The sequence below is a fragment of the Nerophis ophidion genome, linkage group LG24, assembly GCF_033978795.1.
Source record: "Nerophis ophidion isolate RoL-2023_Sa linkage group LG24, RoL_Noph_v1.0, whole genome shotgun sequence".
NCBI lineage: Eukaryota > Metazoa > Chordata > Actinopteri > Syngnathiformes > Syngnathidae > Nerophis > Nerophis ophidion.
In genome coordinates this window covers 22,213,211-22,340,978 of record NC_084634.1, presented here as the reverse complement: position 1 = coordinate 22,340,978, position 127,768 = coordinate 22,213,211, and the positions used below count along the sequence as shown (strand labels likewise).

At 40.4% G+C, this 127,768-nt stretch overlaps 1 protein-coding gene across 4 annotated transcripts; it reads left to right on the top strand.

Annotated features, from left to right (window-relative positions):
* Nucleotides 1–15,755: 15,755 nt before the first annotated feature.
* On the top strand, nt 15,756–106,805 carry fndc1 (fibronectin type III domain containing 1). Of its 4 annotated transcripts, none has more exons than XM_061886803.1 (21): nt 15,756–15,894; nt 35,422–35,589; nt 44,384–44,452; nt 48,053–48,301; nt 48,484–48,579; nt 48,662–48,779; nt 48,868–49,055; nt 50,650–50,757; nt 51,233–51,421; nt 51,496–53,787; nt 53,875–53,984; nt 54,098–54,209; nt 54,297–54,629; nt 55,341–55,514; nt 64,062–64,298; nt 80,055–80,163; nt 88,787–88,866; nt 89,053–89,082; nt 92,746–92,907; nt 94,511–94,633; nt 106,222–106,805. In XM_061886803.1, the coding sequence occupies exons 1-21, from the start codon at nt 15,822–15,824 to the stop codon at nt 106,335–106,337; spliced, it is 5,136 nt and encodes a 1,711-aa protein (XP_061742787.1). In that variant the 5' UTR covers nt 15,756–15,821; the 3' UTR covers nt 106,338–106,805. The 4 variants fall into 4 exon arrangements, with proteins under 4 accessions (XP_061742787.1, XP_061742786.1, XP_061742788.1 ...); XM_061886802.1 differs by having other exon boundaries at nt 15,758–15,894; nt 35,419–35,589; XM_061886804.1 differs by lacking the exon at nt 44,384–44,452 and having other exon boundaries at nt 15,758–15,894; nt 35,419–35,589.
* The last annotated feature ends 20,963 nt before the right edge of the window (nt 106,806–127,768 follow it).

Genomic DNA, 127,768 nt, shown 5'->3' with positions numbered 1-127,768 from the left:
GGGGGATATGTGGAGCATCACAATATCCCCGAACAGGTGAGACCAGTCAGTGGGCCAGCCATCACAGTGAAAGGATGCACCAGGAGGTCAAACTAAGCCGAATTTGGGTGTGGTCATTGAAGGCAAGTACATCTCTAACTCCATTTCTCAATCAGGTTGATGCAGAGGCGGGACCAAGTCATTGTTTTGCAAGTCACAAGTAAGTCTCAAGTCTTTGACCTCAAGTCTCGAGTCAAGTCCCGAGTCAAGACAGGCAAGTCCGAGTCAAGTCCAAAGTCAATACTGGAAAGTCTCAAGTCAAGTCCTAAGTCCTGCATTTTGGGTTTTGAGTCATTTCAAGTCTTTTTAACCACAGACTAATATATGTACACAGATTGTGTATGCTTTTAAAATGCTGTATGTATTTATTATTTTAAAAAAACAGTAATGACATTGCACTTCATAATAGCACTATTAACCAGTTATTCTAAACATTTAACCCATTCCTTTACAGTATAAACACATTTGAAAAAACAAGTGCAGCTGTACTTATTTGCACAAAAGTGTTAACATTGTATTTCCATGGAATATTGCATTGTAACTAGTTCCACAGCAGTTTATATCATGTTGTTACCTTATCTTATTGATCTCATCTCATACTGTATGTGTTTATGTGTGCATACACATGAAAAACAACAAATACATGAACATAACAATGAACAGTGCTGTACTTGTTAGATGTCAGGGCTCTATGGAATATGTACACATAGTCTTAATATAGTATACATTTTAACTGACCTTTATTTGACTATGTTTTTCTTTTTGTAGGTGGCTAAAATACGCGGTGCTGCTGACCGCCGTCTAACGTTACGTTACTGTGTGTGATACATTCACTAACGTAACGTTATGTGTAGGTACCTCATGCAACCCTGCTTAAAAAAAAATCACTTGACAAAAAGTATGAAAATCACTTGACAAAAAGTATGAATAAGGTAGCAAACTGCAGTGGACGCAACAGATTGCCGTGTTTGCAATGACGTTATAACCATCGACATCTTATAAGTAGACGCAGAATTGGCTGCTGTGACGCAAGCAATTTGGCCGCCATCTTGACAGTAGTGATGAGGAGCCGGCAAGCAGCCTAAACTGACAGTTGATAGGTAGAAAACAAAGATGCTGGGCTGGTATTCAGCGTTTTCCTGCTCAATTGCGCGGACTGTTGAAAATAGGAATTCGAAGATTACTTTTCACAACTAAGATTTAACATTAACATACTATTGGTTGTATTTTGTGAAAGAATATTACCACAGAGTTAAGCAGGAGCAAAGAACTACAATATTTGTAATTGAAAATCACAAAGAAATCTTCTGGGGGAGGATGACCCTCCTACAGGTATTTGGTTTACAAACTTTCAGGCCCACCTAAAACAAAATTCACCAGCCGCCACTGATTATGATGCATTCTCATTGTATTGTAACCGCAGATAAGTCTTCTAGTAACAATATTCAAATACTAACTTTGTTGAGTACGACAGAATTTGGTTTTATTCTGAATCCAGTGAAATAAAGACTTTCAGGTGTTTATATATGTTCAAGAATTTGGCAAACACTTTTATCCAAAGCAACAAACATGAAAAATACATATAAAACAATCACTGTAAACATGATCATTTAAAGGAAGAATGTAATACAAAATATCAATACAAAGTGTCAAGACAGAATAAACTCTCTGCTGTTGCAGCAACAGAGATAAAGTCTATATCAGTGGTTCTCAACCTTTTTTCAGTCATGTACCCCCTGTGAACATGTTTTTAATTCAACTACCCCCTAATCAGAGCAAAGCATTTTTGGTTGAAAAAAAAGATAAAGAGATAAAATACAGCACTATGTCATCAGTTTCTGATTTATTAAACTGTATAACAGTGCAAAATATTGCACAATTGTAGTGGTCTTTCTTGAACTATTTGAAAAAAAAAAAGATGTAAATATAACTAAAAACTTGTTGAAAAATAAACAAGTGATTCAATTATAAATAAAGATTTCTATACATAGAAGTAATCATCAACTTAAAGTGCCCTCTTTGGGGATTGTAATAGAGATCCATCTGGATTCATCAACTTCATTCTAAACATTTCTTCACAAAAAATAAATCTTTAACATCAATATTTATGGAACATGTCTACAAAAAATCTAGCTGTCAACACTGAATATTGCATTTTTGCATTTCTTTTCACAGTTTATGAATTTACATTTATATATTGTTGGAGTATTTTTTAATAAATATATTTATAAAGGATTTTGAATTGTTGCTATTTTTAGAATATTAAAAAAATATGTACCCCTTGGGATACTTTCAAGTACCCCCATTTGAGAACCTCTGGTCTATAGGTCCGTAAAATATATAGCTATCTAATGTATTCATACATTGTTTATGTAGGATATACGCATGTATATACAACCTAATCATATTGTTTCTTCAACTTCAAAATAGCTGACTGTTTTTTCCCCCTTCTCTGGGATTATATTCCCAGTTTTGATCTCAGACGTCTGGTCATTTATAGCAAATAAGAATATTCTATTTCTGTTAAGCAAATTATGAACACGCCAAGCCATGTGTACTTTATCATAGTTACACGTATGACAAAAAAGCGCATGAATATAAGTGGTATTCAGTGAGTTAATATGAATTAAAATACGCTGACGGTTAATTGTTCCTACCAAATGAATTTCACTGAGTGGAGCGGATCACCACTCCAAGATGGCGGCCCCGCATCTCGTTTGCGACAATAGGCAGTAGCAGAGGTGGGACCAAGTCATTGTTTTGCAAGTCACAAGTAAGTCTCAAGTCTTTGCCCTCGAGTCTCGAGTCAAGTCCCAAGTCAAGACAGGCAAGTCCCGAGTCAAGTCCAAAGTCAAGACTGAAAGCCTAAAGTCAAGTCCCAAGTCCTGCATTATGAGTTTCGAGTCATTTCAAGTCCTTTTAACCACAGACTAATATATTTACACAGATTGTGTATGCTTTTAAAACGCTGTATGTATTTATTATAAAAAAAAGTGTGCTGACATTGCACTTCATAATAGCACTATGTAACAAGTTATTTTAAACATTTAACTCATTCCTTTACAGAATGAACACATTTGAAAAAACAAGTGCAACTGTAGTTATTTGCAGAAATGTGTTAACATTGTATTTCCATGGCATATTGCACTGTAACTAGTTCCACAACAGTCTCCATTCTGTTCTTACCTTATCTTATTGTGTGTTGATGTGTGCGTACACATGAAAAACATAACAAATACATGAAAATAACAAGGAACAGAGTTGTACTTTTTAGATTTCACGGCCCAATGGAATATGTACACATATTCTTAATATAGTATACATTTTAACTGACCTTTATTGGACTATGTTTGTCTTTTTGTTGGTGGCTAAAATACACGGTGCTGCTGACCACCGTCTAACATTACGTTACTGTGTGTGATACATTGACTAACGCAACATTATTTGTAGGTACCTCATGCAACCCTGCTTAAAAAAAATAAATCACTTGACAAAAAGTATGAATAAGGTAGCGAACTGCAGTGGACGCAACAGATTGTCGTGTTTGCAATGAGGTTGTAACTATTGACATATTATAAGTAGACGCAGCATTGGCTGCTGTGACGTGAGCAATTTGGCCGCAATCTTGAAGTGGTGATGAGGAGCCGGCGAGCAGCCTAAACTGACAGTTGACAGGTAGCAAACAAAGACGCTGGGCTGGTGTTCAGCGTTTTCCTGCTTAAATGAGCGGAATGTTGAAAATAGGAATCGGGGGATTACTTTTCACAAGTAAGATTTAACATTAATATGGTTGCATTTTGTGAAAAGAATATTACCACAGAGTTGAGAAGGAGCAAAGATCTTCAATTTGTATGTGAAAATCACAAAGAAATCTTCTGGGGGAGGATGATGCCCCTACAGGTATTTGGTTTACAAACTTTCAGCCCCACCTAAAACAAAATTCACCAGCCGCCACTGATTATGATGCATTCTCATTTTAGGCAAAGTATAGGCAATACTTTCTTAACAGTAAAATTGTAACCAGGAATAAGTCTTCAAGTAACAATATTCAAATACTAACATTGTTTGGTAAGACAAAATTTGCTTTTATTCTCAATCCAGTGAAACAGATTGGTGGTTTTAGCTGATATAAAGACTTTCAGGTCTTTATATATGTTTATGTTCAAGTATTTGGCAGACACTTTTATCCAAAGCAACATACATGAAAAATACATATAAAAAAATTACTGTAAACATGATCATTTAAGGGAAGAATGTAATACAAAATATTAATACAAAGTGTCAAGACAGAATAAACTGTCTGGTGTTGTAGCAACAGAGATACAATCTATAAGATATATGTATACATCTAATGTATTCATACATTGTTTATGTAGGATATATGCATGGATATATAACCTAATTATATTGTTTCTTCAACATAAAAAATGCAGACCGTTTATTTCCCCCTTTTTGGGATTATTCTTCCCAGTTTTGATCTTGGACGTCTGGTCAATTATAGAATATATGAATATTCTATTACTGTTAAGCAAACTATGAACACGCCAAAAAAATTGTCCTTTATCATAGTTACACGTATTACAAAAAAGCGCGTGAATATCAGTGGTATTCAGTGAGGTAAAATAAATTAAATGTGCTGACAGTTCATTGCTCCTGCCAAATGAAATGCACTCAGTGGAGCGGATCACCACTCCAAGATGGCGGCCCCGCGTCACGTCAGCGCCAGTAGCGCTCCATCCTGCGTCTACTAATAAGATGTCTATGGTTCTAACGTTACCAGTGAGTTTACAGCCTCGCTGAGTTAACTAAAAAGCAAATAAAAGTTACGTTACTCAGCCAATAAATGTTAACTTACATTGAAAACTTACCCTTCTTTGTGCATCTTCAAATGTCGAACGAAGTTGGAAGTTGTTACGTCTCTGTCTGTAATCTTCGAACGAACCGCATGCTTTGCATACTGGAATTCGTTTTTTTGTTGACCAAGTCGTAGTTTTAGTCCCCGAACAAAACAATTTTTTGCATAACTTTTCCTCCCTGGCGCGTTGTTTTAGAGCTCTTCTTCGTTGATTTTCATGCAATTTGATTGGCTGAATGCTGTGTGACGAAAATAACGTGGTTGTAATTTGATTGGCTGTTGTTCTGACAGGTAGCGCACACACTGTCATCGCACACACGCTGACACACACGGACAGATACGGAGCGCCCCTGAATAACTTTTTAATTGTTGGGTTTTGGGGAAAGTAGCAAGTCATGTCAAGTCAAAAGGCTCAAGTCTAAGTCAAGTCACAAGTCATTGATGTTAAAGTCTTAGTCGAGTTGCAAGTCTTTTTACATTTTGTCAAGTCGAATATAAAGTCATCAAGTTCATGACTCGAGTCTGACTCGAGTCCACACCTCTGGGCAGTAGCGCTCGATGCTGCGTACCCTTATAAGATGTCTATGGTTCTAATGTTAGCAGTGAGTTTACAGCCTCACTGATGTAACTACACAGCAAGTAAAAGTCACGTTACTCAGCCAATAATCGTTAGCTTACATTCAAAACATACCCTTCTTTGTGCAACTTCAAATGTCGAACGAAGTTGTAAATTGATGCGTCTCCGTCTGTAATCTTCCAACCGCATGTTTTGCATACGGCAATTCCTGTTTTGTTGACCAAGTCGTAGTTTTAATACCCGAACGAAACACTTTATGGCATAATTTTCTTCACTTAATCTTCTTTTGTTTGAAAGCTCTTCTTCGCTGGTTTTCCTGCAATTTGATTGGGTGAATGCTGTGTGACGAAAACAACGTGGATGTAATTTGATTGGCTGTTGTACTGACAGGTAGCACACAGGCTGTCATCGCACACATGTTGACAGACACGCGTACACAAGGAAAGGTACGGAGCGGTCCTGAAAAACTTTTTAATCGTTGGGTTTTGGGGAAAGTAGCAAGTCATGTCAAGTCAAAAGGCTCAAGTCTAAGTCAAGTTACAAGTCATTGATGTTAAAGTCAAAGTCGAGTTGCAAGTCTTTTTACATTTTGTCAAGTCGAGTCTAAAGTCATCAAATTCATGACTCGAGTCTGACTCGAGTCCAAGTCATGTGACTCGAGTCCACACCTCTGGGTTGATGTGTGGCCACCTGCCCCAAAACAGCTGTGTCAGGTTGGCAATCATCGTATGCTTAAATAGCACCTCTGTGTATGATTCATTGTGTGGCTGGCTCCCTGCTCGGAAAGGTCTGCTCCCATCGGGTGGTAAGTGTTTTGCTCCACTGAATTGTAGTGTATAGATGAGTCTGCTAAGGTGTAATATGTTTTAATTCATGAAATGCTGTGATTTATTTGAACTTTGTGCTGATCAGATATTTATCTACTCTGTGATCAAGGCAAATTTAGGGGTCCTGATCAAGTCTTGAAAAATGCAATAATTTGTGTTGTTTCAATGGAAACCCCAATCAGGAGAACTTTAATTTAACCTGCATTCAGAAAAGTGACTGAATAAACCAACGATGCTGCGTTTGAACACTAACAGAACTGTCTCTGGGAGGTTGGTTTGTGCCCGCATATCACTATATATGTGTTTATATATATATATATATATATATACATATATATATATATATATATATATGTATATATATACATATATATATATATATATATATATATGTATATATATACATATATATATATATATATATATATATATATATATATATATGTATATATATATATGTATATATGTGTATATATACATATATATATATGTGTATATATATATATATATATATATATATATGTATATACGTATATATATATATATATATATATATATATATATATGTATATACGTATATATATATATATATATATATATATATAGTATATACGTATATATATATATGTATATACGTATATGTATATATATATGTATGTATATATGTATATATATATGTATGTATATATGTATATATATATATATATATATATATGTATGTATATGTATATATACATAACACAATTTCCCAACTCATATGAAACGGGTTTTGTATATATATGTTTGTATGTATATATATATATATATATATATATATATATATATATATATATATATATATATATATATGTATGTATGTATATATGTATGTATATGTTTGTATATATGTATGTATATATATATACATGTATATATACATATATTGTGTATTTATATATATATATATATATGTATGTATATATATATGTTTGTATATATGTATGTATATATATATATACATATAATGTGTATTTATATATATATATAAATATATATATATATATATATATATATATATATATATATATATATATATATATATATATATACACAAACCTCGTTTCCATATGAGTTGGGTAATTGTGTTAGATGTAAATATAAACTGAATACAATGATTTGCTAATCCTTTTCAACCCATAATTAATTGACTGCACTACAAAGACATCATTTTTGATGTTAAAACTCATAAACTTTTTTTTTTTTTGAAAATAATAATCAACTTAGAATTTAATGGCTACAACACGTGCCAAAGTAGTTGGGAAAGGGCATCTTCACCACTGTGTTACATCACCTTTTCTTTTAACAACAATCAATAAACGTTTGGGATCTGAAGAAACTAATTGTTTGAAGCTTTGAAAGTGGAATTATTTCCCATTTTTGTTTCGTGTAGAGCTTCAGTCGTTCAAAAGTCCGGGGTCGCTGGTGTTGTATTTTACGCTTCATAATGCGCCACACATTTTCGATGGGAGACAGGTCCGGACTTTTTTTAAGAAGCCACGCTGTTGTCACACGTGCTGAATGTGGCTTGGAATTGTCATGCTGAAATAAGCAGGGGCGTCCATGAAAAGGACGGCGGTTAGATGGCCGCATATGTTGTTCCAAAACCTGTATGTACCTTTCAGCATTAATGGTGCCTTCACAGATGTGTAAGTTACCCATGCCTTGGGCACTAATGCACCCCCATACCATCACAGATGCTGTCTGGATGGTTCGCTTCCCTTTAGGTCCGGATGACACGATATCAAGTATTTCCAAAAACAATTTGAAATGAGGACTTGTCAGACCACAGAACACTTTTCCACTTTGCATCAGTCCATCTTAGATGAGCTCGGGCCCACAGCTCGTGATGTTGTTGATGAATGGCTTTCGCTTTGCATAGTAGAGCTTTAACTTGCACTTACAGATGTAGCGACGAACTGTTTGTAGTGACAGTGGTTTTGTGAAGTGTTTCTGAGCCCATGTGGTGATATCCTTTAGAGATTGATGTCGTTTTTTGATACAGTGCTGTCTGAGGGATAGAAGGTCACGGTCATTCAATGTTGTTTTCCGGGCATGCCGCTTAAGTGGAGTGATTTATCCAGATTCTTTGAACCTTTTGATGATATTATGGGTTGTAGAATTTGAAATCCCAAAATTTCTTGCGATTGCACTTTGAGAAACATTGTTCTAAACTGTTTGACTATTTGCTCACGCAGTTGTGGACAAAGGGGTGTACCTCGCCCCATCCTTTCTTGTGAAAGACTGAGCATTTTTTGGAAAGCTGTTTTTATACCCAATCATGGCATGCACCTGTTACCAATTAGCCTGCACCCATGTGGGATGTTCCAAATAAGTGTTTGATGAGCATTTCTCAACTTTATCAGTATTTATTGCCACCTTTCCCAACTTCTTTGTCACGTGTTGCTGGCATCAAATTCTAAAGTTAATGAAAAATGTTTATTAGTTTGAACATCAAATATGTTGTCTTTGTAGCATCTTCTGAAACTGTTTTTATACCCAATTATGGCACGCACCTGTTCCCAATTAGCCTGCACACATGTGGGATGTTCCAAATAATTGTTTGATGAGTATTTCTTAACTTTATCAGTATTTATTGCCAACTTTCCCAACTTCTTTGTCACGTGTTCTAACATCAAATTCTAAAGTTAATGATTATTTGCCCAAAAAAAATGTTTAGCAGTCTGAACATAAAATATGTTGTCTTTGTAAAATATTCAAATGAATACGGGTTGAAAATGTTTTGCAAATCATTGTGTTCCGTTTATATTTACATCTAACACAATTTCCCAACCCATATGGAAACAGGATTTGTATATACACATTTACACAGTACAGGCCAAAATTTTGGAAACACCTCATTTCAATGCGTTTTCTTTATTTTCATGACTATTTACACAATAGATCGTCACTGAACGCATCTAAAAATTACACACGGGAAGTGAAAACTATTCCAGGGGACTACCTCTTGAAGTTCATCGAGAGGATGCCAAGAGTGTGCAAAGCAGTAATCAGAGCAAAGGGTGGCTATTTTGAAGAAACTAGAATATAAAACATGTTTTTAGTCCTTTCACCTTTTTTAAGTACATAACACCACATGGGTTCATTCATAGTTTTGATGCCTTCAGTGACAATCTACAATGTAGTAAATAGTCATGAAAATAAAGAAAACCCATTGAATGAGACGGTGTGTCCTAACTTTTGGCCTGTACTGTATGTGTGCATGAGTGCGTGTGTGTGAGTGAGAAAACGATTGTACTTAAATTTGTCCGAATTATTGGTGTTTTAGAGCGAGGAAATGGACCATATACTGTAGAAAAAAACCTTCTATTTCTAAAAGAGGAATAATTATTTTAAATCTTTAATGCTGCACAATTATATAAAAATGAATAAATAATTCTACAACTCTCATGCTATCGTCAATATAGGCTCACAAAGGCCAAAACAGCCGCTCAACACACTCTATACTAGGGTTATTCAATTCACGGCCCATGGGCCACATCAAAGGCTTGATGAATCCATCATCGTTATGAATGCTTTTAACACGGTCATCCCACAAAAACTCACTGCTAAACTCCTCACTGTTGGTCTGACACCAACACTCTGTGACTGGGTCCTGAACTTTCTCACAAACCGGCATCAGTCAGTCAGAATCGGCAATCAAACATCAGGCACAAAAGTTTTAAGCATAGGGACCCCCCAAGGCTGCGTGCTGAGCCCCCTACTGTACACCCTCTTCACACACCACTGTGTGGCCTCCCAGAACAACACTACTATCCAGTTTGCGGATGGTACTACGGTCGTCAGACTGATCACCGGGGGAGCTGAGGCAGCGTACAGAAGGGAGGTAGCGGAATTGTTGGCCTGGTGCCAGGATAATAATCTCTCCTTGAACACAGACAAGACCAAGGAGATGATTATTGACCCACGGAAAAGGAGTGCACAGTACACACCTTAGTACATAGGTTGGACAAAGGTTGACAAGGTGAAAACCTTTAAATTCCTCAGGACCCACATCAGCGAGGACCTCACCTGGGATCAGAACACCCAACAAACAATAAAGAAAGCCCAGTAGAGACTGTATTTCCTAAGAAGGCTGAGAAAATTTGGTATGCCACCCAAAATTCTCTGCAACTTCTATAGAAGTACGATAGAGAGTGTCCTTACCAGCTCAACCACGGTCTGGTATGGAAACTGCACTGCTAAGGACAGGAAGGCACTCCAGCGAGTGATTAAAACTGCTCAGTACATACAGTGGGGCAAAAAAGTATTTAGTCAGCCACTTAAAATGATGACAGAGGTCTGTAATTTTCATCATTGGTACACTTCAACTGTGAGAGACAGAATGTGAAAAAAAATCCAGGAATTCACATTGTAGGAATTTTAAATAATTTATTTGTAAATTATGGTGGAAAATAAGTATTTGGTCACTTCAAACAAGGAAGATCTCTGGCTCTCACAGACCTGTAACTTCTTCTTTAAGAAGCTCTTCTGTCCTCCACTCGTTACCTGTATTAATGGCATTTGTTTGAACTTGTTATCTGTATAAAAGACACCTGTTCACAGCCTCAAACAGTCAGACTCCAAACTCCACTATGGCCGAGACCAAAGAGCTGTCGAAGGACACCAGGAAAATAATTGTAGACCTGCATCAGACTCGGAAGAGTGAATCTACAATAGGCAAGCAGCTTGGTATGAAAAAATCAACTGTGGGAGCAATTATCAGAAAATGGAAGACATACAAGACCACTGATAATCTCCCTCGATCTGGGGCTCCACACAAGATCTCATCCCGTGGGGTCAAAATGATCATGAGAACGGTGAGCAAAAACCCCAGAACCACACGGGGGGACCTGGTGAATGACCTGCAGAGAGCTGGGACCAAAGTAACAAAGGTTACCATCAGTAACACACTACGCAGACAGGGAATCAAATCCTGCAGTGCCAGACGTGTCCCCCTGCTTAAGCCAGTGCATGTCAAGGCCCGTCTGAAGTTTGCCAGAGAGCACATGGATGATACAGCAGAGGATTGGGAGAATGTCATGTGGTCAGATGAAACCAAAATAGAATATTTGTGTGACTTGTTGAAGGGTGGACTAGCAAAGTAAGATTTTTGTTGTCCGGCAAACTGTCTGTTTAACTGTGCAAATGACAATAAACAATCTTGAATCTTAAAACTGGAGTTGATCATGTATGCAGTACTCCCACCACCTCACAGGGGGCAACAACGAGACATGTGTCACAATGAAGCAGCAGTTTGGTGAGTAGAAGACGACTACTCATTCAACGCTGAAAGAAATCTAAATAAATAGCAAAAATCTAACTTTTTAACAACTGGACAACAAAGTATAAATGATGAAGTAAATGTTTTCCGACTGACCTTTTAAGCAACGGACACAGTAATTCAGACAAGCAGCAACAAAGGTAGAAATTCCAGCGTGTAAGCTTCATCACTAAACTTAGTCAAACATTTGTAAGTAGATATTGTCCATAAATATATGTAGTTTGTTTTGCATTTAAATTGCTGGCTTTGTGATGCCTTTTGTACTTGTGGTTGTGTTGATATTTTAGAGTAAAGCTCATTAAGTACATGTAGCGCTGAATTTGACCAGCAGTAGGAGACAATGCTACACCTTTGGTTTAATTGTGATATGTCACATACATTATGTAAATGTTTTGTAATTTCTATGTGTTTAAAGGCCCACTGAAATGAGATTTTCTTTTTTAAACGGGGATAGCAGGTCCCTTCTATGTGTCATACTTGCTCATTTCGCGACATTGCCATATTTTTGCTGAAAGGATTTAGTAGGGAACATCGACGATAAAGTTCACAACTTTTGGTCGCTGATAGAAAAGCCCTGCCTTTACCGGAAGTATGTGCACGTGACGACACGAGTTGCAGGGCTCCACACATTTTCACATTGTTTTTAATGGGAGCCACCAGCAGTAAGAGCAATTCAGACCGAAAAAGCGACAATTTCCCCATCAATTTGAGCGAGGATGAAAGATTCGTGAATTAGGATATTGATAGTGAAGGACTACAAAAAAAAAAATTAAAAATGAAAAAGCTGCGTGCGGTGTCAGTATGAGCGTTTCAGATGTAATTAGACACATTCACTAAGATAATGCTGGAAGATCCCCTATCTGCTTATTGTTTTAATAGTGTTTTAGTGAGATTTTAAAGATTATAAAGACATACCTCGAGGCCGGATGGCTGCGGTGAACTCGATGTGTTTCAGAGAGAAACCGAGGAGCCAAGCTCACAGCTGCCTTTTAAACAGCTGCTGCAGGACGACAAATAATCCAATGATTTCTCCGGTAAGATATATATCACAATTTCCCCATCCAAAAACATTCTGGTTGACGTAGAGAAAACATGTTCGCTTGACCGCTCTGTGTTAAAGCCTCACAACAAACAAAGAAACACCGGCTGTGTCTCGGTGCTAAAGACAGCTGTAATCCACTGCTTTCCATCAACAGCATTGTTCTTTATAGTCTCCATTATTAAATGAACAAATTACAAAAGATTCAGCAACACAGATGTCCAAAATACTGTGTAATTATGCCATTAAAGCAGACTACTTTTCGCCGTAACTGGTGCTGAGCTAATATTTCCTGACGGTCGGTGACGTCACGCATACGCGTCATCATTCCGCAACGTTTTCAACAAGAAATTTGCGGGAAATTTTAAATTGCAATTTAGTAAACTAAAAAGGCCATATTGGCATGTGTTGCAATGTTAATATTTCATCATTGATATATAAACTATCAGACTGCGTGGTCGGTAGTAGTGGGTTTCAGTAGGCCTTTAATCGTGTGACTGTATTAACACTAAACCTTCCATTTTATTTATGGCCAGATAAATATTCTTTCTTCATGCTCAGTGTGAAACCTGATGTGTTTATTTTGTAAATAAGTAAACGCGGTCTCAAACATCCACATTTAGATCTGCGGCTCTCTTCAATAGTTGAATATCCCTACTATATGCTAATACAGTACCTATACAATATTGACTGCTTTAATATTAATCATCCATCCATCCATTTTCTACTGCTTGTCCCGTTCATATTTGTTGACATTTTTTTGTTTAATTTTTGAATACAACTTTTTTTGGGCCGGTATTTTGACCTTATTTGGTTGTTTAAAATGTTTTTAAAGGGAATTCAGCAATATCTGGAACAGTGGTTCTTAACCTGGGTTCGATCGAACCCTAGGGGTTCGGTGAGTCGGCCTCAGGGGTTCGGCAGAGCCTCCGCCGCAGCGGTCAAAACACACCAGACTCATGAATTGATTAACGTGGACCCCAACTTAATTAAAGAAGTTGAAAAACTTATTAGGGTGTTACCATTTAGTGGTCAATTGTATGGAATATGTACTGTACTGTGTAAGCTACTAATAAGTCTCATTCAATCAATCAAGTAATCAACAGGAAGCAATATGTGAAGATGGGTAAAAATATGTCAACACGATTGGATATTTCTTGTGGTGTACCCCAGGGATCAATACTGGGACCAAGATTGTTCAATCTTTATACAAACGATATTTGCAAAGTTACAAAAGACTTGAAGTTAGTTTTATTTGCAGACGACACAACTGCTTTCTGATCAGGAGAGAACACACAGAAGATAATAAAAGTAATAACGGAAGAAATGAACAAATAAAAAATGGTTTGATAAAAGCAGGCTATCCTTGAAGCTCAGTAAAACTAAAATAACGCTATTTGGTAACAGTAGAAAAGAGCATCAGACACGAATACAAATAGATGGAATAGATATCGAAAGGGTAAAAGAAACCAGATTTTTGGGAGTATTAATAAATGATAAAATGAACTGGAAATCTCATGTACAAAACATACAACATAAGGTGGCAAAACATATTTCAATAATGAATAAAGCAAAATACGTCCTGGGCCAAAAATCACTTTATATTCTCTACTGCTCGGTAGTGTTACCATATCTGAGTTATTGTGCAGAAATATGGGGAAACAACTACAAATGTGCGCTACATTCGTTAACTGTATTACAAAAGAGATCGATTAGAATAATACACAATGTTGGATATAGAGAACATACAAACCCTTTATTTATTGAGTCAAAAATATTAAAGCTCGGTGACTTGATAAAATTGCAAACAGCTAAATTGATGTACAAAGTAAATTATAACCTGCTACAAAGGAATGTACAACAATTCTTCTCAACTAAAGAGGAGAAATATAACCTCAGAGGAAAATCTAACTTAAAACATTTGTATGCCCATACAACACTTAAAACTTTTAGCATATCAGTATGTGGAATTAAATTATGGAATGGATTAAGTAAAGAAGTTAAACATTGTACTGATATGATCCAGTTTAAGAGGATGTTCAAATTAATAGTGCTTACAAAGTACAAAGAAGAAGTATTATGAGAAACACTTTCAAACTTATTGAAAATAAGATATTCTTCATCTTAGTATGTTAATAATGACTGAAATAATTAAGTACATGTTAGAAAACTGCTGTGTTACTCACTCACAGATATCATTTTGCTATTTTGATATTTTGCTGTAAAGAAGGTCAGTGAATGAATGTATATATTTGTGGGCGCTCTGAAGTGGAAAAGGGGTAGGATTAAATAAGCTTTGCTTCTTCCGACTCCTTTTCGGACATGATGTATTTTGTATTGTGAAATGATGAAATTACCTGATGTATAATGTTGTAATTAATCGTGTAAATAAAAACTTCTCCCTATCGGTGTATCTGTACTGCAAATTTTAAATTTGAATGACAATAAAAAGGAAGTCTAAGTGTTATGATACCTCCAAAGAATGTTCCCTCTAATTTTCCATCGGATTTGCAAGTGTGTAATTTGTTGTGAGTTCATGCACTGTGTTGGTTTTGTTCTTTGAACAAGGAGATGTTCATGCACGGTTCATTTTGTGCACTAGTAAAAAAAAACATATATTTGTTTTGAATTTGAAAAAAAAAACAAAAAAAAACAACAACTTCATTTTTCACTAAAGAAGGGTTCGGTGAATGTGCATATGAAACTGGTGGGGTTCGGTATCTCCAACAAGGTTAAGGACCACTTATCTGGAACAACTAATCCCGCAATACAGTGTTTATGAAAACACCAGTGTAGTGGACCATGTAAAAATTATATTAGCACGCCATCTAGTGTACCCATTTGCCATTGAGCAGCGTTACTGTGACGTCATGAAAATGTTCTTCAAATATTGCTCACAAGAGGGAGCCATAAGGGAATGTCCATCATATGAATGCTTACATTAAGACATTTATTTAATCAGCACGGACGTGTATTCTAAATGCAAAGCAATAACTGATCATATGTATGTATTGATGATTATTTGATGTAAAACTAAATGTTTGGCTTGTCTTTCCAATGGGCGAGAGGCTCAAGTAGCTGCTGATGGGAGGGCTGCTAAGTTTCAGCCCCTCAGTGCTGGGCTGCTGGTGCGTCTCTCCTTGTATCTGTGCACCACAAGCACCATGGCTCTGTGCGCAAGTAGCACGCTTTTGGCGCTTCTTGTCGCCTTCTGCACACCTGGAGGTGGATGGACAGGTAAAATATTTGCTTTATCTTTTCAATAATCAGGTGCACATGCATGCTGAATTGTGATTCTTCCAATTTGCTTTTTTTGTAAGAAGCTGATGAAATTGTTCTTATATTAAACAATGCTTATAGTTAAGTTATAAACAAAGTGATTATTGAGAAAGAATAACATGCAGAACAACTTATTTTTGGGGATTTGCACCTTAATGTTACTTAATTTGATTATTCCATTTTGAGTGGCAACTTTGCCTTGCAAAGTTCAATTTCATGTGTTTTTTTTTTTTCATCTTGAAATTAATCTATAGTGGTCATCAGTTTTATTGCTTGTTGATTATTGGAGTTGTAGGAAAATTGGTGCACAGCAAATATCTGGTTTGTTTGAAACTAACTTTTGAACATCTTTACTTTAAGTATTGTACTTCGAAAAGTGTTAGAAAAAAGTAAAATGTATCATGTTTATTATTATTTGTATTAATCTGTTATTATTATTATCACCAGCATTAATTGTATTATTATTATTGTTTTTTTATTATCATCATATTATTTTTTTAAAGAAGTAGTATGATTTTATATTATATATATTATTATTTAGGAGATATGAATGCAAAATATTATTACAAATATTTTATTTTAAATGTGACTCCTATTTATCAATACTTTTTGATTTATTGGCTGATTTTTTTATTCATTGTTATTATTTGTATAAGTAGTAATAGTAGTATCTTTTTCTCATCTGTTATTCAAAAGTTAATAGGAGATATTCATGCAAAATATTATAAATGCAGATATAAATACAAAATATTTGAAAATATTCTTTTTTAAATGAGACTAATTTTTAACAAGACTTTTTGATTCATTGGCGTATTTATTATTTTTATTAGTAATAATTATTTTAGTACTAGTACTATGATTGTATATGCTCATTATATAATTATCATAAGGAGAGATATGTGCAAAATTATATGAATACAGTTATAAATGCTAAATATTTGAAAGCATTTTCTTTCAAATGTGACTCATTTTTAGTGATATTTTTTTTAATTGGCTGGATATTATTCTTTTTATTAGTAGTCATAGATTGTTTTTCTATGTTTTATTAAATAATTATGAGTAGATATAAATGAAAAATTATATTTGAAAAGTTTTTTTTTTGACTAATAATATTTGAAAGTACGTTTTGATTTATTGTTTAATGTGTGGTATTTATTGTAATATAATATATATATATATATATATATTATAGATCCCCATACCCACTGCGTTTTAAGGACAAAACCATCCATCCATTTTCTACCGTTTGTCCCTTTCGGGGTCGCGGGGGATGCTGGAGCCTATCTCAACCGCATTCAAATGGAAGGTGGAGCACACCCTGGACAAGTCGCCACCTCATCGCAGGGCCAACATGGACAGACAACATTCACACTCACATTTTTTTAGTGTGGACCTAACATTCTACAAATTTCTACAAATTTCCAGTTTATTCCCATTGGAATTTGGGAAAAATGTCAGTGATGCGATTCATTGCAAAAATATCCTTGAATATCCCTGAAACAAAGCGATAAAATAAAAAAAATAAAAAATGTCTAAAACAGTACACTTTGGAATTTAGGAAAAGTGACTCAGCAATGTTTTTTTCCAAGTCAACATTCCTCTGTGGGCAGCAGGGTGGCAGAGGCGTCTGCCTCACAATACAAAGGTCCTTGGTTCGATCCTGCGCTCGGGATCTTTCTGTGTGGAGTTTCATGTTCTCCCCGTGACTGCGTGGGTTCCCTCTGGGTATTCCGGCTTGCTCCCACCCCCAAAGACATGCACCTGGGGATAGGTTGATTGGCAACACTAAATTGGCCCTAGTGTGTGAATGTGAGTGTGAATGTTGTCTGTCTTTCTGTGTTGGCCCTACGATGAGGGGGCGACTTGTCCAGGGTCTACCCTGCCTTCCGACAGAATGCAGCTGAGATAGGCACCAGCACCCCCCGTGACCCCGAAAGGGATAAGCGGTACAAAAATGGATGGATGGATGGAACCTTCCTCTGCATCTTTGTGTTGTATTTTTTATTTCTTTTTATTCACCGCTCACACTTGAGAGATCCCTAATGGAATCTTGGGTCACTGGTGCTTGGCCTCCAAGTGTTGTTCACAGTTAAAAGGCTCCCTCCTGGGGCATTTTTTTTACAGTAGTTGTTAAGGGAGAAGTGAGTGTCGCTCATTGACTTTCTCTATTCACATGTCATCAGCTTGTCAGTGTAATATTTATCAAGTCATCTAATGAAACCGGGCCTGTGAGTGTATCGGGACACCTTGGCAACGGGAGAACAGAGGCATAGTGTACTTGGATAATGTCACTGCAACTCCTCCTGGAAAGTAGGAAAGTAAGTGAGACAGAGGAGAAGGAGGCGATCATGTCATTGCAAGCCAGTGGAATTTAATTTCCCTGGCTCACTGAACATGCTGGATTCCTGCAGGAGCTTTCTCCAGAGGCTTGAAGAGGAATTTTAGCGACTTTTGCTGTTTTGACAGAAAACGTGACTGCACTTTGAGGCAGAAAGAAGATTTCTCTCATTTTTCCACACGTTTCCAGGTGTGTTTAAAGGGGATCTGCACTTTTGGAGGGAGAATTTTACGTATCATTCACAATCCCTATGTAAGACAAAAACACATAAGTTTTCCTTTTTTAAGCACTCTGAATAGAAAACAACGTGTTAGGAACTGGGTAAGAGACGGGAGGCAAATTTGAACAACATAAAGGAATACATTTAATCCGTCCAAAAAGTGCAACAAAAGGCGATGGGGCAGAAAATGCTCACCATGAAAACTATATGAAGTCGGTTCCTCAAAGGTTGGCAGTGGAAAAGCCGGGGCGGACTAGTGCGCAGGGAAAAAGTCTCTACTGCCTCAGGGAGGCTAGAAAACAAAATACAACAAGGTTAGGAAATACCAGAATAAGGAAAGTCAACATACCTGTCTGACGGGGCAAAGCGGGCACATGCACGTAAGAGGTGCAGGATCAAAAATTAACCGACAAGGAGCAGTTGTGGGTGACGAGCTTATATAGTCCTTGGTCGAAAATGTTTGCAGGTGTGTTAGTGTCCGCCCCTCGCTGGAGGCTAACGAGCTGAGGAAACAAATCACAATGAAAAAGAAGGCAGGGAAATAAAAACATCACATAATGGAGCATATAGGAGTCGCTCTATTCTGCCCAAAAAGCTCTCAAACACTTTCAAACACCTCTATTAAGGGTTTGTACTGTACATGCTGTAATATGTAATGTAGTAACGGGCCCATTCATAATAACATCCAATATTGATGTATTTTGCTCATTTTCAGCATATGTGGCACAACAATTTAAAAAACGCATCACGTTTGTTTGTTTTTCTTTAACAACGTTACTGATGACTTCATGAGAGCCCACAAAGAAAATAAAACATCACTTACTGTACAATGTCTGCTGTCACTTGGATGCCAACTGATATGGCTCAAATAACCCTTGAAAGGAAAAGGGGGGTGTAACCAAGTGTCTTTTTGCGTCTTTCTCTCCATTACTGGGTCTAAATTGGCTGTCAAATTGTAACAACAGGTCGGATTATGTCCTCGTCTTTCCAATATCAGCGTGGGAGGCACGATTTATGGTTTAGCGAGCACCGAAGCGAGGAAGCAGCTCACCAGTCGATGATGTCAGCATAGCCACAATACCTTGTGATCACTGCGCCGTTATAACTTGTGTGTCTGTGTTGGCGTTTATAATAAAAATATCACTAATACTTTATATTAGTGTATAAATAGTAGAAATATTCAAGTCACAAAATGTAAATTAAGAATGTTTGGCCATTTTTGGATGTTTTTTATTCGGTTTTCATGGGCAGAATAGCAGACTTCTTATAGACTCCATTGCAATCCATCCGTCCATCTTCTTACGCTTATCCGAGGTCAGGTCACGGGGGCAGCAGCCTAAGCAGGGAAGCCCAGACTCTCCTCTCCCCAGCCACTTTGTCCAGCTCTTCCCGTGGGATCCCGAAGCGTTCCGAAGGCCAGCCGGGGGACAGAGTCTTACCAGTGTATCCTGGGTCTTCCCGGTGGCCCCGTGGACGTGCCCTAAACACCTCCCTAAGGAGGCGTTTGGGTGGCATCCTGATCAGATTCCCGAACCACCTAATCTGGCTCCTTTCGATGTGGAGGAGCAGCGGCTTTACTTTGAGCTCCTCCTGGATAGCCGAGCTTCTCACCCTATCTCAAAGGGAGAGCCCCACCACCCGGCGGAGGAAACTCATTTCGGCCGCTTGTACCCGTGATCTTGTCCCAAAGCTCATGATGGGAACGTAGATCGACCGGTAAAATGAGGGATTTGCCTTTCAGCTCACATCCTTCTTCTCCACAACGGATCGATACAACGTCCGCATTACTGAACACGCTGCACCAGTCCGCCTGTCGATCTCACCATCCACTCTTCCCTCACTCGTGAACAAGACTCTGTGGTAGTTGAACTCCTCCACTTGGGGAAGGATCTCCTCCCCAACCCGGAGATGAAAGTCCACCATTTTCCGGGCGCGAACCATGGACTCAGACTTGGAGGTGCTGATTCTCATACCAGTCGCTTCACACTCGGCTGCGAACTGGTCCAGTGAGAGCTGAAGATGCTGGCCAGAAGAAGCCATAAGGACCACATCATCTGCAAAAAGCAGAGACCTAATCTTGGAGCCACCAAAGCGGATCCCCTCAACGCCATGATTGTGCCTAGAAATTATGTCCATAAAAGTTATGAGCAGAATCGGTGACAAAGGGCAGCCTTGGCGGAGTCCAACCCTCACTGGAAACGTGTCCGACTTACTGCAGGCAATGCCGACCAAGCTATGACACTGATCGTACAGGACGCAGTCCGCCACAATCCAACAGTCCGATACTCCATACTATCTGAGCACTCCCCACAGGACTTCCCGAGGGACACTGTGGAATGCCTTCTCCAAGTCCACGAAGCACATGTAGACTGGTTCGGCAAACTCCCACGCACCCTAAAGGACTCTGCCAAGAGTATAGAGCTGGTCCACAGTTCCACGGCCAGGACGAAAACCACACTGTCCCTCCTGAATCCGAGGTTCGACTTTCCGGCGTAGCCTCCTCTCCAGTACATCTGAATAAACCTTACCGGAAAGGCTGAGGAGTGTGATCCCACAATAGTTGGAAGACACCCTCTGGTTCCTCTTCATAAAGAGAGGAACCACCACCCCAGTCTGCCAATCCAGATAACCGCCCCAGATGTCCACGCAATGCTGCAGAGTCTTGTCAACCATCTCAGCCCCACACATCCAGAACCTTAAGGAACTCCGGGCGAATCTCATCCACCGCCGGGGCCTTGCCACCAAGCAGTTTTTCAACTACCTCAGCAACCTCGCCCCAGAAATAGGAGAGCCCACCACAGATTCCCCAGGAACTGCTTCCTCATAGGAAGACGTTTTGGTGGGATTTAGGAGGTCTTCAAAGTATTCCCCCCACAGATCCACATTATCCGCAGTCGAGGTCAGCAGAACACCATCCGCACCATACACAGTTTTGACAGTGGACTGCTTCCCCTTCCTGAAGCGGCGGATGGTGGTCCAGAATCGCTTTTAAGCCGTCCGGAAGTCGTCTTCCATGGCTTCCCGGAACTCCTCCCATGTCCAAGTTTTTGCCTCCACTACAGCTGAAGCCGCACACCGCTTGGCCTGTCGGTACCTGTCCGCTACCTCCGAAGTCCTATGAGCCATAAGAACCCGACAGGACTCCTTCTTCAGCTTGACGGCATCCTTCATTGCCGGTGTCCACCAACGGGTTCTAGGATTACCGCCACAACAGGAACCAACTACCTTGCGGCCATAGCTCCAATCAGCCACCTCGACAATAGAGGTACGGAACATGGTCCACTCGGACTCAATGTCCAGCACCTCCCTTGTGACATGTTCAAAGTTCTTCCAGAGGTGGGAATTGAAACTCTCTCTAACAGGAGACTCTGCCAGACATTCCCAGCAGGCCCTCACAATGCGTTTGGGCCTGCTAGGTCTGTCCGGCATCCTCCCCCACCATCGCAGCCAACTCACCACCAGGTGGTGATCGGTAGAAAGCTCCATGCCTCTCTTCACCAGAGTGTCCAAAACATGAGGTTGCAAATCCGATGACACAACTACAAAGTTGATCATGGAACTGCGGCCAAGGGTGTCCTGGTGCCAAGTGCGCATATGGACACCCTTATGTTTGAACATGGTGTTTGTTATGGACAATCTGTGACGAGTACAAAAGTCCAATAACAAAACACCACTCGGGTTCAGATCTGGGCGGCCATTTTTCCCAATCACGCCTCTCCAGGTTTCACTGTCGTTGCCAACATGAGCATTGAAGTCCTTCAGTAGGACAAGAGAATCACCCGAGGGAGCACTTTCCAGTACTCCCTCGAGTGTATCCAAAACGTGTGGGTACTCTGAACTGCTGTTTGGTGCATAAGCACAAACAACAGTCAGGACCCGTCCCCCCACCCGAAGGCGGAGGGAGGCTACCGTCTCGTCCACTAAGTTAAACTCCAACGTGCAGGCTTTGAGCCGGGGGGAAACAAGAATGGCTACGCCAGCTCGTCGCCTCTCACTGTGTGCAAGGCCAGTGTTGAAGAGAGTCCAGCCCCTCTCGAGAGAACTGGTTCCAGAGCCCTTCCTGTGCGTTGACTATATCCAGCCGGAACTTCTCCACCTCGCGCACTAGCTCAAGCTCCTTCCCCCCAGCGACGTGACGTTCCACGTCCCAAGAGCTAGCTTATGTAGCCGAGGATCAGACCGCCAAGTGGCCTGCCTTCGATTTCCGCCCAGCTCACAATGCACCCGACCTCTATGGCTCCTCCCATGAGTGGTGAGCCCGTTGGAGGGGTGACCCACGTTGCCTCTTCAGGCTGTGCCCGGCCGGGCGAGGGAAATCTGAGTCTTGATTGTTGAATTCCCATAGAAGTCTTCGAGCTGCTCTTTGATTGATTGATTGATTGATAGTACTTTATTTATTGCTTCAGGAGAGTTCCTTCAGGAAAATTAACATTTTCAGCACAATCCCATTCAAGATCAGACAAACATTACAGATGGACAGAACAGAATCGCTGACGGGTCTGCTGACTTCCGGCGCCCCTTACAAAAAAGCTGAGATACAGGTAAACAAGGGGGGGGGGGACAAGATTAAAATAAGATTAAAATAAGATTAAATAAAATAAAATTAAATAAAAAAAAATGGTCTAAACCTGGGCCTCTGGAGAGGGGGTCCAGACTGAGGCCAAAGGGAAAAAAAAACAAAAAACAACAACTCATAGCCATAGTACAAATTCCTCTTACATCTGTGTAAGAGGGAAACATCACAGATCAAAGAAAATTAAGGACATGAAAGACATTAAAGCAGCAGAGCTGATACTACCAACCACTTCTACATACAGCAATGAATAAAAAGTAAAAGAAACATATACACTGTGGTGGCCTCCGCGGTGTTCCACGCCATCGTCTACTGGGGTGGAGAGAATATGGCCAGAGACAGGAGCAGACCCAACAAAGCAACAAAGAGAGCCGAATCCACTCTCGGCCGCCAACCAATTCTCGGCCATGTCCAGTCCGTATGCATGAGCGAGGATACGTCCATAAAGACTGAGGTGTCCAATTCCTGCTCATTCAGCCAAGACACTGTGAAGCTTGTCCGTCCCGGCGCTCAGTGCCAGCTTTGCAGCCCTGTCTCTTCATCCGCATCTCCTCCAGTCTCTCCAAACTGACTCTGGTGTAGCAGAGACCCAGCAGCTGGTCTCCATGGCCAAAAGGCTCCAGGGAGGCAGATCCAGAAGTCCACCAAAAGCACCGCAGAGGTCACGAAAGTGCCACCCCTTGTCACACAGTCCCAAAGGGTCCTGGACCAAAAGGCAATATATTTATATATATATATATATATATATAATAACACATGAAAACAAGAGGGAAACAAAAGGATGACACAAGAGCACGGAGCTCCTGCCAACAGCAGCCACTACAGCTGCGCCATTTTGAAAAAAAAAAAAAAAAAAAGCTGTCTGTCTGATCCCTCTCCTAGGACCTGTTTGTCTTGGGAGACCCTACCGAGGGGACATGAAACCCCCCTGACAACATAGCTCCTTGGATCATTGGGACACGCAAACTCCTCTACCACGGTTAGGTGGCAGCTCAGAGAGGAGCTGACTCCATTGCAAACAGACTTTTATTTATGTTTATTCACGGGTTTGAATGCATTAAAAAAAAAAAAATCCGTCGTCATGTCTTTCATTTTGATTGTGAACGATAGGCAAAGTTCCAAAAAGAAGAGCAGTTTTTCCTTTATCAACCTGACATGCTGTCGAGTCGTCCAACTACACCGCCTGCATCTTACTTGACTGCCTGCCCGAGCTGCCAGCGATGACATGTCTTGTGTCATGAAGTCATGTCATGGCAGTGCTCCAAAGGTTTAAACAAGTACCATCTGGGCCGCCAGCACACCTGTCACAACGCTGATGATGTCAGCAGGATACAGTGGAGCCTAAAAGGTTGTATGCAGTTGGGTCTGGAAGGCTGTTACACATCCAATTTGTTTGGGTTTTGAGGCAACTTTTTCCCATAGGAAGTAGTGGAAATGTAAATAATCAGTTACAGAGTGAAACTGTCGCCATCAATGAATCTTCAAAGGCATAAATGTTTTGTTTCTTATACCCGGGGGTTTGTTAGGTACTTTATATTAGTTGGTTGTTGTTGTTATTTAAAGATATTTACACAGTGTTTCTCAAAAATGTTCTGTTACGCCACCTAGGAAGAAGAAAATATTTCACTCTGTTCATTGTGTTCAACATCTTCTTCTTCTCCAAATTTTGGCACGCTCCACCTTCCACTTTTTTCACCCAATTCAAAGCTTCAAACTGTTCAGCCTTTTCGGTAAGCGCGGGCTTTCCCTTGACAAATTCCAATAATTCCCAGATTTTCCAAAATGTCGTGTTTTCCGGGACATTTTTCCCATTCAAAATGAATAGGCCACTTTTCAATTTTACACCATTTCCACATTTTTCAACCAATTCAAACCATTCCACCTTCAACACATTCCACCATCCTGATAATTCAAACTGCCTTTTTCCCAAGTTAAAAATTTTTTTCAGGATTTTGCAGAATTCCTAGTTTTCCAAAGCCCTGTTCCCACCCTATTTTCTAGCGACTACTGCTTCCACATTTTTCAACCCACTTCAACCGTTCCACTGTCAAAACATTTCTCTTAATTAGAACCCAACTGTATTCAACCTTTAAGGCTCCAGTGCAAAAATTCCAGTTTTTCTCCAAAATTCCAGGAATTCCGTTATATCGTTTTTAATTCAAAATGTTACTACTTCAACATTTCTCGACGGATTTGAAATATTCCAACACCCACAATTTCGACTCATTCAGACAATTCAAATTGTTTTAAAAATTCCCGCTTTTCCCGAAATTCCAACATTTTTGGAAAAGTCCCATTGAAATTCCTCATTTCCCACATTGTTCATCTGATTCTAACAGTTCCAACTTCCAAATATTCAGCCTGTTCAGGAATGGTGTGCTCCACTTCAACAATTAGTCATTTTGAAGTTCAATTTCAGAACGATTATTCACACTCAATTCCTTTAGGAATTGCTTCATCTAGTTTTTCTATAAAATTGTTATAACTATACCTCTGCATAACATTGTAAGCTTATTAACATTAAAGGAAACAAGACTCCAGTCTTTCTTAGTCTTCCACAGGGGTTACAGTGAAGCCAAGGGCTACATACTCTTCATCATGTTCTGGTACGGCAAAAAAAGCGTGTTCTCCGAGGTCACGCCTGCCCACTATTTCAGAAGGACTGATTTACATGAACATGGCTGACTTGTCGGGTTCACTAGGTTGGGCCACACCTAGAATGCGACTCGTCACAACGGCCAGATGATAAGTCTTATGAAGCCTGCAGTTGTTATTTGAAACATAACAAGGTTCAAACTAAATCTGATATAATGAACAAGCTAAACAAATGGAAACAAAACATGAGTTAAGACCAAACACATCTATTCAAAGCCAATTTTTTATGTAATTGCTATCATCCATCCATTTCCTACCGCTTATTCCCTTCGGGGTCGCGGGGGGCGCCGGAGCCTATCTCAGCTACAATCAGACGGAAGACAGTGTACACCCTGGACAAGTCGCCATCTCATCACATCAAACAAAGGTAAAACAAGTTGGGCACTGAAACTTTATGCAAGGTCAAAATGAGACAAAATGTAACAAATAAATAAATCTTTATGTAACTACTTAAATGTGTAGTTATAGTTAGATTATAGATTTATAGTTTGAATTAAACACATAAGTGTGATTTTAGATTTAATTTAATTAATTATTTATCAAACTTTTGTCATGTTTTATTAATAAAATTCAGGATTTCCCGATTGACTCTAATTGTTTCAGGATTTAATCATTATTTCCATCCATCCATTTTTCTACCGCTTAACCCTTTTGGGCTCGCGGGGGGTGCTGGAGCCTATCTCAACTACAATCCGGCGGAAGGCGGAGTACACCCTGGACAAGTCGCCACCTCATCGCAGGCCCAACACAGATGGACAGACAACATTCACACTCACATTCACACACTAGTGACAATTTAGTGTTGCCAATCAACCTATCCCCAGGTGCATGTCTTTGGCGGTGGGAGGAAGCCGGAGTACCCGGACGGAACCAACGCAGTCACAGGGAGGACATGCAAACTCCACACAGAAAGATCCCGAGCGCATTCTATTAATTCATTAATTTATTGGGTCTGTGAAACTCAGCCATCAAAGTCAGTGGGAAGGGCGAACAAAAATCAAGTCCAATGATTGCTTTAGTCTAATGTCTGAAACTTTGGAAGCCTTTCAAAGTAAAGATGATTTACTTGTATTTTTTTGGGAGTTGTTATATATTTTATACTAGGCAGAGTATGTCGAAGCAAGATTCAGACCCAGAGCATGTAGAAGTTAAAATAGAGGAATTTTTAAAGTTATTTTCGCACTTACAGACAAAAATATCGACCAGTACACCTCCTCTGGTCAAAGTTCCACAGACAAGTGGAAGTTCTGGGTAACCAGTCAGGTTACCCAGAACCCACTGAATTTGACCGCTGTGGTTGACGGATGAAATAAATTAATGACACACAGGATTGTGATAAATCATTAAATCATGAAATTATTAATTACATCTTGAAATAGTTCATTTAATTTTCTAACTAATTCATACATCTATGAAACAGTTAAATCTGCTTTTACATTAAATACATTAATGAACATTTTGATAACACATTTATGTATTTATTTCCAATTATAGATAATTATTGACATTTAAGTAATTATTCATATTTGTCATTTATTTATTAATTTAGTTTGTCCGATTTGACCCTCCAAAAAATATAAGTATCGATAAAACACTCTTTAAACAAAACTATAACCTTATTTAATATCGTTATAAGTAGACTTTTTACTATCTTGACTTTCTTTTCTAATAATAGTTTTGTCATTGTACTATTTTTAATTCATTTTTATAATATGTATATATATATTTTGAAACACTTTTGCTTACTTATCTTAATATTTTGCCCTCCTTTTCTTTACTCTTTATGCTTGTAACTTCCATCCATCCATCCATTTTTCTACCGCTTGTCGAATGGGAGCGTGAATGTTGTCTGTGTTGGCCTTGCGACGAGGTGGCGACTTGTACAGGGTATACCTCGCCTTCCGCCCGAATGTTGCTGAGATAGGCTCCAGTACCCCCGGCGTCCCCAAACTTGATGTCTTTTTGTTTCGTATTTTGACTAGCTTCAACTTCGACTTCATTTTGAGGCTCCTCTAGCTCACCCATGGTGCTAGTGAGCAAGAGCCATATATGATATGCAACTTGACTTCATTGTCATATTTACGGCAGAAGTCTTAAAATTGAACGATTCTGTCCATAACTTTTATGGACATAATTTCTAGGCGCAGTTAGGGCGTTGAGGGGATCTGGTCTGGTGGCTGCAGGATTAGATCTCTGCTATTTGCAGATGATGTGGTCCTGATGGTTTCATCTGGCCAAGATCTTCAACTCTCACTGGTTTGGTTCTCAGCCGAGTGTGAAGCAACTAGGATGAGAATCAGCACTTCCAAGTCCGAGTCCATGGTTCTCGCCCGGAAAAGGGTGGAGTGCCATCTCCGGGTTGGGGAGGAGATCTTGATCTAAGTGGAGGAGTTCAAGTATCTCGGAGTCTTGTCCACGAGTTAGGGAAGAGTGGATTGTGATATCGACAGGCGGATCGGTGCGGCGTCTTCAGTAATGTGGACGCTGTATCGATCCGTTGTGGTAAAGAAGGAGCTGAACCGGAAAGCAAAGCTCTCAATTTACCGGTCGATTTACGTTCCCATCCTCACCTATGGTCATGAGCTTTGGGTTATGACCGAAAGGACAAGATCACGGGTACAAACGGCCGAAATGAGTTTCCTCCGCCGGGTGGCTCTCCCTTAGAGATATGGTGAGAAGCTCTGTCATCTGGGAGGAGCTCAAAGTAAGGCCGCTGCTCCTCCACATCGAGAGGAGCCAGATGAGTTGGTTCAGGCATCTGGTCAGGATGCCAACCGAACGCCTCCCCAGGGAGGTAATTCGGGCATGTCCAACTGGTAGGAGGCCACGGGGAAGACACAGGACACGTTGGGAAGACTATCTCTCCCGGCTGGCCTGGGAACGCCTCGGGATCCCCCGGGAAGAGCTGAACGAAGTGGCTGGGGAGAGGGAAGTCTGGGCCTCCCTGCTTAGGGTGCTGCCCCCGCGACCCGACCGTGGATGAGCGGAAGAAGATGGATGAACTATTAAAATTCTGAGATTTTAGTTTTGTAATTCTATGACTTTTTTTCCTCATAGTTACCATAATTTATCCTTTTTTTCGACAGTATTTTATAATAATATGACTATTATTGTAATATTAAGCCTTTTTTTTCATTGAATTGGCATTTTTATTGGTATTAACATTTTTTAATTACTTATCTACTTATTTGTTGTTCTATTCTTTTATTGTTTCAGCTTTGACTTTTTATAGACAAATATTTTTTCCACTAATCCTGGCTTGCTGATGTGTAAATATGACGTGCATGAACTCATTGGCCGGTGCTAAAACACCCTAGGCTCTTGCTTTTCCTTTCTTACAAATCAACATTCAGCAATCAATTATAGAAAGAGAGTATTTCTTCTGACATTGTGCTGATTGATGTGCTGGTGTTAATGTCTGCAGCCAGAGGGCAACAATCATTCTTCGTCCTAAAGAACCACCAAGATGAAAGAGTTCACTTAAGGTCAGGTGGAAAGGAAGACCCATATAGGTGCCACAAGGAATTCTGTAGCCTGTGGCATTATTTAACATGAAACCTGACTCAGAGAAAATGCATGGATGGGAACCATATATATATTTCCCCTTTTTTCACAAAAATTAAATTAGAGACGCTGATATTCAAACCCTGGCAGGTGCACAGAATGTGACTTTCTGTTGCGCAACAAGCCCTAAAACAAAACACAGGGTTCATACGGGTGCTTAAAAACCTTGAAAATGCTTGGATTTTAATGTTGTGTTTTCAAGGTCTGAAAAATGCTTGAATTTTGGGTGAAGTGCTTGTAAATGCTTGGAAATGTTCATCATATTTCTCGGCAACTCAATAGGCTAATTATAAAATGGAAAAGATTACAATAAGTTTCCTTAAAAATGAAAGCTACACGCTTGATCTGTTGGCTTGTGCACGAGCCCTTACATTAGGTTGTTGTCATGTATACATGGCTCTGTGTCGCCCCCAAGAGGACAGTGGTGCATCATGCCAGGAGGTTGTCGTTTTAATGACCATTGGATGGCAAATGACAAATACAAACTTTGGATAAAATGTGGACCAAATCCACGTGTTGCTTGCTGCAAAGTATGCACAGAGGAAATCCAGCTTTACGCAATGGGAGAGTCTGCTCTCTCGAGTCATATGAAAGGTAGGCCACAGAGATTACTAGCCGTACAAGTTAACTAACGTTAGCAAAAGTATTGTTGTCTAACCTTTTGGTACATGCTAGACCTAAACTGTGAGATCAGCCATAGATTACATATCAATTACGGAGAGTTATTACGAGCTATGCCAGGAAATAATAAATTAAATTGTTAAGAACTTCCCTCAACTAAAAATTGATTTGTTTTCATAGCCACAGTTAAAAGGCTAGATATGCTTTAAGGTGGCTGAGGTGTTGCGAAACAAACAAAATATTTTCCTTTAATTTATTATCCTTATTTTAATGTGGAACAGTTCTGTTGATCAATGAGTGAAATTGTCATTTTGAGGGTGCATGTATTTATATCCCATTATGAAGTTTACAAGCACAGATACGGTGTGAATCAATCCGTGCTGTTCGATGTTATTGAGTGCTGTAAGAAAGAAAAAGAACAAGAACTTTGAAAAACAACAGAAATTGAGACACTTTTGCGAACACCAATGACATTGAATAGTCCACAGTAGGGGTCACCAACCTTTTTGAAACCAAGAGCTACTTCTTGGGTACTGATTAATGGAAAAGACTACCAGTTTGATACACACTTACATAAATTGCCAGAACTAGCCAATTTGCTCAATTTACCTTTAATAAATAAATCTACATAGAAAAAAAATGGGTATTTCTGTCTGTCATTCCGTCGTACATTTTTTTTCCTTTTACGGAACGTTTTTCGTAGGGAATAAATGATGAAAAAAACACTAAATTGAACAGTTTAAAAGAGGAGAAAACAGGAAAAAAATTTAAATTTAATTTTGAAACATAGTTTATCTTCAATTTTCGACTCTTTAAAATTCAAAATTCAACCAAAAAAAATGAAATGAAAAACTAGCTAATTCGAATCTTTTTGAAATAATTACAAAAGGAATTTATATAACATCATCAGTAATTTTTCCTGATTAAGATTCATTTTAGAATTTTGATGACATGTTTTAAATAGGTTAAAATCCAATCTGCACTAGGTTAGAATATATAACAAATTGGACCAAGCTATATTTCTAACAAAGACAAATTCTTCTTTCTTCTAGATTTTCCAGAACAAACATTTCCAAAGACTTTGAAATAAGATTTAAATTTGATTCTACAGATTTTGTAGATTTGCCAGAATATTTTTTATTTATTTTAATCATAATAAGTTTGAAGAAATATCATTTGTCGAAAAAACAGAAGCTAAAATAAAGAATTAAATTAAAATGTATTAATTATTCTTTACAATAAAAAAAATATATATATATAATTGAACATTGATTTAAATTGTCAGGAAATAAGAGGAAGGAATTTGAAAGATAAAACGGTATATGTGTTTAAAAATCCTAAAACAATTTTTAAGGTTGTATTTTTTCTCTAAAATTGTCTTTCTGAAAGTTATAAGAAGCAAAGTAATAAAATAAATGAATTTATTTAAACAAGTGAAGACCATCCATCATCCATCCATCCATCCATCATCTTCCGCTTATCCGAGGTCGGGTCGCGGGGGCAACAGCCTAAGCAGGTAAACCCAGACTTCCCTCTCCCCAGCCACTTTGTCTAGCTCTTCCCGGGGGATCCCGAGGCGTTCCCAGGCCAGCCGGGAGACATAGTCTTCCCAACGTGTCCTGGGTCTTCCCCGTGGCCTCCTACCGGTTGGACGTGCCCGTTCGGGTGGCATCCTGACCAGATGCCTGAACCACCTCATCTGGCTCCTCTCGATGTGAAGGAGCAGCGGCTTTACTTTGAGTTCCTCCCGGATGGCAGAGCTTCTCACCCTATCTCTAAGGGAGAGCCCCGCCACACGGCGGAGGAAACTCATTTCGGCCGCTTGTACCCGTGATCTTATCCTTTCGGTCATGACCCAAAGCTCATGACCATAGGTGAGGATGGGAACGTAGATCGACCGGTAAATTGAGAGCTTTGCCTTCCGGCTCAGCTCCTTCTTCACCACAACGGACCGGTACAACGTCCGCATTACTGAAGACGCCGCACCGATCCGCCTGTCGATCTCACGATCCACTCTTCCCTCACTCGTGAACAAGACTCCTAGGTACTTGAACTCCTCCACTTGGGGCAGGGTCTCCTCCCCAACCCGGAGATGGCACTCCACCCTTTTCCGGGCGAGAACCATGGACTCGGACTTGGAGGTGCTGATTCTCATTCCGGTCGCTTCACACTCGGCTGCGAACCGATCTAGCGAGAGCTGAAGATCCCGGTCAGATGAAGCCATCAGGACCACATCATCTGCAAAAAGCAGAGACCTAATCCTGCGGTTACCAAACCGGAACCCCTCAACGCCTTGACTGCGCCTAGAAATTCTGTCCATAAAAGTTATGAACAGAATGGGTGACAAAGGACAGCCTTGGCGGAGTCCAACCCTCACTGGAAATGCGTTCGACTTACTGCCGGCAATGCGGACCAAGCTCTGGCACTGATCGTACAGGGAACGGACCGCCACAATAAGACAGTCCGATACCCCATACTCTCTGAGCACTCCCCACAGGACTTCCCGAGGGACATGGTCGAATGCCTTCTCCAAGTCCACAAAGCACATGTAGAATGGTTGGGCAAACTCCCATGCACCCTCAAGAACCCTGCCGAGAGTATAGAGCTGGTCCACAGTTCCACGACCAGGACGAAAACCACACTGTTCCTCCTGAATCTGAGGTTCGACTATCCGACGTAGCCTCCTCTCCAGTACACCTGAATAAACCTTACCGGGAAGGCTGAGGAGTGTGATCCCACGATAGTTGGAACACACCCTCCGGTCCCCCTTCTTAAAGAGAGGAACCACCACCCCGGTCTGCCAATCCAGAGGTACCGCCCCTGATGTCCACGCGATGCTGCAAAGTCTTGTCAACCAAGACAGCCCCACAGCATCCAGAGCCTTAAGGAACTCCGGGCGGATCTCGTCCACCCCTGGGGCCTTGCCACCGAGGAGCTTTTTAACTACCTCAGCGACCTCAGCCCCAGAAATAGGAGAGTCCACCACAGATTCCCCAGGCACTGCTTCCTCATAGGTTGGTGGGATTGAGGAGGTCTTCGAAGTATTCCTTCCACCTATCCACAACATCCGCGGTCGAGGTCAGCAGAACACCATCCGCACCATACACGGTGTTGATAGTGCACTGCTTCCCCTTCCTGAGGCGGCGGACGGTGGTCCAGAATCGCTTCGAAGCCATCCGGAAGTCGTTTTCCATGGCTTCCCCGAACTCTTCCCATGTCCGAGTTTTTGCCTCCGCGACCGCTGAAGCTGCACACCGCTTGGCCTGTCGGTACCTGTCCACTGCCTCCGGAGTCCTATGAGCCAAAAGGACCCGATAGGACTCCTTCTTCAGCTTGACGGCATCCCTCACCGCTGGTGTCCACCAAGGGGTTTTAGGATTGCCGCCCCGACAGGCACCAACTACCTTGCGGCCACAGCTCCGATCTGCCGCCTCGACAATAGAGGTGCGGAACATGGTCCACTCGGACTCAATGTCCAGCACCTCCCTCGTGACATGTTCAAAGTTCTTCCGGAGGTGGGAATTGAAACTTTGTCTGACAGGAGACTCTGCCAGACGTTCCCAGCAGACCCTCACAATGCGTTTGGGCCTCCCAGGTCTGTCCGACATCCTCCCCCACCATCGCAGCCAACTCACCACCAGGTGGTGATCGGTGGAAAGCTCCGCCCCTCTCTTCACCCGAGTGTCCATAACATGAGGCCGCAAATCCGATGACACAACTACAAAGTCGATCATGGAACTGCGGCCTAGGGTGTCCTGGTGCCAAGTGCACATATGGACACCCTTATGTTTGAACATGGTGTTTGTTATGGACAAATGTGACGAGCACAAAAGTCCAATAACAAAACACCACTCGGGTTCAGATCCGGGCGGCCATTCTTCCCAATCACGCCTCTCCAGGTTTCACTGTCGTTGCCAACGTGAGCGTTGAAGTCCCCCAGTAGGACAAGGGAATCACCCTGGGGAGCACTTTCCAGTACTCCCTCGAGCGTTCCCAAAAAGGGTGGGTACTCTGAACTGCTGTTTGGTGCATAAGCACAAACAACAGTCAGGACCCGTCCCCCCACCCGAAGGCGGAGGGAGGCTACCCTTTCGTCCACCGGGTTGAACTCCAACGTACAGGCTTTGAGCCGGGGGGAAACAAGAATTGCCACCCCAGCCCGTCGCCTCTCACTGCCGGCAACGCCAGAGTGGAAGAGTGTCCAATCCCTCTCGGGTTCCAGAGCCCTTGCTGTGCGTCGAAGTGAGTCCGACTATATCCAGCCGGAATTTCTCGACTTCGCGCACTAGCTCAGGCTCTTTCCCCCCCAGTGACGTGACGTTCCACGTCCCAAGAGCTAGCTTCTGTAGCCGAGGATCGGACCGCCAAGTGCCCTGCCTTCGGCTGTCGCCCAGCTCACAATGCACCCGACCTCTATGGCCCCTGCTATGGGTGGTGAGCCCATTGGAGGGGTGACCCACGTTGCCTCTTCGGGCTGTGCCCGGCCGGGCCCCATGGGAACAGGCCCGGCCACCAGGCGCTCGCCATCGTGCCCCACCTCCGGGCCTGGCTCCAGAGGGGGGCCCCGGTGACCCGCGTCCGGGCGAGGGAAATCTGGGTCCATGATGTTTCTTCTTCATAAAGGTCTTCGAGCTGCTCTTTGTGAAGACCAAGTCTTTAAAATATTTTCTTGGCTTTTCAAATTCTATTTGAGTTTTTTCTCTCTTAGAATTAAAAATGTCGACCAAAGCGAGACCAGCTTGCTAGTAAATAAATAAAATTAATAAAATAGAGGCAGCTCACTGGTAAGTGCTGCTATTTGAGCTATTTTTAGAACAGGCCAGCGGGCTACTCATCTGGTCCTTACGGGCTACCTGGTGCCCGCGGGCACAGCGTTGGTGACCCCTGGTCTACAGAAACACTGCTTCATTTTCTATGCCCCACTCAGTTAATAACTGCTGGATCAATGTTAGGCTTACTTAGGCTTTAGCAGATTTCCCTTATTTTTCCTGCAGACAGCATTTGGTGACCTCAAACAACAAGGCTATGGATTGATTCACACTGGTTTTAGCCTTTTGACGGGTACTGGAAAAACTGAAAAATTTATTTTGAAAGTCCTTAAAAAGTGCTTAAATTTGGCCATGGAAAAGGTGTATGGACCCTGATAACAGCATCACTGGTGTCTCTGGCTTGTAGTGGTAGTTTTTAATTGGGGTTAAAGGCAAATTGGTTTGGGTGGAGCTACAGGTCAGCGCCTGTGGATTTTGGTGGCAAGGTGAGAGGTGCTCTTGTAAAAGCTAAAACACAGCAGATAACCCCGGGGCTTACTTGCATATGTGTCATCTTCTTGTGTGAACATGTGTGTCCCATATCTTTTTAGCCTTCAAACACACTCTCACACCTAATTATCTTTAAGTTAGCTGCTTGAACTGATTTTGATCTCGAACAAAAAAAAGAAAAGAAGTGCAAGACATTGTCCAAAAATAGTTTTTATGGAGACAACAATGTATCCATGTATGATTTGCATTCCAGCAGAGAAACATCTGCGGTCACATCATGGGAAGCCAACTACAATGAGGGAGAGCTGGGAACCTTCTATTCTTCTTGATGGAAGACCTGTGGTCAGCAGCAACAGACCAATGAGAACTCATCGCTACGCTCGCATGGGCAAGGAGAGCCGCTCCCACCTTGTGGAGGATGTAGGTAAGATAGTCACTGAATGACTGACAAGATGGAACTAATAATAATGAGAAAGTTCTAGTAGAGGTTTGTTGTGCTACGATCCTAAGCACGGAAGACGACTATTATTGTGAGCTTCAGGGTTTTAGGGTCTTAAATCATTCCCAATCTTGGCCTGCTGTCTAGACTACACATTGCTGCATGGACAGGGTGACCTGCTATAATAGTTATTCCATTTTCCTCTTTACTTAGAATCTACCGGCCATACTTCAAAAGTGATTGTAGCCAGCCTGTCCTCTGTTTGTTGTGATTACTGTACTTGTGTGTCTTCACAGAGTATTAGGGCCATGGAGAAAATGGGAAGGGGGGAGGAGTAATATTACCAGGAAAAAGTGGTAATGTTGCAAGAATAAAGGTCTGAAACTGAAGTCGATAAAAAGTTGTGATGTTACGAAAATAAAGTTGTAATACTACGAGAAAAGAGTAAAGTCGTAATAATGTGAGAGAAAGTGGTCCTTTTTCGGGCAGTCTTCAACTAAGCCAGATTTTCATAAATTAATCTGATTTGTTACATTTTGCCCATAGTCAAAATCAGGCATCTTTGTATGATAACATGTATGCTAAATGTATGCTAGCAGAAATACAGCTAATGGGGATCCCCACAAATAAAAATATCTCATTCACAATTGTTTTTACCTCTGAAAGGATAAAACACTAAGGTATACAAAAACATTGCAGAGATTGGATAGTTAATCTATCTCTAGTCTTTGGATCAGTCCTGCTGGGACCTTGGCTTCAGCGCTGGCATTTTGCCAAGAAGACAATTAAACTCGACTATTTAGAGCAGGGGCCTCAAACATGCGGCCGTTATAATGCGGCCCGCGCTTTGATATGACAATTTAATGTTGATGCAGCCCGCGAGTTTAATATGAACAGCACTTGATAGGTCATGCTTGCCAATGTCCCCAATTTTCCCGGGAGACCCCTGAATTTCAGGGCACCAATTCTCTCTAAGCCCCTGTCAATTTTTACCAGATCAACAATATTCAGGGAGTGCCATAATGGCACTGCCTTTAGCGCCCCCTACATCCTGAACTGACCGCGTGCAAGCCCAGTTGTAAGTTGCATTTGGCCATGTGAGACGCACGTGTGTTGTTGTAAGATGTATTTGATCAACAGCTACACACGTCACACTAAGGGTGGCCGTAAAAAATTTTTTAACACTGTTACAAATATGTGCCAGACTGTGAACGCACACCAAACAAGAATGACAAACACATTTCGGGAGAACATCTGCATCGTAACACAACATAAACACACCAGAACAATTACTCAGAATCCCATGCAGACCTAACTCTTCCGGGCTACAATATACACACCCCCGCAACCACCAACCCCCCACACTCCCACCCTCCCTACTTGCGTCGGTTGAGGTGGTGTATATTGTAGCCCTGCAAGGTGTTCTGGGTATTTGTTGTCTTGTGTTTAAGTTGTGTTAGGGTGCGGAAATTCTCCCTAAAAGGGTTTGTCATTCTTGTTTGGTGTGGGTTCACAGTGTGGTGCATATTTGTAACGGTGTTAAAGTGGTGTATACGGCACCCTCAGTGTGACCTGTATAGCTGTTGAACAAGTACGTCTTGCAGCCACTGACGTTGTTCTGCACAAGTCTCACACAACATGTTACAGAGCCGACACGTTGGTTGTGTGATATAAAAGTGTGCGCGATGACATGTAGTGGAGCAATAGTCTTCTTTTGGGGGTGCGCGGACCCCTGGAGGTACTTGAAGGTATGCCAAGGGACGAGTGAGATTTATTAAAAACGTTCTAAAAAAACAGCAGCAATTCATAAATCCTTTATACATATGTTTATTGAATAATACTTCAATGAAGTATGAATGTAAGTTCATAAACTGTGGACAAATAATACAACAATCCAACATTCAGTGTTAACAGCTTTGTGGACATGTTCCATAAATATTGTTGTTAAAGATTTCTTTTTTTGTGAAGAAATGTTTAGAATGAAGTTCATGAATCCAGATGGATCCCTATTACAATCCCCAAAGAGGGCACTTTAAGTTGATGATTACTTCTATGTGTAGAAATCTTTATTTATGATTGAATCACTTGTTTATTTTTCAACAAGTTTTTTTGTTATATTTATGTCTTTTTTTCCAAATAGTTCAAGAAAAAGACCACTACAAATGAGCAATATATTGTACTGTTATACAGTTTAATAAATCAGAAACTGATAACATAGTGCTGCATTTTACTTCTTCTTTATCTCTTTTTTCAACCAAAAATGCTTTGCTCTGATTAGGGGGTACTTGAATTAAAAAAATGTTCACAGGGGGCACATCACTGAAAAAAGGTTGAGAACCACTGTTGTAGAGGACGTTAAAGACAGTGCAATCACGGCAGCCCTTAATAATGTCAGCCGGGTGAAAATTGGGAAAAATTCCGGAGAATTGTTGCACCGGTAGATTGTCGGGAGGTGCACTGAAATTCAGGAGTCTCCCGGAAAAATTGTGAGGATTGGCAAGTATGTTGCTAGGGCGGGAAAGCCATTCATAGAAGGTGAATTCACTAAAAAGTGCATGTTGGATTTTTTAAGAAATCTTTTCTTGCGGCCCAGCCTCACCCAGTTTCTGCACCCAGTAGCCCCCAGGTAAATTGAGTTTGAGACCCATGATTTAGAGGAGGTAAACATCGTAACAAAGTTTCCTTCCGTAAGTGACCCTGAAGAGAGATAATTACCGTTTCCAGTAAGGAGCAGTGAGAGAAACCTGTTTTCCCCACGCCGAGTCCATTTTTTGTTGAGCCCTACTAGGGCCAATAGCGGATTTTTGTGTTTGATGAGGGGCTCTGTCTTGATGGCCCTTTCTCAGAACATCCTCCCAAAACAGTGGATCATTTGCGGTAATCATGTCTTCTTAAAACATATGTAAACTATTCTTGATAAGTATCAATCTAACAACGATTTGAAAAGTAAATCAATGGATGTTTTTGGTATTAGAAAAAGAAAACAATGGATTAAAGATCAACAGACTTTCTATTAAGTTTACTACTTTTAATGATAAGGACATTAAACGTCAAGTCAAGTCTGTCTGCCCGTCTGTGGTGTCATCGCCATCAGTCTGCAAAAGGAGAATGGCGAGAAAAGTCACAACAAATGCAAACGCGACAAAACAAAATCATAAATTCCAACACAACTTTCAGCTACAGCACGATTGCAAAAGCCAAACACATGCCAAAACGCAAATTTTAACCATAAAGGACGCTAAAAACGCAACGGAAGTGACAGCAGAGCAAGCTATGGTGACGGACAAACTTCCTGAACATAGTATATAAATATTTGGGGGGGTAATGATTAATCGATACATAGATAGATCGATTTATATTCCTGCATTTCAAGTTTATTGATCTGTGCCCGGCAAGATTGCCTTCTGTAAGCTAGGTATCGAACCAAGAATGTTTTAAAAGGTATTTGATTGATTTTATTGACACTAGGAAAACATTGGCTTTACGGCAGACTTTATATGAAGTTTAACATTTTTAAAAATAAGGAGGTTAAATGTAAATTTTTCCCGTCTGTAACTTCACCAAAACAAAAAAAGCGGATAGCTACGGTGGCTGAGAAAGGTCCCAACAAATACAAACGCTACAAAACATTAATTCCAACAATACAGCTTTGAGTTACAGCACGATTGCAAAAGCCATAACAAATGCAAACAACGCAAAACAATAATTTAAAGCAGCAACACAACTTTAAGCTACAAAAGACATGCCCACTACATAGGTGTTCATGGTGTATCAAAAGATTTGCTTCTTTGAGTTCACATGTGCGGTGTAATAACCTTGCCATCCGTAACAGCCATGAAGCCGTAAATGTCTGGAATTGTGCCTTTCCAAAACAGAAACAAATCCTTGCAGAATGTGTGTTATTTCCTCAGTAGTGTCGTAAATAACACTGTGGCACTAACCTTTGCATTGTAAATGTGTCTGGAAAGCTACTGTTGGAACATCAAAGGCAGGTTTTGCTTTGACTTGGGAAGAGCGACACTGAATACAATGGGGGAAAAAAACAGTGAAGGGAAACTTTTTACCAATTCCTCGGAGAAAACGGTGTGTACGGTAAAGGTTAGTTAGCAGAGTGATGGCACACCAAAGTTGTACTGAACATCCCAAAAGAAAATGACCTGGGTGACCAAAACATGAGGTACACTTGTACAAATTTATGAAATGGGGGGCACAAGAGCGGTGTAATAGAACCTTCCAATTTTAAGAAAATATTAATCCATCCAGCCATCCATCCATTTTCTACCGCTTATTCCCTTTTGGGGTCGCGGGGGCGCTGGCGCCTATCTCAGCTACAATCGGGTGGAAGGCGGGGTACACCCTGGACAAGTCTCCACCTCATCGCAGGGCCAACACAGATAGACAGACAACATTCACACTCACATTCACATTCACACACCCAATTTAGTGTTGCCAATCAACCTATATTTTTTAAATAACCTACTGCCTTTGCGGAGATAAAGCTGGCTTTTAATTGAAAGTATTTACTCTGATCTAATGTCGTGACTAGGCCAACAGGAATATCTGTGGTATTCGAGGATTGTTATGATAAGCAGGATGTATCAACATCAACATATATATATATGTAAATCAATATTTATTTATTTAGCCCTATATATATATTTATATAGCCATATATATATATATATATATATATATATATATATATATATATATATATATATATATGTATATACAGTGTACAAATATGTATGTATATATATATTTATACATGTATGTATTTATATGTATGTATATATGTATGTTGATATATATATATATATATATATCAACATACATATATACATACATGTATAAATATATATATACATACAGTATATATATATATATGTATATATGTATGTACATGGGGCTTCACGGTGGCAGAGGGGTTAGTGCGTCTGCCTCACAATACGAAGGTCCTGCAGTCCTGGGTTCAAATCTAGGCTCGGGATCTTTCTGTGTGGAGTTTGCATGTTCTCCCCGTGAATGCGTGAGTTCCTTCCGGGTACTCCGGCTTCCTCCCACTTCCAAAGACATGCACCTGGGGATAGGTTGATTGGCAACACTAAATTGGCCCTAGTGTGTGAATGTGAGTGTGAATGTTTTCTGTCTATCTGTGTTGGCCCTGCGATGAGGTGGCGACTTGTCCAGGGTGTACCCCGCCTTCCGCCCGATTGTAGCTGAGATAGGCGCCAGCACCCCCCGCGACCCCGAAAGGGAATAAGCGGTAGAAAATGGATGGATGGATGGATGTACATACATGTATGTTTATATATGTATATATATATATATACATATGTATCAACAAGCCATTTTTACTCTTCATTCATTTTATTTACTGGGAATGGTCATTTCCATTTGTTATATAGATATGTATATATATATATATATATATATATATATATATATATATATATATATATATATATATATATATATATATATATATATATATATATATATATATATATATATGTATATACAGTGTACAAATATGTATGTATATATATATTTATACATGTATGTATTTATATAGGGACGGCGTGGCGCAGTGGTAGAGTGGCCGGGCGCAACCCGAGGGTCAATCCCCACCTAGTACCAACCTCTTCACGTCCGTTGTGTCCTGAGCAAGACACTTCACCCTTGCTCCTGATGGGTGCTGGTTAGCGCCTTGCATGGCAGCTCCCTCCATCAGTGTGTGAATGTGTGTGTGAATGGGTAAATGTGGAAGTAGTGTCAAAGCGCTTTGAGTACCTTGAAGGTAGAAAAGGGCTATACAAGTACAACCCATTTATATGTATGTATATATGTATGTATATATATTTATATATATATGTATGTTTATATATATATATGTATATGTATATATATATATATATATAGTATATATATGTGTGTATATATGTATGTACATACATGTATGTTTATATATGTATATGTATATACATATATATATGTATATAATGTATGTGTGTGTAAAAATGTGTGTATGTTTATATATATATATATATATATATATATATATATATATATATATGCGAATATATGTATATATATGCGTATAAATATACAAACCCTATTTCCATATGAGTTGGGAAATTGTGTTAGATGTAAATATAAACGGAATTCAATGATTTGCAAATCATTTTCAACCGATATTTAGTTGAATATGCTACAAAGACAACATATTTGATGTTCAAACTGATAACCCCTTTTTTTTTTTGCAAATAACCATTTATTTTAGAATTTGATGCCAGCAACACGTGACAAAGAATTTGGGAAAGAGGGCAATAGATACTGATAAAGTTGAGGAATACTCATCAAACACTTATTTGGAACATCCCACAGGTGTGGAGGCTAATTAGGAACAGGTGGGTGCCATGATTGGGTATAAAAACAGCTTCCCAAAAAATGCTCACTCTTTTTTTACAAAGCCACGCTGTTGTAACACGTGATGAATGTTGCTTGGCATTGTCTTGCTGAAATAAGCAGGGGCGTCCATTAAAAAAACGGCGCTTAGATGGCAGCATATGTTGTTCCAAAACCTGTATGTACCTTTCAGCATTAATGGTGCCTTCACAGATGTGTAAGTTACCCATGCCTTGGGCACTAATGCACACCCATACCATCACAGATGCTGGCTTTTGAACTTGTTATCCATTACAGTCTGGATGGTTCGCTTCCTCTTTCGTCCGGATGACATGATGTAGAATATTTCCAAAAATAATTTGAAATGTGGACTCGTCAGACCACAGAAAACTTTTCCACTTTCCATCAGTCCATCTTAGATGATCTCAGGCCCGAAGAAGCCGGCGGCGTTTCTGGATGTTGTTGATAAATGGCTTTCGCTTTGCATAGTAGAGCTTTAACTTGCACTTACAGATGTAGCGACAAACTGTATTTAGTGACAGTGGTTTTCTTAAGTGTTCCAGAGCTCATTTGGTGATCTCCTTTAGAGATTGATGTCAGTTTTTGATACAGAGCCATCTGAGGGATCGAAGGTCACGGTCATTCAATGTTGGTTTTGGGCCATGCCGCTTACGAGGAGGGATTTCTCCAGATTCTCTGAACCTTTTGATGATATTATGGACCGTAGATGTTGAAATCCCTAAATGTCTTGCAATTGCACTTTGAGAAACGTTGTTCTTAAACTGTTTGACTATTTGCTCACGCAGTTGTGGACAAAAGGGTGAACCTCGCCCCATCCTTTCTTGTGAAAGACTGAGCATTTTTTTGGAAGCTGTTTTTATACCCACTCATGGCACCCATCTGTTCCCAATTAGCCTGCACACCTGTGGGATGTTCCAAATAAGTGTTTGATGAGCATTTCTCAACTTTATCAGTATTTATTGCCATCTTTCCCAACTTCCTTGTCATGTGTTGCTGGCATCAAATTCTAAAGTTAATGAAAAATGTTTATCAGTTATGTTGTCTTTGTAGCATATTCTGAATATGGGTTGAAAATGATTTGCAAATCATTGTTTTCCATTTATATTTACATTTACGGGGTTTGTATGTTCCCCTAGTGTCCAAATCATTCTTAAATTAAGACTTTAAAGGGAAACATTGTCACAATTTCAAAAGGGTTAAAACCAATAAAAATCAGTTCCCAGTGTCTTATTTGATTTTTTGAAGTTTTTTTCAAAATTTTAGCCATCCCGGAATGTCCCTAAAAAAACCTTTAAAGTGCCTTATTTTCGCTCTCTCGAAGCCACTGTCCATTTCCCTGTGACGTCACATAGCGATGCCAATAAAAACAACTGGTGGTTAGAACAGCAAGATATAGCGACATTAGCTCGGATTCAGACTCGGATTTCAGCATCTTAAGCGATTCAACAGATTACGCATGTATTGAAACGGATGGTTGGAGTATGGAGGCAGATAGCGAAAACGAAATTGAAGAAGAAACTGAAGCTATTGAGCGAATAGCTATTGACGCTATTCGGCCATGTCTGCATTAGCATCGCCGGTAAAATATATTTTTGAATGTACATACAGCTAGCCTAAATAGCATGTTAGCATCGATTAGCTGGCTGTCATGCCGCGGCGACCAAATATGTCTGATTAGCACATAAGTCAACAACATCAACAAAACTCACCTTTGTGATTTCGTTGACTTTATCGTTGGGAATGCATCTGCTTTGAGTGTCGCAGGATATCCACACATTCTTGCCATCTCTGTGCCATTTCTGTCGTAGCATCGCCGGTAGAAACCAAACGAGGGACTTTCGCATCTCGTGACACTGGAGCAACTTAAATCCGTTGATTGGTATGTGTTTTTTGGCATTAAATGTGGGTGGAGAGAAAGGCTGGATGTAAATATAGCTACAACTGAGGCATAACGATGCAATATGTACATACAGCTAGCCTAAATAGCATGATAGCATCGATTAGCATGCCGTGCTAATCGATGCACATTCTACGTAAATCAACTTGAATCCATCCCTACGACAACACACTGTTGAGGCATAATGTCTCCAAGGTACCGGAAAACAGTCGAAAAAACGAAAAATGACAGAGCTGATTTGACTTGATGCGTGTGATGTGGTAGAGAAAAATGGCGTTGACTACCTAGGTGACATCATGTTCGGACGTCGTCGCTCAGAGAGCGATAAACAGAAAGGCGTTTAATTATATATATATATATATATATAAATATATATATATATATATATATATATATATACATACCTGAAAAGTCATGTTAGCAGATCTTTTTACATATAATTTGTATTTTTAGATCCCGAATGGGTAAACCTTGACGGCTTTGCTGTGTTGAGTGGCGCACCTGTCAGCAACTCATCAACAGGTAACGGCAATACAATGTTAAATTTTTTGGTATTATAATAGATAAAGAGTCAATGGAGCCTGAAAGTCTTGCTTGTCACGACATTAGGGTTAAATGGTATAACAGCTAAACAACGTAGCAAAAATATTCAAAACAGTTTCTCCAATTCTAAATCACTGCATTAATACAATGAATCAGAAAACATCTAATCTACTGTAAATGTATTTTATATGTAAAAGTTGAATTCGATTCAGAATCAAAAATACTTTAATTGTTAAAAAAGTAAAAAAAAACAAAAAAAAACATATACACTGTGGTTTACAACACTAGTAGAGGAGCTCAGTATCATGCATGATCAACGCTAGTAGGGACAATCTAATCAGATGCCGATTCTTATACTGATCATTCATGAGTGACTTAGGCCGATAACAAATTTTGCTTGACGATATATTGACTACAAATTATTGACGTTAACTGATATTATTGCCATTATGTTTCCATCCATCCATCTTCTTCCACTTATCAGAGGTCAGGTCGCGGGGGCAGTAGCCTAAGCAGGGAAGCCCAGACTTACCTCTCCCCACCCACTTTGTCCAGCTCTTCCCAGGGGATCTCGGGGCATTCCCAGCCCAGCTGGGAGAAATAGTCTTCCCAACGTGTCCTGGGTATTTTCCGTGGCCTCCTACCGGTTGGACGTGCCCTAAACACCTCCCTAGGGAGGCGTTGGGGTGGCATCCTGACCAGATGCCCAAACCACCTCATCTGGCTCCACTTGATGTGGAGGAGCAGCGGCTTTACTTTGAGCTCCTCTCGGATGGCAGAGCTTCTCACCCTATCTCTAAGGGAGAGCCCCGCCACCAGCGGAGGAAACTCATTTGTCCTCAAATATACTCATTAATTCGGCTGGATAAAATTGATTTTGTAACGATCTTGGATCGATGCATATCTTCCAGAAGGCAAAGTTGGCGAGAACAAATCGGTATACTTGAAATTTAGGAATATGAATCAATACATCCATCAATTTTTACACCCCTAATACATAAAATACTAAGAAATGGAGTTTAGTTGCTGTAATGGAGGTGATTATTATGAAGTCTTGGGAGCGTTTCCCCACTGTGTATGGAGACAAATAATGAGCTGCTCACTCAGAAGATAAATACAGTGTCAACCAGAGGAGTTGTGATTGTCATTAAAAGGCATTAATTGACAATGGCGATGACGTTCTACTTCGCAAAATCGAGCCGATACTGATGTGGCCGATCAATATGCACATACCTATTTGCAAGTGTACCTAATATTTTGACTCATCTAACCGGAGGGCACAATAAATCAAGTGCCTTTCATTAGCTCATCACCTGAGTTACAGGATTTATCACCCAGCGTTCATCTCTTTTCCTCCCCTCCTTGTCATCTACTCACTCCCCTCTGTTCATTGCTTCTTCCAACCTTCAAACTTTTTGCCTGCTTTTAGCTCCAGACAGATCATTAATCTCCTGCACCCTCTCCTCGAACACATTTCCTTTCTACGCTCATTCCCCTTGTCCTAAAAGAATAAAAGAAAAAAATATCCAATAACTATGTCTACTATGTTCTAAAAAAGAAAAACACAAATTAATAAAAACAACAGTATCAATGATAATAAAAGATTGCACAAATCTCGAAAATTATTATTGATTTAAAATCTGAGTACATATAGATCCAGATTTGGATGTAAATGTATTATTTGAAATATACTAAATGTGTTATCTATCTCAGTAACAACCAGAAAAAAATATAAAATTCTAGCTATTTAAACAATAATGGTTGTGTGTTGAGTAATTTTCTGTAAATAGTAAATCTACACTGGCATGCAAACTGTACACTGACTACTCTAAGGTAAGTATTTTTCCGTGTGTAGGTGGACTCAATTTTGTGAGAAACTGTGGCACGATAAATCACAGTGCCATGTGCCAGATAACTACTTCCGATGTCTTGATGCTGCCTGGATCTGAATTGTGCCATTTAGGAGCAAACAAACATGAATTGAGTGCTTTGAACAATGTAGTTTAAATTTACCACAAGAGGATGAAAAATGTACCCACCCTGATGATCTGAGTGGGGAAGCCTAGCAACACAATATTGGTAAACACATTTGAAACTCATTAAAACCCCTTCCTTGTATCAGCTGACATGTTTATGCTCACCCAGCTGTGTATGCAGATGTCCTTATGGCCAACAAGACATTTTATGCTTATCTGACACAGATTATGAAAATGGGGGGAAAGGGAGATTAAAGAGTAGGAGGTTCAGAAGAATTTTTTGGAGGTTACGATGCCAGCGGTATCACTCAGAGAGCTCTTGCCAGATTCTGAAGATTGACGGACTTGCTTGAATCTTGAGTTGTTGTCGATGTGGATTTTAAAGCAATTGACAAGAAATGACTTACTTGTCTATAGGTTTGAGTAAAAGAGTAAAAATGGTTGTTTGTCTGTATAGGCCTTGTGATTTATTGGTGCTTAGTTCAGAGTTTGACACACCTCTCATCTTTAGTCAGCCACCGATTGTGCAAGTTCTCCCACTTAAAATGATGACAGAGGTCTGTCATTTTCATCATAGGTACACTTCAACTGTGAAAGACAGAATGTGAAAAAAAAATCCAGGAATTCACATTGTTGGAATTTAAAAAAAATTTATTTGTAAATTACGGTGGAAAATAAGTATTTGGTCAACCATTTAAAGCTCTCACTGTTGGAAGGAGGTTTTGGCTCAAAATCTCTTGATACATGGCCCCATTTATTCTTTCTTTAACACGGATCAATTATCCTGTCCCCTGAGCAGAAAAACAGCCCCAAAGCATGATGTTTCCAACCCCATGCTTCACAGTACGTATGGTGTTCTTGGGATGCAACTCAGTATTCTTCTTCCTCCAAACACGACAAGTTGAGTTTACACCAAAATGGATACAAGGATGAACAGCAGAGGATTGGGAGAATGTCATGTGGTCAGATGAAACCTAAATATAACTTTTTGGTATAAACTCAACTCGTCGTGTTTAGAGGAAGAAGAAAACTGAGTTGCACCCAAGAACACCACACCTACTGTGAAGCATGGGGGTGAAAACATCATGCTTTGGGGCTGTTTTTCGGCTAAGGGGACAGGACGATTGATCCGTGTTAAGGAACAAATGAATGGGGCCATGTATCGTGAGATTTTGAGCCAAAACCTCCTTCCATCAGTGAGAGCTTTGAATGGTTGACCAAATACTTATTTTCCACCATAATATACAAATAAATTCTTTAAAATTCCTACAATGTGAATTCCTGGATTTTTTTCACATTCTGTCTCTCACAGTTAAAGTGTACCTATGATGAAAATTACAGACCTCTGTCATCATTTTAAGTGGGAAAACTTGCATAATTGGTGGCTGACTAAATACTTTTTTGCCCCACTGTATATAGGGTAAATATATAGGTAAATATATAGGGTAAATGCATTCCGTTTATCACAGAGTGCTTGTGTAATTTTAAGTCTATTGTTAATTGGTAGTGTAATGGCTCTCGTAGCTGACTTTTCTGCACTTGAAATATGGACTTAGATGCACCGAGCATCTAAAAACACCTTTTGTCTTTTACCCGTTTTCAGGTCCAGTAAGGTCAACATATCCTGCAGCCAGGAATCAGTCCTTTCCCAAGCGTGCAAACAGAGTGAACAGAACAGCTCACCGTCCGGGTGCCTCTAACGCTAGGATATACTGGAGAAGGGCACCACAGTCTTCTTCTGGACCACATCCACCTGAGAGTCTTTTGAGAAGGACAACTTTACCGGAGAGGAGACAGCAACATAATGCCAAACCTCAGTCTGACCAGAGGAACCGTTATGCAGCCAAATTAAGTAAGAAAATCTACCTATTTTACATACTAAACATACTGATCATTGAGTTAGGGTTAACTGAAGGATTCAGCTTCATGTAGTGACAAGAGTGTAATAACTGTAAAAAAAGGATTTTGTCTGTTCAATCTTTAGTGTCAATAGTGTAAACCCTGGTCGTGCCTGGTATCCCTTTCTATTCATAGCATCTGAGTCCGTTCATGTGGTGTCACTTCAGGCAAAGAAAGCCCTGGGCCACAATGCTCCTGCTAACAGAGCGGCAGCCAAATTATCCACACCAGGTACATTGCGCAGAATCATTCCCAGTACAGGTCACTTGAATTAATGTTTACACAACAATGTCTGTGTGAATGTGCTTTTCAGAACCTCCTGAGTATGAAGCGAAGGACATCAGTGTCAGGGTTATGTCTCCTAAATCAGTCCTCATTTCTTGGATTGACCCTCTTGTGGAAATGGGGAAAGTTGAGTCCAGTGAACTCAGGTAGTGCAAAAAAATCAAATAGCAAAAGTTTTTAATGAATACTGACCATTTTCCCCATGAGAGTGAAAGCTTCACTTTGTCTTATTAGATCCTACACAGTCAGATACAGAGAGAAGGGTGAGTCAGCGCGCTGGGAGTACAGGGACAGCGCCCAGCGGAGACTGATGATAGACACCCTGTATGCTGACAGCATGTATGAGTTTGCCGTCAGAATCTCTCAGGGGGGAAATGAGGGCAAGTGGAGCGTGTCTGTCTTTCAGAGGACCCCAGAGTCAGGTATGAGCATGCAGGAGTGTACAATGCTTTCTTCTTGAAAAAGGAAACACTTTGAAAACACAGATTACCATAAATTATTATCATATTTCTTGGTATTTACCTTCTACTCAAACCACCTTACCTTAGCTCTTCTCTTCGTGTCTTGTGGCACATAAGTCCTCCACACTCATCTTCCATTGTGTCATGTTGCTAGCATGCCTTTTTGACATCATTCCAGTTATTTTATCCTCCCTCTTTTCTTTCTTTCTCGGTAGTCCTTCTCCATGTTGTTTTCGGTCTGCCCACTCTTCTTTTGCTATCTGGATGCCATGTTAAGGCTATCATGCAATGGTGATTACGGTGACCAATCCATTTCCATCTCCTTTTTTTTTGACATCCTAGCTTATTCTGTTAATTTGGGTGAGTTTATTGAGTTCATCAGTTGAAATTATATTTGGCCAATAGACCTTCATTATTCTTTTATGACATTTGAATTGGATGGAGTCCAACTTTCTTTCATCTCTTTTGATCGTACTCTATGTCTCACATCCATACAGTAAAACAGGTCTGACACTAGATTTGTAAAGCTTGATTTTAGGTTTCTTACTAATCTGATTTAAATTCCAATTGTTATTTAGTTACTTGAATTCTGTTCAATCTGCTATTAATATATTTTCCACTTCTGCACTCCTTGCTCACAACTGCACCAAGTTAAGTGAATTAATCTACATCTTCAATGTAATTTCCGTCTAATTTAATAGTGCCATTCTTTCTGTTGTTCAATGCCAAGATCTTAGTCTTTTTTTATTGATCTTTAGTCCAACTCTTTTGGCTTACCTTGGCATTGTATTTGTTTTACTCTGAATCTGTAAATGTGTTGAGGAATTATGCATCTGTGAATGCATTGAGGACAACAGGGCAATATTGTCGGCAAAATTCAGATCTTCCAGTTTTTACATCATTTAGTCTCTTGCATCACCCAGTTAATGATGAAAAGAAACAACAATCCAGACATAACACTTCATTACTTGACACCCGTTTTCACTTTAAACCAATCTGTTGATTCACCTTTATCTAGAACTGCACACATACTATTTGAACACAGCAGCTTTACAATATCTATAAGTTTGTATGGTATACCATATTGTCTCAAAATCTCCCACAAACTTTCCCTCAAATCTAATGCTTTCTCAATGTCTACAACATTTGTGTATAGAGATGTTTACCATTCAATGGACTGCTCAATAATGTTCCTCAAGATGAAAATGTGTTCAGTTGTGCTTTTGCCTTCTCTATATCCAGCTTGTACTGTACTCAAACCACACTCACTTCATATTTACTTTTTGTTATGATTGGATCATAACTTTGGACTGCGGCATACTATGCAGTGGTTCATTGCAATGTCAGCTTTATTTTCTGGCTTATAGCCTAGTTCTCTATCTATTTTACTTGCATGATGATCTCAAAGGATCGCACAAAATGTATGGCAGCAATATTTTCCTTCGTTTTGACCCCTGCTCTGGTCTACTTTCTAGTTTGATGTACTTCCAAGAAAAAAAAAAAAATTCTCTTGTTGCCCCCTCTGTTTCTGATTTGTTCCTTCCTCACTTACAAGCACCATCTGGGCCACCGGAGAACTTTGAGGTCAAACCACTACGAGGGAAAGGCACTGCTGTAACAGCCACATGGGATCCCCCTGAAGAAACCAATGGGAGGATTCGAGGTATGAACTAAAAGACTAAAATTGAATACTAAATATTACAACACAATTTTCTTGAGGCATACTTTTTCAAGGTCATGTTTTAAATATCGTTGAAGATAAAAACAAATAAAATATAATAACTAATTTCTTAACTGGTAGTTGTTTGACGACTGTCTCATTGCTCACCATCTTGAAATTAGCATAATTTTTTCTTCATTGTTGATACTGGTATGTGTAAGTGATAGGAAAAAAAAGGTTTGGCGCCTCATGCATACATTTCCAAACCCTAAACACCTGTCTTTTTTATACTTTTTTGTGAGTTGAGTAAAATAATACCATCCCTAAATATCTTACATTTGGGTCAATATGATAAGACTCATGCATTGCAAAGAATGGGCTCTTTTATGTCAGCACTAAATCAGCAGTACCAGAGATCTTCAGCTGTGTTTGTAGTTCATGTCTTCTCAATAGTTGTTTCAACTCTATCTCCACACAGAGTACATCCTTTCTTATGCTCCGGCACTTAAGCCATTTGGAATGAAAACTGTGACATATCGTAGTAGCACTGCCACAGCTACAATTGACGGTTTAACACCTGGAGAGCGGTATATCTTTAAGATCAAAGCCACCAACAGGCGGGGACACGGACCACAAAGCAAGGCCTTCACTGTTATCATGCCAGCATGTAAGACCACTTTACTTTAAATGTGTGAAAAATGTTTATGCCCTAAATTTGAGACTTGTTTTTTCTGTTGCCAGCCAGCAGTGCTGTTTCAACGTTCTCAAGAAACAAGGCCAGCCTGCGGATGAGCCACAGCCCTTCCAAATATGATGACTTCCATGACAAATCAGACCTCCAGTCAACAGAGGAACCAGAAGAACCAACGACGCCCAGTCAGCGACGCAACTCTGCCCCTGTTAGTAGACGGGGGCACCCACTGTCCCAGACACGTTCTTATCACAGCATCCTTTCCTCTGTAAGAGGTTCAGTCAGGGGTGGACCCAACAGAGCCAGAACCTCAGATGCAGATGTTGAAGATGAAGATGACAGAAAGAAAACAACAACCTTGTCCCCAGAAAAAGAGATGACAACTATGGCGATGGAGACAAAAGAACCATATAATGACGTTTCTCCCGAATCTGAGGACGAAATTGACAGTGAAGTGTATGGGCCCTCCACTCCTGAGACCCCCAGCCTCAAAGTTTTTACACTCTCCCCAACTAAACCTGCTTTACTTTATCCACAGCCAAGGAAACCAATGAAGCTCAGGCTCCATCAAAGAGGAGGAGTCCATACTGGTTCATCTGCATCCGCCTCTTCGTCTTCTTCCCTGCCACTAGCCCCGGAGACACCATCTTCACCTTCTACTATTCCAGAATCAGATGAAAATAAAGAGAATATACCATTTACAAATCAACATAGCAAAGTGATTTACAATAAACCCAGTACAACAGATAGCAAACCTACTATTCCCGTTAGAAAAGACAACACCCCACAACCTCAAACAGAGGGCACAGCTAAGGGATCTATTTCATCTGGGCGAACCATTGGGTCTGGCCTTGGTACTAGGTATGGTTATGGCAGAAGGAACCTGGGACTTCTATTCAGGGGAAATTCAACCAGAATGATCAATGGTTACAGACCAAGCACAACATTACTGTCACGTTTGCCAAGCAGAATTCAGCATCAAGCAACATCTCAGTCCACTTTACCAGACCAGTCTCAAAGCCAGCAAACATCAGATTTAGGGAACAACAACAAAGCAATATCAGACCCATCTACTTCAGAGAAATCACTGTTCACATTAACATCCACAGCAAATGCAGATACAAACACCAGAAATACTTATCCTTCTGTGTCACAGAGCACCTCACATCAACCAAACTCAACTCCAAATAGGGGATCATACAACCAAGAAACGTCACATATTTTAAACACATCGCCAGAACGATCCCCACTACAGAAAGAAGCGGCGGAAACTAAAGTTGAAGAGCCTAGTTCAAGCTACAAAAAAGATTCCACAGAAGAAACTGATAAGGAGGACAACCCAGCAGAAAAAGCAACTGATCCTCGTATACGAGCTCGTCCTTCACTTGCTGAAAGATTTAACCTCCCAGGCAGGTTTGGTTCAGGGACAAGGCAAGGTGGTAGGACCCCCGGGAGCAGAGTTTCATCATCCATAGGGGCTGGCAGACCGATTGTGAGGATACCCACAAAGGATTCAGAGACCACAGGTTCTGCCAGTGTGTCCTCAGTACAGGAGACTAGTGACAGTCCGACAGCTGCAGCTAGTCGTGACTCACTGAAGAATAAGATGGTGGTGGATGCCTTTAAGCACTCGTTGACTAGTGAAAATGCAGACTATAGTGACTCAAGAAATCCCACTCCGTCATCTCCTTCATCTTCATCTGCAAGATCTTCCAACTCTGATGCTCGCATTTCTATAAGTGAGCCCATTCAAAGAGGAACCTCTAACAACAACAATAGTTATAATAATGGCTACCTTGATAAGGGTAACAGTGGGTTAAATAAACATGTTGCAGAGCCTTCAGTGGACCAAATGAATCCTGTCATAACATCAACTGATCCCCACCGGATCACAGAGGAGAATGAGAGTGTGGCTACAAGAGAAACTCCTTCAAGAACTAGCTTATCTTCTGGGTTCCCTCCATCTTACCGTCGTCCTAATGTTGGAGGAAACGGAAGGATACGCTCCCCTCTTTTAGCAACAAGGCAGTTTGGTGGATCAAGACTTCCCACCCGATCACAACAAGCATACAACTCCAGACTGGGTTCCCCGACATCAGAGTCCTCCTCATCATCTACCTCCTCTTCATTGACTTTAGTCAGACCGTCATTATCCTCAGATCGCAGTGCCAGCAGGGTCCCTACTCTGACAAGCAATGGCAGACTCACTGAGTCCAAGGCAGGCTCTCTGTCACCATCTTCAGCTCGAGACAGCTTTAGAGGACAGGGGGCACGAAGTCGCTATCATATCCTCAGAGGGAAAATACCCAATGGAGGAGCTCTTATACCTGCCAATGGAAATGGTAAAGTCAAATGGTAAAATGCATGAAACAGTATGATCCATCCCATAGTAAGACAATGACTTTGCTTTAAATCGTGTAATTGTTTAGGTAAAAATGAACAACCAAATCTAACAGCAAAGGTTAAAGAGTCCCCAAGTCATGGAACCAGCAAGGCAGTCGGTAAAAGGTTGATTACTGGACCCGACGGGAACAAATGGGTAAAATTAATTGATGTGTAATAATTATGATCATCATGATATTACAGACACAGTTTATTTGTTCACCAAAAACTCCTAACTCGATTTAAGTCATTACCATTTTTGGTTTCTAGATGGTAGATTTGGAGTTAGGAATTCTTATGAACCAGGATGGTAAAGTCTTGCAGGATTCTCATGGCAAACCCAAAAGAGTAGTGCTTGGCGAGGATGGACACACCATTTTTGGTAATATATTCATGATGCATGAATTTAGAATTTACAATTTTCAGTTTCCATGTATAATAATGTCATCATGCCCAATTTCATCATCAGATCACTTGGGAAGCCCATTACTGACACAGGAAGGCATGGCTTTGTTCGGTCACGGTCGAGACAGTCGCCCTGTGGTCAACCCTAAAGAGAAGATCCTTATGGTTGGGGGAAAGCCGTTACTTGGCTTAGACTTGCCTCGCCTCAAGACCACCACTACCACTACCACTAGAGTTCCAACCACTACACCTGAACCCACCACCGCTATGTGGACTACGGAAGCATATACCACTGAAGAACCCTACCCTACGTGTTCACCCGGAACCTTTTCTAAAACAGATGACTATGGGGATCCAATGTTTGACTCAGAGGGAATATTAAACTGTTACTCAGAAGGTGAGTTTAGGTACTATAGATGCCTACTTGTTAAATCGCATGGTTTCACGATTGTCTGGTGTGCTCCCTATATCTTTGCTAACATGTGATATAGATATTATTTCTCCTTTTCTGTTTTTGATTAGTTTGATCTTGCTTTATTGCCACATTACGGTTAGGTTTGTGTATGTACAAACAGAGCCAAACACTAGCTGTTTGGCGGATGTGAAGTTTTGGCTTTCGCACTTTCTCAACAGGTGTCTCAAGAAATGTCCTGTAAATGAGCAGCATTTGGCATTTTCTTCACTAGCCTATTTTCTAGTGGCACAGAACACCACAAAACCACAGTTTTTAAGTCTTTTGCATGTGAGTTGGCAATGATGTAATGGCAAAATCTGCATGGTGTTGCATGAAAAAGAGATAAAAGAAGAAAGAGCTAATTGAATCCTGTCACAATCACTCTTGCTACATTCATCCTTCAATATGTCTGTTGACAAGCCCGCCATTCACACACACACACACACACTGAAAATGTAGGCTTTTATGACCCATTACACATGAACAAAGCTTGTGTGGATCTGTTTGAAATGATCACATACAGCTGCCCCTAAATTGAACCATTCTGTTTGACACGCTTTTTTACGGACATTACAAATGATCAATGATATTTGATATGATGTTGGGTTTGAATATTATAATACTTTGAAATCTCATTAACACTCTTGTTGCTAGATGAGTTCATGACCACCTTGCCACCACCCACCACAACAATACCACCAACAACAACAAAAAACACCACCACAACCCGCCCCACCACAGAGGTCCCGACTCCAGAGCCTGACCCCAAACAGTCTGGACGAGGGCCTTCTTCTGAGTTTGATCTCAGTGGGAAGAAACGATTCACAGGTATTTACTGCACAAATTACAGATTTATGGGCACGTAGAAATATCTGTCATTCAGTTGTAAAACATATCTCATGTGTGTGTGTGGAACAATATTAGATCTACTAAAAATGTTCTAGAATTATTCTTGTGATAATTCTGACCATCCATGTACGGTTTTGAAATTAGTAACAAATATTAAAGTTTGAGTCCATAATTTAATTTGGCATTGTTTGCCATTTATTGTAGGATTTCCTTGTCACAAATAATGCCACTTGCAATTTTCCCACTGCCTGGTACTTTCTTGACATGACTCTACTTACTATTGATGCATTTCCACTGGAATAGGAAAGACTCCGGTCAGTCAAGCCAATGCCATATTGGTGACATTCAAACCACTGCTGGTCACTCATTAATAAATGTAACATTTGTGAAAACACATGCTATTGTTGATTTAACCTGTTATTGTGTTAGTACTGGATGCTTCAGTGTACTTCAGTCTCCACTTTGGAGACTGAAGTACTGTTTTCTTGATGCCCTCAGTCTCCTTTTAAAGGGGAACATTATTACAATTTCTGAAGGGTTAAAATCAATAAAAATCAGTTCCCCGTGGCTTGTTTTATTTTTCAAAGTTTTTCTCAAAATTTTACCCATCACGCAATATCCAGAAAAACGGCTTCAAAGTGCCTGATTTAACTGTCGTTATAGCCACCCGTCCATTATACTGTGACGTCACAGCGTGACCACAAAGAAACAAGCATGGTGGATAGCACAGAAAGGTATAACGATATTAGCTCGGATTCAGACACGGATTTCAGCGCCGTAAGCGATTCAACAGAATATGCATGTATTGAAACAGATGGTTGGAGTGTGGAGGCAGGTACCGAAAATGAAATTAAAGAAGAAACAGAAGCCTTTGAGCCATATCACGACAGACAGCGGCACGGGAGGAAGCGTGGAAAAATTCGGCGATTGCCTTCTAACCAACGATTGGTATGTGTTTGTTTGGCATTAAATGTGGGTGGAGGGAAAGGCTGGATGCAAATATAGCTACAAATGAGGCATCATGATGCAATATGTACATTAGAGATGCGCGGATAGGCAATTATATAATCCGCAACCGCATCACTAAAGTGGTCATCCACCCGCCATCCACCCGAACCAACGTTTTATCAAAGCCACAACCCCCCACCACCCGCCCGTTGTTATATATCTAATATAGATGATGCAAAGCATTAGTGAGATTAGAAAGTGTAACTCCCTCCAAATAGCACAGACACAATGGCTTTCTTGAACTGATTTATTTGAAGGTTTCCTTTCCCTTCAAATTCACAGTGAAAACTGTAATAAATAAAGCACGTTACAAACGTAAAAATAATAACATGCAAAGCATGTGGATCAATAATTTTACTAAGTAAAATACCAACAAATGACAAACAAATACCTCGTTGGCCTGCATGCTTATTTTAGGAGGAAATTGTGATCTTCTGGCTCTTATAGCCCAAACGCTTAAAGTCCTTGTGACACTTTTTGGTCTTTGTTTCGATCAGTCACTCTCTTTCTTCCTTCTCATGCATCAAAAAAATGTGTACTCATACCCGGAAGTAGCTTCCTTACATCCGTCGACAGACCAAACGAGACACTTCAAAATAAAAGTATGCCCACATAGTGTTTCAAAGAGTGCTGCTCGTTTTTCGTATGTGGGTAACAACATTTAACTATTTAAAAATGGTTGATTTATATAGGCTAGTAAGGTAAAGTGTTGTACCTGACAAGTTTGGGCTACCTTGCTTCTGCAGCCTTCATCAGAGATGTCACGTGATGTTAGCGTGTCTGTGACGTGTTATATGGATTGTACCATCAAGTGTTGTCAGGTACAACACTTTACCTACTAGCCTATATAAATCAACCATTTATAAATACACGTCAGTAGGCTAAATGAACCTCTTCAACATAACATTTAAGTATGTATAATGTAGTGGCTGGCTACAGGGTGTTAGCCAATGACTTTGGCTGGGGGGCGGGACTTCCGGGAGAGATAGGGACGTGACCTTGTCGACAGGAAGTGAGAGTTCGAGTTGTCCCGGGAAAAGCGTTAGAGACATGAGAGCTGTTGTGTGGTTGTATTACATCTTGTGCTATAAAGACAAGACAAACAAAGAAGTTTTATGAGCCTACATTCCTGGGATTATTACAACATATATTTCCGAATTGGTTCAACCGCCACCCGCCCGAATCTATTTAAAATCTATTTTTTCGTCATGTCACCCGCCCGACCCGCGGTTTATCCGCGGACTCTGCGGTTGTGACCGCAAACCGCGCATCTCTAATGTACATACAGGTAGCCTAAATAGCGTGTTAGCATCGCTTGGCTTGCAGTCATGCTGTGACCAAATATGTCTGATTACCACACTCTACATAAGTCAATAACATCAACAAAACTCACCTTTGTGATTTCCTTGACTTTATCGTTGGAAATGCATCTGCTTTGAGTGTCGCAGGATATCCACACATTCTTGCCATCTCTGTGCCATCTCTGTCGTAGCATAGCTGCGTCGTCGGTACGGTGTGCAGAACAAACTAGGGACTTTCGCATCTTTTAACCACTGTTGCAACTTGAATCCGTCTCTGTTCGTGTTGTTACACCCTCCGACAACACAACGACGAGGCATGATGTCTCCAAGGTACCGGAAAACTGTCGAAAAGACGGAAAATAACAGAAGTGATTTGACTTGGTGTGTGTAATGTGTTTGAGAAAATGGTGGGTCGCTTCATGATGTGACGTCACGGGTGAAAGGTCATTGCTCCGACAGGCGAACAATTGAAAGGCATTTAAATCTTCAAATTCACCCTTTTAGAGTTCGGAAATCGGTTAAAAAAACATAAGGTCTTTTTTCTGCAACATCAAGGTATATATTGACGCTTACATAGGTCTGGTGATAATGTTTCCCTTTAAGTACAAAGCCTGTTTCCATATGAGTTGGGAAATTGATGTAAATATAAACGGAATACAATAATTTGAAAATCCTTTTCAACCCATATTCAATTGAATGCATTACAAAGACAAGATATTTGATGTTCAAACTCATAAACTTTGTTTTTTGTTTTTTGCTAATAATAATTAACTTAGAATTTCATGGCTGCAACATGTGCTAAAGTAGTTAGGAAAGGGCATATTCACCACTGTGTTACATCATCTTTTCTTTTAACAGCACTCAATAAACGTTTGGGAACTGAGGAAACTAATTGTTGAAGCTTTGAAAGTGGATTTCTTTCCCATTCTTGTTTTATGTAGAGCTTCAGTCGTTCAACAAGCCGGGGTCTTCGCTGTTGTATTTTACGCTTCATAATGTGCCACACATGTTTGATGGGAGACAGGTCTGGGCTGCAGTCGGGCCAGGAAAGTACCCGCATTCTTTTTTTTTTACAAAGCCACGCTGTTGTAACACATGCTGAATGTGACTTGGCATTGTCTTGCTGAAATAAGCAGGGGCGTCCATTGAAATGACAGCGCTGAGATGGCAGCATATGTTGTTCCAAAACCTGTATGTACCTTTCAGCATTAATGGTCCCTTCACAGATGTGTAAGTTACCAATGCCTTGGGCACTAATGCAGACCCCATACCATCACAGATGCTATCATTTGAACTTTGCGTCGATAACAGTCTGGATGGTTCGCTTCCCCTTTGGTCCGGATGACACAATGTCGAATATTTCAAAAAACAATTTGAAATGTGGACTTGTCAGACCACAGAACACTTTTCCATTTTGCATCAGTCCATCTTAAATGATCTTGGGTCCAGAGAAGCCTGGCGCGTTTCTGGATGTTGTTTGATAAATGGCTTTCGTTTTGCATAGTAGAGCATTAACTTGCACTTAAAGATGTAGCGACAAACTGTATTTAGTGACAATGGTTTTCTGAAGTGTTCCTGAGCCCATGTCGTGATATCCTTTAGGGATTGATGTCGGTTTTTGATACAAAGCCATCTGAGGGATCGAAGGTCACGGTCATTCAATGTTGGTTTCCGGCCATGCCGCTTCGTGGAGTGATTTCTCCAGATTCTCTGAGCCTTTTGATGATATTATGGACAGTAAATGTTGAAATTCCTAAATTTCTTGCAATCCCACTTTGAGAAACATTGTTCTTAAACTGTTTGACTATTTGCTCACACATTTGTGGACAAAGGGGTGTACCTCACCCCATCCTTTCATGTGAAAGACTGAGCATTTTTTGGGAAGCTGTTTTCATACCCAATCATGGCACCCACCTGTTCCCAATTAGCCTGCACACCTGTGGGATGTTCCAAATAAGTGTTTGATGAGCATTCCTCAACTTTATCAGTATTTATTGCCACCTTTCCCACCTTATTTGTCACGTGCTGCTGGCATCAAATTCTAAAGTTAATGATTATTTGCAAAAAAAATGTTTATCAGTTTGAACATCAAATATGTTGTTTTTGTAGCATATTCAACTGAATGTGGGTTGAAAATTATTTGCGTATCATTGTATTCTATTTATATTTACATCTAACACAATTTCCCAACTCATATGGAAACGGGGTTTGTAAAACATATTTCTGTTATTCCCTTTCTTTTGTAAACAATTATTGACAATGTGTTTAACTATACAGTACTTCCAGAACATACACTGCTGTGTTGAAAGTGGCAAAAACATGTCTCAATACTCACACTTCATTTAAAATGGCTCAATTTAATTGGATCATCACAATTAAAAAGTTCACTGAGGACAAACTGTTCCACATTACAAGTTTCTCCCCAATTTAACCCCCCGCTTCCTTTGTTACCGTTTTTAAATGCTTACTTTGGCCTTTCAGTTCTTATCACAAAATAAACGGGTGATTCTCTATAGACTTGATAAAATATCATCTACTCTGTATAATCTGTATGTTCGTTATTTAGAACATTTAAACATCCAAGTGAATACGCAGTATGCCATTGGCAACGGCAACTGCTTTAACAGCTTTTCACAGTTAATAAATATGCAATAAAAACATGTATTGATGACTTAGCTTACTTTTAAGCCGAGGAATAGTAAATCGAGATGAATTTCAAAACAGAACCCACAACATGAAGTCAAAGAAACCCCACACCGGGACATGGAGAGCTGTTTTTACAAACAACACAAGTCCCAAATCATGTCTCATGAAAACTATGTGGCATTGTAATCTTTGGACCCGGGCTTTTACCCAAACCAAAACAACAGACTTTAATAGCAATTAGCGTGATCTCTACTAATACTGGCGACATTACTGCTGCTGTTGCTGCAATTTTTAGCTTTAATCCAAAGCCTGATAATTGCTTTTCAAAAATGACTGAATGTTTAGGCTCCATTAAATCGAGCAGACCCTCCAAATAGTTTTACCGTCAAACAAGTCAAATTTTGCCCAACATTGCTGGAAAAATATGGTCCAAATATCGAGCAAAACTTAAATGGCGGCACCAGAGCTAACTTGCGAAAGTTATCATAGTCACTGTGTCATATTTGACCTAGATCAAATTTGACCCCAGTCAGATGTGATACTAAGCTGTCTGCCAGTCCAACTCAACATGATGGTCCTTAAAGAACCCATAGCGTTCAGATGACCTAAATTTCACTAACAGGTACTCATAATTCATGGCTGTATGCTGTGAAAAATTTACCCGCAAATGCGCCTAAAAATAGACCGTGGGACTTGAAAATGTGCAAATAGGGATTTCAACCCTTCCATCGCATTTTGCTTCTAAAATAAATCCCTCCAAATTTGATTAAACTAGAGTTCAATTTTCGCCCATCTGTATAGCATGTTTGAAATAAAATTAAACCATAACCATAAACAAATGGACAAGTGATTGAGGCAGAAGTGTCACTGATCGCTCTGTGTGGGTCCCACCCTTCTGCGCCATGCACAGAGATTAGCCTCGCTCCTCTTAGCTCACGCAGTTAGTCTTCCAATACGGAAGAAACACCATATTGGTTGGATGAACTGGTCAGTAAAATAAGTTTTTTTCCGCCACGTTAAAACTTGACAAAAACTGCACTGCGTGCTAGTAACTACGAGGGTCTTAGGGAATATAGAACAACAAATCAATGACTGAAGTGACAAACTTGCCGTCCTAACAATACTACAAAAACATACAGCTATGGAAGCACATTCAATCTATTTATTAGCCAGCCGTAAGACAAACCAGTTAAAGATTAAAAAGAGCTGTCGTCACAGCCAAAAAACTGCCGCTGCTCACTTGCTAAGCTTACAGACACGGCTCAAGCTACAATGCCTGTGAGACTCAGACTAAGCGTGGACTCGCTGACGTCACAAATCACTCGGCAACAGGCACTGTCTTTTAAAGGCACAAACACACACTGCTCTCATATACATAATTTATATGAAAATTATCAGTGCAATGCTTAAAAAGACCAAAATAAGGTAAATATTGTACATATTGCATATTGTTATGAATGTGTCTGTTACTACATTAAATATATATATATCTATCTATATATATATATATATATATATATATATATATATATATATATATATATATATATATATATATATATATATATATATATGTTTGTTTGTATATGTGGATGTAAGTATACTATGAAATAAATGCAAATGTCAGTATTAGCAGTACCTTTGAACTCTTGTTACAAGCCTCTGTTCTTGAGTTTAGGAGTATTACATTATATGGATATGCAAAAAATGGTTACAATTGATGCAGTGGGAGTCTGGATAATCTGACTTTAGGTCCTTTGAGCGGTGAACCTCAAAAAATGATACTACCCAGCCTAAGCCAATACAAACACACATTCAAAGTCTCATACAACTTTTTTCTTGACTTAGAGTTATGTGGAATTATGAGGAGGCAGTACCCAGTTATTATAGCTATTGATATTTAAGTATGTAGATTCAGACAGTGGATAATGCAACTTGTCGATTATTACATGCTAATCTCGTTCCTTAATAATCCTTTCCATAGCCTAATGATTTTTCTCATCTCTGCAAAAGCAACTTTTGTTACTTTGGACACAGTTTATCTTGGTCAGCAACAAGGCCCACATGATCACCTCCCTTCACATGGCGCCATCTGAAAGTTATTATTCTTTTTCCCAACGGGTATTAAACGGAGACAAGCAGAACAAATAGTAAAACATTGAAGTTATTCTCTTAATGCTAACTTGAGCTCTCTTTGTCCATTTATATATCTTTTTAATTAATTTACGACCAGGCAGACACAGGTCTATAGGTTTTACCTGATCATTGTATAAATCTCCTCTACAGTAAGTACCACGTAGACAGAGTTCATTGCATGAGTGTAATTTCAACCTGACTGGATATGTTTTATGGGATGTGTCCTGCTACAGTTTCCCAGTAATATTTAATTCGCTTTGGACACTCAGATATGTCTGCATGTTTGGATTGCAAACGGAGGACACAGAGTCTCAAAAGGGAGTCAACAATAACTAACAAGTCAAAGCAGTTTCAGCTGATGGTTATGAGTTTAGGGGGATTTCATAGAATACATTGTAAACTCAGTTGCCATTTGAAAAAGCAGCTTTTTTTAATTTATTAATGTGTTAAAATACAGCATTTTCTGTACCCCAAAAATAATCTATTTTCCACCATGTTTTGTGGTTATAATTTTTGGTTTGTGTAATGGATTGCACATACTTTTTTAATCCAATATACTAATGACCCAATCGGTGGCCACGATACTGAATATAAATATGAATCTAATAGCCAATGCTATTGTAGTTTTGTTTGAATTAATTCATCCATTTGTAGTATTGTAAATGCAGATGTTAGGAAATGTTGTGGAAAACAATAATAATCAAAAGAAAATCCGCAATGTGGTGAAGCCGAAATATTTGAAGTGTGACCTGGCGAGGAACAACTTATTATTATGGTACAAAATTCAGAAAAAAATTGCTCTTTTTGACATTGTTGCACACTTCTGAAGAATAAAAAGCCCTGGTTAGGTCTATTTATGTTTTTATAATTACAAATGCCAAAAAAAGTAGCTCTTGCATGCAAAACTCAAATCTCTATTACTGTGGACACGAGCTTTCAGGAGAACATAGCTCTTTAGTTTTTGTTCTACTAAATTTTCACAATAGTCTCACAGCATTATGTCAGAGGATGTAAAGTATATCAATGTTTGGAATATGCGTCTGATTTCTCATACACATTTAGAACACTGGGAGCTAACAGACTGTGGTATGTAGATACTGACACGTGGACGGATCCAGTCTTCTGCGGAGGTGGGAGCCAATCCAAGCTCTTGTGGTTCCCTCCAGATCCCAGTCTCACTCGGAATTCACAGCTGTAGGTCCAGCTGGCCCTCTTAGAAACTCAGAAACAAAGAGGGGAAGGAGGAGACAGTAGAAAGCCTTGTTTCTGATCACATAAGTAAACATGCTAAGTCCAAAGATCAGTCAATTATACCTTCCAAAACATAATCCTTTGTCAATGTCATAAATCCTTAAAGGAAATATGTGTCTCTAAAATAAAAGTTGGTTGGTTGTCATAACATCATCAATCATTTTTTTCTCCCACCTGCCACCAGCTTCTTATGTCAACTACATCCAAAAGGATCCAGGAGCTCCTTGCTCTCTGACAGAAGCTCTGGAGTATCTCCAAGTCGACATCCTAGAAGATCTGATTAAGAATGACAGTCTCTCCACCAATCAGAAGCTGCCTCCGAAACACAAACCCCATAATCTCACTGTGGTCGCCATGGAGGGATGCCATTCATTTATCATCCTGGACTGGGGACGTCCATTGAAGGGTGATATGGTTTCAGGTGAGAGACACTGGTTCCATATTTTTAAAAAATGTTCTTTTTACTCACATTTCACCTTAGGTTTCAAGGGAATTTGAAGGCACAGATGCTAACAAAAAAAGAAAAAAACAATTTCCCTTGTGGATCATTAAAGTTTGTCTAAGTCTAAGTCCACTATGTCTTTGGCTGGAACCTCAGTCACTGTTCATGCAGTCATTGGCTGGCTACATGTCAATCAGATTAGTTTTACTCTTTCTCGAACAACCTTCCAAGCAATGCTTGTACTGATTGGTCAGTATAGGCATGTAGTGTAAATAACTAAAATCAAACATGGTGTATGCAGGATTTGTTTTAACACTTTGTAATTTGTCCATACTGTCATTCATTGGGCATACGCATAGGCAGCACCATTAGATTGTCTGTATAATTGTTTATTAGAAATTGCTAGAATATTACTAAAGAACTCTTTACTCGTGTCGGAAAACCTTAAAGTACTAATAGGGTGAATAAACAATTTGACTTTATATGTGTTTCTTTGCATCCATTAAACCAGTGGTTCTCAAATGGGGGTACGCGTACCCCTGAGGGTACTTGAAGGTATGCCAAGGGGTACGGGAGATTTTTTTTTAATATTCTAAAAATAAGAACAATTCAAAAATGATTTATTAATATATTTATTGAATAATACTTCAACAAAATATGAATGTAAGTTCATAAACTGTGAAAATAAAATGCAACAATACAATATTCAGTGTTGACTTCTAGATTTTTTTGTGGACGTGTTCCATAAATATTGATGTTAAAGATGTCTTTTTTTGTGAAGAAATGTTTAGAATTAAGTTCATAAATCCAGATGGATCTCAATTACAATCCCCAAAGAGAGCAGTTTAAGTTGATATTTTATTCTATGTGTATTTATTTATAATTGAATCACTTGTTTATTTTTCAACAAGTTTTTAGTTATTTTTATATCTTTTTTTTCCCCAAATAGTTCAATAAAAAACACTGCAAATGAGCAATATTTTGCACTGTTATACAATTTAATAAATCAGAAACTGATGACATAGTGCTGTATTTTACTTTTGTATCTCTTTTTTTCAACCAAAAATGCTTTGCTCTGATTACGGGGTACTTGAATTAAAAAAATGTTCGCAGGAGTACATCACTGAAAAAAGGTTGAGAACCACTGCATTAAACCATATCCAATTGTATTTACAATCCACAAAGTATGTGGAAATACTGTCTAGAAATCCCCAAATGCCACAAATTCAGTCGGGCATTTTGAATATTCCTCACCGAATATCTTCTGCAATTTTCGTAGATTCTACTTCACTGGAGAAAGCTTCTGCACTCCAACCCTATTATCAGATCAGTCATACTGGAAATACGAAAAAATTGGAAAGAGATGTGCTGTTTATCATTCACAATTGTTCTGTAAGACCAGGACACATATGCTTGGCTTTGCATTCCAAATTATAAATAAATGGCCAACAATAGAGTCAAAAGATAAGGGTTCCTTTATTGCGCCCATTATGCTCTCTAAAAACATCCAGAAAGCGCCAACAATACTCCATTTACATGTTGTGACCTGAAAATTTACCAAAATATGAGTGATATTGTTATCATAAACGTTAACGCAGGCGGTCTATCTTAGCGGCACATTGATAGCAGTGAGCTAGAGCTAGCTTACACTGTTATTGCTGACACACTGAGCTGGCGCCTGCTTCTGCTTCGTCTCAAACTTGCTGAAATGTAATTGTAGACTATAATTCACGCATCTCTCACCCGGTAGTAGACAATGTGGCCATGGACCGATAGGCTGGGCGACTTCGACATCCCCGAGGTGTCAAAAAAGACACAAAAAGAGGCTAGTTGCAACAACTTTTTTTAACCTTTTAATATTCCTCTGAACCGGATTATGTGAGCTTCCCGTTAGTCGGTATACCAGCGAGACTCCGGCATAGGCGCCAATCCCGTGGGGGCTCGGGCCCTGAAGCACCCACGGACAATGCAGAGCGCCCACGTCGGCTTGATGGCATATTCTTTCTCACCACCAAGCAAAAATCGCGCATGCGCCTGAGGCCCCTTTTACACTAAGGTTATCCTTGTCCACACCCACACAATAGTCGTTTAAGGCCCCCTCCTTCCCTCCGTCAGGCAGCGTAAGGCAACCTAATACGCATGCGCGGAAAATGCACACACCATAGTCACCTCCGGTGTTGCTTTGTGTGCGAGTTCTTAAATTTAACTTATCTGAACAATATCCAGTGTTGTGGTATTTCAATGGTCTAGAATCCAGTGTGCTGTGGGGCCCTATTGCAGTGAATCACACCTGAGCCATCATAAATTCATCACATCTTTAATAAACATGTGAAAGTACAACAACCAATCTCGGGATCTAGATATCTGGTCAGGACACTCACTCTTCCGCCTTCATTTTCATTGTCCATTCGTTTTTGGTGACTTTATATACTCTGGACCTAGACGTTGTGTCCGAGACATACATGGCGGACAATACCTGATACAGTCTGCTTTGCCAGTCCAAAAGCATTCGCCGTTTTCCGTAGTCTTCCCTCGACGGCCAGGTAATACGAAGCACACGCTACCTTTTTTTCATCACATCTGCAGGAGCCCACATTCTCATAGACTCTCCTTCGACATATAAACAAAGTTTTTCGGTAAGTTAAATCACAGCTGACCTCGACATTCAAAGGTTCTCTTGCCTTCTGAGAAGTGTTGTATCCTAAATAGCTGCAATCACTTTCTCTTAAGGTATTCATGTGTGATTTTTCACAAGAGTCTTTACAGATAGAAGGGGAAACACAGGTGTGAACGGCTTCCTGCCGCCATCGTGTGGGTTGCATGGATCATTAACGGAGGACATCGCTGTGCACAGGTTTGACTCTTTATTTTTGCAAATAAAAGTCGCTCGCAGTGTCAGGCGGTCGCTCTTTCTGTGCCTCCTTCTCTGCTTGCGCCGGTCTCCTTTTCAGTTGCCCGTCTTCCTGTGCTGGTCTTTCGCCGCTCCGTGGCTCTCCGTGGTTCTCGCTCGTCTGTTCGCTCGTCTGGTCTTTCGTCTGTTCGTTTGTCTCTCTCCTTCTCCTTCTGCCCCGATTGCTCCACCTTCTTCCCTTTTATACAGCAGGAGAAGATGCACAGATTGAGAGCAGGTGTTTATCACCTGGCTCTGATCGCTGCAGCGGCACTCCAGGCGCTGCATAATCCGCCTCCTGCCCGCCATCTTGGGTAGGACCATGATTTATCCTATCCCGCTGTCGGCCCGTCGGCTCCGTCTCTCCACAACGGGCATGTCTGCATAACTCGCCTCCATATTTCCAGTGATTACCTCCGAGTTAGGAAACCGCTTTATTATGAAGTTGGCTGTGGTGCGTTCTTTCTGACGTCACTTCCTGTGTGGGGCGCGGTTGTTCTGACTTCACTTCCTGTGTGGGGCATGGTCTTTCTGGCGTCACTTTCTCTCCGAACTCAGTTTGTAAACGATCAATGAGTCCATACAAAGCTAAGAGCCGTATAATCAAGAAATACCCGGCGCACTTACCCGTGTAAAAAATTTGTCCGAGGAGGGGGATCTTAAACGATAGTTTAGTGTGGCTTGGACTAAAATATTATTCGTTTAAGGGGTTATCCGGCTTAGTGTAGACATAGCTTAGAAAAGAAGCATCAGATTTACCGGCCGTCCGAGCACCCACTGGCAGTAATGTAAATTGGCGCCTATGAGCGAAAGTGGAAATATGACAGTGTTTGTGTTTTTATGATTTGTTATGCTTAGTTTGTATGTTTAGCACCTAGCAATGCTGCTCATGTTATAGTGTTACAATAAAGCTAAATTGTACTTTACATTTATTTTATCTGTCAAACTCAGCCGTCGCCTTAGCCGCCACAGTTAAGTTAAAGTTAAAGTACCAATGATTGTCACACACACTCTTGGTGTAGCGAAATTATCCCTGTATTTGACCCATCACCCTTGATCACCCCTTGGAAGGTGAGGGGAGTCAGTCATCCTAATACCTGATTAGTTCCCCGGCACTTCCCCTTGACTGTGGAACAGTCCACCAGAGAAGCGGAGGAGTACTGGTCGATCACTTAGTCCGAAAGTGCGGAAGTAACTCCCACAACTTCAATAAATACCTCTGCTTTAACTGCTACATGCTCTGGGTCAGCAAGTCTTGCCTTGACACACGCCGCAAGGTCTAAAATATCTACCATCAACTCCTGAAAAAACAAGACAACATCCTCTTCAGCTGCCATGTTTGGAAGGACTTCCAAAGTTTCAGGCTTCAGACCAAAGCAATCATTGGACTGGATTCATGTTGGCGCCGCCCACTAACTTTGATGGTTGAGTTGGAGCGATAAAACAAAATTCAGGAATTGAATAAATCCTTAAATTGTTAAAAAAAAAAAATATTCAAGTTGTGAAATAACTACTACAATCATGAAATAATGAATTAAATCATGAAATAAGTAAATAATTAAAACATTACATAATTAACTAAATTGTTATGCATTCATCGATGCATCCATTTTCTACTGCTTGGCCCTCTCGAGGTTGCGAGGGGCTGTAACTAAATCATTAAATAAATAAATGTACTTTACATTAAATACATTAATGACAATTTAATAACACATGTTTATATTAATTTTCAAATATAAATATTTAATCAATGACTCTTTAAAGTAAGGGTGATGGGTCAGAGGATAATCTCACCACACCTAATGTCCCGTCCAAAGGCAAAACCTAATAACTCACATCCAGCTGATTTTGAGAAAACAAAGGAAAACCAATCCATCTTGATGCTGTCTTACAAAGATTTACAAAGTCATCAAACTTATAGATGTTTTCTTGAGCTTTCATTTTCTTGCCGATTGAGCCATGGATTGAATCTGCTCCCATGAACGTGTGCCCTTTCTCCAGATATTTTATCACAATCTCGGGTGGGCCCCATTCTGCGTTTGCACATTGGGCAAGAGCCGTGTACAGCGTCCAGTTTTTATTTTGACCTCCACAGTTATCTGCCCAAAAGAGTAAGCAAGGGGAAGAATCAAGAACAATACATTTAATGAAGGTGCTTGCAACGTCCTGGGGCAATCTTCCAAATATCCCCTCGTGCCATAATATCACATAATCAGGTTGACCGTCGGCACCCATTCGTGCAAATGTCTCATTAAAGACAATAAGGCGACTGACAAAGAAGCTCCGATTGGTCCCTTGAGATACTAGGTTTTTCTGTTGTATCTACGCGGTTATGTGGTAGTTGCTAGGTCCTGCCATGCTCGTAACAGCTTACTTACGGAACAAATTACAATATCGCATACACTAATGTAAAACATATCACCTAGGAACCCCAAAACTATTATCAGCTCAGGTTTGACCAAAATTGAGTTACTGGGTTTTGCCTTTGGACGGGAGATTTTCCTACTACTAGAACAAAGCCATCAAGTAGGCTTAAAAGTGTGAAGTAGAGCCGCAGTGCATTGTGGGACAGGACTCTGAATAGCTTACTTACATGGCTGAATACAAGACTCATGATTTGATTACAATTACAATGATAGTCACACAGTGTGTGTGTGACTATCATTGCTACTTTAACTTTTTAATTTTATCCAAAATGACTTTTATATTTTATTTTATTTTGTCCCATTTGACCCTTAATACTCCAGAACTGAATCAAACGTTGGCTCCAATCACAAAAAGAAAGGCTTGTTTGGGTTCTGTTTCTAGAGTTTCTCAGAGAAAACAAAATGCATGTGACGTAAAAAGGCTAAAAATAAGGACATGAGCTCAGGACCTTTTATGTGAAAAGTGGTGCACTATCAGAAGTTAGCATTTCAAATGTTTTACTTGGCAGGCACATACATCAGCTCGTGGTGGTGTTTTAGGCCAGGCTGTCTGACTGATGTGTAAAACAGATATTGGGTCTCTAGTGTTACATTTAGACTTTGAGGGTTGTTCTCCTTCTTTCATCCATGAAGTGCTTCCCCTCTGCTCATGTGCACTCTTTGCTTTGCGTTAAATCTTCTTTTGGCCTTTTGACAAGTGACTTTTGTTGTCTTGCATAGCGTGTTGCAATGCGGAATTAGCAACGTGCATGAGGAGATAAGGTGTCAAGACGTCACACGGAGTAGCATCTGTCTTCCTCATTAGGGTAAGGTTGTCCAAACGTTTTCCACCAAGGGCAGCATACTGAAAAGTCAAACTATGCAGGGCCATCTTGATGTTTTTTTTTATATTGGAAAAATGAAAAAATCGAAAAAAAGAGAGTGTATATATTTAAAGATAAACCTTTGTGTCAGCTGTGTGTTATAGGTGACCACGTACAAACCCTGTTTCCATATGAGTTGGGAAATTGTGTTAGATGTAAATATAAACGGAATACAATGATTTGCAAATCCTTTTCAACCCATATTCAGTTGAATGCACTACAAAGAAAAGATATTTGATGTTCAAACTCAAAAACTTTATTTTTTTTTGCAAATAATAATTTCTTGGCTGCAACACGTGCCAAAGAAGTTGGGAAAGGGCATGTTCACCACTGTGTTATATCACCTTTTCTTTTAAAAACACTCAATAAATGTTTTGGGAACTGAGTAAACTAATTGTTGAAGCTTTAAAAGTGGAATTCTTTCTCATTCTTGTTTTATGTAGCGTTTTAGTCGTTCAACAGTCTGGGGTCTCCGCTGTCGTATTTTACGCATCATAATACGACACACATTTTCGATGGGAGACAGATCTGGACTGCAGGCTGGCCAGGAAAGTACCCGCACTCTTTTACTACGAAACCACGCTGTTGTAACACGTGCTGAATGTGGCTTGGAATTGTCTTGCTGAAATAAGCAGGGGCATCCATGATAATGTTGCTTGGATGACAACATATGTTGCTCCAAAACCTGTATGGTCCATTCAGCATTAATGGTGCCTTCACAGATGTGTAAGTTACCCATGCCTCGGGTACTAATGCACCCCCATACCATCACAGATGCTGGCTTTTGAACTTTGCGCCTATAACATTCCAGATGGTTATTTTCCTTTTTGTTCCGGAGGACACCACGTCCACAGTTTCCAAATATAATTTGAAATGTGGACACTGAACACTTTTTCACTTTGCATCAGTCCATCTTAAATGAGCTCGGGCCCAGCGAAGCCGGCAGCGCTTCTTGATGTTGTTGATAAATGGCTTTTGCTTTGCATAGTAGAGCTTTAACTTGCACTTACAGATGTAGCAACCAACTGTAGTTACTGACAGTGGTTTTATGAAGTGGTCCTGAGCCCATGTGGTGATATCCTTTACACACTGATGTCGGTTTTTGATGCAGTACCGCCTGAGGGATCAAAAGTCCGTAATATCATTGCTTACGTGTAGTGATTTCTCCACATTCTTTGAACCTTTTGATGATTTTACGGACCGTAGATGGTAAAATCCCTAAATTCCTTGCAATAGTTCGTTGAGAAATGTTCTAAAACTGTTCGACAATTTGCTTACAAATGGTGACACTCGCCCCATCCTAGTTTGTGAATTACTTAACATTTCATGGAAGCTGCTTTTATGCCCAATCAAGGAACCCACCTGTTCCCAATTAGCCTGCACACCTGTGGGATGTTCGAAATGAGTGTTTGATGAGTATTACTAAACTTTTTCAGTATTTATTGCCACATTTCCCAACGTCTTTGCTATGTGTTGCTGGCATCAAATTTTAAAGTTCATGATTAATTGCAAAAAAAAAGTTTATCATTTTGAACATCAAATATGTTGTCTTTGTCGCATATTCAACTGGATATGGGTTGAAAATTATTTGCAAATCATAGTATTCTGTTTATATTTACATCTAACACAATTTCCCAACTCTTCTGGAAACAGGTTTTGTATAATAATATTAGTTAACACTATACAATTTTGTTGTTGTTTTCTAATTACATTACGTCGTTTTGCTCTTTTTACTGTTGTTGTTTTTTCCAACAGTATGTTTGCGGGCCCCTCTTGTAAGAATATAATAGTAATCATTATCATCATCATCATCGGGACGGCGTGGCAAAGGTTTGGAGAGTGGCTGTGCCAGCAACCTGAAGGTTCCTGGTTCAATCCCTACCTTCTAGGGCCTTGCATGGCAGCTCCCGCCATCAGTGTGTGAATGTGTGTGTGAATGAGTGAATGTGGAACTAGTTTCAAAGCGCTTTGAGTTCCTTAAAAAGGTAAAAAAGTGCTCTACAAGTATAACCCATTTACCATTATCTCCATCATAATAATAATATTACGACTGTGTAACTGCCTAAATTCTGCCTGTACGAAAATCTTAACGTTCAGTTATACATTTAACAGTGTTTATTATTTTTCTGTAATTTTCCAAATTAAAGGTGATGTTTGTAACTTTCAAACAGTAACATTTTTTAAAACAAAAATTATAACAAGAACACCACCGGCTAGCTTGTTACCTTTAAATAAATGATAAATGGGTTGTACTTGTATAGCGCTTTTCTACCTTCAAGGTACTCAAAGCGCTTTGACACTACTTCCACATTTACCCATTCACACACACATTCACACACTGATGGAGGGAGCTGCCATGCAAGGCGCCAACCAGCACCCATCAGGAGCAAGGGTGAAGTGTCTTGCTCAAGGACACAACGGACGTGACGAGGTTGGTTCTAGGTGGGATTTGAACCCGTGCCCCTCGGGTTGCGCACGGCCACTCTCCCCACTGCGCCACGCCGTCTTTAGACTTAGACTTAGACTTAGACTTCCTATTTATTGTCATTCAAATTTGAACTTTACAGCACAGATAAGAACACAATTTCGTTACATAAGCTCATGGTAGTGCAGGATAGAAAAAGAAATAAGGTGCATGTATATTTAAATAAATATATATAAATAATATATAAAATAAATAAAATTTATATAACTATATATAAATAAATAAATAGATTACTGTACAGATAAATATATTTAACTTTTTCACATGCGTCCACGTTTATGGATGTATGTTATATTGTCTTTTTATTCCAGCGAGTTAATCCATTTTGGGGGGAGTTGAGGGGGATGATTTAATTATGATGCGTTCAAGAGTCTTAGGGCCTGAGGGAAGAAGCTGTTACAGAACCTGGAGGTTCTGCTTCGGAGGCTGCGGAACTTCTTTCTAGAGTCCAGCAGTGAAAACAGTCCTTGGTGGGGGTGGGAGGAGTCTTTGCAGATTTTTGCGATCTCCTGGATAGGAGGAAGAGGACTCCTGATGATCTTTTCCGCCGTCCTCACCACTCTCTGGAGGGATTTCCAGTCTGAAGCATTGCAGGCTCCAGTCCAGACAGAGATGCTGTTGGTCAGCAGGCTCTTTATAGAATGTGGTGAGAATGGGGGGAGGGAGCTGTGCTCTTTTCATCCGATGCAAAAAGTGCATGCGCTGCTGAGCTCTTTTTACAAGAGCTCCGGTGTGTAGGGACCAGGTTATATTGTCAGTTATCTCCACCCCCAGGAACTTGGTGTTGCTTACCATCTCCACCGCTGTGCCGTTGATGTAGAGTGGAGCGTGGCTGGACTAGTGCTTCCTGAAGTCAACGATGATCTCCTTGGTCTTGTTGACATTCAGGACCAGGTTGTTGGTTCTGCACCAGTCAACCAGATGTGTCACCTCCTCCCTGTAGTCCATATCATTGTTGTCACGGATGAGGCCCACCACTGTTGTGTCGTCCGCATACTTCAAAATGTGGTTAGTACTGAACCTAGCACAGCAGTCATGAGTCATCAACGTGAACAGCAGCGGACTCAGGAAGCAGCCCTGGGGGGAGCCAGTGCTCAGGGAGATGGCACTGGAGGTGTTGTTGCCCATTCTCACAGATTGGGGTCTGTCTGTGAGGAAGTCAAGCAACCAGTTGCATAGGAGGGTACTGAATCCAAGGGGGGCCAGTTTGCTCACCAAGTGCTGTGGGATGATGGTGTTGAATGCTGAGCTGAAGTCCAGGAACAACATCCGCACGTGTGTGTCCTTTTTTTCCAGATGTTCTAAGCTCAGGTTGAGTGCAGAAGAGATGGCATCCTCCGTGGAGCGGTTAGGGCGATAAGCAAACTGGTATGGGTCGAATGTGGGTGGAAGTCTGTTGACAACATATTCCTTTACCAGCCTCTCGAAGCACTTCATTGTGATGGGGGTGAGTGCAACGGGGCGGTAATCATTGAGGGAGGAGATTATGGGTTTTTTAGGCACTGGGATGATTGTGGCCATCTTAAAGCATGTTGGTACCACAGCCTGGGCCAGCGACATGTTGAAGATGTCTTCGAAAACCCCAGCCAGCTGGTCTGCACATCCCTTAAATACCTTGTCATGTCATCAGGTCCCGGTGCTTTCCGGGGGTTCACTCTCCTCAGGGTTTTCCGGACATCCGCTATATCCAGGTTGAGCGGCTGCTCATCAGGGCGAGGGATGGATTTTCTCGCCGGAGTGGCGTTAAGTGCCTTAAACCTTGCACAGTAGTTGTTAAGGTCATTTAGGAAGCTGGTACTGTTTTCACAGGTACAGGGGGCCGCTTTTATAGTCCGTGATGACCTGTATGCCCAGCCACGTTCGTTAAGTGTTTGTAGGGTTCTCGAAGAAGTCCTGCACTTTCTGACTGTGAGCAAACTTTGCAACCTTAATGGCTGATTTTAATGCCACCATGTGGCATTAAACTTAAACATTAAACTTTTTCCGAGCCTTCAGCATTGCATGTACCTCGCTGTTCATCGAGGGTTTCTCCTTGGCCCGTGTGGGGATGTTCTTGAACACACTGACATCCTCCATGCACCTGTGAATGAATGCGAACACAGACTCTGCATACTCCACACATGTGTGGTGATTTTCAGTGGCGGCAGCTTTAAACATGTCCCAGTCTGTGGTTTCGAAGCAGTCTTGTAATGCTGACAATGCTCCCTCTGGCCAGGTCCTCACCTGCTTCACTGTAGCTTGCTTCCTGATCAGCAGGGGCTTGTATGCAGGAATTAGCATCACAGATAAATGGCTTGAGGAGCCGAGGTGGGGGCGTGATGCAGCTTTATACGCCTGTTTAATATTACTCTAAACAAATACCTGCTTGCTTCCACCCCTGGTTGCAAAATTCTCATATTGATGGAAATGAGGGAAAACTGTTTTCATGTTAGCTTGATTAAAATCCCCTGCCACGATGAAAACTCCGTCTGGATTTGTAGTTTGCAGTCCTTTGATGGAGCAGTATTCAAAGCTTCTTTGGTGTTAGCACTGGAGGAATGTACACTGCTGTGAATTTCATAGCACTGAATTCCCTGGGTAAATAAAATGGCCTGCATTTTATAGTTAATAGCTTAACATCAGGAGAGCAGTGACGTGATACTATCTTCCCATTATTGCACCAGTTATTATTGACGTATATGCAAACACCACCGCCTCGGGATTTACCAGTGAGATATCTGCTCCTGTCCGACCGAAACATAGTTAGCCCCTTGATGCTAACTTTTTCGCCTGGAACGGATGATTTCAACCACGTTTCTGTTACAAATATGGCGCAACAGTCTCTCATCTCGCGTCTTGCATTTAAATCCAGCTTCAGGTAGTCCAGTTGGTTCTTTAGGGAGCAGACGTTTGAAAGCAGGATGGAAGGAAGCGGCGTTCTGTGGGGTTTAGCCTTTAGTTTTGTTGTTAGCCCCGCTCGGCATCCCCGCTTCTGCTTCTGATCACACTGCTTTACGTGTCTTCCGTTGACGGTCCCCGCTGGTACTATACTCCGCTGCGTCAAAGGCCGCTGGATGTAGCCGGCGAAGTATTCCCATGCTAGCGAGGTGGTCCAACGTACACACATCTTTCAGTCCAAAACGGCCCGATGTATCCACACCCAGAATTGTCTGGCGGTCGTATGTGACCACGGAGTGTCCACGCTGTAAGCCAGCCATGAAATTTGCAGAATTGTCCGGTATTTTTGCCAAATTTTCTATTTCTACCATGAGCGTCTGCGAAGCCGCAGCCCTTCAGGGTGCCGACATCTTGACTTTAGTGCTTTAACAGAACACATTTCACTAATTAATAGTGATATTGTGTTGTTGTTTTTTTGTTTTTTTTTATCAACCACCTAACTATACTTTGTATATATCCAAGCCTCCATATTCTAGCCCAAGTCAGAAAAGGGCAGGACATTTTTTTTTTGGTCCTTTACACAATATGGAAATTAATGTAAAATTAAATTTGCTAATAGGAAGCTAACTACTTAGCTGTGTGTCCTTTGTAGGTAAAAGGGATTGCCATTTCTTTTGTGTCAACAAATTATTGTCATAATGAGTTAATTCACATTATCATAGGCTTGAAAGACATGAAAAGCAACAAAACACTGGTTTATTATTAGGCTATTTATTGTTAAAGATAAGTACTTTAATATTAAACATTGAACAGTGCAAAATGAACTTCGAAAAAAAAAATAATAATAATAAATACCCAAATGAAAAAAACTTCATTGTGAAAATTTGTCCTTCTTCCTTTAACTTGATGAAAACACCATCAAGTTGTAACTTATGGTCTTTCTCACTTAATGCTCAGACTAAACAACTGAAACATAGTACAACTTTATATCTAAACCTCTACTGTGAGAGAAATGTGATCCGCCGTGAACACAGTGAATTTTATTTTGAAAATTAACCCGGGGTTTTATTTTGTATTTTGTACACTACTTCCTGTCCCGCACGATCTGCTCTGCTCTATGTGGAATTGATGTGCCGTGCTCAATTGATGCGCTCTGCTCCGACGTCCGGCAAAAACAGAAGCTGACACATTGAATAATAGAATAATACAGCGTTTTTCTGAAATATTACCCATATTAAATGCTGAATAAGTGGACGGCGACTAGACCATAACTCACAGGTTCAAGTTGCTCCACCGTCACATCTCCTCTGGCCGCAGTTGGCTCTCTCTACTCTCTCTTACTCACTCACTCGCCCTCTCTCTCTCTCTCTCTCTCTCTCTCTGTCGGAAGCGGCAGGCTCAAACAACCCGGTATTACAAGAAAACGTGGAGTTTTTGTACCGCTGTTTTCTTCTTTTGTTTAGTTTGTTTACATCCCTAACAGGAATTTATTAATGTTGTTTAACCCTTGTATTATGTTGAAAAAAATGACATTGATTATTACTGTGAAAATGCACTCAAAACAGTTAAGAAAACAGGTTAAACCAAAAATAACTGTATTTTAGGTTATAGAAACATTTAGAAAAGTGACATACAATACATTTTTAATTCCAATTGTATTATGTTAAGGGTCAATTTGACCCATTTCAGTTTTTGTGTTGATCAAAGTACTGCTTATCCTTTCTCCATCTTGCTGAAATTTGGTGATTTTTCCTCATCTAGGGTCATGAACTGGTGTGTAAATCTGGACATTTTGATGTGTAGAGGAATGTCTGTGAAGAGTTTGTATACAAAGATGATGTTGTGAGTCATTTTGACCCAGGCGCTTTAATGTGGGTAAATAGCTGTTCAGATACAAAAATAAACATGTCTCCTTGATGTACTTTTTACTTTGATGTACAATTGTTTGTATTTTGATTGTCCCTGAAACCCAGAGCCAGGTGTGTGAAAAGAGGGAGCTTTCTCACACTTGTCCTTGTCACTGTTCTCATGTCATCTCTTTGACAAACTCACCAAAAATGAGCTCCAGAAGGATGACATCTGAGGAGGCTTTATCACAGGATTGTACAACAAAGGTACATTTTCAACCCATTTATCCCACACATCTCTGATCGCAGCTAGTTTGTCTCTTTCACGTCGACCAGCTCTGGTGTCGCGGTTGTCAAAGCGGATCACACGAGATATCATGTGGAAAGTCTGGACAGACATTGTTGCACGAAAGATTAGCCTTACATTCCCTTCATTCCATAGACTTGCAGTGGCTTCTCCCTTTGACCTGTACACTCCAGCTAATAACAGAACTCCAATGTAAACATGCAAGTCAGTCTGATCCAATGTAAACATGCAAGTCAGTCTGATCCAGTGGCTTCCATTTCTCTTGAAACACACGTCTCCCCTCCAAGTTGGCCATTTCCAGTATAATCCTCTCTATTGGTGGGGATATGAAGAGCTGAAATGCTGATTGAATCTCATCAACTCGTGTGACAGCAAATCTTGTAGGACCGGGAGTCATTTTGATCACTTTGGAAGATGATAGTCTGCCTCGGCTTGGGTATGGTGCTGTTTACCATTTTATATTACCGTCCTTAGATGCCCACGTCCCCTCTGTGGATGATTCCTTGGTTTTCATCTGTTGGAGGAACAACGGCAGACTCGTCCTCTGAATCCTCCTCATCGTAGGAAAATTGACAATCTGGATCAGCAATAACATTATCCTCTGTCCCTGAAAAATCCTCTGTTTCTGAAATTTCTTCCTCTTCATCAATATCCCAGTTAAAAATCTGGAGCTCATTTTTGGTGAGTTTGTCAAAGAGATGACATGAGAACAGTGACAAGGACAAGTGTGAGAAAGTTCCCTCTCTTCAAACACCTTGCTCTGGGTCTCAGAGGCAATCAAAATACATCAAAGTAAAAAGTACATCAAAGAGACATGTTTATTTTTGATCTGAAAAGCTATTTACCCACATTAAAGCGTATGGGTCAAAATGACCCGCAACATCATCTTTGTATACAAAATCTGCAAGACATTCCACTACACATCAAAGTTTCCAGATTTTACACACCAGTTCATGACCCTAGATGAGGAAAAGTCACCAAATTTCAGCAAGAAAGAGAAAGGATAACCAGTACCTTGATCAACACAAAAACTGAAATGGGTCAAATTGACCCTTAACATAATAGAAGGGTTCAAGAAAAAAAACACACACACAGGCAGAGGGCACTTTTTAAGGCGAGGCAAAAAAGGGCAGGGGCTCAAGCACCCATAGGGCCCTATATGTGCACGTGCCAGAACCCAGGACCTTCTCACTATGAGACACACGCTCTAATGACTACGCCACCATGCTACCCAAATTGTTTATATTTATTAATTTACTTTATTTTAAAGTCGAGAGCTTCGGATTATTTAGTTCAGGGGTGTTCAAGCCTTCCCACCAAGTTCGTATATTGAAAATTCAAAGTATGCACGTAGCCATTTTGATATTTTATTTTGTAAAAAAAAATTTTTTTTAAAAGCTTAAAACTAATTGTATATATTTTTAAATACAAATCTTTGTGTCACTTTTGTATTACAGATGACAAAGTATGTTATTACCAATTATTATTTTGCATTTGTCAGCTTTTTCTCTGTTTTACTACATTTTTACTGTTTGCTTGTTGTTGTTTATTCTGACAGTTTGCTGCAAGCCATTAAAACTCAACCTGTGGACTGCAAATGGCCCGCCACACTTTGGACACACCTGCATTAGGCTATACCGGTTGTCTGAAGGTTTTTTAGAGAATGGGAGGAATCAATTTTGTGTGGAACATTTCATTCATAGCTAAAATAGGGATAAAGAGAGAAGAGTATGAAATATAAAAAAGTAAAAATACTTAATATTTCCATTTCCCCCTGTCAACAGCCAGTAAAAATAGAAACCCCTCAAAACCCAGCAGTCTGATGTTGTGCCATATATAGTTTCCATATAACTTTAGAGGGAATTTCCCGGAGTGCGTGACCCTGGGTCATTTACCGGATTGGAGCGTTTCATCTTGTGAGAAGAATTGAAAAAACAAACGCTGGTTGGAGGAGAGCCAACAATAAAATTCCTATTTGTAGCCACGAGTCAAATGCTTTAAATGATTCACCACTTGTTTTCTGTCTATGCTACCTTGCAGGCTACATGGTGTACAGTGCTTCATATGACGACGTGCTCAACAATAGATGGTCCTCTAAGGCCTCCAGTGGTACACATCTGGCTGTGGAGAATCTCAAACCCAACTCCAGGTAACACATAAACACCCTTCTAGTGCTTTTTCCGTGGAAAGACTTGGGCAACTCAAGCAAGAAATAAACATTTAAATGGATTTCTTGCTTGGATTTGAGGAAAAATGCATAACAAAATAGATATAACTCAAACTAACGAGGACATCTTGTCTTTCAGTTGATTTAGTCTTTGCATCCTTGCAAGTTCTCATGACTTGTGCACGATGTTATGAAAGGTTTCAGCCTCTGGGGCTAGTTCCTGGCTCCCACTTCCCAGTGTTTATGTCTGTTTAGGGATAGTCAGAATACAATACCAGCATCACACAATGCATAAAATATGCATGTATCTGTTTGTTTGTCATCATTTGAATGGGACTGATGTCTGGCCTTTATGAGGGGATGCTTTTTGGTGCCAAATGTTACATCAAACGTGCTTGATTGTGATCCAAGCACACTGAGTCAGATGTTGGGTTGACCAGTAAGGACGTGGAGAAACTTTTCTTGAATTTTCACCACAACCAAATGTGAAAAACAGTCTGTGGATTGTTTCCATTAACAACTTTTATAACAGGACTCTGTCTAAAATGTTTGTTGGGCATACTGTTCCACTCCTGTTCTTCACTACAGTTGGATCTGCTGGGTATACTGTATCACTGCAATACGTGGCCCCGATGCAAGTACCGTATTTTTCGGACTATAAGTTGCAGTTTTTTTCATAGTTTGGCAAGGGGTGTCACTTATACTCAGAAGCGACTTATGTGTGAAATTATTTACACATTACCGTAAAATATCAAATAATATTATTTAGCTCATTCACGTAAAAGACTAGACGTATAAGATTTCATGGGATTTAGCGATTAGGAGTGATAGATTGTTTGGTAAACGTATAGCATGTTGTATATGTTATAGTTATTTGAATGACTCTTACCATAATATGTTACATTAACAATCCAAGCACGTTCTCAGTTGGTTATTTATGCGTTATATAACATACACTTGTTCAGCCTGTTGTTCACTATTCTTTATTTATTTTAAATTGCCTTTCCAATGTCTATACTTGGTGTTGGGTTTTATCAAATAAATTTCCCCCAAAAATGCGACTTATACTCCAGTGCGACTTACATATGTTTTTTTCCTTCTTTATTATGCATTTTCGGCAGGTGCGAGTTATACTCCAAAAAATACGGTAGATTGTCTTTTATCTGCACTTTTAACCTCAGCAAAACCTAATTGCTTCGCTTATTTAGCACTACTCTGCAAAGGTTAATTGTTTTATACTTCATTAGTAACTACGCAGTTTTTGCGGGATTTTGCAACAAACTCTTTTATCACCCTTGTACTTGATTAAATTGATTATATGACATTTTATCGCCTAAAATTTTAAAATGTATCCTCTTGGGAACCAGCATCCATTGCAGTGGACATCTATTTTTTGTATTTTTATTTTTTCATAGTTTGGGGAAAATAATATCCCTGTTATGCAGCATACAAATGTCCACTGCAGAGGACGCTGGAGGATAAAGCATATTTTAAAAAGCACCTCAGTTTCTTTTATACAAAAACCCTAGACAAATTATGTTTTGGTATTGCGCAGAAGTCCATTCATGTCAGCAATTCAACTTAAAAAGTGAAATATGTCACAAAAATGCATTACGTGCAAAGCCTTTATTTATTATTTTGATGATCTAATCTAATCTAATTTTCAGTGACGGTATAGGATTGGCAAATATAAGCTTTGACTTCAGCCTATTCCTTTTTCGGTCATTTTTTTTATTTTCTTTTGTGTGTGTATGTGTATGATTGTTTATGTATAACCTGTACTGTAAAACTGATTACACAATATGGTTGATTGATTATATGACCAAAATACACTTATTTCATTCGATTCATTCATGATCAGGGCTTACCGTTTTTGAAAACCAAGATTTTCAATTTGAGGTTTTCATAAACTGTGTTTATTACTCATCAAAATTATATCAAACAAAGGCTTGAAATGTCATGTGTTTCACCTTGTAAATAAAATTGCTGGGATAAACAAACCTTTATACGATATTCTATTTTTATAATCACAGTTGTGTATTTTCACAATATTATGTGATGAAACTAACCACATTTGTTTAGTTTCTCCTTTATGTAGGTATGTCTGTATGTTAGTTTGTGTGTGTGTGTGTGTGTGTGTGTGTGTGTGTGTGTGTGTGTGTGTGTGTGTGTGTGTGTGTGTGTGTGTGTGTGTGTGTGTGTGTGTGTGTGTGTGTGTGTGTGTGTGTGTGTGTGTGTGCGTGTGTCTGTGTGTGTGTATATATATATATATATATATATACATATATATATATATATATATACTTTGTATATATATTAATAATAATAATATACTGTATACATGTGCATATATACTATATATATATATATACTGTATACATATGTGTATATATATATATACTGTATATATGTGTATATGTATATGTGTATCTATGAATATACATAAGTATGTATGACTCAATCAAAAAAAAAGGTATATGTTTATTTCATGATAGCCCCTCTCGTTTTCAAAAGGGGTCCGATGAATAAAAACATTAAGCATATCATAGATGAAGTAATTAATAATTGTAAAAACATGTATATTTGTGTTTATAACCTGCATACTAATGAGTATGCATGTCAGAAACATTCTACATAATTGATTACTTTTGTATTTACTACTCCTTACCTAATGTGGTTACTAATGAGTACAACATTATATGCTTTATGAATCATCAACTCAGTATCTACCAATGTATTATTAATGCTGAATAGTGTGTACTTACAGAAAGATAATTTGTACTTTATCAGATTAATGATCATACACATTACTGTTAGGGTCCGCCGCTCGGATCTTACATTATTTGGTTGTTGAGTCCTTTTTTTTATCTTGTTTGTTCATGGACTCTTCCGATTCTTAGTTTGTGCACTTCCTCGTTTGTATTTGTCACCATGGCAACTTGATTTGTTCACCTGCCTTTGTTTGCACACCTGTTTTTCTCGTCAAGTTTGGCTACACGCTTTCGATATCTCCGTGGAGTCCCCGCTATGATAACCTTATAGTTTTGGACTCGCTAGTTTTCTGGTTCAGCTCGCTATTTTTTCTTAGCTCACACGCTAGCTCCTTGTTTTGCCAGTTTGTGCCTCGAGCAAGTGTTCTGTTTTGTTTCCCTAGCTCACACGCTAGATACTCTTTGTTTACCTTTTGCCTTAGCACCAGTGTTTTTGTTATTAGTCTGTTTTTAGTTAAATAAATCTGTTATTCTTACCTGTGCACTGTGTCGTTGCCCGACTGCATCTTGAGAGAAGCACCACTTGCGTCACGATGCCACGAAGACATAACACATTACATTTTTTATTTATTAGGAACACAATTACATATATCCAGTGCCTGTCTGACAACTGAGCACCTGCTGTAGAATTAACAAACTCCAGTCTGTGCTTTTAATGTTACTTTTTACAAGCTTTTTTTAAGAGTTCTCCTTAGTAACCAGTGTGTATCCAAGCTGGCTTGTCTGTGTTGGTTACGGTTGCTCATGCGATGGCCGGTGGGTCACAGTTGGCATTTGTTAATACTTTATTCTCCTTCTGGTTGTCAGACATACACACACTCACCATATGTAGACACTCTGATGTGGACATGTTTCCACAAGGTGTTCTCCTCATTAGATTAAGTCATACGTGGATCACGTGTCATCATGCAGAATTTGCAGAATAAGCTATTTCTAACACCACAAGGCGGTTAAATTAATCACAACACAACTAAGTAATAACACAATTCCATCTTGGACTACTCTGCTACATCAGTCTGTTATGAGGGAGGCTTGGAGCTGATGTTGCCATAGCAGAATTTTTATCAGAATATGATAGCATGTCTTCTTAAAATAAAAGCAATGAACGGAACTCAAAGTTTTTCATGGAAAAAAACATGCATCAACTTCCAAGTTAGTTATTGAAGTGCCCTTTTCCAAATATTTATATTGGCTCTCTACTATACACATTTTGTGGAATTGATTTATTTATGAGAACATTTAGGGATGGGAGATCCATCATGGTAGTTTGTATCTTTTGTTTATCAAGCACAGTAAAAACAATCTAGCGTGAGTACTGTAAAAATAACAATTTTTAACATACAAAGCCATAACAGTCAACAAAGCAGGTAACTATACGCATTAGTATAATGCCATTTATAGGGCTGGGTTTCATGTACAATTTTTCACATCGAATCGATTTCAATTCATAAGGTTCTAACTCAATTAATAAGATTTGATCAAAACTTAATTATTGAAAGTGTCTTGTACTTGTATTGCCACATTCCATTACTACAAATTGCATTATTGCATTAATTCTTCAAGTGCAAAATGATAACATACAAACGTAAATGTGTACGTTACAGTATTCTGTCGGGATTCCTTTTTGGGTAGCGCAGTCAGACAGGATGTAACGAACAGTGATTTTATTGTCAAGGCCAGAAGTGTGCACTTGTTTTTTCTGGCGCACTGGCATCAGTGCTGCGTGCAGAGAGAGACTAAAGTACCTCCCAAGCACAGCTGCCTTCAATTCTTCCGTGGTGATCTTACAAAACTCTCATTTACAAATATAATCAGTAATAATAACCGTTAATGTCAGATGTTTACGTTCCATGATCATTACGTAGCGAACGAGCTGCTTGAATCCAGTTAAAGTTGTGATGGCTTCGAATCGATTAGTTGACGCAGTCCTGATCATGTGACATATTTAGTAAAACATCTTTCATTATTTTACTTACAGTAAAACCCACTACTACCCACCACGCAGTCTGATAGTTTATATATCAATGATGAAATATTAACATTGCAACACATGCCAATACGGCCTTTTTTTAGTTTAGTAAATTGCAATTTTAAATTTCCCGGGAGTTTCGTCTTGAAAATGTCGTGTAATGATGACGTGTACGCAAGACGTCACAGGTTTTTAGGAATCATGAGCGCTGCGCACAAACACAGCTAAAAGTCGTCTGCTTTAACGGCATAATTACACAGTATTTTGGATATCTGTGTTGCTGAATCTTTTGCAATTTGTTCAATTAATATTGGAGAAGTCAAAGTAGAAAGATGGAGTTGGGAAGCTTTAGCCTTTAGCCGCACAAACACACGGTGATTCCTTGTTTAAAATTCCTGGAGGTGAAACTTTACTATCACGACGGAATGTCAACCAGCAGGTTTCGGTGAGGAAATTGTGGTTAAAAAAACGCTTCTTACCGGAGAAAAGCTGAGCTTGTGCCGTCTATAGCTGCCGTCGACTCCCCTGAGACATTGGCGTCAAGACACCCATGGACACACCAATCCGACTATCAGGTACTATTAAACTCACTAAAACACTAGCAACACAATAGAAAGATAAGGGACTTCCCAGAATTATCCTAGTAAATGTGTCTAAAAACATCGGAATCCGTCCCAATGCAATCGCGTTTTGTTTTTTTTTTTACTTTTTTTTATTTATTTATTTTTTCCTAGTCCATCGCTTTTAATATCCTCACACAAATCTCTCATCCTCGCTCAAATTAATGGGGAAATTGTCGTTTTCTTGGTCCGAATAGCACTTTTTGTTGGAGGCTCCCATTAAAATCAATGTGAATATGTGAGGAGCAATCACACTTGTGACGTCATCGTCTGCGACTTCCGGTAGAGGCAGGGCTTTTCTCTTAACACCGAAAGTTGCGAACTTTATCGTGGATGTTCTCTACTAAATCCTTTCAGCAAAAATATGGCAATATCGCGAAATGATCAAGTATGACACATAGAATGGACAGGCTATCCCCGTTTAAATAAGAAAATCTAATTTCAGTAGGCCTTTAAGCGTTATCCTAACCCTCCCTAGTGTAGTGTGGGCTAGGGAAGGGCATAATGACCTCAATGTATTTATTTATTTTTTTGACAGGGACAGTACAATTAAACATTCTAACAGGTAACCGTTGTCAAAGTACATAGGACTTCTAGCCACAGGCTAATTTGCAACTCTTGTCCCTGGTTAGGTTTCTAAAAAAAAAAGTTGAAAAAGTGTAAAACGCATGCAAAAGGATTAAGACAAGTACAAAAATATAAACACATTGAAAATTATTCGCCGCATTTGTCCATTACTACACCCAGTTCTAGTGCTAACACTTCTGATTTTCCTTGGGCCACTTTTCAGTTTTCTGGAGAAAAGTTTAATGTCCGACTGTGACTTTAACTCCAGTGGCAAATAGTTCCACAGATGTGAGGCCTTTACTGAGAACGCAGACTGACCCAGAACCGTCCGACACCTTTTCACTTGACAGCTCCCAGCGCCTGGAGCTCGAGTCTGCACACCTTGACTAGTGTACCTTGGTATTTCTTTACACATCACATCAGGGGCTAATCCATTAGGAGTCTTAAAAATAGCATTTAAAAATGTATAAAATTATCAAAACTCATCAAGTTGTATTTTTGAGTAATATGGCAGTGATGATGCTTCGTTGTTTTTTTTATCTTTAGTGTTTGTTTGTCCAATTCTATGTCGCAATGTATATTGCAGGCTCTTGCGATAACAATATATAAACCAATATATTATTTGATCTGGAAATGTTTTTAGAGTTATTTTAAAACGGTTTACAAAGGCTCTTAATTTGGCTGCTGACTTCTGCGGTAACATATTACGTAACTTCCGGTTGTGTTATTTTGTCAAAATTATTATAATTTATTTGCTAATTTACTGTTAATATCAGGTTACTTTCTGTTGTAACGTGGTTCTACCTACACTTCTGTTAAACTGTACTTAACAATTATTATTCTGTTGTTTGGATACTTTACATAGTTTTTTACCCATAGAGCAAATGTTGGGTATTGATCCAATACCAAGTAGTGGTATTGGATCATATTAATGCTGATAATGCAAACACAGAAGCAGATCGGATCAGTGCGGCGTCTTCAGTAATGCAAACGTTGTATCGATCCGTTGTGGTGAAGAAGGAGCTGAGCCGGAAGGCAAAGCTCTCAATTTACCGGTCGATCTACATTCCCATCCTCACCTATGGTCATGAGCTTTGGGTCATGACCGAAAGGATAATATCACGGGTACAAGCAGCCGAAATGAGTTTCCTCCGCCGGGTGGCGGGGTTCTCCCTTAGAGATAGGGTGAGAAGCGCTGCCATCCGGGAGGAATTCAAAGTAAAGCCGTTGCTCCTCCACATCGAGAGGAGCCAGATGAGGTGGCTCGGGCATCTGGTCAGGATGCCACCCGAACGCCTCCCTAGGGAGGTGTTTAGGGCACGTCCAGCCGGTAGGAGGCCAAGGGGAAGACCCAGGACACGTTGGGAAGACTATGTCTCCCGGCTGGCCTGTGAACGCCTCGGGATCCCCCGGGAAGAGCTAGACGAAGTGGCTGGGGAGAGGGAAGTCTGGGCTTCCCTGCTTAGGCTGCTGCCCCCGCGACCCGACCTCAGATAAGCGGAAGATGATGGATGGATGGAGGATAACAGTGTAACAATATCCATTGCCGCCATGCAGGATTGATGACTTAAGAGCAGCTTTGCACTGTGGATGGACTTTAGTTGCTAGATAAGATGCGACATGGTTTTGGGACACAGTGCGAACGTGTCATCATCATGCATTATCACAATATAACAATAGTATTAAAAACCCTTTCGTCAGCCAAATTTTTATAAATTATATTGTATGTCGTCTATATCGCGCAACCCTACTGCGGGGCAATGATAAACGAGTTGCTGGCCCACAAATGGCCCCTAGACCAGAGTTTGGGCATCACTGACTCTGTACTGTACTGTATTTTTCTTACCACCCACATTTTAGTAACATCAGGTGTATTGACATGTGTCCAGAGGTGCTTTCTTTTTCTCTAATGAGAGGAAACTGAAAGTGAAAATCATGCACTCAGTTTCACTGTGTTATTTTCTAGTATTTGTTTTCTGGTTCAAATGTTCTTTCATGACATCATCCACTTCTGCATCTGCTTTCCTTTCCTCTGCTCCCCTCTGTCCACTCGTCGCTGGTGACATACACTGTATATTTTGGTCACTGTTGTTATGCGGCTGTGGTGATTGGATCCAGCAGGCCTGGCGGTGAAGGCTCTTGGCTAACAAACAGCTGAGACCATGAACTGACTGTACGTGACCTTGCACGGTGCTCGCATGAATGGACTGACGCTGCTGCTCCTCCAAGTCGTGCTCTTCCTATAATTCCTCCACCACCCGGAGGCAAAGTATCTAAGCCCTACACGTCTCTCCGCTTTACCCTCTGATGTGAAAGCTGGCGTCTCACAGCGAATAAATTTCTCTTTTGAGGGATCTTCCAAATTATGAGTTGCCGTCAGTGTTCATCAGCTCCATACTTTTACGTTTTCCACATGCTTGTCTCTTTCATTTCCATCTTTCCTTGCTATCGCCTAATCGCCACTTTGTCCCTTCAGCACATTTCCGCCAATATATCCGCTGCCTGCACTTTGGAACCGTACGAATAGAAAACAGATTTTAGTCCGGAATCAGGTCGAGCAAAGCCTGCTCAGTCATCTGCTAGAGTCATTAGCATTTCCCCTCTCTTTCACAGAGCTGCTCCAGAATGATGCTAAATCCCTTTTGAGATCCTTAAGTCCTGGTTTGTTTTTTTTGCAGGTACTACTTCAAAGTCCAGGCCAAGAATGTGTTTGGGTTGGGTCCAGTCAGCGATACACTTACCTATGTCACTGAATCAGGTGAGCAGCATGGCAGTTCAACCTTTGAGCAATAGAGTTGTTTATTTGCACGCAAAGTAATAAAAATCCAATAAAAATGATCCATCCTTGAAGAAGTTGGTGCAGACTACCAGATGTATTTGTAGATCAGGTGAACAAATTCAACTAAACAGCTGTGTACTTTTCCTTCCACATTTTTTGTTTTAGACGATCCTCTTCTCATCGAAAGGCCGCCTGGTAAGTTTGTATACAGTAGATTGGCTATATGTCGTGTTGAAACATCTGCTGAGTCATACTAGCGATACATTTTTTTGTACTGTGCAAACTGTAACTAATCCTTTTACAGTGAAACCTCAATTTACGAACTTAATTGGTTCTTGAACAGGGTTCATGAATAGAAAAGTTTTTTATATTGAAGCAATAGTTCTGTAAATATGAATGGGTTCCAGCATCCACAAAAGTCCATATTTTAGTAAACGTCTGTACACTTTGAAAACAATATAAAGTGCTATAGTGTACTCTATATCCAACAAACATAACAAGGAGATGATTGATCAACTTTCTATTTAATAACAAAAGTCAGAAAACTGTCCATTTTTCCATGCAGCCGCCCCACACACTGTCACTAGCACTGTTGTGCACTCACAGTTTGAAATCACCAAACTTCTTAACTTTAACAGCCAGGTTGCTACAATGCTTAGGAATAAAAAATAAAATCCACTTTATCTTGTTGGTTAATCCTCTTTGTGTAAAAGTGGGTTAGAAGAGCCGGTGACGACAACGCTGTGGATACATCCTGCATTTTTCAAACCACATATCGTTTGTCCATTGCTTCTTTTAGCAAAACTCGAAAAATACTGTAAAAAGGTTAAAAAAAAAAAAAAATTTAAAAAACACACAAAGTAGCAAATAGGACAGTAGCTAAGAGCCGCACTGATCTGCTAACTGAGTTTGATAACCTCGCCCACAATGGCTGCCTGCAAAAACACTATGGCTGTGTCCCAATTTGGCGGCTGCATCCTTCCAAGGACCCAACCCAAGCCAGCGGTTGATGAAGTGCGGGTCCTGGAGAGAGTCCTACAGCCGCAGCTGGAGCGATGTAATTAGGACAGTCCAGCCTTTGCAACACTTTCTGTTTGTGTCACATGTTCACATCCTGCTGCTTGCAGTCCGGTCAACAAAGTGGAGAAAAGAAAAGCTAGACCTAACCAAATAGTAAATTATGAGCAAAATTAGTTTTGTTTGTGTGTTGTAGTTGCCAGATGTATCTTTAGCTCAAAGAGAAATTGTATATTTTTTTATAAACGTAGGGAAGTACTTTATACTGTACGTTACCTAATTTGTAAAACACATGGGTCAGCTTTGTTGTTTTCAAAATTTGTAGATTTCATTAATACAAAGTCTTTACAATAGCTGCTTGTTAAGTATTACATTTTTTATTTATTTATGCATTAATTCATTATTATTAACTGGAGGGACCATGATTTTCTCTACGAAGCAAAATAAAATAATTTCAACGTTATTATTCTTATTTAATAGTTATAAAGTAGTTTATGGACAAATATGTGATGATTTCTCTTTATAAATGTGATATGTAATACAACCATCAGCTTTGCAAACTCACTTGATGTACCCTAAGAAAGAAGATGATCTTCCTTTCTTCTTGGAATCCTTACAGTAACCTCACACAATACTACTCGGATATAATTGTCAACATGTTTTAAAGTAATAGGGAATAGAAATGTCTTCTGCAAAAGCCCGGACTATTTTTTTTTTATTATTCCTAAATAGTCCCACGGTGCTACAATAAAGCAGTTGATGGTTTGTTTTTGTTTTGTTTTATCTTGATGTAAATATTTGTACTTTCAACCGCACTTGTAAATATTATGTGGACTATGATCTGGAAGGGCCTTATGTGCCACAAGGCACAAAGTGGATAGGTAACAGGTAACAGATATGATTTGGAAACACTGACAATAGTCTATTTTGGAATAGTTGCACTCAAGGCAAGAAGTTAATCACAACAGTGGTATTTTCAGCACTTAATGTATTAATTTTTGCTGTTACAAAAATTGATTTCAGATGATCAGCCAAACCTGCATATACTGTATGTTATTTTTGTTCTGTTGTCCTTTATATTTTTTAAAGTGTCCATTTCCTTTTTGATCGCCGTAAACAGAACATGAGAACAAACGTAAGCACAAGATCACATTAACAGTGAACACATTTTCCAATGAAATAAAAACGTACATTGCGTCTACAAACAAACAACAAAAATTATTTACAATGTACAAATAGTTGAAAAGATCAATTATTAGAGTCACACATTAATAGGACATATATTGAGACATAATTCAAGCTATTTAGGTTTAAATATTTTAAGAAAATATGTCAGGTTTTACTTCCAAACATTGAAGAAGCCGTCTGTGGCTCTCTTTTGGGGTATAGAGAGGAGCGAAGAGCATGGAGGCCGCTTAACATTACGATAGTTTAGGTCTCGTATTTTAACACAAATTTATATTACTACTGTCACCCCAGCTTTACATGTTTGGTTTTGAATGTTTTAAATGAATAAAAAGAGCTATACTTACATTTTAAAGTCTCTCTTTTTGCGCCACATAGCACCGGATGTTGAAAATATTTTTTAATAGCTGGGCACATAAAGAATCTTGCGATATGAAAGGACAGATGACATGAACACTTGTTGCTAATGGAACACTTTTTTCGGCTGGTTTCGAAGGACACTTATAGCTTTTTTCAAAATGGTACAGCATTCGCACACCACAATGACGTCAGTGCCCCACATATGCGCACAGCGAAGGACGTAGCCGTCACACAGAATTCAAACTTTTGTACAATAAAGTGTATTTCTATCCAGTTTGTGGTTCGTAAGTCGAAAAGTTTGTATAATGAAGGGTCCGGTCCGTAAATCGATTGTTTCATTGTATGTATTTTAAGGTGGCCAAGAAAAGTCACAACAAATGCAAATGCTACAACACAACAAAATAAAGCCACAACACAGCAACTTTCCGCTACAGCACGATTGCAAAAGCCACAACACATATAAATGCCACAACACAACAACTTTAAACCACAACACAACAACTGTAAGTGACAAACAGAAGTGACTGACGCAACGGAATTGACGGTGGACCAAGGTTTGCCGACGGACAAAGTGGCAGAGGCGGAAAATTGAAAATGTATTATTGAACAAAGCTGGAAAAGTAAGTGAAAGTAAGTTATTTTGATAACTTTCACTTTCCGACTGTAATGAATCATTAATATATTTTTAAAGTACATTTTTCAAAAATATATTTTTTCTCTGCTTTAGCCACTTGTTCCGTCAGCAAAAGTTGGTCCACTGTCACTTCCGCTGGCTTGAGTTGGCTTTTTTGGTATAAACCTTTTGAAAAGCTTCCCAAAATAATCCTTTTAAAGGGTCTGTTTGTAAACTTTAGCAGCGTGTTAAGTTTCCAAAGTATTTCAAGCATTATATCCCGCCCTTTGACGAATTTTAGCATGTAATTATGTAACAACACTCGCACGTAATCCGTGTACGTGCCTTTAATAGCTATGTTTGTTGTAAGCTAATGGTAGTGATTTGGATAGCAAACAGCTATCATTGTTTGTATATTTTATAACAATAATATGACTGCAATTTGTTAGTTGCTTCCCTGGGTCTAAAAATGTATAGGAGCTGTATTTAGTTTGTAAAAATGTAACTGTGAGCAAGATTTAAACAGCCTTTTTGGGGTTCAAATCAATGAAAATATTTATAAAAGGGACATTATTTCAAACATTAATGGCTTTCGGACTCTTCTTTGAGGGACACCAGCAGTGAACCTACCTACGTATGTGTGACATTTTTACACCTTCTCATCCAATCTATTGCTTTTGCAGGCGGAGAACCAATATGGGTTCCCTTTTCTTTCCGCTATAACTCTGCCCACAGCTCCTGTAAGGGCAGCCAGTACGTCAAGCGGACGTGGTACAGGAAGTTTGTGGGTGTAGTTTTGTGCAACTCTCTGCGATACAAGATCTTCATGGGAGACGGTCTTCGAGGTAAGTTGATGATGATCTCGATATTCAACATAGCAACATTTCTACCCCCAACAATTGGTAATGACAGTCACATATTGTAAAATATAAAAAGGGATTATGTCTATGCTTATAAATCAGTCTACTTGCTCTGTTATGTCTTACAGATGTTAGTGGTCAGGGTAGAGACTAGCCCCAAGCAGAGGGAGGAAACATATCTCTATAAACAATAAAACAATAACAGCAAATTTAATGTAATTTCAACTAATCCAATCAGTTTTGGAAAAAGTCTTGTTTCAAATTCTTAGCCTAAGGAAACAATTGAAAAGTCAGCAGAAAGTGAACAGTCGGCCAGACAACGTATATACAGTTGTGGTCAAAAGTTTGCATACTCTTGTTAAGAACATAATGTCAAGGCTGTCTTGAGTTTCCAATAATGTCTACAACTATTTTTTTTTTTGTGATAGAGTGATTGGAACACATACTTGTTGGTCACAAAAAACATTTATAAGTTTTGTTGGTTTTCTGAATTTATTATGGGTCTACTGAAAATGTGACCAAATCTGCTGAATTAAAGGCCTTACCTTTTCTCCTCCAAACATGTCACTGGGTATTGTGGCCAAACAGCTCAATTTTTGTTTCATCTAACATCACATGGATCAAGATAAGACCTTCTGGAGGAAACATCTGTGGTCAGAGGAAACAAAAATTGAACTGTTTGGTCATAACATCCAACAGGAGAAAAGATGAGGCACCTTAATCCCAGGAACAAAATGCTTACCGTCAAGCATGGTGGTGGTAGTATTATGCTCTGGGGCTGTGTAGCTGCCAATGGAACTGGTGCTTTACAGAGAATAAATGGGACGATGAAAAATAAGAATTACTTCCAAATACTTCAGGACAACCTAAAATCAACACTTGATTTTAGGGTCTTTAATTGTTTAGGATCTTGGGTGCAGTTGGGTGTTTCAACAGGACAATGACCCCAAACAAACGTCAAAAGTGGTAAAGGAAATGGTTAAATCAGGCTAGAATTAAGGTTTTAGGATGGACAGTGCTGAAGAAACAAATCAACTGCTGAAGAAACAAATCAACCTCAGCAAAACCAACAAATTTAACTGAAATGCACCAATTTTGTCAAGAGGAGTGGTCAAAAATTCAACCAGAAGCTTGTGGATGGCTACCAAAAGGGCCTTATTGCAGTGAAATTTGCCAAGGGACATGTAACCAACTATTAACATTGATGTATGTATACTTTTGACCCAGCAGATTTGGTCACATTTTTAGTAGACCCATAATAAATTCATAAAAGAACCAAACTTCATGAATGTTTTTTGTGACCAACAAGAATGTGCTCCAATCACTCTATCTAAAAAAAATAAGAGTTGTAGAAATGATTGGAAACTCAAGACAGTCATGACATTATGTTCTTTACAAGTGTATGTTAACTTTTGACCACGACTGTATACAAAGTTATGTTTTTAAAAAAAAGTCCAAAACCAGCCTTGAAATAAACTGATAAGGAAAAAAACCTAACATGCAGATGTTCTTTAAAAAAAGCTTTCTTCAGTACAATTACACAAACATAATAGCAGAAGATTACCTTTGCCCTCTTTATCCTCTGTAGAGCCCTTCTACAGTATAGGAGATACATTTGGGCAAGGAGAGGACCATTGCCAGTTTGTGGACTCCTACAGGGACGGCAGAACTGGTCCTGCATACCTCTCAAGTTTTCTTCCTTCAGCTCAAGGTAAGCAGCTCGAGGGGAACATGCTGCATTCATAGATATTATATCTGGATCTAATTTGGACTGTTTTCTATTCGTTTCACTGCTTTCTTTCATGTTTTGTTTTGTCTGTTCGTGCAACCGGTTCACCGCAATTATCTGCCTCTTCGTCAGCATTTCACGCCTTCATCATGAAGCGCGGTACTAGTCCCTGAGAATCAATCAGCAGTAAAACAAAACCACCTGCCTAAGGTTAGAATTAACGGAAACTGATGGAAATGACTGGAAATACAGCAATACCTTGTAGTGTTTCCTGCTGTTCAGCTTTGTGGTCACTGATTGGCTCAGCCTCCGGCAGCATTACTATATTGACTTCAAAAGATTGTAAAGGTGACTAAAGGGTATCACTTTGTGTCTAAGGGGCTCATCCTCTTAGACACAAAATGCGTTTTTCTTTGTTTTTTACATTGAACAAATTGAACACAATGTCTTTGTGTGTTTTGAATTTGTTGAAAAGACTACTTGGTACAATCCCTGGGGACTCTGCATGGTAGGTGCGTCCTCCCTGAGCCAGGCTTGCGCCTGACTAATAAAGCTGATTCTGATTCTGATAATGTTAAAACATGTTTTTCAAAGGTAGTAAACGGGTTTGTTATGCCCTAGATATGGAAATATCTGATTTATATTTCCAATTTCATGGAGATTCATCTCTTGTGGCCATTTTCAGAACAGCTATAAACAAGGGGACAACTTTCTTCCAAAATAAACCAACATCCAAGAAAATGGATGGATGGATACCATTTATCATATGACATATCAATTTGGGCTCTCAGCAGAATTTTATTTGGAGCTCCCATTTCAAAAAAGTTTACACTTTTTTTCATCATGAATGTCTTTAACCATACTTGTATTTAATTTGATGCACGTTTTGTACAAAAAATATTTTTGAGAAAGAAATTGATATATTTTGAGAGCAAAATAACAATATTAGCGTCTTTTAAACATAAATGTATGTCGGATCAGGATTCCAACTTAGAGTTACAGTGGGGCAAAAAGTATTTAGTCAGCCAACAATTGCGCAAGTTCTCCCACTTAAAATGATGACAGGGGTCTGTAATTTTCATAATAACTTCAACTGTGAGAGACAGAATGTGAACAAAAATCCAGGAATTCACATTTTAGGAATTTTAAAGAATTTATTTGTAAATTATGGTGGAAAATAAGTATTTGGTCAACCATTCAAAGCTCTCAATGATGGAAGGAGGTTTTGGCTCAAAATCTGACGATACATGGCCCCATTCATTCTTTCCTTGACATGGATCGATCGTCCTGTCCCCTTAGCAGAAAAACAGCCCCAAAGCATGATGTTTCCACCCTTATGCTTCACAGTAGGTTTGGTGTTCTTGGGATGCAACTCAGTATTCTTCTTCCTCCAAACACGACGAGTTGAGTTTATACCAACATGGATACATGGATGATACAGCAGAGGATTGGGAGAATGTCATGTGGTCAGATGAAACCAAAATTGAACTGCTTTGGGGCTGTTTTTCTGCCAAGGGGACAGGACGATTGATCTGCGTTAAAGAAAGATGAATGGGGCCATGTATCGTGAGATTTTGAGCCAAAACCTCCTTCCAGCACTGAGAGCTTTGAATGGTTGACCAAATACTTATTTTCCACCATAATTTACAAATAAATTATTTAAAATTCCTACAATGTGAATTCCTGGATTTTTTTTTTCACATTCTGTCTCTCACAGTTGAAGTGTACCAATGATGAAAATTAGAGACCTCTGTGATGATTTTAAGTGGGAGAACTTGCACAGTCGGTGGCTGATTAAATACTTTTTTGCCCCACTGTATTTGCCTTGCAAGACAAGCACTAATACTCTGCATCATAAAATCCACTGAAAATATTGAAAAATGTGCCAATATATTCTTATCAGTGACGTACCAGGAAGCGGCTAAGAACACGTTTGCGGTAAAATGTCAATCAATCAATCAATCAATGTTTACTTATATAGCCCTAAATCACTAGTGTCTCAAAGGGCTGCACATGAGGCCCACATAAGTCAGTGGGACGTCTGTGACAATGATGACTATGAGAACTTTGGAGAGGAGGAAAGCAATGGATGTCGAGCGGGTCTAACATGATACTGTGAAAGTTCAATCCATAATGGATCCAACACAGTCGCAAGAGTCCAGTCCAAAGCGGATCCAACACAGCAGCGAGAGTCCCGTTCACAGCGGAGCCAGCAGGAAAACATCCCAAGCGGAGGTGGATCAGCAGCGCAGAGATGTCCACAGCCGATACACGGGCGAGCAGTACATGGCCACCGGATCGGACCGGACCCCCTCCACAAGGGAGAGTGGCACATAGGAGAAAAAGAAAAGAAACGGCAGATCAACTGGTCTAAAAAGGGAGTCTATTTAAAGGCTAGAGTATACAAATGAGTTTTAAGGTGAGACTTAAATGCTTCGACTGAGGTGGCATCTCAAACTTTTACCGGGAGGGCATTCCAGAGTACTGGAGCCCGAAATGAAAACGCTCTATAGCCCGCAGACTTTTTTTTGGGCTTTGGGAATCACTAATAAGCCGGAGTCCTTTGAACGCAGATTTCTTGCCGGGATATATGGTACAATACAATCGGCAAGATAGGATGGAGCTACACCGTGTAGTATTTTATACGTAAGTAGTAAAACCTTAAAGTCACATCTTAAGTGCACAGGAAGCCAGTGCAGGTGAGTAGGCGTAATGTGATCAAACTTTCTTGTTCTTGTCAAAAGTCTAGCAGCCGCATTTTGTACAAACTGTAATCTTTTAATACTAGACATGGGGAGACCCGAAAATAATACGTTACAGTAGTCGAGGCGAGACGTAACAAACGCATGGATAATGATCTCAGCGTCTTTAGTGGACAGAATGGAGCGAATTTTAGCGATATTACGGAGATGAAAGAAGGCCGTTTTAGTAACGCTTTTAATGTGTGGCTCAAAGGAGAGAGTTGGGTCGAAGATAACACCAAGATTCTTTACCGAGTCGCCTTGTTTAATTGTTTCGTTGTCAAATGTTAGAGTTGTATTATTAAATAGAGGTCGGTGTCTAGCAGGACCGATAATCAGCATTTCCGTTTTTTTGGCGTTGATTTGCAAAAAGTTAGCGGACATCCATCGTTTAATTTCATTAAGACACGCCTCCAGCTGACTACAATCCGGCGTGTTGGTCAGCTTTAGGTGCATGTAGAGTTGGGTGTCATCAGTATAACAGTGAAAGCTAACACCGTATTTGCGTATGATGTCACCTAGCGGCAGCATGTAGATGCTGAAGAGTGCAGGGCCAAGGACCGAACCGAGGGGAACTCCACACGTTACCTTAACGTAGTCCCTGGTCACATTGTTATGGGAGACGCACTCCATCCTATCAGTAAGATAAGAGTTAAACCAAGACAGGGCTAAGTCTGACATACCAATTCGTGTTTTGATACGTTCTAATAAAATATTATGATCGACAGTATCGAAAGCAGCGCTAAGATCGAGGAGCAGCAACATAGATGATGCATCAGAATCCATCGTTAGCAATAGATCATTAGTCATTTTTGCGAGGGCTGTTTCCGTGGAGTGATTTGCCCTGAAACCGGATTGAAAGGTTTCACATAGATTGTTAGCCGCTAAGTGTTCATTTAACTGCTCCGCAACAATCTTTTTGAGCATTTTTGAAATAAAGGGAAGGTGAGACACCGGTCGGTAGTTTACCATGAGGTTAGGCTCGAGGTTAGGTCTTTTGAGAAGAGGATGAATAACCGCTTTTTTGAATGCTAGGGGAACAGTGCCCGAGGAAAGTGATAAGTTTATAATATTTAGCACTGATGGACCTAATAATACAAAGAGCTCCTTGATCAGTTTCAATGTCATACATTGGGCCCTGTCATTCATTAAGGGACATTTTACAAGCGCTTCTTCACCCAAAACGGGGCCCCTACGGATTGCAGGGTCCTTTTTGGTGCATGCTCTACGTAAAGGTGGGGCGGCCTTGATTTCTAAAATCCACAATGCACCCTCTTTGAAGTGATATTTATCTGATTGCTTATTGGAGTTTTAGAATTAATGTTATACATTTTTTACATGTACAAAAATATATCCATTTTCTACCGCTTATTCCCTTTTGGGGTCGCGGGGGGCGCTGGCGCCTATCTCAGCTACAATCGGGCGGAAGGCGGGGTACACCCTGGACAAGTCGCCATCTCATCGCAGGGCCAACAAAGATAGACAGACAACATTCACACTCACATTCACACACTAGGGCCAATTTAGTGTTGCCAATCAACCCATCCCCAGGTGCATGTCTTTGGAAGTGGGAGGAAGCCGGAGTACCCGGAGGGAACCCACGCATTCACGGGGAGAACATGCAAACTCCATACAGGAAGATCCCGAGCCTGGATTTGAACCCAGGACTGCAGGAACTTCGTATTGTGAGGCAAACGCACTAACCCCTCTTCCACCGTGAAGCCCTGTACAAAAAAAAAAGTACTTTTTTTTTTCTTTTTTTTGCACAAAAATATATGTTGTTATAAAGACAAAGTAGACAAATCAGTTGACCTTTTTAAAATCATGATAAATCATCAGGTGACATAACTCTCATGTCAACTAAATTGTTATGAAGGTCATATTTTCAGAAAGCTAAGGACTAGGGGGCTGGACTTGTACCTTAAAATATATTATAATGTATAATATGTAATGTAAGATTTCCAGGTTTTTAATCTCATCAAATGCTAACCAAATATCCTTCATGTGACATGAGTGCACAGCTGTGTTTAAGAAGTTACTTTAAAAACATAAGTCTCCGATGTTCTGCATGACAGGTGTGTTCTGTTTTAGGAGACCTACTGTTGAAAAAAAATAAAATACAAAGATGCCGTTGATGTAGACCATTTAGCATTTCTTATTCAATATAATTAGTAATTGTAAAAACAAAAAAAAACAAAGCATTATTTTAAATAAGTGATATGTTCTATTCAACCACTAATGGTAACATAATCTAGGTGGTATTTTGTTATAGTTTTTGTAACTTTAAGGAAGTTGCATCTTTAAGCTATCTTGGTAGCTATATATGAGGACTTTTCAACTAGCAGCGCAGGAATGACACCATACCGGCCCCCGAGTTCAGTTCTAAACTTAGGGAACTAACATTTTTGCAAAAAAAGAAAAATAAACCTAAAGTGCTCCTGTAGTATAGAGGAACTTGGACCACTGTAAACACATTGGCAGATCCTTGCTTTGACAATTTAGCCTTGTTAGCAGACATAGATTACTGGGGTCCCAACTTATGATTTACATAACTGAGATGTTACTCAGGACACCCCTTTAAGTCCTCTCTGTTTTGGAAGTTATTTTCTGTGATTTGATTTATAGGCCTACTGAAATTAGATTTCCTTTTTTAAACGGGAATAGCAGGTCCATTCTATGTGTCATACTTGATCATTTCGCGATATTGCCATATTTTTGCTGAAAGGATTTAGTAGAGAACATCAACGATAAAGTTCGCAACTTTTGGTCGCTAATAAAAAAGCCTTGCCTTTACCGGAAGTAGCAGACGATGACATCACCGGTGTGAGGGCTCCTCACATCCTCACATTGTTTATAATGGGAGCCTCCAGCAGCAAGAGCTATTCGGACCGAGAAAACGACAATTTCCCCATTAATTTGAGCGAGGATGAAAGATTTGTGACTGATGATATTGACAGGTAAAGACTAAAAAAAAAATCAAATAAAAAAATTAAGTAAAAAAAAAAGGCGATTGCATTGGGAGCGATTCAGATGTTTTTAGACACATTTACTAGGATAATTCTGGGAAATCCCTCCTTATCCAAACGACTTTTTTGCGCTAAATGAGGCATGTCCTCCTAACTTTACACATGCGCATATTGCCCGTCCGCTTAAAAGGGGTGGGGGGGTCGCACTAATATACAACGAAAACTTTAACCTTAGTCCTAACATAAATAATAAATATAAATCGTTTGAGGTGCTTACTATGAAGTCTGTCACACCGCTCCCTCTACACCTGGCTGTTATCTACCGCCCCCCAGGGCCCTATTCGGACTTTATCAATGAATTCTCAGAGTTCGTTGCTGATCTAGTGACACACGCCGATAATATAATCATAATGGGGGACTTTAATATCCATATGAATACCCCATCGGACCCACCGTGCGTAGCGCTCCAGACTATAATTGATAGCTGTGGTCTCACACAAATAATAAATGAACCCACGCATCGCAACGGTAATACGATATACCTAGTGCTTGTCAGGGGTATCACCGTTTCCAAAGTTACGATACTCCCGTACACTAAAGTATTGTCCGATCATTACCTTATAAAATTTGAGGTTCAGACGCATGTTCGTCAAACTAATAATAATAATAACTGCTATAGCAGCCGCAACATTAATACGGCCACAACGACAACTCTTGCTGACCTACTGCCCTCGGTAATGGCACCATTCCCAAAGTATGTGGGCTCTATTGATAACCTCACTAACAACTTTAACGACGCCCTGCGCGAAACCATTGATAACATAGCACCGCTAAAGTTAAAAAAGGCTCCAAAAAAGCGCACCCCGTGGTTTACAGAAGAAACTAGAGCTCAGAAATTATTATGCAGAAAGCTGGAATGCAAATGGCGCACGACTAAACTTGAGGTGCACCATCAAGCATGGAGTGATGGTTTAATAACTTATAAACGCATGCTTACCTTAGCTAAAGCTAAATATTACTCAAATCTCATCCACCGAAATAAAAACGATCCTAAATTTTTGTTTAGTACGGTAGCATCGCTAACCCAACAAGGGACTCCTTCCAGTAGCTCCACCCACTCAGCTGATGACTTTATGCAATTCTTTAGTAAGAAAATTGAAGTCATTAGAAAGGAGATTAAAGACAATCCGTCCCAGCTACAACGGGGTTCTATTAACACTGACACGATTGTATATACGGCGGATACTGCCCTCCAAAATAGTTTCTCTCGTTTTGAGGAAATAACATTAGAGGAATTGTTACAACGTGTAAATGGAATAAAACAAACAACATGTTTACTTGACCCTCTTCCTGGGAAACTGATCAAGGAGCTCTTTGTATTATTAGGTCCATCAGTGCTAAATATTATAAACTTATCACTTTCCTCGAGCACTGTTACCCTAGCATTCAAAAAAGCGGTTATTCATCCTCTTCTTAAAAGACCTAACCTCGATCCTGACCTCATGGTAAACTACCGACCGGTCTCTCACCTTCCCTTTATTTCAAAAATCCTCGAAAAAATTGTTGCGGAGCAGTTAAATGAACACTTAGCGTCTAACAATCTATGTGAAACCTTTCAATACGGTTTCAGGGCAAATCACTCCACGGAGACAGCCCTCGCAAAAATGACTAATGATCTATTGCTAACGATGGATTCTGATGCGTCATCTATGTTGCTGCTCCTCGATCTTAGCGCTGCAAGCTCCGTAAATCTCCGGTAAGAGGCGACTTTTTACCACAGTTTTCTCACCGAAACCTGCCGGTTGACAAGTGGTCGGGATCCATGTTCGCTTGACCGCTCTGATCAATAGTAAAGCTTCACCTCCGGGAATTTTAAACAGGGAAACACGGTGTGTTTGTGTGGCTAAAGGTTAAAGATTCCCACCTCCATCTTTCTACTTTGACTTCTCCATTTTTAATTGAACAAATTGCAAAAGATTCAGCAACACAGATGTCCAGAACACTGTGTAAATGCGCGATGAAAAGAGACGACTTTTAGCCGCAAATGGTGCTGCGCTAATATGTCCCCTCCAACCCGAGACGTCACGCGCACGCATCATCACACGCGTCATCATTCCGCGACGTTTTCAACAAGAAACTCTGCGGGAAATTTAAAATTGTAATTTAGTAAACTAAACCAGCCGTATTGGCATGTGTTGCTATGTTAATATTTCATCATTGATATATAAACTATCAGACTGTGTGGTCGGTAGTAGTGGGTTTCAGTAGGCCTTTAACTAACTCAGGTATAGTGTATTTACCTCAGAAGCAGTCAGTATTCTTTTGTTCAACTTATTTATATGCGAGCAGTGTTCCTCAAGGTTCCATTTTAGTTCCTTTCCTTTCATCGTTTGGGCTACTCCACTGGTGGAACGCGAATTCAGTAAAAAAAAAACTTTTGAAAGAATAACATTTTTGCAGCAGATTCTTAAAAACACTAGAGTGCTGTCATTGAGAAGATCTTTGACTTGCTTTTTTGCAGAAGGTCCTTAAAAACAGCAAAACGCTGCTGTAACTCTGAAAAAATGTCTACTCTAGAGGATGGTATAGTTCTCTGGAATCTGCAAGATAAGACTAATAGTGAAGGGAGAAGTTCTTAGCTTTCTGGAAATGTGGACCCCAAACCATTTTAATGAATACCTCAGGGACGTGCACATGATTATAGAGGGGCGGGGGCTCAAAGTCAGAAAAGGGCAAGACATTTTTTTTTTGGTCCTTTACACAATATGGAAATTAATATACAATTTAATTTGCTCTTAGGAAGCTAACTACTTAGCTGTGTGTCCTTTGTAGGTAAAAGTGATTGCCATTTCTTTTGTGTCAACAAATTATCGTCATAATGAGTTAATTCACATTATCATAGACTTGGAAGACAAAACACTGGTTTATTATTGGGCTATTTATTGTTAAAGATAAGCACTTTAATATTGAACATTGAACAGTGCAACATGAACTTCAAAAAAATCCATCCATCCATCCATGTTCTTCCGCTTATCCGAGGGTCGGGTCGCGGGGGCAACAGCCTAAGCAGGGAAACCCAGACTTCCCTCTCCCCAGCCACTTCGTCTAGAACGTCTCCCGAGGCGTTCCCAGGCCAGCCGGGAGACATAGTCTTCCCAACGTGTCCTGGGTGTTCCCCGTGGCCTCCTACCGGTTGGACGTGCCCTAAACACCTCCCTAGGGAGGCGTTCGGGTGGCATCCTGACCAGATGCCCGAACCACCTCTTCTGGCTCCTCTCGATGTGAAGGAGCAGCGGCTTTACTTTGAGTTCCTCCCGGATGGCAGAGCTTCTCACCCTATCTCTAAGGGAGAGCCCCGCCACACGGCGGAGGAAACTCATTTCGGCCGCTTGTCCCCGTGATCTTATCCTTTCGGTCATGACCCAAAGCTCATGACCATAGGTGAGGATGGGAACGTAGATCGACCGGTAAATTGAGAGCTTTGCCTTCCGGGCCAGCTCCTTCTTCACCACAACGGATCGGTACAACGTCCACATTACTGAAGACGCCGCACCGATCCGCCTGTCGATCTCACGATCCACTCTTCCCCCACTCGTGAACAAGACTCCTAGGTACTTGAACTCCTCCACTTGGGGAAGGGTCTCCTCCCCAACCCGGAGATGGCATTCCGCCCTTTTCCATGCGAGAACCATGGACTCGGACTTGGAGGTGCCGATTCTCATTACGGTCGCTTCACACTCGGCTGCAAACCCATCCAGTGAGAGCTGAAGATCCCGGTCAGATGAAGCCATCAGGACCACATCATCTGCAAAAAGCAAAGACCTAATCCTGCGGTCACCAAACCGGAACCCCTCAACGCCTTGGCTGCGCCTAGAAATTCTGTCCATAAAAGTTATGAACAGAATCGGTGACAAAGGACAGCCTTGGCGGAGTCCAACCCTCACTGGAAATGTGTTCGACTTACTGCCGGCGATGCGGACCAAGCTCTGGCACTGATCGTACAGGGAACGGACCGCCACAATAAGACAGTCCGATACCCCATACTCTCTGAGCACTCCCCACAGGACTTCCCGAGGGACACGGTCGAATGCCTTCTCCAAGTCCACAAAGCACATGTAGACTGGTTGGGCAAACTCCCATGCACCCTCAAGAACCCTGCCGAGAGTATAGAGCTGGTCCACAGTTCCACGACCAGTACAAAAACCACACTGTTCCTCCTGAATCCGAGGTTCGACTATCCGGCGTAGCCTCCTCTCCAGTACACCTGAATAAACCTTACCGGGAAGGCTGAGGAGTGTGATCCACCACCGCGGTCTGCCAATCCAGAGGTACCGCCCCCGATGTCCACGCGATGCTGCAGAGTCTTGTCAACCAAGACAGCCCCACAGCATCCAGAGCCTTAAGGAACTCCGGGCGGATCTCGTCCACCCCCGGGGCCTTGCCACCGAGGAGCTTTTTAACTACCTCAGCGACCTCAGCCCCAGAAATAGGAGAGTCCACCACAGATTCCCCAGGCACTGCTTCCTCATAGGAAGAGGTGTTGGTGGGATTGAGGAGGTCTTCGAAGTATTCCTTCCACCTATCCACAACATCCACAGTTGAGGTCAGCAGAACACCATCCGCACCATACACGGTGTTGATAGTGCACTGCTTCCCCTTCCTGAGGCGGCCGACGGTGGTCCAGAATTGCTTCGAAGCCGTCCGGAAGTCGTTTTCCATGGCTTCCCCGAACTCCTCCCATGTCCTAGTTTTTGCCTCCGCGACCGCCGAAGCCGCAGACCGCTTGGCCTGTCGGTACCTGTCCACTGCCTCCGGAGTCCTATGAGCCAAAAGGACCCGATAGGACTCCTTCTTCAGCTTGACGGCATCCCTCACCGCTGGTGTCCACCAGGGGGTTATAGGATTGCAGCCCCGACAGGCACCAACTACCTTGCAGCCACAGCTTCGATCAGCCGCCTCGACAATAGAGGTGCGGAACATAGTCCACTCGGACTCAATGTCCAGCACCTCCCTCGTGACATGTTCGAAGTTCTTCCAAAAAATAAATAAATAAATAAATAAATACCCAAATCAAAAAAAACTTCAATGTGAAAATCCGTCCTACTTCCTTTAACTCAATGAAAACACCATCAAGTTGTAACTTATGGTCTTTCTCACTTAATGCTCAGACTAAACAACTGAAACGCAATACAATTTTATATCTAAATCTCTACTGTGAGAGAAATGTGATCCGCCGTAAACACAGTGAATTTTATTTTGAAAATTAACCCTGTGTTTTATTTTGTATTTTGTACACTACTTCCTGTCCCGCACAATCCGCTCTGCGCGGAATTGATGTGCCGTGGTCAATTGATGCGCTGTGCTCTGACGTCTGGCATACACAGAAGCTGATACATTAAATAATAGAATAATACAGCATTTTTCTGAAATATTACCCATATTAGATGCTGAATAAGTGGACGGCGACAAGACCATAACTCACAGGTTCAAATTGCTCCATTGTCACGTCTCCTCAGGCCTCTCTCTCTCTCACTCACTCACTCGCCCTTTCTCTCTCTCTGTCGAAGCGGCAGGCTCAAACAACCCGGTATTACAAGAAAATGTGGAGTTTTTGTACCGCTGTTTTTTTGTTTTGTTTTGTTTTTTTACATCCCTAACAGGAATGTATTAATGTTGTTTAAAGAAAAAAAATAATAATAATAAAAACAAACACACAGGAAGAGGGCACTTTTTAAGACGGGGCAAAAAAGGGCTGGGGCTCAAGCACCCATAGGGCCCTATGTGTGCACGTGTCAGCCTGCCATATATGGTCTTGCATCATTTAGCTTGACGATGGTTACTAATTAATTTATGTCATTACCAGGATATTACCGTGCCTACAGACAGCAGCCTGTCACCTTTGGAGTTATTGGCAGGAGGACATCCCACCCTTTCGTCGGCTGGTATGAATGTGGGGTGCCCATCCCTGGCAAGTGGTAACATGGGGAGACGCTTCGGGGCTGGAGGTACACTACCAGCAGCTACACCCATGACAAAAAAAAGACTTTTGCCTGCCACAACTACAAAAAAAAAAACACCACCTTAATCCCTCTTTGGCTTCACATACAAAGAACATAATACTTTTATACAAGCCAGTGTATCTTCACAGTTTTAACATAAAGCAGTCTGTATATTAGGGGAAAAGCATGTGTTTTGTTGCTTTGTATAATTCTTGTCACCTAAACAAAAGATCCACACGTGGTGTTATTTATCTCTCATCAAAACACATTCATAATAATAGGCAATTCACTCGTGTAAAAGTTTGTTAATTTTCAGTACGAACATTGATTTATTGTTTATTATTAGCGTTTGACGACTACTTTATTTGTACTACCATGTGTATGTTTTGTATGTATGCAGACCACATAACTGCTCAGGAGATTAAATAAAGGAGCCTTGGAAACCACAGCAATGAAAGCCCATCATCATCAGACACCTTTTTTAAATTTGTTAAAAGTTCTCGTTGATATATGAGAGGTATGAGTCATGACATTTCCTTTAGCCATAAGGAGCAGTTAAAATTCAAAGTAAACATCGAAAGCAGCATATTGTGCGCAGATGCAGAAATAAATGAGTTGTACTTGTACAGCGTTTTTCTACCTTCAAGGTACTCAAAGCGCTTTGACACTACTTCCACATTTACCCATTCACGCACACATTCACACACTGATGGAGGGAGCTGCCATGCAAGGCGCTAACCAGCACCCATCAGGAGCAAGGGTGAAGTGTCTTGCTCAGGACACAACGGACGTGACGAGGTTGGTACTAGGTGGGGATTGAACCATGGACTCTCGCGTTGCGCACGGCCACTCTACCACCGCGCCACGCTGTCCCTGGTGAGAAAAAACAACAATACAGAACATTTCTTTATTTTGTACCCAGATTTAAAACAAATAAAGTTGCAGTCAGCTAAAAAAAAACAAAACAGAAAAGTCTAAAGTAACAAATTTAAGGAAATACTTCACTTGGGATGTGTTGCAGCCACCACTAACCTGGTGGAAAATACCAGTAAATGAAAGAAAAAGCCTTGTTTTATACCTGTTGCCAATTAAACCATTACATCATGAGATTAATGTGTTGCTCGGGGACCTGTTGCCCATTCCAACTAGCATATTTCAGCTGTTAGTTTCGACTCACTGAGAAAAAGTAGCAGTAGTCAACATTCAGCAGTCTTGCTGAGCAGAGGAAGCCCCGGGGTCCTGTCATCACCTTGTTATGATACAATCCAAATATCACCAAGATACGTAATATACCTCGCCTATTATGATATTTAAGCAGACGGCAAAACGTCCAACTTGTAATTGCATCTGCAATGCGTTGGTGATGTCACACTCCCCCTCTGGGCAATGATGGAGAAATGAATGCTTGTTTCTGCATTCATACTGGAGCAATCTGTCCAAATGTACATTTTTTCAAGCATAAGGAAATGATGTGAATATGATCAGTTCCAGTGTTAATCGGTGGCTAGCACAATTCCCCCATAAAATGTACAGGAAATGTTTTAACTGAGTGTAAAAATAATGTTGAGGATATCTCATCTTTTTCAAGTCCTCATCCAAGTGACTTAGACTTCGACAAACTTTAATTATCCACAAGGGAAATTGTTCAACACAGTAGCTCAATTAAAATGATTGAAGGTGTAAGGATGGAGAGGACAAAGCAGGTATAAATAGACTGAAAATAGCAATATAAGATATAACATATATGCGAATATATACACAATACATACTTAATATGTGTACAGTATATTATATATACAGATTTATTCTGTCTATGACCTATATACAATATATACCAGTTACCATGTACAATATTAAAGTATATGTGGCAGCCGCAGCATGAAATGGAGAGAAGATCCAGCAGAAAAAATAATATAGACATTAAAAACAAAGAGAAGTAGCTGACATAGAAGGTGTCAGGTAATAGACGGATATTATCTATTGCTGTATGGAGAGTGATTACACAGCTGGATGGAGTGTAGAATGAAGTAGTTCTTGAATCACCCAGTGCGGGAAGGAAGCTGAAGGAGCATGTTGGAGTGTGAACTCCGCTGTCCCTCAATTGTCTGGTGGAGTGGGTGGGCAGGATTGTCCATGATGGCCAGCAGTTTGTCCAGTGTCCTCCTGTCCCTTACTGACACAAACGCCTCCAACTGCGAACCAATAGTCTGGCCTGCTTTCTGGATCACTTTATCAATCCGGTTTGAGTCCCTTTTGCTGGTGCTGCTCCCCTAACAAACCACTGTGAAGTGCAGGGCACTGGCCACAACAGACTGATAAAAGATCTCCAACAGCTTGCTGCACACATTAAAGGACCCAAGCTTCCTCAGGAAAAAGAGTCTGCTCATGCCCTTCTTGTAAACAGCATTGCAGTTGTCCTTCCAGTCCAGTCTGCTGTTCAAATGGACTACCAGGTACTTATACTGCCCCACTCTTGCCACTTCTTGGCCCTGGATCTTGATGGGCTCCACTGGGGTCATACTCTTTCTGAAATCGATGACCAACTCCTTGGTCTTATCCACATTAATGGTTCACCTGAGACCACTCCACAAAGTCAGCGATCAGTGTCCCGTACTCCAATTCCTGTCCCACCCGGATACACCCGACCACAGCAGAGTCGTCAGAGTATTTCTGCAGGTGGCAGAACCTGGAACTGTACTGGAAGTCTGAGGTGTACAGTGTTACCACTCCAAAACGTAATAACACGCTACATTAACTCAGATTTTTTAAAATCTGACTGTGTCGAAAAAAGAACATGCTAGTTAATCTTGATGCTCGCTGAACTGAAGTCCTAAGCCAACATTACACGAGAAAGCAAGCGGCAGACGTTTTGTGCAACTCGAACCTCGCTTTAATAAATGTGCTGATGTACAAAAGTAGCTATTTATATTATTTTTTTCAGTGTGTGGGGGCCGGGGGGTTTTAGCTATGTCAGTGCTAAATGAACGCACACCAGCAACAAGTACAATGGTGATATTGTAAAAGTAAGGTTGGGATTTTAGCGTCCTAACTGAAGCACACAAAGTTCAACGCTCTTTTGAACCCTGTGGTACATACATAAATAAATAGCAGTTAAAAAAGGACAAAAAAGTCCTCAGGAAATTAAGTTTTTTGGGGGGTCTGATTTTTTTTTTTTTCCCTTTTTTGCTCAAATCTCTCAATCAACTTCAGTTTTGAATAAAAATAGCCAACATGTCATGTTTTATTTATTGTATAACCCTTTGAATACCCATTTGATTTACTTGTCAGTTTTTTATTTTGAAAAATGGGCATAAAATTTGCAAACCCTAACCCCAATAAATACAACATTGCGCCAAAATGTGTTTTATTACTAATATTATGTACATTCTGGACTTATTTCTACCACAACACCCTTTGACATTTACTTTATGGATAATAACTCCTTTCATGCAAATTTTTCATACACAAAAAAAATAAACTGACATAATTAGGGCATTCTATTTTTATTTACGACTTAAGTTGAATGAGAGATATGGGCAAGAAATTATATTTTTAACTCCCTAAGGACTTTTTTGTGCTGGTGGCTCTAAACTGGGCTAAAATTACTTAGTATACGCAGTGTTCGTAATAACGGCGTTTGTAAAGTATCGAGTAATCTTACTAACTATTTTTAGGTATGTTACAACGCCGTTAGCGATAGCCATACTTGCCAACCTTGAGTCCTCCGATTTCAGGGGGTGGGGGCTTTGTCAGGGGTATGGCGGGGGGCGTGGTCGGGCCAGGGCGTGGTTGGGGGTGTGGTTAAGAGGGAAGGAGTATTGTCACATATGCATGATTGATTAATTGAAACTTTTATTAGTAGATTGCACAGTATTCCGTACAATTGACCACTAAATGGTAACACCCGAATAGGTTTTTCAACTTGTTTAAGTCGGGGTCCACGTTAATCAATTCATGGTACAAATATATATTATCAGCATAATACAGTCATCACCCAGGTTAATCATCAAAGTATAGACATTGAATTATTTACACTATTTACAGTCTGAGGGGTTGGATGAGGAGCTTTGGTCAGTACTTCAGTCGTCAACAATTGCATCAACAGAGAAATGGACATTGAAACCGTTTAGGTCTTACTTAGTAGGATATGTACAGCGAGCAGAGAACATAGGGAGTTGAGATAGCATAAGAACAAGTATATACATTATAAATACATTTGATTATTTACATTAGGTAATTTACAATCCGGGGAAATGGGATGTGAATGGAGGAGGGTATTAGTAAAGGGTTGCAGTTTCCTGGAGGTGTTGCCTGTAGGTGTTGTGGTGCATGTACAGTAGATGGCAGTATTGTCCTGTTTAAGAGTGTCACAACATTGCTGTTTACGGCAGACGAACTGCTTTACGGTAGACGAAAACGTGACTGCTGTTGTTGTGTGTTGTTACCGCGCTGGGAGGACGTTAATGAAACTGCCTAACAATGAACCCACATAAGAAACCAAGAACTTGCCCTCGATCATTCTACAGTCATAACGTCATTGGGCAGACACGCTGTTTATATCGTGGGAAAGCGGACGTGAAAACAGGCTGTCCTCAACTCAGGTCCGCATGGAGCTGGAGGGGGCGTGGCCTCCAGCTCCGCCTGAATTTCGGGAGATTTTCGGGAGAAAATTTGCCCCGGGAGGTTTTAGGGAGAGGCGCTGAATTTCGGTAGTCTCCCGGAAAATCCGGGAGGGTTGGCAAGTATGGCGATAGCTACTTTTGATGTGGTTTTAAGTCAACAACAAGACAGTCATAAGTGCAGCAAGTTCAATGCAGGAAACACCTTTTTACTTGTTAAAGCAACAAGCAGCATCGCACGAAAACTAGCTTGCTATCAAAGAGCAAGAGGCACCACCACAGACTGTGACACAGCAGACAACATAGGCACACGGACACAAGGGGGACTAATGAACAACAAATCAATGATTGAAGTGACGAACTTGCCATCTAAACAAAACACCGTTTGTTGACAATAAGATATGACAGTGGTTCTCAACCTTTTTTCAGTGATGTACCCCCTGTGAACATTTTTTTTTAATCAAGTACCCCTTAATCAGAGCAAAGCATTTTTGGTTGGAAAAAAACTGATGAAGAAGTAAAATACAGCACTATGTCAAATATTGCTCATTAGTAGTTTTCTTTCTTGAACTATATGGAAAATAAGATATAAGAATAACCAAAAACTTAAAAAATAAACAAATGATTCAATTATAATAGAAGGAGTGAAGTGAAGTGAATTATATTTACATAGCGCTTGTCTCTAGTGACTCAAAGCACTTTACGTTGTGAAATCAATCTATCAATGATTATTTATATAACCCTAAATCACAAGTGTCTCAAAGGGCTACACAAACCACAATGACATCCTCGGTACAGAGCCCACATAAAGGCAAGGAGAAACGCACCGCAGTGGAACGACGGTGACAGTGACTATGAGAAACCTTGGAGAGGACCGCATATGTGGGCAACCCCCCATTATCTAAGTTACATTTAAACCACTGTGGGTGGCACTGGGAGCAGGTGGGTAAAGTGTCTTACCTAAGGACACAACAGCATTAACTGGGATGGCAGAAGCGGGGATCGATCCTGGAACCCTCAAGTTGCTGGCACGGCCACCAGAGCTATACCACCCGGGTACTTAAAGTGCCCTCTTTGGGGATTGTAATAGAGATCCATCTGGATTCATGAACTTAATTCTCAAAATTTCTTCACGAAAAAAGAAATCTTTAACATTAATATTTCTGAACATGTCCACACAAAAAAATTTAGCTGTCAACAATGAATATTGCATTGTTGCATTTCTTTTTACAGTTTATGAAAGTACATTCATATTTTGTTGAAGTATTATTCAAAACATATATTTATAAAGGATTTTTGAATTGTTGTTATTTTTAGAATATTAAAAAAAAATCTCACGTACCCCTTGGCATACCTTCAAGTACCCCCAGGGGTACGCGTACCCCCATTTGAGAACCACTGAGATATGACAACCATTGAAGCATAATTCAATTTATTTACTAACTAAAGGTAACAATCCGGTGAAAAAATTCAAACGAGCTGCAGTCAGAGCCACAAGCTAACAAACACAAGTCTTCAAACCATCGATAATGACGTCATAAGTCACTTGGCAACAGGCCCCGCCTTTTAAAAATACAGACACGCGCACAGTGTGCTCAACTGCAAATGCCACTTATTTGAATTTTTTTTTTTAAGTATCGAAAATTGCTTTCCCTAGTAATTAATTACACTTATTTAAGAGTAATTCCATAAGTAATCTAATAAATTTTCGGTAAAGTAACAAACAATTGTAATATATTAGTTTTTAAAAGTAATTATCAGGACTACAAGTGAAAATACGTCACGTGTCATCAAACGGTAAATTGAGGTTTTGTGTTTTAGTTTTCTTGTGGTTAACTTTATGAAAAAATGTTGCGTGTATAGTTAATAAAGTTTTTATAATGGCGTCAGTTTGACATTGGGACAGAGTATTTCCTTTGGTCAAAATTTCACAATTGAAAGCTTGGCGACAGGTTTGTTTGTATTCAGTGAAATTTTTTTTTGTGTCCATGTCTTAAAGTCTTTGTCCCATGGGGGAAAAAAATCCACTGTTGACAGCACAATGACACTGTTGTCCACATCTTTTACTTCTCTCTTACAAGTTGACATATGATTGGGTTTAAATAAAAAGAAAAAGAATTATACTCATGCATCAACTTTTTGATGAATCAACCCACACTTCATAAGATGGTGCGATTTTTCTCTTGCCAAGCTGACATTCATTCGCACTGACAAGGCAGCAAAACATCAGCTGTCAGCTATTTTCCAGTATGTGTCAGAGCGTCTGTAATAGTTTTCATGCACCAAAGTGAAAGTCAAGGTCTGTGCTCGCAGCGAAACACAGATCTTTTACATAAAAAAGGCTAAGAGGCCACGCTGGCTTGATTAAGTCCAGGCCCGGTTGACTTTCCACACGTGGATCTTAGATTATGAGTTCAACGGTACCTTCATTTTTCTTCTTCTTTTTCTATATTAATCAGTGCCAGTAAGCGTCTTTTTGGCACTGTTGTGTAGATTTCAGAGCACCTTTCCACTCCACACATTTCAAATTTATGAAAAAATGTGTGGTGAACAAACGCACACAAGTGGGTCACTGCTTGGCCTGGAAAAAGTTAACACTTCATTCTAGAAGACTTAAATCATCACAGCCAAGCTTAAATCCTAATATTTTTTTTTCATCAAAACAACCATTTTTGCCTTCAATTTACATTATAATTTTAGTTGATGTAATATACTTTAAACATTATGACATTTTTGGTCCAAAATTTGCATGCAGGAAGAATTGTATTTATTTTACTTTAATGTCAACATATTTATCATCTGTATGCTTAACAGAATATAGTTTTTTGTTTTGCTATGTTGAGTTATTTGTTATAGTATATAACTCATATGCATTATTGTTGCATGTTTTTATTTGCAACTAGTTTTATTTTATTCTTAAACTGCATATTTATCTATAGGCAGATTTGGCATTTTGCATAAATATATAATTTCATTTGATGTATTTGATACATTAAACAAATTATTCACAAAAAATATGGAAATAATTTTACCTAATTTACACATTAATCATTACTATTTTCTCTTTAAATTACAAACCATAAGTACAAAGCCCGTTTCCATATGAGTTGGGAAATTTTGTAAGATGTAAATATAAACGGAATACAATGATTTGCAAATAATTTCCCACCCATAATCAGTTGAATATGCTTCAAACTCATAAATTTTTTTTTTTTTGCAAATAATCATTAACTTTAGAATTTGATGCCAGCAAAACGTGACAAAGAAGTTGGGAAAGGTGGCAATAAATACTGATAAAGTTTAGGAATGCTCATCAAACACTTATTTGGAACATCCCACAGGTGTGCAGGCTAATTGGGAACAGGTGGGTTTCATGATTGGGTATAAAAACAGCTTCCCAAAAAATGCTCAATCTTTCACAAGAAAGGATGGGGCGAGGTACACCCCTTTGTCCACAACTGCGTCCAAACAGTTTAAGAACAACGTTTCTTAAAGTGCAATTGCAAGAAATTTAGGGATTTCAACATCTACAGTCAATAATATCCTAAAAAGGTTCAAAGAATCTAGAGAAATCGCTCCACGTAAGCGGCATGGCCAGAAACCAACATTGAATGACCGTGACCTTCGATCCCTCGGATGGCTCTGTATCAAAAACCGACATCAATCCCTAAAGGATATCACCACATGGGCTCAGGAACTCTTCAGAAAACCACTGTCACTAAATACAGTTTGTCGCTACATTTGTAGGTGCAAGTTAAACCTCTACTATGCAAAGTGAAAGACATTTATCAACGACATCCAGAAACGCCGCCGACTTCTCTGGGCCCGAGATCATCTAAGATGGACTGATGCAAAGTGGAAAAATGTTCTGTTGTCTGACGAGTCCACATTTCAAATTGTTTTTTGAAATATACGACATCGTGTCATCCGGACCAAAGGGGAAGCGAACCATCCAGACTGTTATTGACGCAAAGTTCAAAAGCCGGCATCTGTGATGGTATGGGGGTGCATTAGTGCCCAAGGCATGGGTAACTTACACATCTGTGAAGGCACCATTAATGCTGAAAGGTACGTACAGGTTTTGGAACAACATATGCTGCCATCTAAGCGCCTTTTTCATGGACGCCCCTGCTTATATCAGCAAGACAATCCCAAGCCACATTCAGCAAGTGTTACAACAGCGTGGCTTCTTAAAAAAAGAGTGCGGGTACTTTCCTGGCCCGCCTGCAGTCCAGACCTGTCTCCCATTGAATATGTGTGGCGCATTACAAAGCGTAAATACGACAGCGGAGATTCCGGACTTTTGAACGACTGAAGCTCCACCTGAAATAAGAAGGGGAAAAAATTCCACTGTCAAAGCTTCAACAATTAGTTTCCTCACTTCCCAAACGTTTATTGAGTATTGTTAAAAGAAAAGGTGATGTAACACAGTGGTGAGCATACACTTTCCCAACTACTTTGGCACGTGTTGCAGCCATGAAATTCTGAGTTAACTATTATTTGCAAAAAAAAAAAATAAAGTTTATGAGTTTGAACATCAAATATCTTGTCTTTGTAGTGCATTCAACCGAATATGGGTTGAAAAGGATTTGCAAATCATTGTATTCTGTTTTTATTTACCTCTAACATAATTTCCCAACTCATGGAAACAGGGTTTGTATATATTTTATATTTTTCAGTAGCATATATCTTTTAATTAGTCAAAATTATTTCATTAACAAGCATTCTTTTTCAATTAGCCTCTCCAAAACACAATTAGTTATTTTGTTTTATTTCGTTTTTTCTATTTACATTTGAACCATAAATATTGAATGTATGTTGTATGTTTAACAGCACATTTTCCTCATAAACATGCATATATAGTTTTTTTTATTTTAACTGACTGTTAAACATAATTATTTTATTTAATGTTCCTACAAATACATACTTATCTTTATTTTAATATTATTTATTCAGTTAGTTTGATATTTTATTACCTATAAAAATGCCCTAAAATAAAGACAGTACATTTTGTTTTTAGAGTTGCATTTATTTATTTTTTTGTATTATTATTATTATTATAAATATATAATTTGACAATATATATTTCTTTGTTTTGCATAAATATGTTGTTACAGTATTTAACCCACATGTTGAATGTTTTTGGTTTACAGAACATATGAACCTGGTTTATTTTATTCCATACATAAGTATCCAATAGTTGATTTTTCATTGTTTTTCTAAATATTTGTTTTATTTTCCATGCAAAAAATAAATTCTACAGATTTTTCTTACCCAAAATGTAAGACGTTGACTTCATTTAGACGTTAATCATTTATGTACATTTTTATACTGCTCCTCTCTGAGCTGCAACCTTATCGTGGTAGAGGAGTTTACGTGTCCCAATGATCCTAGGAGCTATGTTGTCCGGGGGCATAAAGCCCCCTGGTAGGGTCTCCCAAGGCAAACAGGTTCTAGGTGAGGGATCAGACAAAGAGCAGCTCGAAGACCTTTATGAAGAACAAAAATCATGGACCCAGATTTTCCTCGCCCGGACGCGGGTCACCGGGGCCCCCCTCTGGAGCCAGGCCCGGAGGTGGGGCACGATGGCGAGCGCCTGGTGGCCGGGCCTGTTCCCATAGGGCCCGGCCGGGCACAGCCCGAAGAGGCAACATGGGTCACCCCTCCAATGGGCTCACCACCCATAGCAGGGGCCATAGAGGTCGGGTGCATTGTGAGCTGGGCGACAGCCGAAGGCAGGGCACTTGGAGGTCCGATCCTCGGCTACAGAAGCTAGCTCTTGGGACGTGGAACGTCACGTCACTGGGGGGGAAAGAGCCTGAGCTAGTGCGCGAAGTCGAGAAATTCCGGCTGGATATAGTCGGACTCACTTCGACGCACAGCAAGGGCTCTGGAACCACTTCTCTCGAGAGGGATTGGACCCTCTTCCACTCTGGCGTTGCCGGCAGTGAGAGGCGACGGGCTGGGGTGGCAATCCTTGTTTCCCCCCCGGCTCAAAGCCTGTACGTTGGAGTTCAACCCGGTGGACGAAAGGGTAGCCTCCCTCCGCCTTCAGGTGGGGGGACGGGTCCTGACTGTTGTTTGTGCTTATGCACCAAACAGCAGTTCAGAGTACCCACCCTTTTTGGGAACACTCGAGGGAGTACTGGAAAGTGTTCCCCCGGGTGATTCCCTTGTCCTACTGGGAGACTTCAACGCTCACGTTGGCAACGACAGTGAAACCTGGAGAGGCGTGATTGGGAAGAATGGCCGCCCAGATCTGAACCCGAGTGGTGTTTTGTTATTGGACTTTTGTGCTCGTCACAGTTTGTCCATTACAAACACCATGTTCAAACATAAGGGTGTCCATATGTGCACTTGGCACCAGGACACCCTAGTCCGCAGTTCCATGATCGGCTTTGTAGTTGTGTCATCGGATTTGCGGCCTCATGTTTTGGACACTCGGGTGAAGAGAGGGGCGGAGCTTTCTACCGATCACCACCCGGTGGTGAGTTGGCTGCGATGGTGGGGGAGGATGCCAGACAGCCCAGGGAGGCCCAAACGCATTGTGAGGGTCTGCTGGGAACGTCTGGCAGAGTCTCCTGTCAGACAAAGTTTCAATTCCCACCTTCGGAAGAACTTTGAACATGTCACGAGGGAGGTGCTGGACATTGAGTCCGAGTGGACCATGTTCCGCACCTCTATTGTCGAGGCGGCAGATCGGAGCTGTGGCCGCAAGGTAGTTGGTGCCTGTCGGGGCGGCAATCCTAAAACCCCTTGGTGGACACCAGCGGTGAGGGATGCCGTCAAGCTGAAGAAGGAGTCCTATCGGGTCCTTTCGGCTCATAGGACCCCGGAGGCAGTGGACAGGTACCGACAGGCCAAGCGGTGTGCAGCTTCAGCGGTCGCGGAGGCAAAAACTCGGACATGGGAAGAGTTCGGGGAAGCCATGGAAAACGACTTCCGGACGGCTTCGAAGCGATTCTGGACCACCGTCCGCCGCCTCAGGAAGGGGAAGCAGTGCACTATCAACACAGTGTATGGTGCGGATGGTGTTCTGCTGACCTCGACTGCGGATGTTGTGGATAGGTGGAAGGAATACTTCGAAGAATCCTCAATCCCACCAACACGTCTTCCTATGAGGAAGCAGTGCCTGGGGAATCTGTGGTGGACTCTCCTATTTCTGGGGCTGAGGTCGCTGAGGTAGTTAAAAAGCTCCTCGGTGGCAAGGCCCCAGGGGTGGACGAGATCCGCCCGGAGTTCCTTAAGGCTCTGGATGCTGTGGGGCTGTCTTGGTTGACAAGACTCTGCAGCATCGCGTGGACATCGGGGGCGGTACCTCTGGATTGGCAGACCGGGGTGGTGGTTCCTCTCTTTAAGAAGGGAGACCGGAGGGTGTGTTCCAACTATCGTGGGATCACACTCCTCAGCCTTCCCGGTAAGGTTTATTCAGGTGTACTGGAGAGGAGGCTACGTCGGATAGTCGAACCTCGGATTCAGGAGGAACAGTGTGGTTTTCGTTCTGGTCGTGGAACTGTGGACCAGCTCTATACTCTCGGCAGGGTTCTTGAGGGTGCATGGGAGTTTGCCCAACCAGTCTACATGTGTTTTGTGGACTTGGAGAAGGCATTCAACCGTGTCCCTCGGGAAGTCCTGTGGGGAGTGCTCAGAGAGTATGGGGTATCGGACTGTCTTATTGTGCCAGTCAGTTCCCTGTACGACCAGTGCCAGAGCTTGGTCCGCATCGCCGGCAGTAAGTCGAACACATTTCCAGTGAGGGTTGGACTCCGCCAAGGCTGTCCTTTGTCACCGATTCTGTTCATAACTTTTATGGACAGAATTTCTAGGCGCAGTCAAGGCGTTGAGGGGTTCCGGTTTGGTAACCGCAGGATTAGGTATCTGCTTTTTGCAGATGATGTGGTCCTGATGGCTTCATCTGACCGGGATCTTCAGCTAACGCTGGATCGGTTCGCAGCCGAGTGTGAAGCGACCGGAATGAGAATCAGCACCTCCAAGTCCGAGTCCATGGTTCTCGCCCGGAAAAGGGTGGAGTGCCATCTCCGGGTTGGGGAGGAGACCCTGCCCCAAGTGGAGGAGTTCAAGTACCTAGGAGTCTTGTTCACGAGTGAGGGAAGAGTGGATCGTGAGATCGACAGGCGGATCGGTGCGGCGTCTTCAGTAATGCGGACGTTGTACTGATCCGTTGTGGTGAAGAAGGAGCTGAGCCGGAAGGCAAAGCTCTCAATTTACTGGTCGATCTACGTTCCCATCCTCACCTATGGTCATGAGCTTTGGGTCATGACCGAAAGGATAAGATCACGGGTACAAGCGGCCGAAATGAGTTTCCTCCGCCGTGTGGCGGGGCTCTCCCTTAGAGATAGGGTGAGAACCTCAGCCATCCGGGAGGGACTCAAAGTAAAGCCGCTGCTCCTTTACATCGAGAGGAGCCAGATGAGGTGGTTCAGGCATCTGGTCAGGATGTCACCCGAACGCCTCCCTAGGGAGGTGTTTAGGGCACGTCCAACCGGTAGGAGGCCACGGGGAAGACCCAGGACACGTTGGGAAGACTATGTCTCCCGGCTGGCCTGGGAACGCCTCGGGATCCCCCGGGAAGAGCTAGACGAAGTGGCTGGGGAGAGGGAAGTCTGGGTTTCCCTGCTTAGGCTGTTGCCCCCGCGACCCGACCTCGGATAAGCGGAAGATGATGGATGGATGGATGGATGGCATTTATACTGTATATTTTGAGGTAAACTATAATTGTTTATTTTATATATTTCAAAGCAGATATATATTAATTAGCCAAAAATGTTTTACTTTCAGGCACAATCATTAATATTTTATTGACCCAAAATATGGGAAAAGATTTACTTAGTTTACGCGTTAATCATTGATAGTTCCCCTTTAAATATAAACAATAGATATGTAATTCCTACATTTCATAACATATATCTTTTAACTAGTCTAAAATATTTCATTTACAGGCTTTTTTCTACAATGAAACTTTTTAAAACTCATTGACTAATTTTGTTGTATCTATGTTTTGTATTTACATTTGAACCATAAATATCGATAATATGTTTAACACCACATTTTTTCTCATAAACAGGCGTAGCTGTTTTTTGATTTTATCTGAATATTAAGGTTCATTATTGCATACAATTTTCCTATGAATACGTATTCATTTTGATTGCATTTTTTATTTAGTTTGCTATTTTATTACCTAAAAATACCCATAGACGAGAAAAAAAAATACTTTTTTGATTGATTGATTGATTGATTGATTGATTGATTGATTGATTGATTGTTTGATTGATTGATTGATTGATTTATTGAAACTTTTATTAGTAGATTGCACAGTTCAGTACGTATTCCGTATAATTGACCACTAAATGGTAACACCCGAATACGTTTTTCAACTTGTTTAAGTCGGGGTCCACGTTAATCAATTCATGGTAAACATGACAAACAAGTTGTTTATAATAACATATATATCATACATACTTGACAGCATATATTTATTTGTATTGCATAAATGAGTTGTGACAGTACTTAACTCGTATGTATTAATATTAAATGGTTTTGTGTACAGTCTTAGCGTGAAGAGTTCCTCCTAGGATTTGATCATCCAGGAATCAGGTTTGTGGTTGATCTCATTAGAGATGCACTTACTCCTCCAACCCAACACCACAATGCAATTCCGCCCGAAATGAAAGCCAACCAACATGCCTTCAAATTTGCTTACAATGTGTTCCCCAGGGTTCGGTCCTTGGCCCTGCACTCTTCAGCATAAACATGCTGTCGCTGGGTGACATCATACGCAAATACGGTGTTAGCTTTCACTGTTATGCTGATGACACCCAACTCTACATGCCCCTAAAGCTGACCAACACGCCGGACTGTAGTCAGCTGGAGGCGTGTATTAATGAAATAAAAAAATGGATGTCCGCTAACTTTTTGCAACTCAACGCCAAAAAAACGGAAATGCTGATTATCGGTCCTGCTAGACACCGACCTCTTTTTAATAATACAACTCTAACATTTGACAACCAAACAATTAAACAAGGCGACTCGGTAAAGAATCTTCGTATTATCTTCGACCCAACTCTCTCCTTTGAGCCACACATTAAAAGCGTTACTAAAACGACCTACTTTCATCTCCGTAATATCGCTAAAATTCGCTCCATTCTGTCCACTAAAGACGCTGAGATCATTATCCATGCGTTTGTTACGTCTCGCCTCGATTACTGTAACGTATTATTTTCGGGTCTCCCTATGTCTAGCATTAAAAGATTACAGTTGGTACAAAATGCGGCTGCTAGACTTTTGACAAGAACAAGAAAGTTTGATCATATTACGCCTATACTGGCTCACCTGCACTGGCTTCCTGTGCACTTAAGATGTGACTTTAAGGTTTTACTACTTACGTATAAAATACTACACGGTCTAGCTCCAGCCTATCTTGCCGATTGTATTGTACCATATGTCCCGGCAAGAAATCTGCGTTCAAAGGACTCCGGCTTATTAGTGATTCCCAAAGCCCAAAAAAAGTCTGCGGCCTATAGAGCGTTTTCATTTCGGGCTCCAGTACTCTGGAATGCCCTCCCGGTAACAGTTCGAGATGCCACCTCAGTAGAAGCATTTAAGTCTCACCTTAAAACTCATTTGTATACTCTAGCCTTTAAATACACTACCTTTTTAGACCAGTTGATCTGCCGTTTCTTTTCTTTTTCTCCTATGTCCCACTCTCCCTTGTGGGGGGGTCCGGTCGGATCCAATGGCCATGGATGACGTACTGGCTGTCCAGAGTCGGGACCCAGGATGGACCGCTCACCTGTGTATCGGCTTGGGACATCCCTGCGCTGCTGATCCGCCTCCGCTTGGGATGGTTTCCTGCTGGCTCCGCTGTGAACAGGACTCTCACTGCTGTGTTGGATCCCCTTTGGACTGGACTCTCGCGGTTGTGTTGGATCCACTATGGATTGAACTTTCACAGTATCATGTTAGACCCGCTCGACATCCATTGCTTTCGTCCTCTCCAAGGTTCTCATAGTCATCATTGTCACCGACGTCCCACTGGGTGTGAGTTTTCCTTGCCCTTATGTGGGCCTGCCGAGGATGTCGTAGTGGTTTGTGTTGTGGTTTGTGCAGCCCTCTGAGACACTAGTGATTTAGGGCTATATAAGTAAATATTGATTGATTGAATGATCATGTTACTGGAGGAATTGAGGGTCAATCGATTTGATCAACATAAAAGCGGTCAGCAATCGCAGACATTGATTAAAACTCAGCCATTTTGCCCTCACCTGCACTGGCTTCCTGTGTACTTAAGATGTGACTTTAAGGTTTTACTACTTACGTATAAAATACTACACGGTCTAGCTCCAGCCTATCTAGCCGATTGTATTGTACCATATGTCCCGGCAAGAAATCTGCGTTCAAAGGACTCCGGCTTATTAGTGATTCCCAAAGCCCAAAAAAAGTCTGCGGCCTATAGAGCGTTTTCATTTCGGGCTCCAGTACTCTGGAATGCCCTCCCGGTAACAGTTCGAGATGCCACCTCAGTAGAAGCATTTAAGTCTCACCTTAAAACTCATTTGTATACTCTAGCCTTTAAATAGACTACCTTTTTAGACCAGTTGATCTGCCGTTTCTTTTCTTTTTCTCCTATGTCCCACTCTCCCTTGTGGGGGGGTCCGGTCCGATCCGATGGCCATGGATGACGTACTGGCTGTCCAGAGTCGGGACCCAGGATGGACCGCTTTCCTGTGTATCGGCTTGAGACATCCCTGCGCTGCTGATCCGCCTCCGCTTGGGATGGTTTCCTGCTGGCTCCGCTGTGAACGGGACTCTCACTGCTGTGTTGGATCCTCTTTGGACTGGACTCTCGCGGCTGTGTTGGATCCACTATGGATTGAACTTTCACAGTATCATGTTAGACCCGCTCGACATCCATTGCTTTCGTCCTCTCCAAGGTTCTCATAGTCATCATTGTCACCGACGTCCCACTGGGTGTGAGTTTTCCTTGCCCTTATGTGGGCAAGCCAAGGATGTCGTAGTGGTTTGCGTTGTGGTTTGTGCAGCCCTCTGAGACACTAGTGATTTAGGGCTATATAAGTAAATATTGATTGATTGAATGATCATGTTACTGGAGGAATTGAGGGTCAATCGATTTGATCAACATAAAAGCGGTCAGCAATCGCAGACATTGATTAAAACTCAGCCATTTTGCCCTCGTATTTACCGAATTGAGTTGAAATGTTGAAAGTACAAAAAATACCAGCATGGCAATTAATGTGAACAAATCAATCTAAACTATCATTATGTGAATACTGTGCAAGTGGGCCTAAGTTTTCACACATTTTGTTGGAAAATTGTATTATTCATTTATCAGATATTTTCTTGCATGATTGTTTAAGCTCAACTAATCACTGCTTTTGAAATGATGACTTATACCTGGCAACGGGGTCAACCACACCTCCTCACTAAGTCATGAGTTTCTGTGCCTTTTTTGCTCAGAATTCTCTGAGAATGTTCTGGAATCACTCCAAAGCTAAGACTCCTCGCGAGGAATTTTTAGGTAAAGTTAGGAGCTCTCTAAGAGGACACTCAGAATCTTTAGGCTTTACGAGCCCTGATTTATTTTATTCTATACTTACTTTACCAATAGTAGAGTTTTGCATTGTTTTTTCTGAATATCTGAATTAGTTTAAATGCAAAAATAAAATGTTGTGTAGTTCATATATTCAATAGAATTTTGTAAGAAGTTTATTTACATGCTAATCGTCATTACTCTATATTTAAATATAACCCATCCATCCATCCATTTTCTACCGCTTATTCCCGTTTGGGGTCGCGGGGGGCGCTGGCGCCTATCTTTAAATATAACCCATAAATATTTATTTTAAATATTTCATAGCATACATCTTTTAACTAGTCAAAATATTTTATTTTCAGGCACAATAAGCTTCTCGAAATCCCTACGAATAATTTTGTTGCATTTGTTTTTTTTTTATTTACTTTTGAACCATAAACGCTAACTAATGCTATGTTTAACAACATCATTTTCTCAAAACTCTGTATTTGTTAGGATAATTGTCTTCTGTTTAAATGTTAAGCATACTGACTTTATTTATTTTTAAAGTAGGTATAATTATTTCATGATTTTATTAACCATAAAATGCCAGAAAATAGAAAACACAAACAAACAAAACAACAAATTTAATGTTTTCTGAACATTACAACCTTATATGAAGAATCGCATAATGCTGTGCTGTGTGTTCAAATGCTGTTAATGTTTTCATTAATACAATTATAATAATCAATACATACAATTCAGTTTATCGTATTGATTACCGTATTCTTCGGAGTATAAGTCGCTCCGGAGTATAAGTCACACCTGCCGAAAATGCATAATAAAGAAGGAAAAAAACATATATAAGTCGCCTTTTGGGGGGAAATTTATTTGATAAAACCCAACACCAAGATTAGACATTTGAAAGGCAATTTAAAATAAATAAAGAATAGCGAACAACAGGCTGAATAAGCGTACGTTATATGACGCATAAATGACCAACTGAGAAGGTGCCTGGTATGTTAACGTAACATATTATGGTAAGTCATTCAAATAACTATAACATATAGAACATGCTATACGTTTACCAAACAATCTGTCACTCTTAATTGCTAAATCCGATGAAATCTTATACATCTAGTCTCTTGCGTAAATTAGCTAAATAATGTTATTTGATATTTTACGGTATTGTGTTAACAATTTCACAGATAAGTCCCTCCTGAGTATAAGTCGCACCCCCGGCCAAACTATGAAAAAAATTGTGACTTGTAGTCCGGAAAATACGGTAATCAATCACAAACAGTCGCGATCAAAAGTTTACATACACTTTTAAAGAACATAATGTCATGGCTGTCTTGAGTTTCCAATCATTTCTACAACTTTATTTTTTTTTGGAGCACATACGTGTTGGTCACAAAAAACATTCATGAAGTTTGGTTCGTTTATGAATTTATTATGGGTCTACTGAAAATGTGACCAAATCTGCTGGGTCAAAGGTATACATACAGCAATGTTAATATTTGGTTACATTTCCCTTGGCAAGTTTTACTGCAATAAGGCGCTTTTGGTTGCCATCCACAAGCTTCTGGCAAGCTTCTAGTTGAATTTTTGACCACTCCTCTTGATAAAATTGGTGCAGTTCAGCTAAATTTGTTGGTTTTCTTAAGTCAGGACTTCGGGAAGGCCATTTTAAAACCTTAATTCTAGCCTTATTTAGACATTCCTTTACCGCTTTTGACGTGTGTTTGGGGTCATTGTCTGTTGGAACACCTAATTGCGCCCAAGACCCAACCTTCGGGCTGATGATTTTCGGGTTGTCCTGAAGAATTTGGAGGTAATCCACCTCTTTCATTGTCCCATTTTCTCTCTGTAAAGCACCAGTTCCTTATGCAGAAAAACAGGCACAGAGCATAATACTACCACCACCGTGCTTGACGGTAGGGATGGTGTTTCTGGGTATAAAGGCTTCACGTTTTCTCCTCCAAACATATTGCTAGGTGTTGAGGCCGAACAGCTCAATTTTTGTTTCATCTGACCAAAGAACTTTCCTCCAAAAGGTCATATCTTTGTCCATGTGATGTCAGATGAAACAAAAACTGGTCAAGTGGATGAATGTGTTGGATCTGTTCTACTTTATGTCACATGGTTTATGGACATTAAATATACTTTATAGAACAGACCTTCTCTTTATAGGCGCTGGTTTCTGTTCACATCTTTTTTCTACAAATTGTTTAGTGAGTTTCCAGCCAGTGAGTCACTTCAATATAACCAAAAAGTTGTTCATGGCTGCCGCTGTTGCGAGTGAAGAAAACCATAACGTCCAAGACTAAAATCTCTGAAGTGACTCCCAAAGTTGAAGATTTAGTACAGTGGATGCACACATATGGACAATTAAAAACAGTGTGGTTATAGTCACACAATAATCACAATGGGGTACATTTCAACAAGGTCTGATTAGAAAGCTGGAATAAAAATATTATAAACAATTGTTTTGTTTCTGAAATTTTTGTTTTCTAAAAACGTTGAGGCATCTGGAGGCATTTTTTTAATTATTTTGACTTCTAAGTAAGTAGATAAAACAGCTGCTCTCATAAAGATATGAACCCATTTATGCAGCTATAGCTAAATAAAATTACTCTTTTGGCCAAAGAATGCTCTAAGAATCAGTCGGATAAAATGCTTAAAAATTATGTTTTCGTGAATTAGATTTAAATATGTAATATAGTAAATTAAGTTGCAGTCCAAACCACTGGTTCTCAAACTTTTTTTTTTACCAAGTACCATCAGAATGACCAACATTAAAATACAATAGTGTAGTAGGCCTAAAAAATATTCATTAAAAACAAGGCAGAGGTTTTATTTAACAAGTATTTTTAACATTTTTGGCCACAGTAACATTGCACTTAGTTTGGAACAGTAACCACGTGTTTGATTATCGGAAAATAAAACATTGTACTTATATAATTAAAGGTAAAGTTAAAGTACCAATGATTGTCACACACACACTAGGTGTGGCGAAATGATTTTCTGCATTTGACCCATCACCCTTGAGCACCCCTTGAGCAGTGAGCAGCAACGGTGGGCTGGCCGTACTTAGGAATTATAAATCAAATCTTTGGCGTACCATTAGATGGTACAACATTGTGAGAATCACTGGTATAAACAGTAATTCTTAGCTAGCAGGCTACACACTTAGTTTTTAAAAGAAGGTTCTTTGTACTTGTGATTCTAAAATCACGTCAAACTTTGCTAGCTGTAGAAAATTTGACTTTGACATTTTTGTGATATTTATTATACGGTAAGTCTAAAACGTTTAATATGGATTTTTGTTAGCTAGCTGGCGAGTTGGTTGTGATAGGTTTCTAAAATGTTCTTTCCAAATATAAATTGGCTTCCATATTAATTGGTAAATGACATAGATGAAAATGTGCTGAACCTCAATGGTTAGTTGTTTTGCAGTGTTTATTGCAAGATTATTTTGTCAAGGCGCATGTGCAATCCCGCATGTCATCGGCGGCAAACTCTGTCGGCACCTCCGCTGAAAGGGTGCCGGTACACGCCCCTGCTCACTCAGCACGCATCGCGGCCAAGTGCTTGCAAAGCTGCAGGCAATCTACTGGGACTCCTGAAGACAGACAGCATAAAGACCAACGGACCCGAAGATCCAGCGCCGGAACGTAGTTCACTCCTTGTAGTAAGCGTCCCATCTCTGGCTTCCCTCCTGCGTACTTGGTCTCTCTCTGTGTCTTCCCTGTTCCCGTTTCTCATGTCCCTTGTGTTCCCCGCACTGATTCCCCTGTTTCCAGTGATCGAGCTGTGTGCCTCGACTTCCCTCTGGAGTCCGGACTGCCTCCCTCGATCCTCGACCCCTGCTTGGACACGGACCTCGTTGCTTCTTTCCAGCCCCCGAACACTTTTTTGCCCATGGACTGCCTTCTTGCCTTCCACCATTGGTCTGACAAAGGATTTATACAAAATGCACATACAACAAACTCTGGCGAAGTTAAAGTTAAAATTACACACACACTGGGGGTGGTGAAATTATCCTCTGCATTTGACCCATCACCATGTTCACCCCACGCTCGGGAATCATTTGGTGATTTAACCCCAATTCCACCCCTATATGCTGAGTGCCAAGCAGGGAGGCAATGACTCCCATTTTTTGTAGTCTGTGGTATGACTCGGCTGGGGTTCGAACTCAACCTTCCCAGCCTCAGGGCAGACACTCTAACCACTAGGCCA

Bases quoted from the DNA above. Each gene is read 5' to 3' on its own strand.
- fndc1 (XM_061886802.1), top strand. From the start codon at position 15,822: ATGGCTCTGTGCGCAAGTAGCACGCTTTTGGCGCTTCTTGTCGCCTTC. The intron at 54,210-54,296 runs GTAATATATTCA...TTTCATCATCAG, and splicing joins GGATGGACACACCATTTTTG to ATCACTTGGGAAGCCCATTA. The intron at 89,083-92,745 runs GTAAGTTTGTAT...TTGCTTTTGCAG, and splicing joins TCTCATCGAAAGGCCGCCTG to GCGGAGAACCAATATGGGTT.